Here is a 142,703-nt window from a genome sequence, read left to right as displayed (position 1 = left end):
CACCTGCTGGCCGTGTCTCTGCTGCTCCTGGAGGCTCAGAGCCCATAATCTGGTCCCAACAACAAAACGACCAAGACAACACCTAACTACTGGGCTCTTGCTGCCTAAAAACCTTACTCATATGTGGGTGTGGTGGCACATGCCTTTAATCCCAGCACTTGGGAAGCAGAGACAGGAGGATCTCTGTGAGTTTGAAGCCAGTCCTGAGTTCTAGGACAGCCAGAGATACAAAAAGAAACTCTGTCTCAGAAAAACAAAAGACAAAGCAAAACAAATGAACGACAGGAAAAACAACAACAACAAAATAAAATAAAGGTCCACCTGTAACTGGACCGAACAGCACAAAAACAGGTGCATACTGCCCCCTGGCGCCAGAATAGGAACTTCCCAAATCTACATCAACCTCCCCAACTGCTGCTAGAAAGATCAAAATCTGTTCCTCTGCTTGGGTAGCAGAGAGAGACTTGAGCAGAGCTCACTGAGATCCCAGAGATCTACAGTCCCTCACAGATAAAGCCACTACTTCTACCTTCTAAGATGCTCAAAAGGAGACTAAGGCCCAGGTGACCTTCTGAGGGTGCTCTCAATTCTTGCTTAGGATCCCAGAATGGAGGGGGTGGAACATTTAGAAAGGGAAGCCTGCTTGGAGCAGGTCTGTGTTGGGTGGCCCGGGCTGGGAAAGGGTCTTCCATACAGGAGCTACCGCCCTGTTCATGAGAAGAGAGTGGTAAGGGCCTTTCTCTAAGGCACGCCAGAGACCGGTTGTGTGGGATGTGGCCTGGTCTGCTTAGTCCTGTAGAATCTGTCTTGGACTTAGGGTTGTCACCACTCACAGCTCTGGGGATCAGGAGTAAAAGAGAGGCTCAGGGAACAGTCTGGCTGCTCCTTAGAGCATGGGCTGGCCTCGACTTCTGGCCATAGCCAGATGAGCACTGCACTGGGTCAGAGGCCAGGAAGGGCCCTGGAGATCCTCCCTCCAGGAGGAAATGGTGATCCAGGCCCATCCTCCATGGCCTCTTCAACAGACACGCTTCTACTGAAGGCTCCAGGGAGGAGGAATGCAGAGGCAGACTTGTCTATTACTGTGATAAAACACCATAACCAAGGAAACTTCTGGAAGAAAGGGTGTATTTAGCTTATGATTCCAAAGGGATAATAGTACATGGTTGTGAAATAGAGGTGTCATGTGGCTGAAGCAGCAGCTGAGAGCTCACATCTCAAACCACCAACAGGAAGCAGAAAGAATAAAATGTATTAAATTTTCCTATTGAATATATACATGCTGGGCCTTAAGCACATCTCAACAAAAACAAGCCAAGCAATCTTATTAATGTCTTCAAAGAATAGATTCTCAGACTAACCTCCATGCCTACAGCAGAATAGCTTTGGGACAGGGCTCTATTTTGTCTTGTTATCTATTGGGTTGTACGTGTTTTGGTTTGATTATATAATAAGGCCTTATTTTCACTCTCTCAGAATCTAGTGGATAAACACATAAGAAATCTGAACTAAGTTGGGCATGGAAGCACCTGTCTATAATCCCAGCACTCAAGAGATTGAGGCAGAAATATCAGGAGTTCTTAGTCAATCTAGATAAAACAGTGCAACCCTGTCTCAAAAAAGCCGTGGGTGGGGGTGGGTGGTGAACCTAGGAATTGGATGGAATATATTGCATCGACGTGAGTGGCTCCTCTCCAACATTCACACACACACACTCTTTGCAGTTTAAACACAAAACATATTTTCCAAGATTAACAACACATTGGAGGAAAGGAAGTTTCAATTCCATTCAATTAAACTGCCATTCTGAGAGCCGTGTTCACTGACCACGGGGTGATTAAATTAGAAGAGTAAAAAAGAAAACTGCACATACATTCACATGCCTGTGTGTTTATCCAAGATTTCCACGATGAGGTCTGCTAAGATTATGCTGGGGGGCACAGATCGGTGGCCAAACCTAGATACAGTGTTGTGCTCAGACAGAAGCAGGGGCTGTGGCTGTGAGATCAAAAGTCTCAATCTATCGCTGCTCTCAGTTCTCTGCAAGCGAGGGTCTGAGGGGGCTTGTCCTTTGAGGTAGAAGTGTCCACAAGGCCTCCTGGAGGAAAATAAACAACTCAGCTTAACTCTGGGAAGCAAAGGGTTCTTACAGCTGAGCCCCAGGTGCCACAATCAGGGTCAGCACTTCCAACAGGAAGCAGAAAGAATAAAATGTATTAAATTTTCCTATTGAATATATACGTGCTGGGCCTTATGCACATCTGCCTGGTGCATAGAAACATGGGGGACCTAGAATGTAATTCTCATGGAGTAAGAACTCTGTCTTCTGGGAAAGAGGAGTGCTGAAATTCTGGGAAAGCAGGTAGAGACTGCTACAAAGTAACGACTGAAGCCGAAGCCAAACACTGTGTTTCCTCTCTCACAATCCTGGGGAATCACTCCAGAGAACACCCCTCAGCTAAGCAGTGCAGAGCAGAACTCCACAAGCCCGGTACAGAGACTGAGTCAGCAGTGCAGGCCTGGGCTGAGAGGGGTGAGAACGCCAGCAGAAGAATCTAGTAGGACGAGGTAGAGACTGTCCTGAGATTAGTGAGCGTGAGGGCTGTGCGTCCCAGAACACAGCTTCTGAATGTTTTTGAACTGAATATTCTAGATGAAAGAGTTGCACGTTGTACAAATTATGTCTTGATAAACTTTTTAAAACACAATTGTAATGCTGTGTAATACATTTGTGTGTGTGGTACGTGTGAGCATGTGTGTGTGTGTGTGTGTGTGTGTGTGTGCAGGTGTGTGTGAGCCTGTGTGTGGAGGTCTGTATAAGAATGTGTGTGTGTGAGAGAATGTGTGTGTGTGTGAGCATGGGTATGTGTGTAAGAGAGAGCATGTGTGTATGAGGATGTGTGTTGTGTAAGCACATGTATATGTGAGCATGTGTGTATGTGAGCATGTGTGTGAGAGCGTGTACGTGTGTGTGTGTGTGTGTGTGTGTGTGTGTGTGTGTGTTAGCAACTGTATGGAGGTCAGATGACAACTTTCAGGACTCAGTTCTCTTTGTCATGTGGGTTCTAGGTATTGAGCTCTGGTGATCAGGGTTATGAAGTGATCTTGTCAACCCAAAAACCATAAATAAAACATACACAGGATACTTTCTCATCACCTCAGAAAAAGCTAGCAGATACTCCTGTGGGGGAAGGGGGAGTGAAGGGAAAGGGATGAGGCCTTGTCAATTCTCCTGCAGCTGCTGTGCGGATGGGAGCCTGTCCTTTGTGGAGCTTCTAACAAGAACCTGGGCAAAAAAAAACAGAGCATAAGGGGCAAGACTTTTTCCATGGTCCCCGTGGTGGATTGAATATTTATATATTTGAATGCTTAGTCATCTGAAGTGTTACTACTTGAGAAAGGTTAGGAGGCGTGGCTTTGTTGGAGTGGGCGTGGCCTTGGAGGAAGTGTGTAGGGAGGGAAGGGGGATGGGCTTTGAGGCTTCAATCCAGGCCCTGTGTTTTCTTCCTACTGCCGGTGGATCCGGATGTAGAACTCTCAGCTATTTCTCCAGAACCATTTCTGCTTGTGTGCCTCTCTGCTTCCCGTCATGATGGTAACAGGCTAAACTTCTGAAACTCCAATTAATTGTCTTTTATAAGAGTTGCTGTGCCGGGTGTGGTGGTGCACACCTTTAATCCCAGCACTTGGGAGGCAGAGGCAGGCAGATTTCTGAGTTCAAGGCCAGCCTGGTCTACAGAGTGAGTTCTAGGACAGCCAGGGCTACACATAGAAACCCTGTCTAGTAAAGAGAAAAGAAAAAAAAAAAAAGAGTTGCTGTGGTTGGCGTGGAGCCCCATGCCCTCCCTGCCTTGGTGGATGAGAGCAACAAGAGCGCTACCTTCTCAGCTTGGACCTACTCAGCCCTGGGATGCCTACAGCACCCAGCTCCAGTAAAGGAACAATGGAAAGGAGTGATGGTAAAGCTAGGGAGGGTTTCTTGAAACCACCAGTCCGGAAAGCCTGAGAATTTGCTTATGCAATCTCTTTATTATCCATCAGGTGGCAGTGTGGCACTGCAAAACCCTGCCTCTCCTTGTAGCTGGCCTATTGTAAGTTGGTTGGTGGTTTGGTTTGTTGGTTTTGACAGGATCTCATATGTATTTCTGGCTGTCCTGACACCTACTATGAAGACCAGGCTGGCCTTGAACTTAGAAATCCACCTGCCCCTGTCTCACAAGTGCTGGGATTAAAGGCAAGTGCCACCAAGCCCAGCCCTCTTACCTATTATAAACAGGTGGCTGGCTACCATGCCTATCCCCAACCTAACCATTCAGAACTGTAATGGGTGCAACTGAATGTTCTCAATTAACTGGACGTCTCCATTTCCTTTTCGCCTCTGTGATAAACACTCTGGAAAAACAGCAACTTACAGAAGGAAGGGCTTTAGTTCATGGTTCAAGGTACAGTCCATTATGTGAGAACATTGAGGTGGTGGGATCTTGAAGCAAGTGACCACATCATATGCAGAATAGGAGAGCAACTGATGCCTTTTTATTTGGTTGGTTTGTTGGTTTGGTTTTTAGAGACAAGGTTTCTCTGTGTAGCCCTGGCTGTCCTGGAACTCACTCTGTAGACCAGGCTGGCCTCGAACTCAGGAATCTGCCTGCCTCTGCCTCCCAGAGTGCTGGGATCACAGACGTGTGCCACCACTGCTCAGCTCCATTACTCCTCTTGTAGACCTTGTCCCTTCCGGTTGCCTGAAGTGATCCACAGCCTCAGGATCGCAGTGGGGTCTCCGCCAACTCCCACCCATACAGTCATCAGCCCAGGGACAGGTACTTAGAAAAGGACTCACAGAGACACCTCATTCTTTGGGCCAGGATGTCCTTCTAGGTGATGCCTGCTCCACAATATAGCTGGTGACATGGTGAACTAGTTCTGGGCAGTCAAGAAGCTGTTGTCTGGCTTCTTTCTTCTCCAGGCCCAGAGAAAATCTGATGCTCCTTAAGCACATATGTGTTTGTATTTGGGTTCTCACATACTGGTAATGACACAGAGACCCCAGAACCTTCCAGAAAACACATGACTCTTACCTACTCACTTCACAAATGTGCCTCTGGCATCTATGCACTCTTAGAGAGTGCCCAACAACTGAGTGATTTTTTTTTCCTGGTGAAACTCAGAGAACAGAGAGGCTAATGGACTCTTCCGGAGTCATATGGCATGGCCTTATGAAGGATTCTGCCTTATGGTGGAAGTGAGGGTGACCTGATAGTGAAAAGACTCCACCTCTTGCTGAAACCACGGAGCCCTAGCAAGTTCACAACTTGAGGGGCTTCTCAAAAAGCACTAAGCCCCTCTGCAGCCTTCACATGTGGGGCTTTAGTTGACAAATATGAAGGGCCAGCCTGCAGGCAGCAGCTCCTCATGTTCGTTAGGTAGAGAGGGGGCCTTCAGCACTAGGTGGTACCAGAACAACCTGCTCTGTCTTTCCTAACTGCAGAGAGTTCGAGCCTCCAATAAGGCAGAGACTTTGGCTCTGCGGCTCCCACACCAAGAAAGATGAGCCAGACCCTAGCGCAGCCCCTGCTCCTTAGTGTGTAACAGCATAGGAATCCGACACTCAGGACCAGTTGAGGCACGGGAAGCACCAGGATCTAAGCTACCTATTGTTTGGGGAGGGGTCTGGGCTAGGACTGAAGCCTGGGCAGGTGACGTCAACCCCAGTTCCTCACTTACAAGAAGGACCATGGCCGCTTCTACAGTGACCTCTGCTGGGCCCTCACTTCCCAGACAAAACTGAGAAAATCCATTATACTCTCCCCCCCCCCTCCGCCCCCCATGACAAGACTGGGAATCCTTCACCTCAGAAGTCGGAGGGAAACTTCTGTCCTAGGCAAAAGGTTTCGTCCCAAACGCGGGAGCCACACTGGAATACACGTGTCAGGAGAACTTCGTGTTGAGGCGACAGACAGAAGGGACCAAGGACCTGATGCCTACAGGAAGATGATATAATTCAACTCGCAAGGCCGGGCCTCTGATCCGGAGACCTGGAGGAGAACCCGGTTGGGAGCTCCCGCTCAGCGCTCAGCTCCTGTAGGTGGAGACCCAGAACAAGGCAAGAGTGAAGCCAGTACCAGGGGCGGGAGCTTTGGGAAGGTGACCCCGTAGGAAACATGAGATGGCAGTTGAGGCGCCAAGAAACAGGCAAAGCTCCCTCAGGTCCCGCGGCTCCCATCTTCAGGCCTGTGGGTCCGCATAGAGGGTGGAGTGGGGCTAGGAAGATGCGGGCAGCAGGTCCCCTCTGATTGGACGGCGTGAAGTCCCAGCGGGAGCCGCAGCAGCTTAAAAAACGAAGCCAATACGAGTGGGAGGTAGAGCGGCCCCGGCCGGCCACATGCCTTGGTGAGGAGGCGCAAGACGGGTGGCCGGCCGGAGAGGCCACGCGCAGGCCCAGGGACTGACAGACAGCTGGACGGGTGGACGCGCCGCAGGTAGTGCTGTAGTGGGCTCCAGGGGTCATGGCCGAGCTCAAGTCGCTGTCGGGGGACTCGTACCTGGCGCTGAGCCACGGCTACACGGTAACCGGCCACGCCTACGCTGCGGCGCGCGGACCGGAGACCACACGCGGCTTCGGTGCATCCGGTCCGTGTGGCGACCTCCCTTCGGCTCCCGCTTCCCGCGTCCCCGCCGCGACGGTCGAGAGCAGCGGCGAGCAGAGCGGCGACGAGGACGAAGCCTTCGAGAGGCGGCGGCGGCGGCGAGGGTCCGGGGTTGCGGTGGACACACGGCGGCGGCCCCGGGAGCAGCGCTCGCTGAGACTCAGCATCAACGCGCGCGAGCGGCGACGCATGCACGACCTGAACGACGCGCTGGACGGGCTGCGCGCAGTCATCCCCTACGCGCACAGCCCGTCGGTGCGCAAGCTCTCCAAGATCGCCACGCTTCTGCTGGCCAAGAACTATATCCTCATGCAAGCGCAGGCCCTGGAGGAGATGCGGCGCTTGGTGGCCTACCTCAACCAAGGCCAAGGCCTCGCGGCGCCGGTGGCCGCCGCGCCTCTGACGCCCTTTGGCCAGGCAGCGGTTTATCCGTTCTCGGCGGGCGCCGCGCTCGGACCCTGCCCAGACAAGTGTGCCACCTTCTCAGGATCGCCCTCGGCGCTTTGCAAACACTGCGGCGAGAAGCCCTGAGGGCGCCGAGCTCCTCTGCAGCCGCCTTTCTATTTAGACTGTCCCCTGTCCTCGCTGGCGGGACTCCGCTTATAGAACTGTTGAGTGCAGAATGTGAAGTCCGTCCTGGCAGAGCCAGAGACTTGGCTCTGGACTCTAGACCCCGCCGCATCCACGGAGCTATCTCAGCTGAAAGAAGGCCACGGGAGGGAACAGGTAGTGGCTGGTCCCACATCTATCAGATGACTCTGCCCAAGGCTCAGGAGTGCAGGCACAGAGCATCGCGCTTGACCATATCCTAGCTTTAGGGATCGTCCTCTGCCCCAGTCCCTTCTAAGTCAACCTGCCAAGCCTTGCTCCAACTAGACCTGTTCCTCCGGACGGGTGTGGCCCCTCACCTCGGGTCTCTTTCAGCTCCAAGATTCCATACCTGCCCATAAGTGGACTTGGAGGCAGACGCAGGAAGAACCCAGGAGGTGAGATTTACAACATTTTCCGAGTCTGAGCTTATCCTATTAACAATCTTGCCTGCCCAGAGGCTCAGGAAATCCAAGCCCGCCTCAAAAGTCTGTGGAAACATCCTTAAATAAAGCCTGGACCGGCCAGCGCCTGCCTCCTGTGGTCTGAGCTGGGCGTCACTTTGTTCTGCTTGCCCCAAGGGGGCGGGTGGAGCCCTCCCAACCTGCTCAGGGCTACTTGACCCTGGAGGGTCAGCCGAGGAGTCCAGTCTAGCTCCAGGATCAACCGAGGCCCTCTGCGCCAGTTCCGGAACTTCTGGAGGAAGCCGGGTTACCGGTGAGTACCCGGCTCTGGACTGAATGGGAACTGGTCGCTCACAAAATCGGACCACAGTCCAGAATTCTGCCACTGTAACTAGTCCGAGCCTTAGCCTGCGTGTCCCAGATGTTGCCTGGTTATTGCTCGGTAGCCCTCAGCAGCTTCTGACTCCATTCACCCAATTTTCTTGGCTTTCGTTGACGTTGAGCAAAGCAAATCAGAAGAGGGCCGCTGCTCGGCAAAGCGCCTGTCTATAGCGCTTAACTTTAATTAATGCATTGGAAAAGGTCCTTTTGTATTTGCAAAATGACGTGTGTGATTAAGTCTTATTCATAAAGACATATGCTTAATACTGGCTTCTGCTAATTTCTATTTTTTATTTCTCAAATCTTTCCTCTCCCTTAAACTAATCTACTTTGCACATTTCAAAACAGACTGTTTTTCAAGTTCACTTAAGATGAACAGGGAAAATAACAAACTCAAGTGTTGTTAGCTCTGGGGTCATCATCCACTGTTATTTTTAAAAGTCCTTTATCTATATTTAGACCAGGGATAGTGTGCAGAATAAAGTAATTAAAGCTTATTTTATAAAAAATTAATATAATTAAATTTTAATATCAAATTAAGTGTACATCTATGATTTATAATTTTTATCTTCAAACAGTGGTTCTGGTTTGGGATCCTTCTTCTAGGGCCCCAAGAAATGTCTGAGATTTTAAAATGGATCCATACGCCGTTAAGAGATACATGAGTTCATATGAAAAATGTGTGGGAGGGTTGGGTGGGAACATGCCGGTGATTCCAACCTGCAGGAGACAGAGACAGAAGGGTGGGAATTCTGAGACCAGCCTGAGCAGCACAGTGAGACCCTCTCAGGAAAAGGAAAAAGATTAACTTTGGAATAGAAACGGGGAAGAAGAAAACCTTTGACTAGAATGAAAGCAGTTTTTAAAGAGTTGGGTGTGGTTCATGCCCCAGCCTCAACACAGGTCGTGGAAGTGGGAGAACGGTTTCAATTCTCGGTCAACCTGAACTAGATTAAGACTAAACAAAACAATAACATCCACCCCACCACCAAAAAAATAACTTTTTTACTATTTTACTAATAAAAATGTCTCCGACTAGGAATCTTAAATAAAGTTCAAATTAAATCAGAACATTTCGAAACTGCAAGCCATTCTCCAACACATCAGCAAAAAAACGTTAACTTGGAAGAGTGAGCAAGGTGGGGGTTTCCAAAGTGAAACTCCAGAGCGTTTTCGATTGCGCCCATTAATAAAGCATCCTGGGCTTGCACAGCAAGCTTCCCATTCCGAGGCCTTGCTCCACAGCCTTGTGCTGGACAGCAGAATTTAGCCAGCAAGGAGTCTGTTGTAAATGCTGCTCTTATCAAGCAGCTCATGGGGACTCTCGATGGCTATTTTATTTTATTTTTTACCCTGGAAATAAAGGGTTAAGCTCCTGTGGGTGAGAATCACTGTGAGTCTTTGGGGGGAAGTGCTTCATTTATACCTGGGATTTGAACTAACATATCTCCTCCTCCTCTTCTTCCTCTTCCTCCTCTTCCTCCTCTCCTCTTCCTCCTCCTCCTCTTCCTCCTACTTCTTGCTCAGAGCCCATTGCCTAGTTGTTTTTTTTTTGGGGGGGGGGGAGGAGAGTGATTTGGTTTTAGCTCTGTTTTGTTTTTTTAGGAAAGTAGATGGAGCTGTGTGGAGCATGCCCCACACAGGGAACACAAGTGAGTGTGTGACACATTTTTCTAGTGGGCTGCATAAAGACAGTGAACAGAAATGGCGACATCATTTTTATTGGCAGTTTATGTCTCCACATGCCACCATGGCAGCCTTCAAGTTGCTGTCTTGCTCACAGAGCCCACTTCTGTTCCGGCTTGCCGCATTTCCAGGGCTCATGGCTGCAGTGACCTTGGCACAGTTCCACACTGTGAATATTGAGAGCATCGAGATACCTTTCCTTCTTCTCTTTGTCTAATAACTACCAGGAAATCACACTGATTTGGGGAGTGGATTCTAGAACCATGCAAATAGACAATGCTTTATGCCTTTTCTCTTTCAACAAATACTCCCTCTAAGACGCTAGGGCTGGGCCAGTGAATAGAAGAACCCTATCAGCTGTCTGTCAAGAAAAGGGAAAGAATGTTTACTGAGTCTCTGGCCCCATGTCCTCCTGCTTCACACTGACTGACCACACCCAAACCAGGGGAACTCACCATCAAACAAGGCCAGAAGCTGGGGACAACCCTTGGTCCCTCCCACCTGGGGAGAGTTTGGTTGAATACTGTTGCCTTTCTCTGCTGACCACGTGGATGAAGTCCTCAGCCTTGCTGACTGTTAGCTAAGCAGCTCTAAGATGCTGATTTGGTCTAGGCTGAGAAGGTCCTGATGAAGTCCGACTTGTAGGAGCTTGGCTGGTATAAGCTCAATGGCTCTGTAGGAGTCCAGCCCATCTCCACTCACTAGCTGTCATGTCTGGATGCCTGTCACTGGCCTGCTACTTGCCTGGGGTTCCAGTTTGCTACACAGGTCAGGAGACTTAAGGTGACTTGATTTAAGGGTCAGGGAACTCACCTTCATATTATCTCCTTTCTTAAAAACACACAGACCAATCTCTCCTTAGGTTCCATGCTCTGTGGTTCCTATAACTGAAATGCTGTAGGCACAGAGCTACACATTGCCAAACTATTTGCTGAGGGTTCTCCTATCCACACCCTGGGTTTGTGACATGCAGTTCCTACAAAACTCAAGATTCTGCATTCCCAAAGGCATTTGTTTCTCCTGAATTAAGAAATACACTGGCCTGAAACACACACACACACACACACACACACACACACACCAGAGCCAGGCTATAGAGGCATCCAACAACTCCAAATGCTACTGAAAGCCCAACTCCAGCCCCAGGAAAGTAGAGGTGCCCACGGTGCCCCCTTCCAGCCGCTCCAACCTTCTGCAGCTTCTCCTGGCTCCTATGCTCCTTCCACACAAGGTGACCTCTAGATGTTTCACTTTGGTAATTTCATCTCAAAGGTGAATTTATACCATCACTCATGCAGATTAATCCAATCAGTGGGGAGCCAAGTAGAAGTTTCTAGCAGCCCAAACAAAAATATTTAACAGGAGAGACTTTTAAATATATTTTTATTGATTATTTGGGAATTTTACAAGAACAGACTTTAAAAAAAAATACTTGCTTTATCTTTAATTATGTATATCTGTGTGTGGGTGTGTGCACACAAGTGCAAATGCCCTCAGAGACCAGAAGTATTGGATCCTCTAGGAGGTAAAGTTACCAACTGCCTGCTGTAGGGTCTGGGAATCGAACTTAGGTCCTCTGGAAGAGCAGCAAGTATCCTTAATCTTTAAGCCATCTCTCCAGCCTCAGGGGGTACTTTTAGAAAACGTTTTTAGTTTTCCTTACTTTGTATGGGAGTGTGTGAGTATGTAGGCACAGCACACATGCAGAGGGCAGCAGATGACTTTCAGTGAGTCAGTTTTTTCCTTGTACCTTATGGGCCCAGGGTCAAACTCAAGTCATCACCTTGGTAGCAGGTGCCTTTGCTGCTAAGCTATCATGCCAGCACAAGAGGCACTTCTTCACAAAGGACAAGCACTATTTTTCTAAACAAGTACAAGAAATTAAAAACAAAACTGTCATCTCAGCCCCAAAGCCACTTGGGCCACACCGTCTGTTCTGCCGAAGGAAAGAATCCGGAGCGAAATTGCTGAGCGGACGCTCCTAAACCCTGGGTTAATCCGGCAGAGAATGATGACAGCAATTTTATAATGTAAATTTGTTTGTGATCTGTTTTTAGTCTTTATTCCCTTCTGAAAGGATAGAGATAGAGGGATTTGCAGTGTATTAAACCATTTCTCAAACAATTGCCTCTTTGTAACCAGCCGCTGTGTTCCAACACCCCAACAAAAAGTCTGTTCTGGAAAATTGGAAAGTTATGACATGAATGCAAACTCTTCCCCAGAGAACAAATGTTGCCATGAGCACAGAGAGGTTCCAAAGGATTAGCTGCCCGACCCTCAAAGCCATCACTGTCCCTACAGTCAAAGTGAGTCAGGTTGGTGCTTTGCCAGCCTGGCGTGCCCCGGGGGTATTTACTTATGTCATGTAGAAAAGCTGTTTTTGAGTGGCTCCCAGGGGAAAAAAAAAGGTGATAGTTGTGGGGTACACATGTGGAAGTGGGGGTCTCTGAGTAGGCCAGCATTGCCCTATGTCACTATTTTGTTCTCCAAGATTACACCTTTGTATACCTCCTGGGCTCAAACAGGCAGAGTCTGCTTGGGGAAGCACTGTCACCACAATGCATTGTTGAGCTGAGTGTGGCCCTGTGTGTGGCCTCTGTACCCTAAGACTCTCAGGTCACTGGCATGTCCATCCCACCATGGGCTACCGTCTGTAGTTAGGGTTTCTATTTCTGTGAAGAGACACCGTGACCACAGCAATTCTTTTGAAAGGAAAACCCTTCATTGGAGCTGGCTTACAGTTTCAGAGGTTTTTAGTTAATTTTCTTCATGGCAGGAAGCATGGAGGCATGCAAGCAGACATAGTGCTGGAGAAGGAGCTGAGAACTCTACATCTGCATCTACAGGCAGCAGGAAGAAAATTGTCACACTGGCCTGAGCATATAAGACCTCAAAGCCCACCCCGAGGGACATACTACCTCTACCAAACCCAGACCCACTCCTCCTAATAGTGCCACTAACAAAGTCAAGCATTCAAACTCTTGAGTCTATAGGAGCTGTTCCTATTCAAACCACCACGGCTGCTAATGTAGGGGCTCAGAATAATAGCCAGCACCTCAGAGAGCAACAGCCTCATGCATCTTTGTGGCAAGTTTCTACCTCTGAGCCCCACTTTGTCCAAAGCAATGGATGCACAATTGTTATCCTCCCAAGGTCTCTGATTTAGCCTGACATGAGGCTAGTTGCTCTAGTTCCACAAACATTTTTACTGTCCTGAAGAGGCCTTGTTCAACCAAGATGTTTGACCAAATGCTAAGATACACACGAGATTTAGGGTGTTCTTGGTGGCCACAGGGCACCTGACAGGATATATTGTTGATGCTGTCATCTGCTGCCAACAAAGGCTTGTGTCATCCACAGCTGTGCCCAACTTTATCAGCACTTCCTGTTTCCTGAATCGTCATAGCATTGATGTTCTAAAACCTCTGGAAGCAAATGGTCTCTGTGCTTCATGCACAGGAAAAATTCGAGTTTATAAAACTCCAGCGGACCCTTAGGCAGCAAGTGGTTCTCAGTCTGCCTTGGCCTGTACTGTGACGTCATGGTCTGATGAGGGTCAGAGTCAGAGGAGCAGTGCATGACCTGCCTGTCTGATTGGCATGGGTGGGACCTTGTAGATGTTCTTTGTGTAGAGCAGGGGACGATGTCTATGAGAGGCACACTCAAAGTGTGAACAGTATCAGTGTCAGAAATGTGTACATGCACTGTCCATGAGCCAGTTAGTGCCAAGGGACTGCAGCAATGGGCTGCTGCAGCAGGATTGTTATAAAAAGTACACACCTCAGGTGGCCTCTGGACAGCTGTCCCCACCAGCGTGTCCTCACACGCTGCATTGGAGGATGCTAGAACATCGGCACTTCCAAATGAGACTACGTTAATCAGAGCTTTCCCGTCTGTTCTTCCACCTTGGTGACTGGGGAGCAGAGGGAGGAAAAACATTACCCAGAATGGTCAAAATCTGTTCCCAGAGGATGTGTATCCAGAGCAGAGTCCTGTCCATGTCCATTCCCAGGAACTGCGAGGGCTCACCACTCAAGCTTCCTCTCTGAACCGCACCAGCTGCAGCCAGTTTGGGAAAAAAACATGGGTCCTGCCTGCCAACATCCATGCCTCCATGTGGGTAGCTTTTCCCCTGACCATAAAGGAAGGAGCTTTACATGTGCATTTTGGGGTTTCATACCCTGTTTACTGCCCACAGATGATGTGTTAATGGATCTGGCTTTGGACAGGAAACCCTCAACAACTAACCAGCTATTCTCAGGCCTGTCTGGGACCCTATGAGCATCCAGTGAGCTGAGACTGGAGCACCTGGATTCTGAACATTATTGAATGTATATATGTAAAGCAAATACATGTTCCCATGCTACATGTGCATATGCACTTACATGTTTCATGTGTTTGGGTTGTGACAGCACGTGTATTGTGTTACTAATATTCCTGTGTGTTACAACATGCCTATGTGTACGTGTGTGTGTGTGTGTGTGTGTGTGTATACTTATGGAGTTATACACAACTTTCTCCCCCTTCAAGGCTCCTGAGTTCTAGGTGCCAGTCTTGAAGTAGAACATTCCCAGTTCTTCAGGATTGCACACCACCTTCAGATCTCATCTGGCTCTGGTTGTCCAGCTGTGGAAAGAGCAGAAGGGGACCTTTCTATCAGGGCCATGTGTGGCCAGGTGGCTTTTGGTTTGAAAGGATGTGGTACCTGCTCATTAGCATTGGTGGGCATGCTTACAGCACTAAGGGACGCAGCACATATCTTATTGGAAAATGGCTATGCTGACAAATGACAGGGACAGACAGACTCCAAGGATATTGACCTTCTTGTGAAACCTCATTGTAGCTTGTAGCCCTCTGAACACACCTATAAAATGAACAGGCCCACAAAGAGGATGTTAGCTTTCAACTGCCCCTACCCTGCACTTCTATCCACTGCACAGGTGAACAAGAGTCCACCCCTCCCACACAGTACTGTAAGCTCTGTTCTCAGACACTGCCCCCAGAAACCAGCCTTGAGATAGGCATTCAGAGCTCCCCTTAATCCCTTCTGGGCTCTCACCATCCTTTGCAGAGTGACAGTGAGAAGGCCTTTGTGCTGAGGGTGAGTGGGACAGTCTCATTCTCCAGGTCCTTGCAGGCACCCACTCAAGCCCATTCATTGCCCAGGCAACTGAAAGTCCTGTGACTTCTGGTAAGACTTCAGTGACATACCCAGGACCTGGGCTCTCCCTGAAAGAATACTTGTGTCCAGGAAACAAAAGGTTGTTGTTATAAAAGGCCTAAAGGTGGAAGAAGGCATGGTTGCTCTTCTGAGGAGTAGGTCAGCCTCTGTGATATGACTCTTTCCTTTATCTTTCTCCAAATTGATTTATTTTATGCCTATGGGTGTTTTGACCAATGAGATCAGAAGAGGGGGTCATATCCTCTGGAGCTGGGGGAACATTCATTCGTGAGCTGTCATGTGGATGCTGAGACTCAGATCTGGGTCCTCTGGAAGAGCAGCATGTGTTCTTTCTTTTTCTTTTTATCGTGGTAAAATATGCATAACAAATACCACTTAAACTTTTTGTGCGGTACTGGGGATAAACCTGGGTCCCGTGCATGCTAAATGAGCATTCAGTCATTGAGCTACACCCCAGCCCAATTTTAATCACTTTTAGGTGTCTCATCCAACATTAAAGATGTTTACAATGTCAGTCAACTCCCATCTTTCTCCAAAACATTTACACAGCTCACAATGTTATTTTTAAGCCACAGTTATTGTCTTAGTTAAGGTTTCTACTGCTGTGAAGAGACACCAGGACCACAGCAACTCTTATAAAGGAAAACATTTAATTGGGGCTGGATTACAGTTCAGAGGTTTAATCCACTGTCATCATGGAGGGAAGCATGGCAGTGTGCAGGCAGACATGGTGCTGGAGAGGTAGGTAACTGAGATTTATACAGCTTGGTCTGCAGGCAGACAGAAGAAACAGTGTGCCACTGGGCCTGCCTTGAGCATATGAGACCTCAAAGCCTATTCCCAGTGACACATTGACTTCAACAAGGCCACATTCCTAACAGTACCACTCCCTATGGACCTATGGGAGCCATTTTTCAAACACCACAGTTACTGAAGTATTAACGCCTATAGAGTAAAATGCCCCCTTCCAAGATGTAGAATTCTGTGGATGCTGACAATACATAGCCAATACATGTGGCCTTTACCGTGACAAGCTATAGCATAGTGCCATTGCCTGCTCTAACAACCCTCCAGCACCCTGACCCTGTGACTCTGATCTTCCAGGTCAGAGGATGCCTCCAGAACATTCCCTCAGTGCAGCAATTGATAGCAAGTCTTTGCTCAGCACAAACCTGCCCAGGTTCTCAGCCCACCACAGAGTGAGAACAGATCTACATCTAGCATGGAGAAAACAGGGTGTTTAAACCTTGCCCTCAGACATGAATTGTCTGCCTGCAGATACCCTCACTGTCTCTCTTAAAGAGTCCCCACCCTGCCAGGCAGTGGTGGCACACACCTTTAGTCCCAGCACTTGGGAGGCAGAGGCAGATGGATTTCTGAGTTTGAAGCCAGCCTGGTCTGCAGAGTGAGTTCCAGGACAGCCAGAGCTATATAGGAAAACCCTGTCTCAAAAAAACCAAAAAAAAAAAAAAAAAAAAGTCCCAACCCCTGACTTTTATAGGTGTGACCTTGAAGGAGCCTCTAAGGTATGAGAGATATTTGGGGGATGAAGATCCCAGTTATGCCTTAATGTTGATTAAAAAGGCCCCACTAATCTATCCCAAGACATCTAAAGATGTTTCTTCTCACAGCTCACAGCCACCCAACAGTATATACGGAGAGGTCCCACAGGGAGGGCCCAATGCTGAGCACCCCTTCTGAGTAAGCTTATCTCCCACACTTCTAGAGACTTCTAAGGCTCAAGCACAGTGAGGCCTTCAGGTCTGCCCTTCAGATGGAGATAAGGAAGGAGAGCCAAGGTCAGCCTGAGCATCTTCAGTGAGGACATTTCTGTCCTTAGTGCTGACTAAGCAGAAATGGGAGGCCAGGTGTGGGCCAGGAGCTCATCACCCAGGGCTGCAGTTGAGAGCTTAGTCTTCATGGCTATGAAACCACAGACTGTAAACCCGCTGTGAAGGACCTTGATCTTATGAGAGAATAGCAAGGAAGAAACCTTTGGATTCATTGAAACATTCTGGTGAGTACTAGAGAAAGATGCCACTGAATTCTGGTGGTTTCTCAGAGACAGGAATAGGGAGGGAGGTATCTACTTCAAATGTCATGTTTCCATTTTGTACTTCTTTGATCTGGAGATGTCTTTAATAAGGAAAACGAGATATCAGGGTCCAGTCACTGTTCGGGTGATAGAATGCCTCGCTCACCCTGGAGGGTTATCCAGGGTGACAACCTGCACGGGTGCAGGCACACACAGGGACTCAAAATCCCCCAGTGGTAATGGTTATGCATCCAGCCAATGGATGCTAGGGATGAAACTGTGATTAAATTTCCTCCTGTAACAACCCTAAGTAAATCTTTGCAATTTTCATTTTGCTGAGAATTAATATAGATGGTGCCCTTGTTGCCGACTCCCACTTTAATCCAAAATCGCTCATTAAGAAGAGACCAGCAGACGTCGGTGGGCAAGACCTGTGACTGAGCCTGGGATGGGAATACGGGCCAGGCAGGCTCCAGATGGACAGAAGCAGCTGCCCTCGTTACGTGCTGGGCGCTGATCTGAAATGCTGACCTGCTTCTCTGCACATTACTCATATTAAATGAGAACTCACACGGCAGCTCCCCACCCCCGCCCCCGGGAGAAAATGCTCTGCTCTCTCCTCCTCTGAAAGATGATAGGCATCCCTGCTCCCTGTGCTGCTGGGAATGGGGCTGGGGTTTTGTAGTCCAGACACAGAATGAAATAGTTCTCATTCCAAAAAAACATTAAGGATTTTAGGATGGTGTTAGCAGGGCCTTGAACTACACTCAGGTGCCTTTACAGCCACCAGGCCCTGGACAATGCTCAGGTCACACAGCCACAAGCCACCTATGCCTGGGGGAGCCCCTTGCACCCCAAACTGGCATGCATCAAGCTTACTATCTTCTTCCTTATTGAGTGGCTAGGACCCAAAAGCCATAGTCATTTGTGGCATTTGTCCATACACACGCACACACACATACACACACACACACACACACACACACACACACATACTTGCACATGTATACACATGCACACATAAATGTTCATATACCCGCACATGTTCACACATGCAGGTCTAGACAGGTACATACTACACTTGCACATGCATATGCATGCTCACCCACACTCTCACATGCACACACTTGTAAACAAATGCCTTGCACACAGTTCTCTGGACACTAATGTCACTTGGGAAGCAGTGGCAACCGTGCCTGCTGCTGTTACCCTTTCTCTCCTAAGAGGGATGAAACCTATCTGGTCTTTGCGTGCAGAGCTAGCACAGACTGACAGCTGGTAGCTCTGCCCTCAGCACTGTCAGACCCCAGCATGAGGCCCAAGCAGCACAGGTGACTGGGTGCCAGGAAGTCCATTCAGTCAACCATGACCAGGAAATGACTTGGTCACTCACTGAAAGGACACTACGCAGTAAGCCATTAATATCAGCCATCCACCTTGTCTCTCTGATGCTGACAGGTCTTGGACCCGAGTGGACACATAAGCAGAAGTATTGTTTGCAGCATACATGGTCTCCATTTTGGATTGTTCTTGTTGTTTGAGGCAGGGTTCCACTTTGTAACCTTGGCTGGCTTGGAACTCACTATGTAGGCTAGCATTGTATTTGCAGAATCCAACTCTGCCTCCTGAGTGCTAGGATTTAAGGCCTGTGTCACAATGCTAGCTTGGCTTCTGCTTTGAAGGAAGGGACAGACATCCAGGCATAAAAATCTCTGGAAGGACATGTGAACCTCTAGGGCCTCTAGGAAAGGTGCTCAAGAACAGCTAATAGGACAAAGGGGAGGTCCTCTTCCACATGCTTCTAATCTCTGAATTTTCCTCTATCATAGTAGATATTGTTATGGACCAAGTGATGATCCCCAAAATGTGTATATATGGTTCCAGTATGATATGACATTAGTCACCATGAGCAAGAACTTTGATGATGACCCCTAAGTGACTCTGGTGGGGGTGTTTTGCATAAATTCCCAGCAAACTATAAGTGAAAAATAAAAATTTATCAGAGTGGTACATGCAGCTCTCCCAGGCAGTAATCAAGCTGGGGTTGTGATATACTGAATGTGGGACTGAGAGAAACCAGCACATTCCAGTGAATAAAGCTATTGCTTTGTCTAATGTTCATACTCCTCTTGTCCAACATGGGACCCACTGGCTCTACTGCCACCCAGGAAAAGGGACGTCCAGTGAGTCCCCAGCAGGCTGAGCTCCATCCCTACACAATCCTGAACCTGGTTCTCTCTCTTGGTCTCACTGCATCTTAGACTAGTCTTCATACATGGGACTACATTATCCAGAACCCTGCTTCTAGAATCTGTGATTATGGCCTGTCTGATGAAATGTTATAAAGCTGCAAATCTGGAGAAGAGGCAATATCCCCCACTATCCTGTTCCATGCATCCTTGTGAGAGCCACAGCAGGATTTCAGGGACAGAACCACTTAGGAACAATGACCTACAGATGGAACAGAGAGAGAGGCAGGCAGCAGCAGCAAAAGAGCAGCTGTGGAATGATCTCTGACCAGTGACTCAAGTTTCTGCCTGGGAGAGTAAGAGAAACAATTTTGTTCCCACCATCCAGTATGCGATACTTAGTTGCAGTACTTGATACTTGGTTGTGGAGCTCCAGGGCCTCCCCCAGCAGCCTCAGAAAGATCCTTCAGTTCTGTATGGTATTAGCCATCCAGCTATGCCTCAGGCTCACATTGGGTACCAGGTTTACATTTCCTCCTTCAGGCGCATTAAGTCTTTCCTCTGACTTTATTCTGCTAGAGGAATTTTAGGCTTACAGCTGGCCAGCTGTGTGTCCCTAATTTTATCCCTACATGTGAGGGCAAAAGGTTATACAGCTTACATTGCACCCTACAGAGAGAATACCTGATCCAGGAACTGACCGCAGAGACACTTACCGGCCTAGCAGCCTTTCTACTCTCTGCCCTGGAGCTACACTGTGGAGATATCTTAAGGCCACGTGGGCTCAGTGCTATTGCTGTGCATGGCACATGCTCTGGAAACACAGCATCTAGGAGACAAGAATCATATAGTCATATCTTGTTACTCTCACCTCACAGATAGGAGACAGGAAGAGGTGAGGGGATTCATCTCAAGTCTCTCAGTTGCTGCCTACAAGGACAAGAACATGAGCCAAGGTCTCCCTGACTCAACCTCACCCACAGAAGACAAATGTCCTGCCTAGTCCAGTCAGGATTGCGGTGGCACCTGGGAAGGTTTCTAGAAAGAAATTCTTTGCAAACTTCTCTGTGCCCTGGTTTCCTAGGCACTCATTTTGAGACGTCCTGGCCTCACAGCATGAAGGGTTAACAGAAGTTCCAGGCAGGTAGGGAAACACCCTAGGAAAGAGACTATAGTAGCCAGGTTTTCTTTCAAAAATAAAAAAGATTTATTTATTTATTTTATGTATATGAGTACACTGTTGCTGTTTTCAGACACAACAGAAAAAGGCATCAGACTCCATCACAGATAGTTGTGAGCCATCATGTGGTTGCTGGGAATTGAACTCAGGACCTCTAGAAGAGCAATGGTGCACCTCTCCAGCCCAGTAGCCAGGCTTTCTATACAGGCTGAATGCCAGTAGTCAGGAGGGTGGCCTCAACCCTCAATAGGCAGGGGAGACAGTGCTGGCTCCAATGGAAAGAAAAGAACAGAGGAGGGGAGAGGAGAGGAGGGGCAAGAGAGGAGAGGAGAGAGGAGAGTTGGAAGCATGAAGAGATTAAGAATATAGGAGAAGAGGTGAGAGGAAAGGGAGTAGCACCTTCCCACCTGCCTTTCTTCCACCTGCTCCCCTCTCCACCTGCTCCTCTTCCCACCTTTTCCCCTTCTGGTATCCCCTTCTCTCCTATTAACTCCCCCTCCTTACTACCTGCCCTGAAGATTCTCCATTAATCAAGATGCCCTTAGCAGATCTGCAGCACTAAATCCTTGTTTCCAACCAGCCCGATTGGCCAGTTTCCTGCTTATTTATAATTTTTCAGGCTCAGAAGTATCTTCGAAGTAGACAAAGTTCATCAAAAAGCTGGGTACAGGAGCTGGAGAGATGGCTCAGTGGTTTAGAGCACTGACTGCTCTTCCAGAGATCTTGAGTTCAAATCCCAGCAACCACATGGTGGTTCAGAACCATCTGTAACAGGGTCCAATGCCCTCTTCTGGTATGTCTGAAGATAGCTACAGTGGACTCACATAATACAATAAATAAATAATAATTAAAAAAAAAAAGCTGGGTACAGCTGGGCAGTGGTGGCGCACGTCTTTAATCCCAGCACTTGGGAGGCAGAGGCAGGTGGATTTCTGAGTTCAAGGCCAGCCTGGTCCACAGTGTGAGTTCCAAGACAGCCAGGGCTACACAGAGAAACCCTGTCTCAAAAAAGAAAGAAAGAAAGAAAGAAAGAAAGAAAGAAAGAAAGAAAGAAAGAAAGAAAGAAAGAAAGAAAGAAAGACCAAAAAGCTGGGTACAGGTTGGAAGGTGACCCCTCACATAGATTCTGTATAGTGACCAAAGGTGCACATACCATGCAGTGGGCTTTGGAGATATGGGCAGCACTACCTTCCTGGGAAAGAATGAAAGAGAGGGCTCTGACTGGACTGGGCCAAGTGGTGCCAAAACTGATGAGTTCTTCTTTTAATATTTTTATATTTAATTTTTATATTTATGTATATGAGTGATCTGTCTTCACACACACACACAGAAGAGGGCATCAGATCCCATTACAGATGGTTGTGAGCCACCATATGATTGCTGGGAATTGAACTCAGGACCTCTGGAAGAGTAGTCAGTACTCTTAACCACTGAGCCATCTCTCCAGCCCTGTGGCTTTGAGAACCTGTAATCTGGCCTGGTGGTGTGTGCCCTACACAGCTCAAGGAAACTAACTATTTCATCTGTATGCCTCATCTGACTGCCTTATCTGCACATTTTCACCAGTAGCATTACCTGTCAACTTGATACAGCCTAGAACCACCTCATGAAATGAGTCTATTTGAATAATTGTATTTATTAGGTTCATCTATGGGCATGTCTGGGAAGGATCGTCTTAATTATTAATTGATGCATAAGGCCTCAGCCCACTGTAGGAAGTACCATCCCTAGGCAGATATTTCTGGTCTACATAAGAAAGCTAGCAAATGGTCTGGAGAGATGGATCAGTATTTAAGAACCCTTGCCAGTCACCCAGAGGACCTAGGTTTTGTTTTCTAGTACCCAGAGTCCAGTTTCAGGGACTCTGATACACTCTTCAGGACCCCACAGGCACAGGAACACATGTGGCATGTATATGAGGCCAAACACTTATACATGTAAATCTAAAGAAAAGAAGAAAACTAGACACTATAACTATGAGGCGAATAAGTTCCTGCTTGAGTTCCCGCCTGACTTCCCTCAATCACAACAACCAAAAGGAAACTAAAGACCCTCAGCTAAGCATGTTTCCCAATCAGGGTCTGCCTTACACTAGCACTTTACTTGTGCTTACACACCTCACCTGAGTGGCTGTCCCCTTCCCTTAAGTCCAGGAATCTATCAGCCTTCATGCTCAGAAGTCAGGGAAAGATACATTCATCCACATCAAAAAGCCGAGAGGAGATCTCATGGCTCTGGGACACATGCAGTCTGAGCAGTCACATTGAGTCTGACCTGGTAGCAGGGCTCTGGAATTCACACTGGATCTTCGTTTGGTCACCAGACTCCTCTGGAGCTAAATTGTCCACTGAGCCTGTGCAGTGACCAAGAAGAAAGCAAAACTAGCCACCTTTCCCCAGGCAGGAACATCAGAGCCAGGGATTCAGAGGCAGAGTCCATTTCCTATCCAGCCTAGGCAGGACTAAAGGCAGGAGATTCTGTCCTCATCTTGAGGGTCTGTCAGAGTCAAATGAGATAGCAGGCTGCCCATAGAAAGCACACAGATGGTCACTAGCATCACAATGGCACGGTGCTAATGATTGCAAACAAAACTATGCTTACAGGCTAGACCCATCATAGGATGTCTTCCATGTCAATAATACTGTGTCGCCTGATCCATGTCAATGCTGGGGACCTCCATGTAGCCATGTATACAGTCATTTAAAAGTTAATCAATCCCCTGGACATGCAGCCATGTATACAGTCATTTAAAAGTTAATCAATCCCCTGGACACTAAACTATAGCTGAGGTCAGCAGCTCCACTGATCTCTACAGGGGCTCTCAGCTTTCTTTGTACCATGTCCTGGTGTGGGCTGTCCCTGGCTACTTCTGGGAACCTCAGCTACCCTAGTTCCTCCCAGGGCCTTCTCCCTTTCCCTTCCCTTATTGTCTGGGTAGATATCTGGCTTTGTTCAGGCCCTGGACCAATGTCCAACTCTTTCTAGGAGAAAATTGTGGCCTCCATTGGATCCTTCCTGTTCTTTGATGCCAGAGATAGTTTTCCAAGAGGCAAGTATCTCCAGCTAAGCAGAGCTGGGAGACAAAGCTGGGAAGAGGCTTGATTGTGCTTCCACAGACCAATCTATGTCCCCTCCATAAGCCCATCTCAGGGACACCAGCCACAGCCTACCTCATACATATTGATGATGCCCCCTCAGTGTGGAGGCGGCTCCTGGCCTCATAGTCCTACTCAACTGCTGCAGAGCGCCCTGCTCCAAGATCGATCAGGCTTTGTTGAGTGTCAGGCCACGCTGCGGCGACAGATGGATGCCCACTTCAAACCTCCATGCACAGAGACTGCACAAAGGAGCCAGGGATGTTTTTAATATCACACACTCGCCTCGGGCAAGTTTTCAATCTCCGTCTAGCAGGGGCTCAGGCTTTTTATCAGGCAAATGCCTTAAGCACTTTGTCAACTTGGACATCTGGCCACTTGGTTAAAAAAATGTTCCTTTGCTAAAATATTTAGTGGTGTAGCAGGGACCTAGCTGAAGACTCCTACTGCCATATAGACATTCACACCAAGCAAAAAAAAAAAAAAAAAAAAAAAAAAAAAAAAAAAAAGCCAAAAAAAAAAAAAAAGTATCCCTTAGCAACTGGGGTCCCCAGACTGGATGGGATCCACTATGATAACCAAGTCCTAAACTGGTAGGAACCTGTCCTTAATTGTCTATCAGGATCTGTTCCATCTTAGGGCAGAATGGATGGTCTTCTGTGGCTTCTTTCTAATTCAGCATATAGCCAAAGATCTTGGCAGAATCTGTGAGCTCAGGAGACATAGCTAGAAAGAGGTTTGGAGAATGCTGGGCACACACAGCTCCATTCCTCAGTGCACTTAGCTGGGCACAGGCTTCCACAGAACAGCTAGCTCAGATGCACACCAGCCAATGCCTCCACCCGGCAAGCCACTTCACACGGTGGACTGCTCAGCCGTGGAAAGCTGATAGCACCGACTTACTAGAGCAGAGAACAGGCTTGAGATGTCCTTGGAGGAGAAGCCACGCACAAAGTTAGTTGTTAGTTGTTCCATTTCTATGAAGTACAGAGAATGAGTGAGCTAGCAGGGATCAAGAATGGCCACCAGAGCCCACCAGGGACTGCCAGGGTGGTAAAGGGGGGATGGGAGTGATTGGTATTGAGTAGTGGAAGTTTGGGGCAAGGTGAAAAAAAATCTAGTAACAGGGGTGCCAGTTGCATGATTATAATTCATTCAGTGCAACTGAAATGAGGCTTAACCACATGCTTTATTACATAAAACATATACATACACACATGCCACACACACACACCACATACACACAAACCACAGAGACCACATACCACACCAACAAACACACACAGACCACACACACATATTACACACAGATCACACACATACACCACATACACACAGACCACACAGACCATACTACACACATATACAAACCACATACATATATATACAGACCCCATATACAAACACACACACACCACACACAGACCACACACACCACATACACACAGACTACCCAGACCACATGTCACACCAACATACACACCTAGACCACACATACACACACAGAGACCACACACACCACACACAGATCACACACATATACCACATACACACAGACCATACTCCATTCCACATACCACCACACATACACACACATACACACACATACCACACACACACCACACATACTACACACACACAGACCAGACAGACCACATACACACACACATACACACATACCACATACCACATACCACACACCACACACCACACACCACACCACACACACACACCACATGTCACACATGCAAATAAAAAACAAAAACAAACTGGGCAGTGGTGGCACATGCCTTTAATCCCAGCATTTGGGAGGCAGAGGCAGGTGGATTTCTGAGTTCCAAAGCCAGCCTGGGCTACAGAGTGAGTTCCAGGACAAGCCAGGGTTACACAGAGAAACCCTGTCTCGAAAAACCAAAAAACAAACAAACAAACAAACAAAAAACAACTAGTTGGACATGGTGGCAAATGTTTTTTTTAATTATGTATTAGCATTTTATGTGCATTGGTATTTTGCCTACATGTATGTTTGTGTGAGGGTGTCAGATCCCCTAGAGCTGGAGTCAAACAGTTGTGAACTGCCATATGGGTTCTGGGACTTGAATTCTGATCCTTTGGTTAAGAACAGCCAGTGCTCTTAACCACTGAGCCATCTCTCCAGCCATCTTACCATATGATAATGATATATAGATGATATAGATGGTGAGTTACAAAACAGCCAGAGCTATTTAGAGAGACCCTGTTTCAAAAATCCAAGCAACAGGGCTGCAGAGATAGCTTGGTGTTCAGAGTACTTGCTATTCTTGCAGAGGACCTAGGTCCATGACTCCAGTTGAAGGTGATCCAACATCCTCTTCATAGTGCATGTGCACACATGCAGGCAAACACACAGACATATAAAATGAAATCCTTTAAAAATTTAGGAAGAAGGGAAGAGAAGGAAGAGGTACTGCAATTATCTTATAATCTCAGAAAAATCAAAAGAATCTAATATTTTAAAGTAATTTCAAAGTAGAAATGATAGAATATTGACCATAGCAGCTGCAACTTACCAGAGGGCAAAGGTCATTGGACTTATCCATGTCCCACAGAGGGCATACCCTAGCCAAACCCTAATAGAATCAATAGGTTCCCTAGGCAAGGGAACAGGGTGTGAAAGGGACTGAGTCAGCACAGTGCCACATATAAGGGAAGAAGAGATGTTTCAGCAGCCACAGGAAGCTGGAGGAGGGTGGTGAAGGAGCCCTGGCCAGAGTGGAGGTCAGAGGATGGACAGCGAGGACACAGATTGAAGTCTTTGTTTTGCCTGGTAGGGCACTGTATAGAGGAAAAGGAGAAACTAGGGCAGTTGGCATCACTGGAAACCCAGCCTGTAAGCATGTCCTAGAACTCAGCCCTGCCAACAGATGCCTGCTGCAAACTCACACAGTGAAATTTATTTTCATCTGCTTACTGGGACCCTACTCACTTACACCTGCCTGCCTCAATCTACCCACTTCCTGAAGAGCAATTGCCTGTCAGAACCCAATTCTTAATGGGCTAGCTAAGGCTCAGAGGAATAGGAAGTGGGGCCCCCTGGCCAAGCTGCAGCTTCTAATATGCAAAACAAGGATTGAGGTCCAAGTTTGAGTCCAGACCTCCAGCAGGACTACAGCAAGCCACCTCCAAGGGCAGCGAGAGGGGCAGTAACTCTGCATCTCCAGAATGGTCCCAGAGAGGGAGGAGACAGATCAGCATGAGTCCATCCTGAGAAACCAGCTCAGGGTCACAAGGCCACGGGTGCAGCTTCAGGGCTGATCCCTTGGAGCTCTGAGCTGTCAGGTGGGAAGGCACCAGCTCTCACATGCTCTCCTGGGTCACCTTTAGAGGCTACCACTGGGTTTCACAGTGTATCATCACAAGGCCTGATCAACTCATCAGCTATTCATTGAGAATGTGCCTGGGTCACCAGTCTCTGCTCCCGTTTCAAACGTAGGCAGCCGCCATTCCTCACTGCATAGGAATTCCTGTCTCCCTAAGCTGGGCATGGGACAGGCTTAGCACCTCGGACAGCACCAGGAGCAGTGGGGAGCCTCGCTGGTCGCTGCTCTCAGCTGCCAGAGAGACAAAAGCCGCCTGCGCCTGCGCCGGTACCTGGACCCTGAAGCTGCAGCTCTTAGCCTCCTTGGACCCAACAGCTCCTGAGCTGGTTTCTCAGGACCGGCTCATGCTGATCTCAGTCTTCTCTCTCTGGGTCCGCTCTGGAGCTGCAGAGTTACTGCTCCTCTCACCGCCCTCGCCCTCAGAGGTGGCTTACTGTAGTCCTGCTGGGGCCCGGGACCCAAACCTGGACCTCAGTCCTTGTTTGCATCTTAGAAGTTGCAGACTCGGCCAGGGGCCCACCTCCTCTGAGCTTTACCCTCCCCATCAGGAACTGGGTTCTGAACAGACAGCATCCATCCTGCTGCCCGAGCTGGTCCTGCTCAGTGCGACTTCTTCAAAAGGAACATTTGTTCTTCTTTCAAGGAGACGTGGCTGCTCCCTCCCTGCTCCTCAAATGAGCTTTCATGTCCCAGCAAAGTCTCAGTGACATGAAACACTCCTGCCTAGAGCCTGCCAATTATGCCCTGTCCTGAGACACAGTGGTGCCCTCTCCTGTGGCTGCTGTGTTTTGAAACAGCAATGTACTGCCCATGATGTTCCTTCCATTTGAGTCCTGAGCCTGTCACCCCCACTTTGGAGGCTCTTTGTGTCACCTGCCTACATCTGGTCCCTGGGGACCCCAGTGGGTCTGGGCCCACAGCCTCTCCCCCATAGCACTGGGACCAGAGCCACTGGTCCGATTCTGCTGTTGCCTTCCCTTTAGATGTTCAGAAACATGAATATTCTTATTTTTTATTTAAAACTAATTTGGAGTCCTCACTCTCCAAGGGGCTTCTAATCACCAAAAAGTGCCTACGGCAAAATCTGATTGACAGGCCAACGTGGGCACTTCTGAGGAACAAATTGGCCATTGGCAGCGCCACCTACAAAGAGAGATGCTAAGTGCTTGTTATTTATGAGCTATTAGGAAAATGCTTTCCACAGCTGCTTCCCACATGGGCAAAACACCTGTCAGACATCAGCAAACCATGAAAAGGCACTCAACCCATAGTTACTTTGTTTAGAAAGTCATTAAAATTAAATGTCAGCTAAAACTTAGGAAAACATTTATTCTTCAAACCCCTTTGAATCCCGCCCGCAAGCAAACAGTCGCTGACCGACCCTGTCTTTGTGAGATGAAGACACAAGGATTTGTGAATAGCAAGACAAGGCTGTGAGAGGAATCCAGAGCCTCCTGGGGCAGGAACTAGTGGACCACACATGTGGTACAGACATGGAAGTATAGCCATTGCCTCCTGGAGCCACTGCCGTGGGCAGGACCACAGATACAATGATTATGAACATACTCAGAGTATTGTCCCTGCAGTGGAGAAAGAATCCAATGGTCAGCTCTAGAGAACATCTAATTCCCCAGGGCTGGGCAAAGGCTGTCCCCAGTGGTACTGTCCTCACTAACACGAGCAGGCCAGTTCTCAATTCACCAGGAGGCAACTGCAGCCCCTCCATCTCTGTAAGAGTGCAAGAAGCTGCCAATTAAGACCAATTCCAAAGATTCCTCATGACAGACAAGCCCAGGGTAAGGTCAGGGGGTAAGCAGAGGAACCAATTAAGGAGGCAGAGGGTCCCCTTTGCTGGAAGATTGTTGCAAGTGTCCATCTGTCTCCCAGGGACAAGTGGCTAGAGAGACTGGCCTAAGGAGCTCGCTGCCTGCAATCTACTCAGTATGGACAGAACTTAGATTTGAGGGACGAGAGAGCTTCATTATGAGCAAATCTCAATCAATGGACATGAAAGGTATGGGGGTGCTACATCCCTGACTGCTGCTGGTCAGAGGGACAGAACCCCACAGACCACCAAGATTTTGCTTGTTCTCGGTTACCTTGTCATGGCCTTGGTTGGAATGGTCAGTTGCTGCCCACTAAAGGTAGGCAGATGAAGAAACTGCAAGATAATAATTAGAGTCCAAACCAACCAGGGTATCAGGCTGGAGAGTGAAAGGAGTAGATGAGATGAATGATCAACTCTGTGATCCAAAGCACGTTATGTGTTTGTCATGTAGAAATGAATCCTGGTGATAGTCCCTTTAGCCAATCAAACATGATAAGCCCCATAGAAGACCAGGTGGAAGGAATCTGATGGTTTGCAGAAAAGATCCCAGCCCTCCCAGAATCCCATAGAGGTGGTCTCTTCTCCAGAGCCATCACCAAGCTCTGTCCTCACAGAGTACAAAGGCAATACATCCCACCTGACCCAGACAGCCGGGGACACCAGAGTTTTGGTGGTTTGTCCATAAGTTCCCGCATTGGCTTAGGCCAGAAGAACTGAGATTCTTCCTCCGTTCTTCCCTCAGGAAGAGGGAGTCAGGCCTGTGCTAGGTCAGCTGAGTGATAATGACAGCCTAGGCTCTACTCTCAAAGACTTGAAAGGCTGGCTTGCTCGTTTACAAAAACCCTTATGGAAGTCAGACACAGTCTGCTACCCGCTGGGAGTGCCCAAAGGAAAGGTCTTAATTCTCTTTATGGTAGAGGAACACAACACAGCTCTTAGATCGGGTGACCAGAAGACTGGAAAAATCCCACAATGTCCCTGTTCTGTACAGCCAGAGCTGGGGTGTAGACTGGTTTGTATGAACAGTGCTGCTAGCTCTGCGGTCTGATACAAGGTCCCCAGTGGCCCTATGCAGGGCTGGACTCAGTCTTGTTGTTCTAGATGAGCCCAGGGAAATTTTAAAACATGTTTCCATCCCTGCATCTGGCCCAAAGAAGGCAGGAGCATGGGAACCATGAGTTTGGAGGACAGTAATGAATGTTAAATGCCTTAAACAGTTTTATTGGACAGGTTATAATTTACGTCAAATATCTTGCATGCTTAGTGGTATCTCCACCAGTATGACCTTGACACTGCCTCTCTCCCCTGAAGGCTTTTTTCCTCAAGTAGTTATGAGATCTGGCTGCCTACTCTGCTAAGATGGAGTACAGCTTTGCAATAAGGTAAACTATGAACGCTGGTCAAATTCCTTCCAAGCCACAACTGTGAGCAGGCTAAGCCACAGAGCACAGGGGCTCTGGATGGTGGCCACTGGACCGAACTGGAGGTTCAAGTAATACTGCCTAGGATACATGCTGGCCACCAGGGTTCCCTGGAAATGCTCACCCCTGTAGAGCAGTTTCCTGTCCTTCTTCCTCAGCTTGTCACTGCCCCAGCTCAGACATCCTCTTCCCAGTGCCTCACCAAGTCCTGCATTCTCCTTATCCTTTGTAGCCTGTGATATTGGATCTGAATCCCAGCACCTGGTCTGGTATCAGGATGCTGGTCCTGGCCCTTCCTTTCATGTGGGCTACCCTTCCCAATCTATAGTGGTGGTGGCTACTTAAAAACAACCCCCCACTAAAAGGTTGAATATGTTGATGCATGCCTTCATTCCCAGCACCAGGAGGCAGAGGCAGGCAGGTCACTGAGTTCAAGGCCAGTCTGGTCTGCGTAGTGAGTTCTAGGACAACCAAGAGTGTGTAGAGAGACCCTCTCTCAAAAACAGAAACAAAACAAGGAAAAAAAACCCACCAAATTCCTTGGACTAGAGAGTTGTCTCAGTGGTTAAGGGCACTGACTATCTTCCAGAGACGGGTTCAATTCTCAATATCCACAATATGGCTCATAACCATGTAATTCTTGTCCCAGATGATCTGAAACCCTCCTCTGGCTTCTATGGGCATTGCATGCATGTGGTTCACAAACTCACTCATTTACATGAAAATAAGTAAAAATCTGGGCAGTGGTGGTGCATGCCTTTAATCCCGGCACTCAGGAGGCAAAGGCAGACAGATCTCTACAGAGGTCCAGAACAGCCAGGGTTACAGAGTGAAACCCTGTCTCAAAAAAGTGTTTTAAGCCAGACGGTGGTGGTACATGCCTGTAATCCCAGCACTCTGGGGATTTCTGAGTTCGAGGCCAGCCTGATCTACAGAGTGAGTTCCAGGATATCCAGGGCTATACAGAGAAACCCTGTCTCGAAAAAAACAAATCCAAAAAAAAAAAAAAAAACCAAAAAGCAAAACAAAACCAAACAAAAAAAAAACCAAACAAAAAGTGTTTTAGCCATTTTTAAACTTATGTTGAAAACATAATTCTTAATGTTTTATGTTTTTAACATAATTTTTAACATAACTGGCTTTGTAGCAGCTTAACACACATTCATTTTCCATTCTAAATTATATTTTAAAGTTGCATTTATTAAAAAAATAAATAAATAAATAAAAACAACAACCCAATACTTGTGTTCTCTCAGTCAGAAGCTCAGGCCTGAACAAGCTTTTCCAGGTGGTGCCTGCAAGGGGTCATAAGAATCTTCTCACAGCTGGATCCCAACGCTAAGAATCACAGGAACATGCAGGACAGGGAAGCTGCAGAACACTTGGTCTAGCTTCTGAGGCCACCAGAAGCAGGGGGAATGAAAAAGGTCCAGCCATATGTTCTTTTTATGGTTTTTTGGATTTTTTTTTTTTTTTTTTTTTGAGACAGGGTTTCTCTGTGTAGCCCTGGCTGTCCTGGAACTCACTCTGTAGATCAGGCTGGTCTCAAACTCAGAAATCCACCTGCTTCTGCCTCCCAGAGTGCTGGGATTATAGGCGTGCGCCACCACCGCCTGGCTCCAGCCATAATTTCAATACCCACAGTATCCTATACCCGATCTCTCATACACTCTCCCATGCACATTCTCCCATGCACACTCTCCCATGTACACTCTCCCATGCTCACTCTCCTATGCACACTCACCCATATACACTCTCCTATGTACACTCACCCATGCACACTCTCCCATGCTCACTCTCCCATGTGCACTCTCCTATGCAACTCTCCTATGCACTCTCCTATGCCCACTCCCCTATACACACTCTCCCATGCACATTCTCCTATGCACACTCTCCTATGAGCACTCTCCCATTCACACTCTCCTATGCTCACTCTCCCATGCACTCTCCTATGCGCACTCTCCTATGCTTACTCTCCCACGCACCCTCTCCTACGCATACTCTCTCATGCACACTCACCCATGCACCCTCTCCTATGCACACTCATGCACACTCTCCTATGCTCACTCTCCCATGCACACTCACCCATGCACCCTCTCCTATGCACACTCTCTCATGGACACTCTTCTATGTGCACTCTCCCATGCACACTCACCCATGCACCCTCTCCTATGCACACTCTCTCATGCACACTCTCCTTTGCTCACTCTCCCATGCACACTCACCCATGCACCCTCTCCTATGCACACTCTCTCATGCACACTCTCCTATGCTCACTCTCCCATGCACACTCACCCATGCACCCTCTCCTATGCACACTCTCTCATGCACACTCTCCTATGTGCACTCTTCCATGTACACTCACCCATGCACCCTCTCCTATGCACACTCTCCTATGCTCACTCTCCCATGCACACTCTCCCATGCTCATTCTCCTATGCTCACTCTCCCATTCACACTCTCCTATGCTCACTCTCCCATGCACACTCTCCTATGCAAGTCTCCCATGCACACTCTCCTATGCTCACTCTCCCATGCACACTCTCCTATGCAAGTCTCCCATGCACACTCTCCCATGCTCACTCACCCATGCACCCTCTCCTATGCACAGTCTCCCATGCACACTCTGCCATGCACACTCTCCTATGAGCACTCTCCCATCCACACTCTCCTATGCTCATTCTCCCATGCACGCTCACCCATGCATCCTCTCTCCCATGCACACTCTCCTATGCACTTTCCTATGCGGACTCTCCTATGCTCACTCTCCCATGCACCCTCTCCTATGCACACTCTCCTATGCTCACTCTCCCATGCACACTCACCCTTGCACACTCTCCCATGCACACTCACCCATGCACACTCACCCATACACACTCTCCCATGCACACACCCATACACACTCTCCCATGCACACTCACCCACGTGCACTCTCCCATGCACATTCTCCTATGCGCACCCTCCCTTGCACACTCTCCCATGCACACTCTCCCATGCACACTCTCCTATGAGCACTCTCCTATGTTCACTTTCCCATGCACACTCTCCCATGCACACTCACCCATGCATCCTCTCCCATGTACACACTCCCATGCACACTCTCCCATGCACACTCTCCTATGCACACTCTCCTATGAGCACTCTCCTATGAGCACTCTCCTATGAGCACTCTCCTATGAGCACTCTCCCATTCACACTCTTCTATGCACACTCTTCCATGCTCTCTCTCCTATAAGCACTCTCCCATGCACACTCATCCACGCACCCTCTCCTATGCGCACTCTCCCATGCACACTCACCCATGCACACTCTCCCACGAACACTCTCCCATGCACACTCTCCTATGCACACTCTCCCATGCATACTCTCCTATGCACACTCTCCTATGCGCACTCTCCCATGCACACTCTCCTATGCTCCCTCTCTTATGAGCACTCTCCCATGCACACTCACCCATGCACCCTCTCCTATGCTCACTCTCCTATGCACACTCTCCCATGCACACTCACCCATGCACCCTCTCCCATGCACCCTCTCCTATGCACACTCTCCCATGCACACTCTCCTATGTACACTCTCCCATGTACACTCTCCCATGCACACTTTCCCATGCACAATATTCTATGCTCATTCTCCCATGCACACTCTCCCATGCACACTCTCCCATGCATACTCTCCTATGCACACTCTTCTATGCATATTCTCCCATGTTCACTTTCCTATGCACATTCTCCCATGCACCCTCTCCCATACACACTCTCCTATACACACACACTCTCCTATGCATACTTTCCCATGCTCACTTTCCTATGCACATTTTCCTATGCTCACTCTTCCTTGCTCACTCTCTCATGCACACTCTCCCATGCACGTTCTGCTCCTTCAACCACTTTTGCCAGACAGAGAACAAAACCTGAACTCCTGCCCTCTTACAGGAGACAAGGGTCTCCAGGCACCTCCTGCAGCTGTCTGCTTCCATCTCAACACTCAAGAGAGGAGGGAGGGGGCCAGGTGAGGGAGCTTGTGAATGTTCTTCAGTCAATGACCCCTACCAACCGAGGCAGCTAGATGACCAGGAGCACTGCCCTGGATTCCAGAAAACAGAAACTGCAACCCTGGACCTCCTAGGGTGCCTTAGGGTGGAAAGTGCATGTGGGCTAAGGTGCTACAAGGAACTCACCCTTGCCTCTTAGCCCCGTGGACAGCCTGAGATCATATGTGTGTACACACAAATACATACTTATGTTGGTTTGCATGTGTGTGTCTGAAGATATGTGTAGTGGTGCATGAATATGCCCATGTATTCTGAATATGTACATGTGTGTGTGTTTATGGGAGTGTGAGTGTGCCACGTTACACTAATCTAAGTGAATACTGACTGGTGCATGTGCAATGTGTGAATGTGTCTGTGTAAAACAGAAACAGAATAGTGAAGAGACAAGGACAGAAACAGGAAGATGGGCATGGCAAGGAGGGGGTGGGACTGGAGAGGAGAAGAAGCTTTCTGCCCCTGTGTTTATCCAGCAGGAGCTGGGGTAGTAAAATGACCCTATGATGCAGACCTAGCCTTGGGTCAGGCAGGAGCTTTCTGCTGCTGTGTGTCAAAGGTTGGGCAGAAAGTCACACAGTCACTTTCTCCAGGGAGTAGACAGCTTGGTCAGTGAACCAGCACGGAGAGGTAACCTAGACACAGCAATAACCTCAATAGACGGACGGCCTTTTTCATCAAAGCAGCCCTCTGGGGGCAGCAGGGTTTCTGTCTCTGCCCCTGCTTCCTTCTGTAGCCCAGCACTGTCAGGGGCGAGGGTTCTGCTGCTGGGATTCAGAGCTTTACAGCTGTGCCTTAAAGCCCTTGGAACCACTGTGTAAAAATAATCTTTCTTTATGTTAGGAGCTGAAGCCCTTCTGCCTGTTGCTAAGCTGGATGAGGGGCCATACCCTTCTAGCACAGTCTAGAGTCATGAAGCCAGCACAGCAGTTTGACAAGGGTTCAGCAACGCTGAGCCTAATGCTGCAATCACTGTCCTCCTGTCTCTGACTTCTAGGTCTTGGTCTCTGTGTGCTGCATTCTTGGAGACTTTCTGCCTTGTGGTTCATTTCATGTCTTTTCCTAAGAAAATTATGTGTGGGTCTTTTTTTAGGAAAATTGTAAACATAACTATCTGGCCACAATTTAGATATCTTCATTATGCTCTGGAAATTGTTAAACACGGATAAGCAGTCTAAGCTGGGAATTTTTAAATGAGACCATTACTCCAGAAATCTTCTTGGGGCATCTACCCCTAAGAAAACTCGAGCTGTATAATTGGTGCAGGGTAAGCAGAGACAACTGACAAACTCTAACTGGGCAGAAAAACAGATTACAAATTCAAGGCATCTTCTTAAAACATGCTTAGAGCGCTCTGAAAATGTAGTTTAAAAATAGGGGGTCCAACATTATACATCTTTGAAGGAATAGGACTCAGTAAATAAGACAGATCGACTAAAATGAACGTTTTCCTACTTAATAACATAGATATAGTATAAGGAGTTAAATATTAGTGTTTGCTATTCATTAAAAAAAAGACAGTTAAAATATTTTCTATTTGTCTAGAGTGCTTTCAAACTGCTAAACACTGCCAGCCTAATAGCAGGCTGTCATATAATAAATGTATTTGCTTTGGAGGAGACATTCTTTAGATTCTTTAAACTGGAGTTATAGGGCTGATAAAAATAAAATGTGGAGGTAGAGGCAGGTGGATCTCTAAACGTTTGAGGCCAGCCTGGTCTACAGAATGAGTTCCAGGACAGCCAAGTCTACAGAGAGAAACCCTGTTTTAACAAAAACAAAATGAAATGAAATAAAATAAGGGCTGGTGAGATGGCTTAGCAGTTAAGAGCACTGACTGCTCTTCCAGAGGTCATGAGTTCAAATCCCAGCAACCACGTGATAGTTCATCTATAATAAGAAACAAATTAAAAAGAAACTATGGGCTAGAACAAGCAAGGCCCAGAGCAAGCGGGGGCCAGAGCAAGAGGGAGAAAGGGAAAGGGGTAAAAACAAAACAAAATAAAATAAAATAAAATAAAATAAAATAAAAGTCTGTTCTATTTATCATTTCTAATTGTGACTGAACTTGTACCTCTGGACATGTAATAAAAAAATCAGACACATAATCTGTACTTCTTGCATAATCATTCGCCCGTCTTTGTTCTGTGAAATGTGTATAAATAAAGAAGCACTTGGTTGCTGGTCAGTCAGAGCTGTGGAGTGTTCTGATTGGTAGTCAGTCAGAGCTTCCTTCTCCCTGACCACTGCGCCTGACTCATTCCTCCCTTGAAGATTCCCCATCTCCTCTGTGGGCTCTGCCTTGCTGGGACAGATCCAAGCATCTCAGAAAGGAAGTTGGCACCAGAGGCTTTGTGTCCCTAAAGTCATGGTCCCCAGGCCTCCCCTCCAGGACGTTGGGCTCTTGGAGAACCAGAAGGTGTGTGGTGCTGGATTCAGGGGACTCTCAGTCTCCCTCCTTTCTGTAGCCTTAGGCCAAGGTCCTCTCTTGTACTAGCCTATGACTCTGTGGTTTCCAGCCCCCAATTCCCAGCTTCGAATGAATCAAGAGCATCTTTTGTGTTCTAAAGGCCAAAAGGCCAGGCTTACCTTTAATTAAAATGCACATCCTTTAATTAAAGGCCCCATAACACATGAAGGGCATTGCTGAAATACGACGTGTGACATAGTCATTACCCCGCTGTTAATTACTAATTAATGAAGCTATTTCAATTAATAGCTTCCCCACCACCACTCCCCCTTGGACAGGCCCCATGCTGAGGTGAGTCCCTGAATCACCCTCGAAACCTGGCTTCTTGCCAGAGACTCCAACCTGAATATTCATGACTCAACTTCACTGCTTTTCAATTAAACATAATAAAGTAAATCCTATCAAAAGTGTATTTCTAGCTCACGAACTATCTCCTTTACTACCTTGGTTAGCAGCAGGAGCCAGTGGGTGGGGGAGGGGCTGGCAGACAAGTGAACAGACAACACTGGGGATTTAAGAGGCTCCGCAGCCCAGGGCACCATCCCCCAGGTCTGATGGCTTCACCTAGAAAACTGATGTCCAGGGGTTCCCAAGGGAACAAGTGGGCACCTCAAGGCATTGTTATCCTACAGCTGAAGGACAATAGCCCAGAAATAGGGAGACAGCCTAGAGATGTGGAGGGGACATTAACATACTAATTATGAATATTAAGCAGCCATTAAAGACCCTGATTTAAAGAAAGACGGGGAAGTCTCACCTAAGGTAACTAGGAGGGGACAACTCTGTCCCTGAGCTAGAGCTAGAGGTGGGGGGCCTCTAGGGAGGTCTGCACAGGGCTTCTAGAGCCTATAAACAGGCCAGCTACTTGAGCAGACACAGTTTCAGCTGGAAGGACATTCAGGTAGAGGTAGGAGGGGTCAAGCCAGTTTGTTCACAGAGACACTAGGCTCTCCAGGCTGCAGGAGATGTTTCAACACCTCTAAACTCCCCTATGAATAATCTAACAACTGTCATAAAGACCGTGGTCAGTCCCAGAATCTTCATGTAGAACAAACCACGCACAAAATGGGCTGGGCACTGCAGCATCCCTCTCTAGCCCCAACCTGTCTCTCTTGTTCTAGATTGAATTCCCAGGAGACTCATCCCTTAACGGCCCCAGTGCGGGAGAAAGAGCCTCTTTTTCCGTGAAGGATTGATTGTCCCCTGAGGTGGAGGTTGAAGGTCTCCAGGACAGTCTACTAAAAGCCCCATGTGCCCAGGAAGGACAGCGACCTCACCACCAACACTGAGCCCAACATCTCAAAGTAACTCTTGCTCTGAGAGGAAGTGAGAACGGGTTCCCGGAGCAGCGAAGTGCCGAGGATGTGGAGAGGAGGATGCCGGAGGGCAGGTGTTGGAGAACCACATTACAACGTCTTTTGGAGACTCTGGGCTTTGCAATCTCTTGACTCAGGCCTTCTGCATCTTTTCATCAAAGGCGGAGTCAGGAGCCATATGTCTAAATCTCCTGGGCAGCAGGACGTACCCACTGTGGATGGTCCAGACTAAGGGCAGGATATACTGACTGGTCAATAAGTTCTCACTTGTCATACATCAGACTTCTACCCAACACCCCCAACACGCCCATCCCAGCCCTGGGGAAGAATTGAAGACTTAAAGAAGATTCCTCTTGGCTTCACGTTTGTCTTTACCTCACTATGAATGGGGCTTGACTTCTCCCCATTCTCAGCCCCTTATCTACGATGCCGCAGAAGACTGGCCCCTCCTCCCCATTGTGTATCCTGAAAAGGACGCTAGGTGGCACCAGTCCCCACAGAATCCTAAAGTTAACGCGGCCCTGTCCGGCAGTGCTGACTTTCCTCCAGAGGTGAAATGCCAAAGACTGTATGCTAGGCTGTTGACTGAACATAAAAAAACAAACAAACAAACAACAAAAACAAACAAACAAAACCGCAACCAAGACTAGTTCACAGAGCCATAGCCACCCATGCACATTCATACCAACATGCAACTATATAGAATCTATTTCTAGGAAGCTATAAAGCAAAGAAGAGATGTCCTCCGGGTTCCAGGCCTACAGGAAAGAGGGCCCCATCAAACCCTAATGAGAGCCCTGGACTGGCCCAGAAGCTTTAAAAACATGTTTCTAGAAGTTGAAGCAGGAGGGTCTGAGAACCTGATGACTGTGGCTCTTCTACAAACAAGGCCAGACTAGCTGCCTGTAAGTGCAGGACTGGGTAGGTAGCTGCAGCTGGCTAGCCTGAGCTGGTAAGGGGATCAGGCAAGGAACAGGGAGAAAGAAGGGAGTCAGCTTCTCACCACTTACTCTGGTGTGTCTAGGGTCCACTCAGAGTGCAACCTACTTACCTTTACGTGAAGACTCTCTACAAATGCAGCCTTACCGTGATCCCTGTGGGGTAACACCTGCACCTGCCTTCCACGGGAAGGCCCTCTCTTACCCCTTCTAAATGCCTCTGAAAGGTCCCCTGGCCACCATGGCCAAGACTTACCCAGAACTCCTTAGGACAGCCAAAAGACTACCACATCTGCGTGACTGCTTCCAGATCTTGGAGCTATGGGAGGCAGGTTGTGGACTTTTGCTGAATGAACTCACAAAGGCGAAGAGTTTAGCAGCAAATGAATAAGCCAGTTGACTCCACTGCTACTTAATACCACTTACTATACGTTTAAAAATGCATGATAAGCCGGGCGCACGCCTATAATCCCAGCACTCTGGGAGGCAGAGGCAGGCGGATTTCTGAGTTCGAGGCCAGCCTGGTCTACAGAGTGAGCTCCAGGACAGCCAGGGCTATACAGAGAAACCCTGACTCGAAAAAACCAAATCCAAAAAAAAAAAAAATGCATGATAATACATTTTACACTGCTTGTAAACAGGAGGAGGAGGAGGAGACTAACTCGAGGCAGGCTCTACCGCTAAAGCCTAGAAAATGAGCTGTCTTAGTCTTTTCTTTTAATAAAATTTATTTTATGTTCATTGTTGTTCTGACTGCATGTATGTCTGTGTGAGGGTGACAGAGCCCCTGGAACTGAAGTTACAGACATATGAGCTGCCATGTGGGTAATAAGAGCAGCCAGTGCTCTTAACCATTGAGCCATCTCTCCAGCCCCTGTCTTAGTATTTTAATTATGCTGTGATAAAACATGATCAAAAGCAAATTCAGGAGGAAAGGGGTTATTTATAAGCTTACAATTTCCTGGTCACATCTCATTACTGAGGAAAATTAGGGCAGGAATTCAAGGTGGAAATCTGGAGACAGGAACTGAAGCAAAGTCCCTAGCTTGCTTCTCGTGACTTGCTCAGTTTGCTTCCTTATACAGCTCAAGACCACCCACCCAGGGGGCATCACACACAATGGGTGGGCCTCTCACATTAATCACTAATCAAATGGCCCCACAGGCTTGCCTACAGGCAATCAGGTGGAGGCATTTTCTCAACTGAGTTTCCCTCTTCCCAAATGACTCTAACATGTTAAATTGACAAAGCGCTAGTCAGTGCAGGGACCTTCTTGAATATAGCTCCTTAGCTTCAGGACCTCAACTATGGAAGCTCATGGAAGTACAGTCTATGGTTCCTAGGATGCTCCTTGTATTGAACAATCAGGCCCCATCCTACAAGGCTAGGTTAGAGAGATAGCTCATTGGTTAAGAACATTCCCTGCAGCTGGGCGGTAGTGGTGCACGCCTGTAATCTCAGAACTCTGTGAGGCAGAGGCAGGCAGATTTCTGAGTTCGAGGCCAGCCTGGTCTATGGAGTGAGTTCCAGGGCTATACAGAGAAACCCTGTCTCATAAAACCAAATCCAAAAGACAAAACAAAACAAAAAGATTCCCTGCTCTTCTGGAAGACCTAAGTTTTGTTCTCCCATACTGGGCAACTTAAGACTACCTATAATTCCAGCTCTGAGGGATCTAATGCCCTCTTCTGGCCCTCCTGGGTACCCCAATACATGTCTCACAAACACACACACACACACACTTTTAAAAAAAGATTTTATTTATTTTATATACGTGAGTACTCTGTAGCTGTCTTCAGACACACCAGAAGAGGCATCAGATTCCATTACAGTTGTGAGCCACCATGTGGTTACTGGGAATTGAACTCAGGACTTCTGGAAAAGCAGTCAGAGCACTCTTAACTCATGAACCATCTCTCCAGCCCCCCAACAAACAAGTCTTAAAAGAGTATTTTTATTCAAAATTGGAAGACCTCGGAAGAAAGTATGTCACTTTATGGCTCATCTGGTTCAGGGCATCTTGCTCTGGGGATTTTGTGCACACTTCTGACAGGAGTTGTGTAGACAGGTAAGCGAGCAGTGCTGGTGCAGCAGGACAGCAGTGAGGGTCTAGCCTGTCAGTGCTCTGAGGATCTCCTCAGATCCAGCCGAAACTCAATGCTTTTCTTGTGAGTAGATTGTAGAACATTCTTAACACATGTTCATTCTTTTTAAAAAGGTAACTATGTGTGTGTACATGGGCTAGTCCACACTAGTGCATGAGCATGGGCTAGCCCATGCTGGTGTGTGAAGAGGCTGGAGGTGGACACAGGTGTTTTCTTTTCTTTTCTTTTTTTGGATTTTTCGAGACAGGATTTCTCTGTGTAGCCCTGGCTGTCCTGGAACTTCACTTTGTAGACCAGGCTGGCCTCGAACTCAGAAATCCACCTGCCTCTGCCGGAACTTCACTTTGTAGACCAGGCTGGCCTCGAACTCAGAAATCCACCTGCCTCTGCCTCCCAAGTGCTGGGATTAAAGGCGTGTGCCACCACCGCCCGGCGACACAGATGTTTTCTTCTACATTTCTTTGAGTCAAGGTCTCTCACTACACCTGTAGTTCACCATTTACACTAGACTAGATGGTCAGTGAACCCCAAGATTTGTTGGGGTTAGGGTGCACATCACTTTATCACTGTGCCTGGCTTTGGTATGTGGGTTTCAGGCCTTTCAATAAGCACTTCACTCACCAAGCCTTCTGCCCTCCCATAGGGGCTGATACAAGGGAAAGCTCTCCTCTGGGAATGACACGGCTATTCTGAAAAGAGAACAGCCTTATGTCTGCCACGAGCCCCTCACAGACTGAGTACATTAGTATTCCCTCACAGAGCAGAAGTCATGAGGCAGATTAGCCATGCAAGGCCTCTCCCCTAATGATTGCTGGATGAAGAGGACTTTTCCCTTGTGGTAGAGCCACCTGTAAGTCACCCGTGTTCCTATAAATAACTCCAGTTAAACTCATTGGCAAATTGGGCAGTGGTGGCTCTAGCCTTTAACCCCCAGCACGTGAAGGGCAGAGGCAGGAGAATCTACATGAGTTCAAGGTCATCCTACATAATGAGTTCCCAGGACAGCCAGAGCTATACAGTGAGGCCCTGTCTCAAAAAACCAAAACCCAAACCAAACTTACTGGTTCATCAAATTAAACTTGGGTAGAACCATTTTTGTTTGTTTGTTTGTTTGTTTGTTTGTTTGTTTTTGAGATGGAGTCTCTCTACATAGGCCTGGCTTTCCTGAAACTGTGTATACCAGGCTGGCCTCAAACTCAAAGAGATTCACCTGCCTCTGCCTCCCAAGTTCTGGGATTAATGGTGTGTGCCACTGTGCCTGGCTATGTGGAACCATTTTCTGGTGTATCATTTGGTGATCTAAGTAAGGGTGAATAGAATTTTGTCTCCCTAGGAAAAGTTTACGTAACAAAAGGTATTGAATAGAGCAGCAATCTTATTTTAAATAGTTTAATAGTTTTCACTTAAATAAGGCTCTGGTGAGACTCACCATATTTATTAAGAAAATCTAATAAGTATCTTGGAGAATTCATTATCAGCTCATGAAACCACAAGCTCTACTAGGAATAGGGGGGCGGGGGAGGTAGAAAAACAAGGCCAGAAGTGGGGGAGGGGCCACCTTGTTCTGGGATCTGTGATGTCTGGACTGCCAGGAATCTGCCAACCCAGGACACATCAGTAGTGCTGAGAGATCCACAGGACGGGAACTGGGGTCTGCAGAGGCAGGCAAGGACCTCTAGCTTACACACTGGCCCAGCTGGAGTAGCAGCCTGGCATCTGGAGAGAAGCAGAAACCATGGCTTCTCTATGGCTTTGAATGGTGGTTCTAGGGGGCCTGTCTTACGGAGACATGGTCTAATGTCTACAGACATCTTAGGTTATCATTACTGGAGAGACAGAGGCAGAAAGATGTCTGGAGTAGGTGGGGGTCAGAACAGCTCCCAAACATCTACCAGCACACAATGCTGAATCCCTAACACAGAGAAATCTTGTCAGAGAAACAACCCTCATTGACTGGGGCTGGAGAGACCTCCCATCAGTAATGTGGCTTCCATGATATTGGCAGTCCCACTGAACCTGAGAGAGGGAAGGACTGGCAAGCAGATGTGGAGCTGACCCTCCTCCTGACACAGGCCTGTGTATACTCAGGCCTACCTATCTCTCCACCTCTCTCCAGCCCATTTGGATTCCCCAGGAGACTGTGGTCTTCTTGTCTGTTCATATGCCTGAGGTGGAATTCACAGAGTTTCACTGACAGAGTTGCTATCCTTAGTCTGCTGACATCAGGTCCTTGGTGGGACTGGATCGTCAGGGAGCTAGAGGTCCTCATGAGTGGGGACCAGGTCCACCCTCTGCGCCTTCCCAAACACCAGAAAGGTGCACAGTCCCAGGTTGCTGATGATGGCCACCAGGTGGAACACGCAGGTCCAGGAGCCAGTGGTCTCGATCAGATAGCCACCCAGACACACGCCTACCACACCTGGACAAGAGAGGCAGAGACTGACTGATGGTCCCGGGAAGCAGACCCCCCTCACATCAGTGAGCTCAGCAGCACTGCAAGGCAGAGAGTATAGATGCCTTGAAGACCTGGGGATAAAATATGAACTCTGAGCTATGGGCCACAGGAGATTCATACTCATTGGGGGTCTCAGAAAAGAGTCCTCAGGAGTGACTCTAAATTACAAGTTGATGGTGTCCCTACTCCATGTCTCACCCAAGGAAAACAAAGAAGAATGTAGAGAATTGTCAGCCCAGGTACTCAGTGGAGGGTCCAGATGGTACCCTAAACTACTGGACTAACTGTCATACGAAGTCAGTCAGGGGAGAATGGCTTGTGAGTCCCCCACCATCACCAAGTCAAGTGGTACCTCAGCTGGCATATCTGAGATCATCCTGGGCCATCTTGGGCCTTGTGCCCTCCCTTCACTTTGAGACCCCATTCAGCAGCACGGGATGAGTAAGGTGGGACAACCCCCATCTAGGCTCCGCCCTAAACTCATTTACTAGTTGACCCAAACCAAAGGACAAGAGAACTTCTAAGCAGGGGGCCTGGAACCTGTCCTTACCTGCCAAAGCCCCTGCAGTGTTGGCAACACCTGTGAACAGGAAAGTGGGGGAGAGACATCATGAGGAGACCCACTGTTGCTCCTACAGGTCCCCTGCCCCCCTCCCTCCCCGGGGTAACCCATTGTTAAAGGCAGGGGATAAAACAGGGATAAGCAAGTGTCTCACCAAACAGGAAGCCAGCACAGGATGGGGCCAGGTCCTGAATGTTGACTGAAATACCACTGTAAGAAACAGGAAGGAAGGCAGGTGAGTAGCCACAGGCCTTGCTACCCCTGCTTGGCCTGTAGGGGCTACTGGAGCATAAGAGATGGTTACAAGTCACCAAAAGACACCCAGGCCACTCCCTGCCTCTACCAGCCAGGTGCCGCTAAGCCTGCTGGCACCATATACTCCACCCAGCTCTCCCAACCTCTTGCCGATACAACACTAGAAGCTGCTCCTGAGAATGTACCTGAGGCCAGAAAAGCATGCAGTAGGATTTCCCTTTTGTTAACTTGAAAGAGCTTTGAAGTGGGTTCCTATCGCACCCCCAAGATGCTTACTTGAAACTATTATTGCTCAAAATGAGTGAAAGGGTGCAGAAAGAAGGAAATGGATGACAGAGGGACATCAAGCCTGGCATTTATGTTCATTCTTCCTCCTGGCCCTCCTCTCAGGGTTTTTTTTTTGGGGGGGGGGGTGGTACCAGGACCTCCGAAACCTGTGACATCACATAGGTCACAGCGCGACCTATATGCCTGTTGCCAAGCCAACAGCCACCATATTCCCAGAACCCATTGGGCTTTATCTGCAACCACTCACCATCCGTGTATATAAGAGAAGCACCTCCTCTTCTCTCTCTCTTCCCTTCTTCTCTTTCCACCATCACCTTTGCCCTTTCCCTTCTTAATAAACCTCACATGGAACTATTTGGCCTGGTGTGGTCTTTCTGGAGCTGTCACTGCTGCTGCTGCCGCTGCTGCCCACCTACCCCAACAGGGGGATCTCCTTGTTTTCCTGAATGACCCTTGCTTGGTACCCAGATCTATTCACTGTGACAGATTGTGGAGAGCTTCCCTAACCCCACCTTCGTAGGCCCCTGGACCAGAATGTATTAAGATCTGGCACCCCTGTGGGATGAGATCACGGACCCTTACCTGTGGTTGAAGGTCTGGAAGCCGATGGAAGCTGATGCAAAGATCATAGCCTTGAGGAAGCTTGTGGTGTGGCCCAGACACAGAGCAAAAATGCTTGACAGACCAAGGCCCATGACCTGCAGGACAGGGCTGCTGAGGGGCTATGGAGCCATGCTGGCTCCTCCTGGCTTGGAGCCATGTAAAAGTGTTCTGAACAAGATCAGATTGGTTCTACCTGAAACCCCCTCCCAGGCTGGGGCTTCCCTGCTCTACCTGTTCTGGCACAAAGAAGAGCAGAGAGCATCTTCAGAACTCTGAGAAAGTTCTCAGGTCAGTCAATACTGACCCCAGAGCATCTTCCAGTGATCACCTACAGCAGCCCTTTCTGAGTCCCATTGCTATGGATTGACCTCTGATCTGAGCTGATTCTGCCAACACCTAGGTCAGGTATACTGGTTCTGGGCCCATGAGACTTGGTTGTAGCTTTCCCCGCCCATATCTTTGATATCAGTCTGGTTCTAGAAATCAGGGGATTAAAGTACACAACCCTCTGGTCCCAGGAGATCAGAACAAAGTAGGGATGTCCATAGAGGAATGTGGTGGCTTGCATAAGAATGGTCGGGCTGGAGAGATGATGGCTCAGTGGTTAAGAGCACTGACTGCTCTTCTTCCAAAGGTCCTGAGTTCAATTCCCAGCAACCACATGGTGGCTCACAACTGTCTGTAATGAGATCTAGTGCCCTCTTCTGTCCCGTAGGGATACATGCAGTACAGAATACTGTATACATAACAAATAAATAAATCTTGAAAAAAAAAAAAAAAAGAATGGTCCCCATAGGGTTAGAATATTTGGTCTCCAGTTGGTGGAACTGTTTGGGAGGGATCATGAGGTATGGCCTTATTGGAGGAAGTATGTCAGTAGGAGTGGGCTTTGAGGTTTCAAAAGGCCACACCATTCCCATTGTTTCTTTCTCTGCTTTGTGGTTGTTTCTCAAGATGTAAGGTCTCAGCTACTACTCCTGTATGCCTACCTGCCAGCTGCCTGCTGTCATGTTCCCCGTTATGATGGTCTTGGACTCCAACCCTCTAAAACTAGAAGCTCTAAACAAATTCTTTCTTCTATAGTTGCTTTTCACACAGTACCTTATCACAGCAATAGAAAAAAAAAATGAGACTAGGGATTCAAATGATTTCTTACCTGCATGAACTTACGCACCGTGATGACTCTGTAACCTGAGCAGAGAGACAGACCCAGGATGAGTTTCCAACGGCTCATTCAGGTCCTCCACAGAGTCCCGCCCACAGAGTCCCGCCCACAAAGTCACAGAAGAGTAAATGGGGTGCCCAGGGCAGTGTTCCAGGGCTTACGACCGGAGATTCCCTATCATAAATTGTACCCTCTTAGATACAGTATGTGCGTCAGAGGGTTTTCTGTGGTGCACTCTGGGTAGAAATATGGTAAGGGCAGCCCCGTGGGCCATTACAAAAGTGCCAGCTATTTGGTAAGCATAGTCCAGTTTCTTTTAGTTTCTTCAAATAATCTGATGTTGCACAACAAATGCATGCTAATTTCTGTTGAGGAAAACCTGTATCCTGAGAATGTGCACACATATGCCTGCATCTTCTACACCTGAGTCTGTAAAGACATTGCTTCATGGGGCTGCAGTGTGGCCCCTGGAGTTCTGGAAGATTCAAGAGAAAATCTAGGTACCTGTGCCATCGACAAACACTTCCCTCTCCCCATAGGGGTCCAGGATTATGTTCACTCGGATCTTCTTGCTTCCCCCAACTCTACCCACTGAAGGGGAGAATGGGGAAGATGCACTGGGCTCCTCAGCCCCAGGCTGCATCCATCCATTCCTTGGGCTGACTCTAAAGGATGGTCTGTGTGGTCACAGGATGGAGGCCTTTCCCCAGTGACATAACTATACTGCCAGAGAGGAGTGAGATTCTTAAGACTGTGGTTCACCCAGGACAGTTTACCCCAATACTCACCCTGATTGATGAGGCGGTCAGAAATGAACCCACTGAATAGACTGGCAGGAATTGCCAGCAGCCAGGGGACTACATTGAAGACCCAGCCCTGCAGGAAGAGGTGCAGCCTCAAAGGTGGCCAGGGTGGCACCTAGCCTCTAGATGACACCCAGGCAGAAAGACCACTCCAAGATCATCACCGTGTCAGTTGATCTCTGTCCACCCACTGGTTGGGCCTAAGAGTAGAGGGTCCTCGAAGAACAGGCCCTAACCAACCCATTATTAGCAGCCCCCTGGGCAAGAACTGAGCCCACTAATGGCTAACTCCTGAAGCCACATTCTCCACATGCTCCCCTTACTGTGACAGGGATAGAGTCAAGCCAGTCTGCCTGGGAATGCACAGCCTAAGGACTCCAGTGTTCACAGGTCTCTCTTGGATGTGGCATCAGCAGATCAGCTAGCCAGCCCTAAAAAGAGGGGGTTCTTTCCGGCAGCAGGCTGAGGTAGCTACAGCTCTCATGGTGTATACAGCCTTGAATTAATGTCTGTTCCCAAATGAACTGTCATCTCCAGGCCTGAAGCCCATAGGGGGATGGAGTTGCCAAGCCAAGGATGGCCACCCATATAGAGGCCTTTACAGCCCAAGTGTAGCCCTTTTCCCCTGTAAGGGCCCAGGTAATATGACACCCACCTTGGAGTTGGGGAAGGTCTCCTTGAAGAAGGTGGGCAGCCACGAGAGTAGAATGAAGAAGGAACATGCCGAGGACAACTGGGAGCAAATTGCTGCCCTGTGGGGGACATCAGGGTCAGGGCTCTAACCAGCGGCCAGCCCCTCTGACACCGACTCCATGTAGGACCCACTCCTTCCCACCCAGGACACCAAGACCTTACGCTCTGAAACCTAGGGCATTTGCTGCAGTGTCAGGACTGGGTCCTGCCAAGTACAGCCGGCTCTATGCAACAGTGGCTGCCACGCCCTATGCCCCCGTCCTCACCCACGCTCTGCCTGGCCACGCCGAATCTAGCTCACCAGACAGAGGCTTTCCGGAAGAGTTGTCTCCAGGGCACTTTGGAGGGCCTGGTCACAGGTAGGCCTTGTGCCAGGGCACCCAAGGCCTGGACAAGGTCTAGGGGAACAAATGATTTCAAAGTGATAGATTCAGGACCAGGTGCACCATGTTGTCCCTACCACAGCAGATATTTAGGAGCATGCATCTTATTAATCCCTTGATTATTGAGTACCCATCGGTTGTCAATATCCATGAGAGTCAAGTTCTATGTCTAACCTATGCCTGTGCCTGGAGTCCCTTAGAGGCCCCTTCTTGCTACCTGAAGACTCAGCCTCACCCTACCACCTGCCTTCACCTGCTAGGCTGACTCCCTGTGTCAGCTTCAGCCCCAAAGGAGCAGAATGCAGAGCTAGGGCAGGCGGGAGGCTCAGCTCTTGGGTTCTCAGAGCTGGGTATAACTATCTTTACCAAGCAGCAATGACTACTTAGAATAATATCTTCAATATGGAGTCTACCTTGCCTGAGGTTCCAGCTCCATTTGCCTGTGCTGTTGTTAATATTGCCCCAGCTACATGTTTTGGGAGGTTAGCTGTGGGGAAGTCATCACCATCCCTGCGGGGTTGAGACTAAGTTATAATCGTTTCTTTGATCTGCTGTTGGCGCCCTATCTGGGGTGAGTAGATGTTTATTCGCTCTCTCCAGCAAAAGTTTATGCAACCAATGTTTGAAGCACAGCTGCAAGTGGGGAGCGGTGTGGAGACAGAGAGGACGGTCACAGGGCTGCAGTTACCTTTCTCATTCAGCAGGTACGTGTACACGTAGTACGCCCAGAGCAAGGTGAGGCCGCCTGAGAAGTAGAAGACACTCGGCCAGCCACACAGGTCCAGGAGCACGGAGCCTACACCCCCAGTCACCAGGGTCCTGGGAGACACAAAGAAGTGCTGTAATGACTTTGGTTGCTATCCTAAAATAAGTCAAGCTCCCAGGGAGAGAAGCTGTTCAGATGTGAATGCCTCCTCGAGGATTTTGCTCTTCAGGGAGACTGGGTGGGATTGGGGGGAGGGGACAGTTGAGGCAAGGGGAATCTGGGAGCAGCTGAGGAGACTCAGCACAAGAACTGCTGCTGAGTTTTTCATGTCTCCCTTCTAGAACTTCAAACTGGCCTGCAGTTTGTCATGTGAATGCTTGCGTGGTGGTGTGTGGGGAGGAGGGGGAGGAAATGATTTTATGAGTACCTTAGGAAACACTGAAATAAAAATATTCCTTCTTTCATTTTTCCCCCTCCATATAACATAGAAAGGACAGTATTCTAGTAAAGTTTCTGACGTGCAAATGCATAGGTGCTGGCATCAGGCCCTACAACCTTCCCCTTGACTCCAGGGAAATGTGGTCCCAGATGTGATGCAAAGCACCTCTGCCTCACCCTTCAACCTCCCCACCCACTGCTCTGTGCACTCATCCAAGTGAAAGAGAGAACACTGGGCTCTGGTGTGAGGCTGAGATGCCTTTCCTCTTCCTGCACATTCATCTGCACCCCAGGCATGGCACCCTGGGCTGGACCTACCCTTGGCTGGGGCACTTTCTCTCCCAGTCTTCCTGGCTGTGCATAGGACCCAATATGCCATGCCAGACACCAGAAGAGGGACTGAAGATGTATACCGAACCCTTCTGTAGAATCTGAGCCCTATTGTTTTTTTGACATCCACACTTCACAGTGCGAACTGTGTTTTCAGTGTTGGATCAGGTCACCCTAACCAGAAGAGTTGGCCCCTTCCGTGGGCACTCTTTGCAGCTCCCTTCCTCTTCCCCGTCTCCAATCTGAACTCAGCAACAGCAGACCTAGGCCTGAATGTATCAGGGAGTCCCTTTAACCTTCCAGGAGCCCAAAAGTGAGTGGCCCTTCCTCCAGCATAGGGATGTTTCACAGAGGGTGGGGCTACCCTAGGACAGATGTAAGGGAAAAGATAAAGCAGATGCTCACCCGCCGCCCGGTCCCCATGCCAGAACCCTATCTTTTAGCACCCAGAAAGGCAAAAACATGCTGATTGTTAGCCTTCCTTTACTGACAACTTGAGAAGATTTAGAATCACCATGGAAACACCCTCTGGGAGTGTCTATGAAAATTTTTCCAGAAAGGTTAAACTGAGAAGAGAGAGAACTATCCTGAGTGTTAGCAGCACCAATCCATGGGCTGGGGTCCTGGGCTGAATAAAACGGAGAAAGTGAGCTGGTGTGGTGGCATCTTTAATCCCAGCACTCAACAGAAAGGGGCAGGGGTCTCTGTGAGTTTCTTCTCCTTTTTTTTTTCTTCTTCTTCTTCTCCTTCCTCCTCTTCTCCTCTTCTTCTCCCTCCTCCTCTTCTTCCTCCTTCTTCCTCTTCTCTTCTTTTTCTTCCTCTCTTCCTCCTCCTCCTTCTCCCCATTCTCCTTCCCTCCTCCTCCTTCTTTCTCTTACTCCTTCTCCCCTTCCTCTCCTCCTCCTTCTTCTTTTTCCTCTTCTTCCTCCTCCTTGTCCCCTTCTTCTGAGACAGGGTTTCTCTGTATACCCCTGTTTCTTGGAACTCACTCATGTGGAACCAAGCCTTTAACTCACGAAGATCCACTTGCCTCGGCCTCACAAGTGCTCGGTTTCACGTTGTGCACTATGACCGCCTGGCAAATCCTTTCTTCTTAATCTGTTTCTTGTCATTGTTTTGTCACAGCAAGGACAGTAGATAAAACACTTTCACAAATGCAGCAGACTTGAAGAACAGCGACCAGCTTTGGGTCCTAGCACTAGCCTACAAGACCATCACTGCTGCACTTGGAGGATGAACCTTGAGAGCTCAGGTAAAAGCTTCCTGAATGCCAAGGAGGTGGAGCCTTACCCGACCTGGGAGCCAGCACCCACAGTGCTGTAGGTAAAGGCTCTCTCGCTCTCCTGCACCCTCTGGGACAGCAGACTGGTCAGGGCTGGAAAGTAGACACCTACAACAAGCAGAGACTGCTGTCACAGAGTACCCAGGGACAGCCAGTGAGGGCTGACACTTGGGTTTGGGCTATAAATCCAGAGAACATTCATGTCTCCTTTCTGCTACGTCACTGAGCCTTAAGGGATCAGCAGGGCTGGGCTTTTGGCAATATTTGGGTAAGGAACCAAACTAATGTTGGATGAGAGTTATACAAAGTGATGTAAAACATCCCCTGGGGAGCACTCTGCTTCAAAGCAAAATGCCTCTACTCCCAGACATAGTACCCTGCATCCAGACCCTTGTGCATGCACACATAAACACACATGGCCCACTTCAGCTCTCTGGAGGCACTCGACAACCCTCCCACTAGCACATTTATGTGTATACACACAGGTTCTCAGGTGTGCTCTGGCACCCTGAGACACTCACACGTATGTGAGCCATACACTTCTATATGTTTGCCATGTACATACATGACACGTGTGTACCCTTCTGGGAAAGTTCCTCTACCTACTCCTTTAGACACACTTTCCTCCTAGGAGTTCCTTTGGTTCCTAGGCAGCTTAGGAACATCTGGGCGCACATCTTTAATCCTAGCACTTGGGAGGCAGAGGCAGGCAGATTTCTGAGTCTGAAGCCAGCTTGGTCTACATGGTGAGTTCCAGGCCAGCCAGGGCTATACATAGTGAAACTCTGTCTCAAAACAAACAACCAGGCTTGAGTACCTTTTCCATTCCAGAGGGTTCTAAACCTCAGACTCTTGAGAGGTCCCTTCAGAGTGTGACAATAGGAACCTACAGCCTCCTTGTTGTTACCACTCTCCGTGGGGAGGCAGGAATCACCAGCCTAACTCCCTTGTGAAACTTTCTATCACCATGTCAATGAATGGGGCTCTTCAGAAGGCAGATCTTGCTCCTTGAGAGCATGGGACCAGGGTCTTCTCTAGAAGCCAAAGACCCACCATCCTATGAAGGAGGGAGAGCCATGAGCTTGGGGGACTTCATCATCTCCTCTTTGCCCACAAATAGCAAAAATATGGCAAGTCACCCTCCCCCCAAATCCCCGCCCTGAGTGAGTCGTCATTCAAATATCTTAGATATATAGAATGGATTTTTGGGCAAAGGGTAGCCTGCAGGCACGCAGGTGTGCATGTTGCTCTGTCCGCTCTTCCTGGTGGCAAGGTCAAAAGACAACACCAGAGGGAGAGAGGTCAAGATGTGGCTCTTACCTTGGAGCAGCCCTGTGAGGATTCGAGAGAATGTCATGAAGGCCAGGTGGCCACTGCCAAGGCGGGAAAGCAGTGGTGTGGCGAGAGTGATGAAGCCCCAGGCGGAGGCTGACAGCAAGATGACCTTCTCGCCTCCGATGCTGGAGGAGACACGGGGAGGGACAGGATGGGGTGACTGAGAGGGGTCTGAGGGTTATCACCGTGAACCAACGCACAGAGAGATGTGGTAGACACTGCAGTGACCTGGCCTATAGAAGGGCCCAGAACTTAGTACGGTATGCAGGACTGAGTCTGGCCTGTCTGCTGCCTCAGAGCTGCCACACCCGACCGACCTCCTCTCCCCAAAGGCTAAGCCTCTCATCAAATATTTGTTGAACTCCTCCCCTACCTGCCCCTCCTCTCCTGTGTGAAAGGGCGGGACTGACCGCACTGTGTCACATGATGGTAACGTTCCCCTTCAAGCCTGAGCAATGGGGAGAGGGGAGTTGGTTACCGATCCCCAAGGTGGCCGCCCACCACCTGAGTCAGGCAGTAGCCCCAGAAGAAGCTGCTGAGCACGATACCAGCCTCCTTCTTGTTCCAGCCAAAGTCCTGGCTCATGGCAACCGTACAGACGGGCATGGTGACACGGGCACAGTACAGCAGGCAGGTGCCCAGGAGCAGCATCCCCGTCCACGCCTGGCATTCAGGCCTGTGAGACACAGAGAGAGGGTCAGGACCCAGGGAGGCCTGAGGACAGCCTTAATCACTTCAATATCTTCCCAAGGGCAGGAGAAAGTAATCGTGAATATGATAAGGGAGTTAAAAAGGGAGTAACCAGCCAGGCAGTGATAGCACACTTCTTTTGTCCCAGTACTTGAGAGGCAGAGGCAGGTGGATTTCTGAGTTCAAGGCCAGCCTGCTCTACAGAGTGAGTTCCAGGATAGCCAGGGCTACACAGAGAAACCCTGTGTCGAAAAACAAACAAAAAAAGGTGGGGGGGAGGGTAATAAGTAACCAGGCTAGAAAGATGGAAAGATGGCTCAGCACTGACTGCTCTTCTGAAGGTCCTGAGTTCAAATCCCAGCAACCACATGGTGGCTCACAACCATCCGTAATGAGATCTGACATCCTCTTCTGGTGTGTCTGAAGACAGCTATAGTATACTTACATATAATAAGTAAATAAATAAAAAAAAGGAGTAACCTTCAAAAGCACTGAATCTGATGACTTGTAGAGCATAAACACAGGGACTAAGGACAGCACATGAGCCCTCAGGACATGGGGCAAGTTAAACACATGGAGGCCCATTCACAGGGCTCAGAGCCTGGGCCCATGCCTCTGGCTGCCAGGGTTATACCAGGATCCCAAACACAACATTGCATTTATTCTCAAGTTCCTTGTGGACCATGGAGATACAGGAAGGGAATGAGAAGCAGCAGGCAGCTCACAACCTGCAGGGCAACGTGCTAGGCAGGTGAACCCAACTCAGGGAGCAGAAGGCTCCAAAGCAAGTACAGTGAGTACTCAAAGGCCCTCAGGAAAGCTCCTGAGCCTTTTCAAGTGTGTGTGTGTGGGGTGTGTATGTGTGTGTGTGTGTCTGTCTGTCTGGTGGGGTGGGGCAGTCAGGAGAGGATATAGAACTTTGGGAGAATTTTCCATGGAGGGATTTGGGCTGGACAGCTAGATCTCACACAGGACTGCAACTTGAGTGGGATTTAGTGCACAGCTGACAGTGGGAGAGCCTTAGAGGGGAAGGAGCAGACCCTGGCATGGCTTCCAACTGAGAAAGGAAGAGTGAGGTTTGTGGCCCGGGGCCAGGTTCATGCTTCCTGAGAAGAGCTTTGAAGATAATAACTTCCTGGTGTACTCAAGGTTACACGGTAGACTGAGAGGTGGGCTTGAATGGATGGAAGGGTAGCAAACATATCCTCTCCCTCTCCCTCTTGACCCACTCTCCATCTTACTGTGCAGACTAAACTAGAATAATGGAGCCTAGGGTGACCTCAGACTCAAAGCAACCCCCACTGCCCAAGCCTTCTGAGTGCTAGGACTATAGATGTGAGCTACTCTAGCTGCTTCTGCTGTTCCTCCTCCTCTTCTTGAGACAGGATCTATTTTGTCCTCAAACTCACAGAAATCTTCCTGCCTCTGTCTCCTGACTGCTGGAATTAAAGGCATATAGTGCAAGCTTTGCATATGGTGGTAAAGATTTATTTTATGTAAATGAGTACACTGTAGCTGTGCAGATGGTTGTGAGCCTTCATGTGGTTGTTGGGAATTGAATTTAGGACCTCTGCTCACTCCGGTCAACCCCACTTGCTCCAGTCAGCCCTGCTCTCTCCGGTTAACCTTGCTATCTCAGTCCCTGCTTGCTTAGGCCCAAAGATTTATTTATTATATGTAAGTACACTGCAGCTGTCTTCAGACATACCAGAAGAGGGCATCTGATCCCATTACAGATGGTTGTTGAGCCACCACGTGGTTGCTGGGATTTTGAACTCAGGACCTTCGGAAGAGCATTTAGGGCTCTTAACCGCTGAGCCATCTCTCCAGCCCCTGTTGCAAGCTTCATAAACATCTTTTGAATTTAAGAACTCTGGAGAATTCTGCTGACAGCAGGGATGGACGGTGGCCTCCTCCTTTACATAGGCACAGACTGAGCAGGGAAGAGGCAAACTAGCAGAAAGCCAGCTTGGGGGACACAAGGCTGCAGCTGGGCTGGGTCTAGAACCCCACAGAGCTGGACAGAGTCACAGGCAAATGGGAGCAGAGTCAAAGGTGAGGGCCAGGAGGCAGAAAGAGCAACTAAGTCAAAACAAAGTGGCACAGAGGAGACTTTGAGCCACAAGCCAGAAGCTCAAATTGGCTTCCTGTTTCTAACTGGTCTTCTCCAGATGGTTAACAGGGCTGAGCAATCACAGGTGCACATAGGGAAGAGCGGCATGCTGGGTGGGTCACTCTTGAACAGTGTGGCTCTCTGCTGCTTTAGTCACATAAAGGAATAAAAGCTGCTTGTAAAAGATACCTTTGGATTGTGTGCCTTTTTTTTTTTTTTTCCAAGACAGGGTTTCTCTGTATAGCCCTGGCTGTCCTGGAACTCTGTAGACCAGGCTGGCCTCGAACTCAGAAATCCGCCTGCCTCTGCCTCCCAAGTGCTGGGATTAAAGGCATGCGCCACCATTGTCCAGAGGATTGTGTGGATTTTAGTGGGTGAGCTAGTAGTGTTGCTCCTGTGCGCCTGCTGTGATCCTGTGCCTACCAATCAGGTGAAGCAAGGCTCCTGAGGGCCAGCAGCAGTCTCCAGATGATGGTGCCAAACCCCTGCCAGTCAGGTCAGGGGAGGGGGGAAAGCTCTGAAGTCTGCTCTGGTAATGGCCAACACAGCTCCACTGTGTGGCGAGGAACCACGGAACCCCAGAGTCAGGAGAAAACTCTCGAGTGGGTCCAAGAAGGGCGGAGCCCTCTGACACCTATCTAGGGACCCCAGATACTTACCCAGTATGATGTCAACAAGTTCCCTGCTGGTAGAGGGGAGACTCAGAGCTCAAGCTCCTCTCAAGCTGGGATCCAGAGATACTACTCAGAGATGACAGTCATGGGTAGGCTAGCAGGCAGGAAAGGATCATATCTGGTAAGACTCCTCGTGGATAAAGTAGGTCTGAAGCTTATCAGTGGGGGAAACTGCCAGCAGTTGATTCAAGTTGGGTTTCTCCTCCACACATCTCCTTGGTCTGACAGAACTCTTCCCCTCAAGAGCCCAGCACACAATGAACCCCTGCCCACCCCTCCCCCATTCTGCTTTCATTTCTTGTCAGGGTATTGTCCTGAGCCTACATTGCCATTGGATTACTGGGAACACAGGGTGACCTGTCACACATTCAAGCTGTCCTCAGGGTACCCTGATTGCCCTGAAGTGCTACCCCACCTGCAGAGCCTACCTCTAGGTGAGGACAGTACAGCTCCTTTGTTTCACCTGACTGGGAGGCACAGGGATCACAGCAGGCAGGCACACAGGAGCAACACTAACTCACCCACTAAAACCCACACAATCCAAAGGTATCTGTAGTAAGCAGCTTTTGTTCTTTTATTGACTAAAGCAGCAGAGAGCCATGGTGTTCAAGAGGGACCCACCCAGCATGCCGCTCTTCTTAGGGTGCACCTGTGATTGCTCAGCCCTGTTAACCGTCTGGAGAAGAGCAGTTAGAAATGAAGCCAGCTAGACCCACACCCTCCAGATGAGAGTTGTCTCTAGCTTCCTGGTAGCCATGGGAAGTCAGGGAAAAACTAGGCAACCAGTGCCCTGACTGGAGGAGGAAGAGAGGGCTTGGCCAGGTGCTGAGTGAGGCCATGTCAACTCCTAGGTATAGTTGAGGAAATGGGTTTTATTATAGTTATATGAGAGGACAGCTAGAGGCATCTGGAAGAGCCCAGACTGAATATGGCCAGTAGAATAGAATGGGTCATGGGAGAAGGAGACTGCAAGGAGAAGAAAAGAGAGAGGAGACAAGAGAAGGGACCAGGAGAGAGAGAAGAACCAAGAGAATGAATGGCAGAAGTCGGGAGGTTTTAAGGAAAGAGAAGCTAGCTGGGGGAGGGGAAGCAAAGCTGGGGTGAGGGGCTGAAGAGGCTTGAAGTAGGGGAGGTGAGGAGAAGAGGAGTCAGGGTCCAGTAAGTTACAGGTACTCTTATGCTGTGTGGTGGCCAGTGTCCCCTCTGATATGCTAACAGGCACCTCAGCATCCTTCTGTTTCATCCCAGCGCCCTGGAGGCAAGAAATGGGCCTTGTCCCTCAGCTGGGTGGGTGATACCAGCCGGGCTGAAGAAGGCACATCCTCAGTACTTGCCGGTGACACAGAACATGACCGTCCTCCTGCTCAAGGGGCCCTACCGGCCTGCTTGCCTGACTGGTTAGAATCCTAGGTCCAAGAGCTCTTATCTTGATGAAAGGGTCTTTAGGATCAGGAGCTTGGGCCAGGACTGCCTGAATAGCTCTGCTTGCCCTCACAGAGCCAGAGCTCAGGCTGGATGTCTCAGCAATCATACTTCCTCACAAGTGTAGCTTTGGCTTCCTGTTAGACTGGGCAGAGTATCCGGGCTGAGCACACAGCTGATCACGTGGCCCTTGGTTCAGAGGGGAAATGTGCTGGCTGTGGTGGCCAGGGGTCCAGGGTATACTCCGTTACCGTATTTTCCTAACTCAGCCTCCACCAACCAACCCACACTCTGATATTTGCTGAGGAGAACACTGCCTCCCAAACACGAGGTGGTGATGGGTAGTGGTGGGCCCCTAGAATCTGGTGTTCCCTCAACTCAAGTGCCCTGCTCCTAGTAACACTTATTACTGATACTATTACCCCTGCATGAGTTGAGAATGGCCTTGACCCTGCAAGATTCACCAGAATTCTCAGCCACTACTTCTGACAAAGGCCACTGGAGGCTACACAAGGAGAAAAGAGTAAAGATGGGGCCAGGTAGAGCCATTAAATTGTAACCTACAGCAAAACTGGCAGAACAGTTCACAGTTCTAAGAAAGCCCTGGGTGGTGCCTCCAGGAGCCAGGTGAAGCACAGGCCCCTGGATAAACATGGGGTAGAGAGGGAGGTGTTAAACCAGAGAGGGAGAGAGAGCTAGTGAGGGCAGGCACACAGTGCTCCTCCTCTGGCAGAGTCTGAGCCTACTGTAATTGTCACTGGCTGGCAGGGGCTATGATCTGGTCCTGTGCCTCCCTCTGACCTGCTGTGCCTTCATCTGGTTTAGGTTCAGTTTCGGTACTATCTTAAGGTCCTCCTTACACTTCTCGCCAGTTAGATCCAGGGCTCTTGCCCCAGGTGACTGAGCGGTACCAAGGCTTGACTCTGCTCCACCCAAAGACCACAGGAACCAGAGTAGGGGGTGAGCTCTTTTAGGCCCCCATTTGAACCCTCTCACAGTGGTCCCATAGCCAGATGCCACCTTTGCTCCTGGTTTCTGTGGGGCTGCTTGCCTGGAGAGTGGTGGAAACAGTGGGAATGGAATATGAATGAAGATGGGTAACGGCTGTTTTCCTTCCTAGTTTAGAAGACGTGTGAACTCAGGACCTGCCTCTAAGACTTATAGCTGCTGCATAGATCCTTATGCTGTGAACATCTGTTCAGCCCAGTGCTGCCACTAAGCCTCACAGATACTACCCTGCCTCCCAGACCTCAGAATTACTGGCAGGGAAAAGGGCAAAGGAGCCATTTGCCTGATTTTGGCATTTGATTGGAAATGGGAAGGGGGGTCCCTTAACTGGGTCCTCCCTCTACTTGGGGGCTAGGGCTGCCCAGGGAGGGGCATGGGAATCCCAGGAGGAGTGAAGGTGGCAGGCTGCACAAAGGCTGGAAGGCAGCCGCTAGAGTCTGGTACTCCCTGAACTCAGATCCTATGAAGTATAGCACTTCAGCTCCCTTTCTAAACGTAAAAAGTCCTCCTTGCCCCGGCCTCACCCACACCCCAATTTACCTGGACCATCGTGTATCCTCTACTGTCGCAGAAGGGGTCTTACGGGTCTCCTCCGGGATTGGCTGCATCAGGCTAGAGCGCTGGGATGGCATGGGCACCGTTGTGTACCGTGCCCTCCCACCTCAGACCTAGGACAACCCACAGGGCAGCACCGCCCAAGTCCACGTGTCAGTCCCAGTGCTTCCGTCTAGCTCTCCCAGGACGTGTTGCCCCCGGAATTGAGTCCCCGCCCCACTGATGTCCCGGGAGGCAGGGCCAGGGCCCTCCCAGCAGCTAAAGGCTCACCACTGGGACTTCCTGCTGGGGAAGAGAAGTCCCTGGGGGATTGTGGCCCCAGACGTGCCTGAAATAACTTTCTCGTCAGGAAAGTGAGCAGGTGAACAGTGTGTATGAGGGTCTCTGTGGTTTTCTGCCCCGTCTCCCCCCCCACACACACACATATACACGCTAAGTGTATATGGGAGGGGCAGTGATAGAAGTGCTCACAGGGTTGTGTTCTAATAAAAATGTAAAGATTAAGGATCAATCGGTAACGAAATGCAGACAGTAAAACTGTAAGGGAATCAATTTTTAAAAATGGATCTCTTGGAGCAGTTCTTACTGGGCTGGTAAGAACTGTACCACTGGCACAAAGGGCAGGAAAGGTGGTCATTGACCTTGAAATCCTGGGCAAAGGTGTTCTGAGCACTGACCACAGACTGGGCTCTAGGATGGGTCTCAGCCACACTTCTCCGAAGGCTTCTGAGGCCCCTGCCTCATTCCTCCTCTAATCCCAGTTACTCTAAACAAATGCCTCCCCCACACAGCTGCAGGCCAACCGGGACACACCCACTAAAGGCTTCCCACTCTTAGAATCTCAACGGTTGGTTTCCACCCTCCAGAGAATGCCCTCTGAGCCTTCAACTGCCCAGCAGACAACAAGTCTTCATGGTCACACACATTTGTACTAAAAGAATATTAGGATCTGAAGCTAGGGTATAGCTCAGTTGTTCAGCGTGTGCTTGACTTGAGTGAGGCCCTGAACTCAGTCCCCAGTTGTAGAAAAACAATCCAGACCTAAAAGTCACCTCCATCAGATATCCTGTAGGACACAAAGATGATAGTGGAGAAAGGCTTGCTGCTTCCCTAGTGACCCAGGGATTGCCCCTAAGTATATGGTACTGATAGTTGCTATAATGTGAAGCTCTTCAGAAACTATGAAAGATCCAGAATCACAGCAGGAAACCTTTAGCGACCCTTCTTGAAGGTTCACTTTTCTGGGAGCAGGTGGACAAACCTAGAGAAGGAATGTTGCCTTAAGTAGGTTGGCTGGAGGAACCCACAAGACACTTGAGGTCAGCAGGAGCGTACCACACAAGGTGTTGGGTATACATCTCAGGCCAGAGCCTCACAGCAGGTGGATAGCTAGCTACACTGCCAGAATTGAAAAGCTGTGATCAGGGATTGGGGGCATTCCTCCCCAGGCTCCCAGTCATCAAAGCAGAAGATATGGGCACAGCCAGAATTGCCTGAAAGAGGATCACATATGGCTGGGAGGTGACCACCACCAGCTGTTGGCAGTAGCTGGGGTGGACATTATCTAGGCTTCTAGTTGATACCTGTGAGCTGCCCCACGTCCAACTGACAAAACCATCTGTGCACTTGAAGATGGAAAATTTGATGTGGAGACATTAGACAGGCAATGTCTGGCAGAGGACCTCTTCTTGCGCTGATTGACTCTCTTGCTGCTTAAACTGTCAACCTGACTCTTAGACCATTGGCCATTCTAATGAGAAGCGAGGCAGCATGGGTTCAAATGACTGGGATCTGGAATAAAAGCAACCCCTAGGACTGGAGAGATGGCTCAGCAGTTTAAGATCACAGGCTCTCTTCCAGAGGTCCTTAGTTCAATTCCCAGCAACTACATGGTGGCTTACAACCATCTGTAATGGGATCTGATGCCCCCTTCTGGTGTCTCTGAAGACAGCTACAGTGTACTTACATACATACAATAATTAAAAAATAAAATAAAAGCAACTCCTAGAACCTACCCTAGGCCTGAGTCTCCTCCAAGACTCCACCTAACTCACACCTCCTCTGTAGCACAACAGCTCTAAAGTAGAAGTGTCCAAATAAATCAAACAATAATTAGATTTTACTGCATTGTTACTAACAAGCAACTGTAAGAAATAAAACTTCAGGGGCCAGATGTAGAGTTGGATGTCTGTAGCAGTTATGACCTGACTGGGCTACAAAGTAAGACCCTGCCTGAAAAGAAGAAAAAAAAAAGATTTCGGTACTGAATATAATTTGCATTTATCTTCTAAGCCAAATGTGTATATTGTAGAGAGTTCAAGTAGCCATATCTGAGTTCACCAGAAGCCAGAGAGTGGACCTCATGATGACCAAAGATGCTTGTATATGGCCAGTTCTTTGTTTTTTTTTTTTTTAAATTTATTATATATATATGAATACTCTGTAACTATCTTCAGACACACCAGAAGAGGGCATCAGATCCCCATTACAGATGGTTGTGAGCCACCATGTGGTTGCTGGGAATTGAGCTCAGGACCTCTGGAAGAGCAGTCAGTGCTCTTAACCTCTTAGCCATCTTTCTAGCCCCAATGTATGCCAGTTCTGTTCACAAAATATCCCTGGGGCTCTGGAACAGTTCATTCTTTTTTTGGACGCTGGTGTCATCAGCTGAACCTTGCAAAACACCCCAAATGCTGAGAAACACTGCCACCCTCAGCTTTCCCTCACTTTCTATATCAGAGTTCTGGGTGACAGGATAGCCTGTTTTACTTCTGAGCCCAATTGGGAGGGGTTGTCAGGCATCTGACCTACAAGAGGGATAATTCCTGTGTGTGCATGCCCATGGGTGAGATGTGTCTATTTGAAGGGGGAAGTCAGAGCTGTTTAGAAAATGATTTCCAGGTAATGCTGGTTCCATCGCAGGAGATTGGCAGTCATGCATAGCATAGTAGATTCAAGAGATGGACCCCTCACATGAAGGATGCTACAATGTAGTAGCCACCTTCCAAAAGCCCCCAATCCAGTCTTCACCAAACTTTCCCAAAGGCCAGGCAAGAGTTCTTTTTTTTTTTTTTTTTTTGGTTTTTGGTTTTTCGAGACAGGGTTTCTCTGTATAGCCCTGGCTGTCCTGGAACTCATTCTGTAGACCAGGCTGGCCTCAAAGTCAGAAATCTGCCTGCCTTTGCCTCCCAGAGTGCTGGGATTACAGGCATGCACCACCACTGCCCGGCACAAGAGAATTTTCATCAGGACTTGTTAAGAAGGTACTCCCTTGAAAAGTCACACTCGTTCTTACAGAGGAGTTTGGTTTCTCCATAATTCGAGTTCCAGGGATCTGATCCTTCTTTTGACCTCTGTAGGCATCAGACACACACAGATTACATGGATATACATATAGGCAGGACACTCATACACACAAATTTAAAAAACAACAAGAAACTTAAAAAAAAAGTCACGGGCAGGAAGCATGCAGTTAGGCACCAGCAGCTCTGCAGTTTTCTTCTGTATTAGTGTCATACTGGACCGTAACCTGGCATGGATGAACTACAGACACAGCAGAATACTAGTCATACCTGCCATGACACCACATATCCCTGCCCCACCAGTCCACCAGATTCATGTGTAACCCCATCGATGGGTTTACTGTCCAGGCCTTTAGTATCACTATAACCATTCTTGGCTTCTGGAACAGACGGACTGTCTCAGGGCATATTACTCAGTGAGTGCATAGAGGAGTGTTAAGAGTCCGCAATGGGTAGTAACATCAGGGGCCATTCAAATTTTTTTGTTTGTTTGTTTTTTTTGAGACAGGGTTTTTCTGTAAAGCCCTGGCTGTCCTGGAACTCATTCTGTAGACCTGGCTGGTCTTGAACTCAGAAATCCGCCTGCCTCTGCCTCCCAAGTGCTGGGATTAAAGGCATGCACCACCACTGCCCGGCCAAGTTCTTTTTTCTTTCATGTAAATATAAACTCTCAAGTCAGGATGGCATTCCAAAATTAAGCAAACTCATTCATGATAGTCAGATGGTTCCTCAAGCCTCTCGGACTTAGCATACAAGAGCTCAGTCAAGCACAGCAGAGGTCTCTACCACCAGAATGTTTAACATTACCCTCTGGGAGGATGAGGGAAGAATGAGCAATGGTGACGAGTGCCATGCTATGGCACCGCCACGGGGCTTAGGGACGACAAGGCCCTTCCTAGGTGCAGTCACAAGCCACCGCACAGTGCAGGATGCTCCTGTAAGTGTGCTACTCGGTTCCCTTGGAGGCTTTGTCTCACTGTATTTCCCTCAGACTTGACTGAGACATGGCAATGGAGATGTCCAGCATGGGAGAGGCTGCGTACTGCGAGGGGGTGGGGGGCCGGCCCCACAGTCATTGCATCCTGGGGCCCAGGAAGGCTGCAGCTGTCAGCTGAGTGGACTGGCTCTACGCTGTGGCACTGCTGGCCCAGGAACAGAGCAAAGCCAACACACAGCTACACTTTCCCACTCTTCCAGCTCTAATACACTGACAAGCTGGTTGGCAAGTCTCTTCTCTTGTGGTACCTCTTCAGGAAAGGAGCGAGAAAGGAGCTTTCAGACAACCATTCTGGGAAAAACATAAAAATTTTTACTAACAAATTCACAGCAGGCACCCAGAAGCTACCCGACCTATAATTCTCAGATGATATGTGGCAGGGACACACATGCCCCCAAATGAAGAATTACAATTAAGTACACACAAGAGTACTCCAGTAAGCCAAGGATTTATACAGACTCCGCATACCCTGCTGGCAATGCAGCTTACTAAGTGTCTGAAAAAAGCAATGTTTGTGAAACAAAAAATATGCATGGTGTCAGAACAACATGTCAACAACACAAAGCAGCAGTGAGCGAAGGCTGGTGAACAGGCTGTACCCCTGCATGGTGTCCTCTGTACACAAGTCAGCATGTTGAAATGCAGGGGTGGGGACACACTGTTCTGTTAACCTGACATTTGGAATTTGGTCTTTTGTTTGATCTGAGACTGGAGAGCAATAACCTGGAAGGGAACCCCATGTCATTCTCTTGATCACATCAGCTCTGTATCATGGAACATGTAAAAATCCCCCTGAAAGGATTCTCCTGGTTTCTCCTTTCCAAAACTAATAGCACAAAAGAAATAAAAGACAACATACTGCCCACCTCAGGTCCACAGCCCCCACCACTTTGTCACTATACAAAGTCTTCAACTACATACACTAAGGGAACGTGTGTGTGTGTGTGTGTGTGTGTGTGTGTGTGAAATGCTAAACCCAAACTATATTTCAAACGACTAAACAATTTTCATCTTTAGTGTGCAATAATTACCACGCTTAAGAAAAATTCAAAACTGGGTTACTCCTTGCACAGCTCTACGATGTTGGAGCAGAGTACCAGAATGTTCTTGTCTCATTTATTTCAAGGCACTTTCCACCAAAAGGTGCACAATTCTTTAAAAAATAAAGCCACTTTGTCTGCTGCAACAGGAAAAGTCGACATTTAAGTCCTTGGAAGGGGGATTCATAAGCAAGCAGTTCTATATAACATTTTCCAGAGTCACTGGTATCTGTGGCACTGGCTAAGCTACCGACTGAAGTGTTAGTACACTGTGAACTCCTTGTCTTATAGCCACTGAACATTTTATGCATGCAACAAGTCTCCTGTGTATTTGTGGATAATCCCTACAGAGAGGACCTCCATTATTACTATGTATCTCATGCCCTCTAATTTTAAGAACATGTCACACTGATTAGCTATACAAGTAATCATATATATATGTGTGTGTGTGTGTATGCATGTGCATATATGTGTATATATATGTGTGTGTATATACGTACATATATATATATATATACATACACATATAGAGATACGAATATGCTATCTGGTGCCTTTTTGTATAAGAAAAGATCTTATATATAATGTAGCCTAGGCTGGACTAGAAAAAACCCTCAGTCTTGTGAATGCTGTAATTACAGGCAGGAACCACCACGCCTGGCTTTATATGGTACTTATAAAAAAAAAACTGTATTTTTGATCCTTCACCCCCACTTTCTGCTTCATTTAATCTATTAGCTACCTGAAAATTAAAACTTCCTTTCCCTCTGCCTTAAAAAACAAAACAAAACAAAAAAACCCCCAAAAACGTGTGTGTGTGTGTGTGTGTGTGTGTGTGTGTGTGTATGTGTGTACCCATGCCTGCCTGCCTATGTGTATGTGGAGGCCAAAGAGGACATCAGATTCCTTGGAACTGAAGTTACAGGAATTTGGGGGATGCCTGACTTTTGGGTGCTGGACTCTGGTCTTCATGATTATTCATCATGTCTTCTTAACCAAAGACCCATCTCTCCCGAAACTCCTCTACCTTATTCTTATCCTTAAACCAGATGGAAGGCTACATCTCACAATGATGTTGAAAGCTACCTGTCCAGGAGGTAAGGAGAGGTCTGTTCATCCTTACTCACAGACCAGAAGAGCAGTGGAGGGTCATAATGACAGCAACAACTTCATCCTTCAGTTTGTCACTAATGTGATCCTAAGGCGAATACTGCCCAAGCGCCTGCCCTCTGCAGAAGCAGAGAGCTGGAAGACACTTCATTCCATCCCAACAACAACAGAATCCTGTGGGTAAAAAACAGATAGAAACTGATGAACAATACTGAAGTAGGGAACGAGATAGAGACAGCTGGCCAGCTGTGTTACCTGAGCAGCTCAGGTGCCGGCAAGCAGAACAAACCTAAGCTGGTCTAGCTAGTCAGTATGAATTGTATTGCTCAAGAACAAGGGAAATAATCGCTATCGAAATAATCAGTAGTTACTAAGGACACTGTTTCTTAGTGGCCAGTTCCAGAACTCCTGGCTCTAGTGTCAAGACAGGCAGGGACTTCTACCAAAGGACAGTACCCACATCATCTTCACCATCCACATCCATGGATAACTGTCTGAGGGCTCTGCAGCACTCTCACCTCAGCCTTTAGCACTGATCTCATCAGGCCTGGAGCACTGAGGTCCAACCTCAAGATCAACCAAACACACCCATGTAGGGAACAATACAGGTATACACTCATCACTCAGAGCACTGGGCTACATATGCATACCTTACCCTACAGGTAATGTCTTTCCCGACTTCCACTGAGCAGGTAACAAATAGCTGACAAGAAGCAGGACACACAGCACTGTGGACACTGATGTAAGGTAAGAAATTTTGCCAAGCTCAAGTTCAATCTAGCTGGCACAAATATCCAGCCCTGTGACGCTTGAGACCACCCGGCCATCCTGTCAACACCAGGTTGCCTTCTATTTATTATGCAGGGCATTCCCTAGGCACATGAAAATTAGTCTTTCAGCTATTAGTTAAGGTGCTGCCCCTGTGCCAGGGAAAGGACACTCAAAACAAGGGCTGTGTGAGATGAGAACTTTATAGAAGCCATTATAGAAGTGGTTATTCTGGAAGTAAAAGGAAATCTTTATTTTCAAATAAAGTTGCCTACAAGAGATTATTCATTGATCCACTATGAATGAGTCTCTCATCACATACAGCACCAAAAATATATTTTAAAAATTTAAAATAAAAAAACCCAGTCTCACCCCTTACACACACAGATCCCACACCAAAGGCAAAAAAACAAACCAAACTCAATACCCACACAAAAGTTATCTTTGAATTAAGATTTACAAATTTATATATTCTTTCCTATGAAGGAACAAGAGGAAGAAAAAGAAAGAAAAGAAGGGGTAAGGAAAACCATGACGGTCTGGTGAGACTAGGAAGATAAAACCCTGCCTGCCTGCATGTAGCAGGTAGCAAAAGCACATCAGTACTGTTCACGTGCTGTCCCGTGTGAGGCCTTTAGCTGAGATGACACTCCCTAGCAGTGCAGCACGTGGTGGCAAACACGTCTTCTGGAACCAGCAATCCGGAAGCACGGGGATCGTCAACTGCAGTGGGTGCAGCTCTCAGGAAACAGGGTGTGGCAGAGATGGTGTCTTCCATCATGGGTTTGCCAGTGTTTAAAAGGGCCATTTTCTCCTTTTAAACAATGGGGGCCAAAGAAAAGTACAGGGGGAAAGGTTCTCTACTGCGGTGACAATCTGCCCATCACAGCCGGAATAGAGTCCTGTGCCCATTGCCAGCGCTGGGTCCGTGCACAAGCTCTACTTGGGCTCCTCAATCACACCTTTGCTGAGGTCTGTCATTTTGGGATATTTTACTTTCTTCTGGTCTAGCTCATTCTGAGCCCAAAGTAGCAGTTTCAGTAATTTTGCCAGCTTGGGTGTGGACTCTCGATTCTCATAATCCAGAACAGCCTGGTTAACTTCACTCCACACCTAGAAAAGAAACACATCTAATAGAATGACCACACACACACACTCTACCAGCAAGCCTGACAATATGCTTAAGACATTTTTTTTTCCCCAGTGCTAGGGTGAGACCCCAGGTCCTTAAGCACATTATGTAAGCACTCTATCACTAAGCTATAGTCCAGCCCGACTGGATACTGTTCTTACCCAAGAAGCTTGTTACTCACTTAAAAACAAATTAAACATGTAACAAAAACCCATTCCAAGGGCACTAAATAATTGTCACCTGAAGGAGTTTACACTTCAAACTGCTAAGTACCTTGACCCCTTTGAAACATTTTTGTGAGGCCTCTGACAAAGAGGAGCAGCATGCTGGGTGGTGGTGGCACACGCCTTTAATCCCAGCACATGGGAGGCAGAGGCAGGCGATTTCTGACTTTGAGGCCAGCCTGGTCTACAGAGTGAGCTCCAGGACAGCCAGGGCTACACAGAGAAACACTGTCGGGGGTGGGGGTGGGGGGTACGACAAACAAAAACAAAAACAAACAAACAAACAAACAAAAACCAAAAAGAGGAGCAGCACAATGTTTATATGAGTCCCTGCAGATAAGCCTTAAAGAGACACCTCAACAAGATTTTCAAGGGATCCAACACAGTGGAGAAGGAAGACATTGGTCTGAGGAAACAATAAACTATTACGCTTGTAGCATGCGGAAGGAAAAAGAAAATGTTTCAGAAGACTATACTGATTTTAAGTTGAAAACACTTCGGATACCTGTTCCTAAACTGACAGGAGAAAGGCTAAGAGAAGAAAAACTGGCAAAGGGTTTTGGACACTAACGGTCACGATGCCACTGCTGCTGCTGCTCTCACTTTCACGAGATAAGAGAGATCAGAGGAGCTGCCAGTGCTCCACTGGAGCACCCTGGCCAGGGCCATGTTCTTTACCCCAACACAAGAGCAGCACATTGTTGGGTTCTGTCTAAGCTCCACCCCACACCTACCTGGCAATAGCCAGGTATGCCCTGCCCCAGAGATCTGGCCCACTATAAGAGGGGCTACTTGCCCTTCCTCTCCCTCTTTTGCTCTCCGCTCTCCCACATTCTCACCTCTCTGCCCCTTGGGCTCTTCCCCCCCTCCACGTGGTCATGGCCAGTCTCCACTCCACTCTCTCTATTCTCTCTCTCTCCCTTTCCCTCCCCCCCTCTCTTTCTGCCTCTCTCTACCACTAAATACTACGCCTGTGTGTGTGTGTGGGTCCCTCAGGGGCAGAGGTGCCCAGGCAAGGACCTGCCTGGACACCTTCCCCCACGCCGCCTAGCCACACTCCCTTAACCCCCTATACTCTCCCCCTTTTAAGCCCTTTCACACATATTCCATCTTTCCACAAGTCCTCGAGCGTCCAAGAACTTGGCTCTGCCCTTACTGGCTCTTTACCTTTTGCCTCTGCATCATGTGCAGGAGGTCTCCAAAAGGTGACTCCTCAGGGCTATCGAAGGCCAGCAAGGCCAATGTACGCTCCATTTCTGTGAGGCATTCTCTGCTTTCCTCACCCTGCTCTGCCAGTTGCGTCTGGGCAAACTCCAATGCTGCTTCTGTCTCACGCTGACGGATAAGCTCAATCAAGTGTTGTTGCTAGTCAATAACAAAGACAGACAAGTTTAGCCAGTCTGTACACCCCAGGTAGGTGACACCCAGTATGGTCAACAGCAAAGACAACCCAGTTTGGTTGTCACACACCTAGATGAATAACCATAAACACTTGGCTCCAATCAAAAGTATATCTTATGGGTAGATTGAGTGTGTAATTCATAGTGTTAAAGTACTTGTTTAGCATCTAGGCAAGACCCTGGGGTTCCACCCCACCAACCCAAAAGAAAATAAGGCATCTCAAAAGAAAGATTTTCTTAGCATCTCCAAGTTAGTGCATTTCTATTTTAAAAGCAAAAGGAGGAATTAGTGAGACTGCCACAGTGAAAGTGTTTGTTGTGCAAGTATGCCCAGAGCCCAGTGTAAGGGCAGAAAGAATGGACTCCAGAGGAATGCCTCTTACTTCTTACTTCCATATGCCACATGTACACGAGTGTCTGTCTCTGTCTGTCTCTCTCTGTGTCTCTGTGTGTCTGTCTCTCTGTGTCTCTGTCTCTGTCTCTCTCTCTCTCAATCTCAGGCTGGAGAGATGGCTCAGCAGTTAAGAGCACTGACTGCTCTTCTGAAGGTCCTGAGTTCAATTCCCAGCAACAACATGGTGGCTCACAACCATCTGTAATAGGATCTGATGTCCTCTTCTGGTGTCTGAAGACAGTCACAGTGTACTCACATATATATACAATAAATAAATTGTAAAAATTAAAAAAAAAAAAGTAACTAGTTTCAATACTACATAAAGCAGAAGCTAGCTCAAAGCCTGTTTCCTCCCCAACACTAAGCAATGTTCAATTAACACACAATGGCTGATTTCTTTCTGAGCCACTGCAAACAAGCCTAATTTGCCTGCCAAGCAGTCACATCAAACTGCTGAAACTCACCTGCAGGTGGAAGTAAAGATACCGGTTTGTGTCTAGGAGCTCTGGGTGGAGGCTGTTGATCAATGCGATGGCCTCCTGGATCTGACCCTTCAGAATCATCTCCCGAATCTTGATTCGCTCATCAAGTGTTTCTAGATCCACACTTGGTTCGATCCCAGACTCCATCCGAAACTTCTCTGCTGCTTCCTTAAAGCCCTCTGAAAAGAAAACTATCTTCACTGCTAGGAAAGATAACCAGGAATTAAGGTTTTGTACTTCTAAAGAGCCCAACCATCATTAAATGATCGTACATATAAACCACAGTTTCTTAGGGACTTGGTTTTTACTATTTTTGTGATTAATAGTCAAGGCTGTCATTCCTGTGCAGCTATCCAAAAGGCTTCACCTATCAACCTGAAGGCCACAGACTGCTAGCCCATTGTGTGCTGTGACATCATCAAGGCAGGGAATTACAGGTCAGGATGCCAGGACAACAGAGACAATTGCAGGAAGGCAGACACCCTGCTGCATCTTCACAGGGCTGCTGTGCTCTGGTGCCGCTTCACCCACAGCAGCCTGGTGAAACCACAGGCCGAGATCCCTGTATCCACTTTCTAAGAAATTTAGCAGAACCTAACTGGAGAGGCACAGGAGGATAAAGCATAATGGGAGACTTCTCACTGTGCACCTTTTGAGAATGGGAGGATGACTGATTCCTTCACCCCAGTTAGTAGTGAACTTCCTCCCCCAGCAAGAGCATCAAGTGCTCTTTTCTTCTGCATATTCCCAGCCATTTTTCTTTGAGTTGGCCAACCTAGAAACAAGCCACAATATTTTTCCAAACTGGCCAGAAGATATCATTTATTTGGACTTTAAATATACTCTAAAACATTTTAAAAGTCTTGAGACAAACAGGCTGGCCTAGAATTCATAAGCCTCCTGACTCTGCCCTCCGAGTCAGAACACTTAATGATCATGAAGGCTTAACTGTAAAACAGTCAAAGCCAAAAATGGATGTTGCTTCAGGTCTCAAAGACCTGGAACGATTATTTTATTGATAGAAAAAAATACGTGTATTTTTTAAGGGTTAGGAAGTTGAGAAAAAGTCTCACATTACTGGCCTTGAATCACAATCCTGCTTCAGCTTCCCAAGTGCTGGGATTATGTGTGGCCTACATCACTTTGGGCTAGAAAAGGCCATCTGTAACATGTCAGCTTGGTTTACGAATATCAAAGTCAACAGTGTTTTTATGATTGTTCAGCACAACCTAATTTTATCATTACGCTTCAGGGGTAAAGGGCTACTAGCTTAAAAAGAGAGTGCTACAGTCATTTGGTGTCCCCCTCACAGCCAGCCTTTACCTGTGACTAGGTAGTTCATGATGAGTCGGTTCATGTCTGCTCGTTGAACGTGCAAGTTATTGAGCTTTTCCATCCATTCATCTTTGGTTATTTCATCCGGCTTTTCTGCATAACTCATTGTGATTTATTTCTATAGGAAAAAGATACAATAATTGGGGAAGAACTCTATGTCCAGTGGAGTCATTTCAAAAAATTGGCACAGCAAAGTAGTGAGTGTAAGAGTAGGAGGGTGTTTTCATCTTCAAACTGCCAAGTAAAAAAGGCCTGAGAAAAATCACATGTCTGGGTAGCGTCAAGAAGGTCAAAGGTGGGAAGTATGATTAGTGAAATAGAACCAGAAGTCTTAGAATGAAGAGACCAAGACATTACACTGTGAAGGAGGAGGTGAGGTTTGAAGCTAAAAATATAAAGGAATCACTACAGAGTTATATACTAAAAATTATGTGATGGTGTAAGAAAGAGCACAGTAATCAACAGCAATGGAACTGAAGACAAGTGTTAGTGAAGGGTGGAGCTGTCAGCTCCTTTGTGGGAAACAGATAAAGTGTCACAAGCCTCCTTCAGTTCAGCAATCATACTCCTGTATCCTAGACTGGTTCCAGCAGGTATCAGAGAAAGAATGTGCTGTTCACTGATGCGCTTGCTTAAGATGGCAAAATGTGGACACCACTCCCTAAAACATTTATTCAACAAGAGCCTGAATAAAGGAGCTTTGATATACAATGCCACATCCGAATCCTTGGGTACTGTTCAGAAGATAAGGCTGCAGTTTTTCACACAAATCATGTGGCATAAGTTCTGGTTTGCTTTATGAATGACAGCCTCTCTAGAGACCAGAATATGGTACAAGCATGCATCACTTTCTTGGTCAAACGTGCATCTCACACTCAGTGTAAAGGAAGCTAAAACATGTTATTAAGTCAACACATAGGTTCAAAAAGACTGTTCTGGTGCTGGATGTGTTGGCCATAATTTTTAATCTCAGCACTAGTGAGGCAGATGCAAGCTGATCTATAGATAAGAGTTCTAGGCCAGCCAGAGTTACATGGTGAGACTCTGCTTCAAAAATAAAAATAAAGAACTTTTTACATTCAAAATATTTAGACTTTAGAAGGGAATATGGTTGCATATCACTTTGATAAAACAACACTAGGACAAATTAAATAGAACAAATTAAATAGGGAAAAATAGAACAAATTAAAATAGAAGTCCAAATGTGATGAGAGTTTTGCAAAATCAGATACGAAACAAACGACATGGCTCATCTTTAGCACAAAATAAAGTGATCCTAAGCAAACATCCCTCCAAACAGGGATTTTTTTCACGGGGGAGTAAGGCAGGAGGAGGATGGGCTGGGGTGTGCAGTTAGGGTAGCTCTAGGAGCACAGGCTGGACCATTTTCACTTGGTCAATAACATATACTTCACAGACATTACTTTGTACACTGCAAAGGACAAGCCAACTTGTTTTAATATGTCATAAAATTGAAAGATGGCTCTGGTTTCTGGTCTGACAATGGAATGCATATTAGATGGAAAGAGTTAAGCAGTCCAACAAAGAGATATTCTAGCGCTGGTATAGTGGACAGCAGAAAAGACGGGATCAACCTTTGGCCTCCAAATCAATGGCAACTATTGCTGGACTGAATATGAAGGGACATCAGGAAAGAAGCACGGACAATCAGAATGGTGGTTTCAAGTGTCAGGCCTTAGAAATGGGAACACAAGGCAACGTGGGAGAGATGCAAGTAAAACAGGTTGGAGGAGCAGGACAAGTCTGGTGCAGAGGACTTTGGCAGTTTAGAGAGGCCTCCAGGTTACAGGTCCTGGGGACCCACGCTAGAAACTAATTTGGGAAACATGCATATACACATACTAGGGGGAAAAGTTATTTAAGACAGAGTTTTAAAAAAAGATACAAGATCTTAAGATTCCAAAGGCCACCTGCAGAGAGTTCGCGCAGTGAATGTTAGAGAGACTTAGAATTTGGGGCATGCCATGACTTCTAGTTCTGGCGAACTTGAAGATCCCAGCAGCCTAAAAGGTGGTATTAGTGGGGGGTGAGGGGGGAGGGAAGTGAAACTAAACGGGGCTAAGGCCATGCCACAGGACAACAGCAGAATTCACCGATTCAACTTTTATTCACAAGTAAGCTAAAGATCAGTCTGGAAAAATGTTTCCCAAGAAGGTCCTTGCCTCTCGATTTCCACTTGGCGCTGGGAAAGGTTATTAAGCAAAGCTGAGGACAGACACAGGGGGTAGTGTTTCTACAGGACTCAGTTGTCTCAAAACTCAGCGGTTACACAGTCGACGGGGGTGCATCCTAAGCCCCGAGGACGACTTTTAGCTGCGTCTTCACCTTTCGCTGTCCCCTTCACTTAGCCTGTAATCGCAGAGACATGCGAACATTTGCAGTAACTATTCCGGTCCCGGCAGCACCCCGACTAACAGCGCGGCCTCCAGACCTCCCGCTCCGGAACCGGGCCGTGGAGGGCAGGACTGATCGCTCTGATTCCCGCTCTTGCCTCGGGCTTCGGATACCCTCGGCAGGGCAGCCTAGCGGGCACAGGCCCCGGACCTCTGACCTCCGCGCCGCGGCCCACCCCGGAGCCCCGCGGAGACGCTCGGCACGGCCGTCAGGGCCCGCTGCGGCCATCTTACCGTGCGGATCCCGCCTCCCGAGCGACAGTGTCTGGGTGGCGGCTCCGCGGCCGCTCCCGGGACCGGGGAGGGGCGGCAGAGACGGCGGGAGATAGAGGAGGAGGCGGAGGCCGCGGCGGAGGCGGGGGCGGGGCACAAAGCGGAGGTAGATACACCGGCGTCTGCCCCTCAGACACCTCTCGCGAGATCTTAAGATCTCGAGATGCGAACTGGCAACCAATGGAATCCTCTCGCGAATCTGCCGGGCAGGCGGTAGCCGGAAACTAGGGTCTCGTTTCCGTTCTTGCGCAGAACTCTTCGGCTGTGCTTTAGCTCTACGGGTTGGCGCGAGAGTCAAAAGACTTGTATCGCTTCTGCGCAAGATGGCTGCTGTGGGGGCATTCGCGTACTGAGTGCTAACGCGGGGATGGAGACGTGTAGACTGAGTTCGGAATGAAGGTCCCAGCCCTTTTCTTTTTTTCCTTTTCTTTTTTTTTTGTGTATGTGTGTGTGAAGTGGGGGGCGAAGAATAGGTGTGTGTGAACACGGGTGTGCGCTAGCTAAGGAGGGCATTCCTAGGCCTGTAGTCCGCCAGGCTCTAGTCCCAAAGACAAGGCCTCCGGATGTGAGCGAGCTCCTAGGATTTATTCGGCAGCGTTGTAATTGAGGCCAGATCAGCGTCAGAACAGCCCTATCTAGAGCGATTCTTGTGGCCACGCTCCGGAGCGGACTGCAGAGGCTCTTGTTCCCTCGTGTCTGGGCACTCAGAAAGGTGACTCCCTAATGCTGGGGTTCTCAGGGAAAGGAGCATGCACGGAAGTTAATCCCTGTATCTAAGGCAATCATGGAAGTAGATCGGATCCTTGCTTCAGAAGTGCTCACAGTGGGGACTCCTCCCGGCCGCCGAAGGTACTCCCTACTTCTGGGCGCTCTCAGTGAGTGTCTTTTTTCTTAGCGGCGTACGGTGTGGACCCAGCTCTGAGCTCCAGCGGAGGGGATTCCTGCCGCGGGAGAAGGGACCCCTATTCCTACCATCCCCGAATCCTGTCTACTCATTGCCTTGAGATGAGTTCTTAGATATTCCGCTAAGGGATGAGGGTAGTTGGAGGCCCTCTAAAACTGCCTGGCTGAAGTGGTTAAATGGGTATTTGCATATTTATGTGTTTATTGTCTGCCGGGAGAGAATGCAAATTCAGTCATTGTAATGTAAAGAAATTCTGGAATGCTTCTGGAAGGAATGTTGGGCGTCCGCGGCCGAGATAGTTGAGCTTGCTTGCTTAAAAATGAACTGAGTCTAGGGAAAGTACCTTCTCACTGAGTCACTGAAAATAAGGCCAGTTTAGCAGATCTGTCAGACTACATTAGTGACTACAGTGGCTGTACGTGATAAGTCTCTTAACTCTAACCAAAGCTGTTCAGGTTGGTATTGACAAACTTTGTAGCTCTTACTTTAACCCTTGGTAAAGTTGGATATCAACTCAAAAGTGTGCAAGGGAAGAGACCAGTATCTTAAGGAGAGGGGGGTTAACTCAGAACTTCAGTGCCTCTGTGGTTGATGGATTAGCAGTCTGCTAGTGCCATAGTCTTTTCTACAAACTAGCTCCTGTTTAGGGTTCCTCAGCCACTAACTTTGAGCTCATCATCTTCACTGCTTGCACGAAGTGTTCTTTACCACGGAGTCTTTCCTAACATTGTCACATATGTCCTCTCACAGGACTATTTCTCCTACACCCTGACCTCCTTGTAAGGCATTCATTTGCCAGTTGATTGACCTTCCTGCTCTAGTCACCCTGACTCCTGTTTTTCTCTTTGGGCTGTACTATGTGAAATGCTTCCCTCAGCTGCTTGGGCTTCCCTGGGAAGTTTCACTAAATACCGTCGAGTATTTTCCTTTTGCTCAGGTGATAATTTTTATATTTTTTAAAATTTTCCAGATAACCTTTCTCTGTGTAGCTTGGATGTTAGTTCCAGGTCAGCTGGGACTATGTAAAGAGACCCTGTCTTTAAAATGTGTGTGACCCACCATGCCCAGCTCAAGTGATCATGTAAACTAGGGATGCTTAAACTTTCCACCTACAACCACTTTATACATAAGGATTTTTTTTTTTTTGTGCTACTCTGGATATATGGGTATATAAAAAAGATTAACTGATAACTTAATTTCATAATGGTCTTCTCCTACGAATACAATTTTTACCATTAAGGACAAAAGCAAATTTTTATTCTGATGAGATGCATGTGCTCTCTTATTTTTACATTAAGTGTTAGCCTTGGGGCTGGAGAAATGACGGCTCAGAGGACTGAGTTTAAGTTTCCAGCACCCAAGTCACAGACAGCTCACAGTCACCTGTAACTGCAGTTTCTGGAGATCTGATATTTCTGGCTTCTGTGTACTTATGTACACATAAATAAAAATAAATCTTTGGGGTTTTGTTGTTGTTTTGTTTTTTGTTTTGTTTTTAGACGGTCTCACTATGTAGGCCAGGCTAGCCTTTAAGTCACAGAGATCCTCCTGCCTTTGCCTCTTGAGTGCTGGATTAAAGGTATGTGTCACTGTGTCTGACAAATCTTTTTCTTTTAAAAAAAAAAAAAAGAGGGGGGCGGGCGGTGGTGGCGCACGCCTGTAATTACAGCACTCTGGGAGGCAGAGGCAGGTGGATTTCTGAGTTCGAGGCCAGCCTGGTCTACAGAGTGAGTTCCAGGACAGCCAAGGCTATACAGAGAAACCCTGCTTCGAAAAAAACCAAATCCAAAAAACAAAAACAAAAAAACAAAAAACAACAACAACAAAAAAAAGCTGGGCGTGGTGGCACACACCTGTAATCCCAGCACTTGGGAGGCAGAGGCAGGCGGATTTCTGAGTTCTCTGAGTTCGAGGCCAGCCTGGTCTACAGAGAGTTAGTTCCAAGACAGCCAGGGCTATACAGAGAAACCTTGTCTCTAAAAAAACCAAAAATCCTAAAAGCCAAAAAAAAAAAAAAAAAAAAAAAAAAAGTCTGAACGAATTATTTTCTAAGATTTGTTTTATTTTTGTGTATTTGAATGTGGTTCTGTAGGCCAGGAGAGGATGTCAGAAGCCCTGGAAACAGAATTTGTAAGTGGTTGTGAGCCCTCTCCTGTATGAATGCTAAGAACTAAACTCCATTACTGAAAGAGGAGTAAGAGGTGTGAGCCAATCCCGCCTGGAATTTTACTTTTTGAAAGACAAGGTCTCCTTTGTGTGTGCTGGTTGCACCTTTATGAGCAGGCAAGAGTGACAGTGAGTTTAGGTTCTCCTGCCCTACTTTGCGGTGTGATCACAGGCTTATGCACAATGAATGCCAAGTGCTTGTACTGGGGATTGAACACAGAGTGTGGTGCAAACTAGGCAAGAGTCCACCAGCTGAGAGCCCAGTCCTTATCTTCATCTGTTTATTTATTGGCACAGTTCAAGTCAGTAATTCCAACAGTAACTTTGAAATTACTATTCTAATACCATCCAAAGATTACTAATTTGACACTCATGCTGTAAGGTTGTTTTTAAGATTAAACAATTATGCTTGTTTGCTTGTTTTCTTCCTTCCTTCTTTCCTTCCTCCTTCCTCCCTCTCTTTCTTTCCTTCTTTCTTTCTCTCTCTTTCTCCTTCCCTCCCTCCCCCCTCTCTCTTTTTTTCTTTCTTTCTACAGAGTCTCACTTGTTTAGACCAGGCTAGCCTTGAACTCAGAAATCTACTTGCCTCTGCCTCCCAAGTGCTGGAATTAAAGCACTTTTTATTTTAATACACCATCGCACCGGTTTCTATTATATTTCTTTAAGTGCATAAACTTTGTACAGTAAAAAGACTTCAGTTCATAACAAGCAGTAGTCTTAAATATTATTGAGGAACATTTGTTGGTGTTTCTGGCATGTAAAATGAGCTTGTTTTATTTTCAAAACCAAGATTGCAGGTTCCAGAGAAATTGCTTAGCACTGGCTGCTCTTGACAAGGAGTTTGATTTCCAACCCCAACACATGGTGGCTCATAACCACTTGTAACTCCAGCTTCAAGGGATTTAATGCACTTTTCTGAACTCTGCAGGCATCCAGACACACATACACATAATTTAAAAAAAATAAAAAATATTTAAAAAGAACCAAGACAGCAGTTGAACAGCACACCATGGGTGAGCCCTGCTAGAAACACATCAGTTTCATTATGTATTTAATTTTGATTTCCTTTTTTTGTTTGTTTGTTTTTTTTGACACTGGGTTTCTCTGTGTAGCCCTGGCTGTCCTGGAACTCACTCTGTAGACTAGGCTGGCCTTGAACTCAGAAATCCACCTGCTTCTGCCTCCCAAGTGCTGGGATTAAAGGTGTGTACCACCACCACCCCGCTCCTAATTTTGTTTTCTTACATGCTTAGAAACTATAGCTGTTGCCAAAATTTTCATGGCCTCCCCCCATTTCAGTTATAGAACCCCATATAGGATTGTAGCACACAGTAGAAAAATAGTTCTGAAACTGGAGAGGTGGCTCAGTAGTTAAGGGCACTCCTGCTCTTAACACAGGACCCAGGCTCAGCACACTTGAAGTTATTGCCTGTAACTCCAATTTCTGGGGATTGGGCTCCTTCTGCTCTTCTGGCCTCCATGAGCATCTTACCTGTGCATATGGTACACATACATACATACATATATACAGATATAGGCAAAACACCCATACATACTAGTATGGTAATGCATGTCTTTAATCTCAGCATTCTGGGCAGAGGAGATGGGGTCAGCCTTATCTATACAGTGAGTTCCAAGACAGCCAGGGTTATGTAGAAAGAATGGTGTCTTAGTGTCTCAAAGAAAAAGTTCTACTATTTTCCTTGACTTTCCTTGACTGGCAATACCCCATATTGCCAGTGCCTTATATCATGAATCCCCTAAAAACAAGGTTTACTATGCTATGGAGATGGCTCAGTCAGTAAAATGTTCAAGCAAAGGCACCTGAGATTGAGCCCTGTGTACAAAAGACTAATACTGTGGTTTCTGTCATCCTGGTGAGCTCCAGATTCAGAGGGGTCATTCTCAAAAATAAGAGATTGAGGAGGATACCTGCCCAATATTGACCTCTTACCTGTCTGAGTATACATGTGCAACTTCACATGTATACACAAACGAATGAACACACAAAGAATAGTAACATTCCTATGTAGTGGGCATCTCAGTAGAAGTGTCCAGTATATTTTAAGTACTTTACATGACTCTGTTGACTAGAAAATGGTGCACCGTGCAGTGCCAAGGCCCTTCCTTTCCCCAGTGTGAATACTCGCAAAGGGGGAAGTCAGCTTCTTTGTGGTCTTTCTTTGAGTGAATACACACCCAGGAGTGCATAACCTGTGTTCTCGCGCTCTGCCTTATTTCTTCAGGACAAGGTCTCATTAAACTGTGAACTAAGCCAGTAACCAGCATTTTCGAACAATCTTGTCTGCCTGTCACTGCCACTCACAACACAGGTTATAGGCATGTGCTTGTGCCCGCCCCTGCTCAAGTGTCAAATGCTCTTACTCAACTAAGCTGTCTTCCCATCCCATGAACCGATTTTTGTGTTAGATTAGTTTGGGGTACACACAGGAAGGTTCTGGGAACCAGTGAAAGAATGGATCCAGATTAATCAGAGGCAGGTTTCCACGGTATGTGTGGAGCAGACAGGATAGTGGGGTAGAATGAAGACCTGTGTACAATGGCATCAAGGATGTAAGAGAGTAGAAAATAGGTGGGCATGTCCTGGGACAGCCATACTGGCTATAACCTGGGACAGTCGCCAAGTTGACAGAAATGTCAATCTGGTGGATTCATTAACTAGCTAAGCTTCCTGTATGCTACAGGTGAACTCGGGGAGAGAAGTCATAAAAGTTTGGCCGAGGTAGGAGAGGCTACTACTATATGGTCAAAGGTACCACTGTTCTGCAAGCCAGGGCAGGAATTTGAAGTTGTTTCAATATGTAAGAGAGCAGTTCTCAAGCCTGGCTGTGGTGGTACACGCCTTTAACCCTAGCACTTGGTGGGTGGGTCTCTTGAGTTTGAGGTCAACCTAGTCTATAGAGCAAGTTCCAGGACAGCCAGAGCTACATAGAGAAACCCTGGTTGTTTTTTATTTGGGGTGGGGGTGGGTGGGATGGATAGCAGTTCTCTAGAGAGAGAAGAACTAAAAGTATATGGGTGAAAGAACTGGTAGTTGAGATAACACTAAGAAGTATGCTTGCTACACAATGGTCTGATGACCAGTATACTAGACCCTAATGTGTACTCATACACATTAATAAAAATTGAGAGAACATTTTCCAGGGGCTGAAGTTGTAGTTCAATGGTAGAGTACTTACCTAGCACAGACACATCTATAATGGATTCAGTCCTCAGCATTTAATAAATAAATAAATAAATAAATAATCAAATACAGAATTTTATACAAGGGAAAAACATTCCGAGGATAAAATACAAAACCCTTCCATTAGGTAAATAGTCAGGTATCAGGATGCCAACTGTGTCTTACAGAATAACTTACCTCCTTGAACCAGAGAGATCAGCCTGCTGCTTTCCTGGTTCTGGAATTAAAGGCCTGGCCAGAACTACATTGTTTCCATGGGTCCTTTCTTTCACTCTCAAAAGAAAAATATGAAAACCCTTGGATTCTGGGGTCCTGACTTCTGTTGAAGAGCTGCAAAACAACTACACATTTACTCAAATATTTTTTTCTTTGTAAGGAGATGATTTTTGTATCACTTCCCCCTTTTCCTATAAATCCTGGCACCTTGGTTGTAGAGGAATTACACTGGTTAAGAACACCAGAAGGGGTCATCAGATCCAGATGGTTGTGGTTGCTGGGAATTGAACGCAGGACCTCCGGAAGAGCAGCCCGTGCACTTAACTGCTGAGCCATCTCTCCAGCCCTGACCTCTCACTTCTATAGGCAGGTTTGCACAGATTCTGTTCTTCTGTGGACATGTCAGTTTGTGACACATACACACTCTTTGTTGTTTCTCTTTATTTTTCTTCTTTGAGACTGTCTCATGTGTTTCCTGGCTGTCTTGATTGTTTCTTGAATTTTTTGTTTTGTTTTAAGACAGTGTTTCACTCTGTAGCCAAAGCTGTCCTGGAACTCACTATTTGTCTCAGCATCCTCAGTACTTATAATACAGATGTCACTACACCTGGTTACAAAGTCTATGAATTGTTTTTTTGGCTCTTTTCTGTGCTGCTAGTACCTTGTGCTTCCTGTACTGTGATGGTTGGTGTTGGTTCTCAGCTGTGTATGGATGTAGCCAGATAAAGATCTGCTGCAAATTGAAACCTGCTGTTTTTAAAGTAAAATCAAAGACTGGTGCATTACTCTTCCCTTTCGTGCAAAGCGGCTGGGGTTTTGTTATAGGATTCTTCAGTGCTGTGCAAGTAAATGCATTGAACTATAAGCTAAATGTTGGGTTTTAGTTTTTTATATTTTAAAATTATTACTTAATGTGGATGAGTGTTCTGCTTCTATGTATGTGTACATGTAGTGGGTGCCTGGTGCCTGAGGAGGCCAGAAGAGGGCACTGGATTCCCGGAACTGGAGTTGTTGTTCACTTGTGGATGCTGGGAACTTAACTCGGCGCCAGGGTAGGAATCAGGGTAGGCTCCTCCTTGACAAGAATCAGAATGGTTACCACCTTTAAAGGATTTCACCAAGGGAAGCAGAAACAACTCCCTACTGTACTGGAAGCCCCATGAGCTGGCATGTAACCTTGGGAAGTGTTAGAAAGGAAACTACTCAAGACCTGGGCTTTTGGAGTGGAGCATTAGAGGTCTCTACAATGTGCTCTCTAGACCGGAGCACATGTTTGTTCTTCCAGGAAGGCGAAGTTAGAGGCCAGAAACTGGCTTCCAAGCCATGTGTCTGTGTGCATACATAAATAAGCTGGTTGTAATGGGGCAAAGCTGAGCATCTACCCCGGTATTAACTGCTCTCAGGGCAATGTAGCTAGTGCTGTAAGGGAGTAGCGACTTCTCTCTGGTTTCCTTAAGTAATTTGAGGGACTGTGAAGCAATGTCATTGTAGTTAAATGCCTTCGTGAGGGCACGGGGAGGGGTGTGGGTGGTGGTGGTAGCGGTTCCTGCCCTCGTAGGCACGTATGCCCAGGCATGGGCTCCTGACTCCTGGTCGGTATTTAGGAAGAAATTAATGGACGGGGCAAGGGTGTTTCTAGCGTGGAGTAAAGCACAGTCTGAGGGAGTCCCTGTTGAGTGGATGCCCCTCCCGGTTCCGCACACACCCTGCCATAGGCTGTGAGCCGGTTCCGCACGGCTTTGGGGTTTTCCTGGCTCCTTCCCACCGGAATGGGGCGCTGGTTTACTCCGAAGCACCAGTCCCCGCAGGCGCTGAGGGTTTCTAAAGGTTTTGGAATGCTGGGCTGGGTGCTGTTCTAGGATAGCCCGAGGAATCTGTTGATGGCATTGACTCCCAGCTCAGTCCCTTAGTTCGGGACGCGGGAATCTGTCAAGCGTGCCCTGCGGACTAGGAACCCTGGTGGCGCATGCGTGCTAGAAGGGTGGCACAGCCGCTCTATCCTCGTCGCATCTCGGTGGCCGGTCGAATTCTTCCGCTTGCCGCGCGGGCTACCACTCTAGGACGGTAGTCTCGCTGGTCTGCTCTATATCCGTGGCAGCTCTGGAAATGGCTGCGGGATCCCGGCGGCCGGGGTAAGTGGCTCTGTGCAGTGACGGAGGGCGGAAGCCGTGTGAACCTGAATGGCACTTGGAATCGGGACAAGGCAGAGCGGCGCCATGCCGGCAGCCAAATTCCAGCGAGCGGCGCAATGGCGCCGAGAAAATGGCGTCGCGGCCCGTGGGGCCCTTTCGGGCCCTGGGCTGAGGGATCGCGGAGGAGCGCGCGAGGCCGGCCGGCCGGGCGGGCGGGTGGGCGGACGTCTGCGTCTGGTTTCTTTCGATCACTGGTTGTCATGTGTAGTCCAGGATGGTCCGGGTCTGGGAGGCTGTGGAGCCCTTGAGTGTGAGTCGGAGTTAGGGGCCCAGCCTCCCGCGGCCGCAGGCTCTCGACTCTTGTGGTAGAACACTCGTGGTAGGACGTGACTGGGCCTGGGCTCGAATTCGCGGGTGTACCACAGGTATCTCATGAGGGACTTTGGGGAAGATCCAACCTCGGCCCGGTGTTGGGCCTGGGCGTTACCTGGGCTCTCATTTGCCTCTTGCCAATGCTGGTGGCCAGGTGTGTGTTAATGTAGATTGATCTCAACAGTGATTCTTGAGTAAGAGGCCTGGGTTTGATATGGAATGTTGTATGTATATTTGATTTTCCGCAAAAGGATGCTCCTTGTTACACCTGATTAAGTGGAAGTTCTGTCAGGCAAACTCAGTTGTGTATGTATGAGAAACAGCACACAAAAAAGGTTGTGTAATTGATGACCCCCTGCCAACACTCATGACCAGCACTTTCCTTCTGGCACTCAGTGCCTGTGTAGCATCACAATAGCTTGCTGAGAACCGGTGCTAGGGGACCTGAGGAGAGCTCAGGTAGGTCTTGAAGGCCAGGTGGGATGTCTGTCTTCCTGTCTTCTGTTCGCAGTTTTCTATTGTCAGAAAAGCTCTCTGGACCTCTGGTAGGTATTGCCTTAATAGGTTAAAGAGTCCTAATTCAGTCCGTGCTGAACACTTCAAGTAATGATTTCTCTTTGGCATATGAATACTGTGCCATGCCTTACACTTTTGTCAGCACGGTATGTTTTACCGTGTCACACATCTGTCCTACGATACTTCTGTTGGTGACTTCTGTTTGGCTCCAGAAGAACAAAGATTAGACTGTTTCATGTAGCACTTAGATCCCTGCATAGTGATCCATGTTGTAGGATCTGTTGCTTATGCTCAAGTCCCAACTAAGAAATTGTTCCTAAGTGGAGTCTCCTTTAAGTCTTAGATGACTGGGTCCTTTATAGAAACCCAGTAGTCTCTGAGGTTGTGTGTTGATCAGATTACAAAGGTTGTATGATTTGCTGCCAGTGATGGTGTGCTCTTTGGAGAGAGGTCAAAGCCCAAAGTCTGAGTTGTGCAGTTTGTTCTGAGTGTGCAGGCTCACCTGTGAGGCAGACCATGTTGACAAGGTTTTAGTTTATTTTCTGAGCAGTCATTTTGAGAAGTTCATAAGGGAATGTGAGTAGGCAGTTGACACCTTTTTAAGAGTAATTCCGGAGGTGGAGAAATGGCTCAGCTGTTAACCGGTCCTGTTTCTTTTCTACAGAACCAGAGTTTGGTTCCCAAGCATCTATGTCACCTGGAGGGCTCACAGCCACGTCTGACTCCAGCCCCAGGAAATCCTATGCCTCTTCTGGCATCTGTGGGCACCTGCACACGGGTGTCAGACACATTTAAAAATGAATAATTCTACGCTTGTGTCTATACAGTTTATCCCTAGGTGTTACTTGACTGTTGGGGATAGAAAGTGCTGATTATTGGGACAGAAACCGGAATTGGGAGTCTATATCCAGAGAGCCTTCCCCTGAGAAGCTTGATAGCCACTGTCAGGATTTGTTAAATTGTAACTTAAAAGCATGTGTTTGGGTCTGAAGTAGCCTTCTTGTTGCCTGTTTATGTTAATGTTGAGGAAGTACTGGGTGTTGCTGCTCCAACTGGCTTGAAAATAGACTTCAGCTGAGCTGCTATAGACAGTACAGGAAGCTCTGCTAGAATTCAGTGTTGGACTTCATTATCCTACCCTCCCCCACCCACCAAAGGGGGCGGGGGAACCCATGTATTGTATCCTACTAATCTTAGAGAAGGGAAGGTTCCAGTTGAAATACAGCTCCTCTTGGGCTTTGGCCTGAACTTAGGTAGCAAGCTTTACAGCCTACTCAGAGTAATGACTGAACCTGAATGAGGAGGGAAGGGAGTGGGATCGGATTGGGTCTACTTAGGGCCCTTGTGAATCTTAGCTAGATAGACAGGGTGCTTTACACAGGCAGACAACAATTGTGGGAGCTTTGTGCTTAGTCCCCAAATCAGCCGTTCCCAAACCAAACTTGAGGGTCTTTATTCTTAAAAAGGTTCCTGATGACACTAAAGAGCCTTTGTTAATATTGATTGATTTTACAACTGAGACTTTTAAACCTTTTATTCATTATAAAACAATTTTAGTTAACTCATCTGCCCTTATGTTAACAAATATTTTCAAAGTCTAAGACAACTTAATGAAAAAAGTAACATTAATGTTTTTGTAAATCTGTTTATTTCACAATGACTGTTTTCTTCCATCTGTTTCTACTTCAAGTGTCACATCACTGTTGGTTAGCCTCTAAGTATGACGTTTCAGTGACAGTAAAGGGGCATCTGTTACCTTAGTGCTCTGCAGATAGCTCTGTCAATCCAGCTATCCATTTTTACCATTTACTGTTCATAACAATTAAAAGTGGTCGTTTTGTTTTTGGTGTTCTCAACAAGGTTTTGCTGTGTCTCTGGCTGTCCTGTTAAGTTACTGTGCTGACCAGGCTAGCCTGACTCTGCTTCCTGAATGCTGGAATTAATAACAAGCACCACCAGTCCTGGCCTTGAGTGTTCCAATTGCCAGGCATGGTGACACATGGGAGGCAGAGGTAGGTGGATCTATCTGAGTTCCAGGATGGCCAGGGCTACACAGAGAAACCCTGTCTTGACATACCAACAAAAAGGAGTGCTCTTTTTGTTGAAATTAGTTGAAAGAATGCTTGACTCTAAACACTTAGAAAAGCACCTTTATACTGTGAGGCGATTATCTTTGAACTATTTTTATTGGTTTGACCAGTTTCTTGCCTCTGAGGAAAGGTAGAGAACAAATGATTTGTGACATTGAAGGTGCTGTTTCATTCAGTCTGTACTCCTCAGATGTGAGTTAGGATCTGCCATTGCCATGATGCTTAGCACAGTGGCACAATCAGCTGGAAGTATCTGCAGGGGGAATGCAACAGCGGTGTGCTTAACTGGCCCATGGCATTTATTGTAGCATGTAATATGCTTTCATTGTGCACAGTGGGACTTAAGATAGTAAGGCTGACATAATCTGGAGCATAAATATATGGAAATTAAAATGAGCTCCACATCCCAGGAATTCCATATCCCTTTTAGTGTTTCCAGGACAACCCTGGAAACACTAAAAAAGGACCCTCCCAGCTATCTACATGTACACACATTGTTGGGTAGTCAGCCTAGGCACACTGTGGATATCCGGTTTCCTGATAAGTGTATGATGTGATGATCTGGTGCTGACCTTCCTTACCCATATAAAGCCCACTCACTGTCTCTGGGAATGTGAAAGGGACAGGAGGGGTACCCATTCTAGGTAGCTGCTTTAAGAGACTTGATGTTCTACCTCAAACAAGGCTAGCCATACATGGTTTCTAGTTCCTGGCCACCAGTAGACTTGAAATTTCCTCCCTGCATTGGTACCAAACTTAAAAGCCTGTACTCTTAAACTGGAAACTGGAAGGAAGGAATTTGGGCTACAGAGACACTTAGAGGCCTGGATGAAATACCAGTCCTGACAGTGGTTTTTCTCTCGACAGTACTGCTTTTTGTCCTCATGTGAGGTTTAAATCAACAAGATTTTTATTTCTTTATATATTTTTATGATTTTCTCATGTTTCTTTTCCTCAGATTTTTATTTCTTTATATATTTTTATGATTTTCTCATGTTTCTTTTCCTCAGTTTTCTTTGACCTAGCCAGAATGATTTAATATTGTGATTTGGTAAATAGCATTTGTTTTGCTGATCAGTAGACATTGAGAGAAATGAAAACTGGATTTCTTACTTTCCTTCATGGCCTGAAGCATCAGCATGTGTGATAGACAAGTTTTGCTGCTGCAGATCTTGGGACTCAGTGACAAGAGCCAGGCATTACAGCCTGCTGGGTAAGGATAATATATGAACAGCAAGCTATTCCCCCAGAGGTCAAGAGGAGAGGAAGTTTCTCATTTCTGAACAAGCTGAATTTTATATAAACTATTAATTTACTCTATGGGAATTAAAACTGATTTGTAAGAGTCTTTTCTTAATAAACAGTGTTAGCATCTTCTTGGTCCCTTTTACTTAACAGAAGGTGTTTAACAGAAAGTATAAGTAATGATAAGTTGACCTAACCTGTCAGAAGCAACAAATTCTGAGTAAGGGTCAAACAATCTTTATTATTGCACTGGATATAATTTCTAATAAGTTAGAATTGCTTCAAAATTAAATTTGGGGGGCACTGGAAGCTGTAACTCTGTTCCATTCAGTAGCGGTCGGGTCTCAGTTCCGAGGCTTACCCCAGCATTGCTTATGGCAAGTAAAGTTTGCCTGTCATCCCGGCTTCCCAGCACTCAGGTGGGATTGGAAGTCAAGGTCGTCCTTACATGAGAACCTGTCTAAAGTAAAATAGTTTTAAGTATCATTTCAGGGAAAACTAAAGTTTAAAAAAAAAAACATGCTGAGAGTCATCACTGGTTTTCTGGAACTGCTATGGCACGTGTGAAGGAGCTCCACTGGCCATCTGTCACAGTTCAGAATAGCTCATACCAAGAACTAACTAAGAAGTTAGTTTTGTGGCTGCTGCAGACATCTTTAGGTGGATAGCACTTAGAATGGTGATAGTTGAATCTTTAGATTACACTGGTTAAAAGGTAGGACGTGTGCCACTGCTGTTTTTTATAAGTGATATTTTAACATTTGGGGAAAGTAGGTTTTACCCAGTTTCTCCTCTGCATTGGCAATTAATGCTTTTAGCTGAGTCAGGAAATGGGAAAGATATTTGGAGGTCGTTCTAGAATGCCTGGTATGAAAGATGGTACACCATAGATGCTGCCACAGACTGTCCTGTGCCACCCAGTGCTATCCTAAGTAGAAATGCTGGAGACAAAATTCAAGTACACTCTGGGCTTCTGTGGGATACCTGGAAACCCCTCTTGGAGCTGATAGTCCAAAACTCAATGAAATAATAGACCAGTATGACAGATCTTCCTGGCAGCTGATTTTTGTATCCATATATAAGGGACCCTGTGCTCCCACTGTGGGCTGGGTTTGTAAAATACACATTTCCCTTTAGAATGCCTTTGGAACCAGTGAAGATGGCTCTGTGTCTCTTGTGTAAGGGTGTTTGCTGAGTTTGATACCTCAAACCTATGTGGTGAAAGCAGTTGAATGACGACTGCCCATTGTTCTCTGACCTAAACACCTACCCATAGCCAGAGACATGGACACACAGAAAAAATAAGTGTAGTTTGAAGAAATGTATAAAATCCTTGAACAAGATGTACATGCCACTTCTATTAGGCTTAGCCTTCAGATGCACACCTGTGTCACTTTCCTATGAGTTGGCACTTGCCCATCTTGTGGAATGGCTCCTTGAATGACCTGGCTCTTTGGCTGTCAGGCTCAGTGTGTGGCATGTACACTCTCCAATATAAATGATATGAGTCTCAAACTCGTGATCCTCCTGCCTCTGCCTCCTTCAGCAAATCCTGCTGGCGTGGGCCACCACAACCAGTGAGTCTCAGGAAAAAGCAGCTGAAGATTTCTTGCTAAACATAAAATTTTCACTTTCAATAGAAAATTAGAGCTTTGGAAACTTGTATCTATCATTGTGAGCTTGATAGCTTTCCAGTGATAAAACGTTTCTTTCTGAATCAATCCAAGCTGTTACAGATGCCTTTCTTGTCTAACTCTGCCTGAAGTTCTGTGAGCTTGGTACTTTCTAAGTGACTCATGTGCATGTGGTCAGAAAATACAAATGGATAAAAGATTGACATAGTACCAGACAGGCCAGTGGGTTAGTGCAGGGTAGTGAGAACTCGGTTGTGCTTTATCATCCATAGCACTGCTGACTGCCGAGACGGTTGCTGTTGATTTGATGCGGTTTCAAACAGCAGCCACAGTTATGTAAAAAGAATGGCATGCCTCTGTAAGACAGGGACTTTCTTCATACAGGTCACTAAAAACCATACAAGGCAGAAACATGTTTGGAAATCCTGCTGTCTTCTGTTAAGCCAGAGATCTGCAAAAAAGTAAAAAATAAAAAATACTACCATTTTAAATACTCGTGGTTTTCAAAATAACAATGTTAAATGTACTGGACTTAAATGACTTTTCAGAAATAGCAGTAGATACAGTCCTCATAAGCAAAAGATCTTAATGGGAGTCTTCAGGGTATATTTTGCCTGGACCAAAAGCTTTGAAAGCTACCACCTAAGGATGCTGGCTAACCATATGCTCTGTCTCTGATGTCACTCTTAAGCATGTAGTTGGCTTTGTCTTTGAGAAATAGTAGCTCTATTTTTGGAGACAAGAACCTCACTAGCATAGCCTAGGTTGGCCTTGGTTGGATTTGCTATACTCAGGTCTCTGCTTCCTGAGTATTTACATTATAAGTATGTACCATCACACTTGGCTTTAAGCTGTGTGTGTATGGTGTGTGAATGTGAATGCCTATGTGCTTTCTGTATCTGCTTTCTACATTACTTCCTTGAGACAGGATCTCTGAACTGAAAGCTTGGCATTGTAGGTAAACTGTTTATGGCCATCCACTGTACAGGGCCTACCTTTTGGAGGGCTTTCCAATAGTACACACAGCCAAGTTTTATATGTGGTGCCAGGGATTTGAACTTCAGTCCTTATGCTTACAAACAAATGCTTCTACTCACTGAGCCATCCTTCAAGACCCTACATAAGATTTTAATGCTGAGATTTCATTGTATAATCTGGACTTCTGGTTAATAGGAATTAATGGATTTTAATTCAGAGAAGGGGGAAACTACCTTTTATACTGTCTACTGCAGTGGCTCACACCTTTAATTCTAACATTCAGGAGGAGCTAAAGGCAGTAAGCTTGCCACAAGCTCCAAGGAAGCTTGGACCAAAATCAGACTTTGTCCAGAGACTGACAGAGATCATGCAGAAAGTTAATTGTAACTTCAGTACACTCTGAAATGGCTACTTTTTTCTTCTTTGGGGAGAAATTGTTAATACGACATGATTATAATTTCATGACCACTTTTTGTATGAACTGTGCTGTATAATGACATACTAATTTGGGTTAGAAATGTAACATTTATTTTTAACTTATTCTTTAGTGGTGCTGGACTTAGTACCCAGCACCTAGTGCATGCTAGGCAGATGTTTGCTACTGTGCTACAGCCTAGCCCTTATTTAAGATGGTCTCCATGGATAACCCAGGATGGCCTTGAACTGGCCTTTCTTCCGCTATCCTTCCTACCCCCTCACTACTGAAATTCTCATGCGCGTGCCATGGTACCAGACCCCAACACTATATTTTACTTATACCTTATGAATATATTTTACTTTGTACTTTGTTTCGATAGACACTCTTGTTAGTCTTTGCATTGGCAGTTATGAAAAATTTTGCAAATATAGAAAATCTGTTAGGGATGTCTTCTCATTCTACTTAGAAGAAATAACTGAATTTTTACTTAATAATCTTTAAACTATTCTAAATCCTTAGAAACATCTTTATTTTTCAGGTTAACATGTATTTTTTGAAGTTGGCTTTTTGGTGGCTAGCTTTCAGTGTTGGAGATTCAATCCATGCTAGGTAGACACTACTAGTGAGCTACATTCCCATCTATAAATTGAATCTTTTTAAAAAAAATGCTTTTTCTAGGTTATTTTATTTTATGTGTGTGAGTGTTTTACCTGCGGGTATATTGCTGTAGCACATATGTGCCTGTTGCCTGCAGAGGTCAGATGAGGGTTTTGTATTTCCTGAGGATATCCTGGAACTGGAATTAAAGATGGCATGTGGATGCTGGGGACCAAGCCCAGGCCCTCTGCAAGAACAACATGTACTCTTAATTGCTGAGCCATCCTTCCAGTTTCTATAAGGTGCATTTTTATTTTATTTTATTTTATTTTTTATTTTATTTTATTTTGAGACAGGATTTCTCTGTGTAGCCCTGGCTGTCCTGGAACTCTCTGTAGACCAGGCTGGTCTCGAGCTCAGATATCTGCCTGCCTCTGCTTCCCAAGTGCTGGGATTAAAAGCATGTGCCACCACTGAATTTTTTAAAAATGATTTTAATTCCTGAGGTTATTTACTTATTTAAATAGGTAGGTGTAGGTGTTTGTGTCCTATTTACTCTTGCAAGTAGTTTCTAACTTACTGGTTTGCTGTCTATTTAGTTTCTAAAGTGCTGTATAGATAGTTCCTGTGGCCTAGCCCAGCCAATAGTTTTTGAACTCTTGAAGTTGGCTTTTGGTGGCTAGCTTTCCAAGTGATAGAAACTAGAATAACCCCCTTGTGGAAGGTCTTAAAAGGTCTTTGTCACTTTAAGGATACATGGAATGTTCAGCCTTTGTCTTGGGTTACTAGGGAGACCACAGTTAGCTGGAAGGCAGTTGGAGCCAGGCAGAGAGAGGAAGTAAGAGGTGGGTTCTGCTCAGAATTGCTGGCTCTGGCCCTTGCGGTTTAAAAGCCCTGGATTAAAACAAAGACATCTGTAGAGGGTGTTAGATTGTGATTATCCTAAAGAGGAAAGGAGAGGGTTGTTGGATTTGTTTGGTTTGTGTTTCTTGTGGGGGCACAGATGATGTTTGCTTTTTTGAAATAGAACCTCAGAACAGTGTCATTAGTTAGGACCTTACCAGGAAGGTTGGGTGAAATTTATATATATTAGATTGAGACAGAGTCTCCTTGTGTAACCCAGACTGGCCTCATACATTCAGCCTCTGAGCACTGGGATTACATATAATGTGCCACCCTGCCTGCCTCTCAAATATACATAAATAACCACATTATATTGCTGTTTAGTGAATATAAGTTTAGTTCTCTAAATTTCTTAGATTTTAAATTAACTTAAGATACTTCTACACTACTAAGATTTTTTTTTTTAAGAATTACATACATAATTTTGTTACTCAACCTTTCTACTTTTTGTAGTTCTCCATTCATTGTTGGGTTTCTTTGTGCTGGGTCTGCTTCATGATAGGTTCTTATTGACTACAGAAGTAACTGATGTGCTGAGTCTTCTCCTCTGCCTCCCCTTTTCCTCTGGCCTGGCACCTTCTTTAGAGTGTACCTGTACCACTGCCTCTCTACTCTCAGACATCTTCCTAGGTCACTCTGAGAATAGATTGAATAAAATTTGTTTTTTCTTGTTGGCATATGATTTAGTCATAGTTGCTTAAGATCTGTAATATGTTTTTCCTTTCCCTATAGGAGCTTGGTCAAGAGGCAGTTCCCACTGTCCCTTTGGTTGTTTGAAGCTCTGGGATCTTCTCATTGATGAACTGTGACTGACAACAGTGTGAGGCTTGGCCGTCTGCTGGACCTGGGCTCAGGTTCATTATTCTATGTAGGATTTTCAACCAAAGGTTTCTAAACTTTCAGTTTTGGGACAGGTAAGTGGCATAAAGGAGTGAGTACAATGTAACATTTGTATTTTTAACAATCTAAAGCATCAGAACTTTAGCATAGCTTTTTTTAAATGAATAGCCATTGTTAAAATTTTAACTCGATGTTTTTCTTTTTCACTTTGGCTAGTATATCAGTGTATAAACCTTGAAGTGTGTAGTAGTTTATGTATGAGAGAACAATTTTGTAGAGGAAATGTGGCGTTGCCTCTTGAGTTCTGGGTGTAGAATACTTGCTAGGAAAGCTGGGTAGGGTAGCCCCCAGACTGCACTCTGAGTAGAGATGCAGTGTTGCCTGAAATTAGGCTGCAGTTATCTTGCTGCAGCCTGTGTCTAGAGTGTGTGGCTCAGTTGTAAAATGGGAGGTTAATTTAAAAACATTGTAGTGCAAAACTTGTTTTGCCTAAACAGCAAATTTTCTAACTAAAATGAAGAAGCTGTTTATAGTAGTTACAGTTTGGAATTTCCTCAGCTGTTTGTATTTATTTTCTTTTTAAAATTTGTAACTTGTGTGTGGACATTTTATGTGCATGCATGGCTGCACCATATGTATGCGATGCCTAGAGAACACAGACTGAGGCAGGAATGATAAATAAAGCAAGCCCAGCTCCTAGAGAGCAGTCAGTGCTCTTAATTAATGAACATCTCTCCAGCCCCAGCTGGGTGTGTTTAGAGGAACACATCAGGTGGGAATGGTAGGGACATCTTTAATCCCAGCAGTGGGAGGCAGAGGCAGGCAGATCTGAGCAGGCCATCCTGATCTACATAGCAAGTTCTAGGCCAGTCAGTGACATGGTAGGGCCCTGTTTCTAAAACAATAAAGAAAATGGAGCACACCTCAGCCTCATGAAGCCAGCTCTATGCCATTGTGTCTGTCCTTTGTCCAGGCAGTCTGAGGAGTTAGTTGCACTGTGATTCAAGAACCACTGTTGGTACCTGACTTGGCTGGATTCTGGCCTCTAGCATTTTAGAGGAGATGACCAAAGAAGTGATTCTTGACTCAGCAGCTTCAGATGACCTGCAGACCAAGGTTACAGGGTGATAGGTAGAGATAAGTGGTAGGCGGGCTCAGGCTCTGTAGCTGAGTGACAGTCATTTACTGAACTGTTCGGAAGGAAATCAGTATTTAGGGTACTGAGAATTTTAAATTTTCTGTGTTTTGTATTTTTAGGGTTTTTGTTTTTATGCCAATCCTTTCCCTAAGATGGAAGATGCAGTAAAATCATCCATCACTAACATTTAAATGCAATTAAAGACTGGACAGCTAAGAAAAGAATTCTCAAGGTATACTTTCTTTCCAATTTTTTCATTTTGAACAAGAATGAAGATTTCATCTTTTAAAAAGAAAGTGAAAGATTTGGGTGTGTGATGGTACTTGTAAATCTCAGTGCTTGGAATGCTATGGCATAAGAATCACTACAGTTCTAAAGCTGACCTTGGCCACATAGTAGTAGCAAGACCCTAGGGAGACTGTGGGCACACTTGGACAGTAATATGCCTGGAAGCTGTTGTTTAGATCAATACAGTGGAGTTGGCTGTCTTTGGGGGTCTGGCAGTTGTTATTTTTACTTGGTGTCCACAGTCAGACTCCATGCTGAGTTGGCTCAGTGTGAAAGACAGTCTCTCCCAGTCCAGCCAGGCTTTGGATGAGACTAAAAAAGGCAGCACCAGAGCCCCGGACACAACACATTTGGCCAGACTTCCTGTGGGGCAGGCCCAGAGACACATCGTGTGCCCTTGCTCCCTGGTGGCCATGGACAGCTTGACTCTACCTACTGCCTTAAGAATGGTGTGGCCTACCACCACTCACATGTCTGTTGGCTTCACATGCTTTTATGCTGCGGGACTGCCTTCACTTCATAGTTCTTACCCATTTTACATACATTTATTCTCGACTGGATGGTTTTTCTATAGACCATCCACTGAGTATAACTTAGTCTCTTCACAGTTAACTCACATCATCTTACAGACCCCACATAGAACACAGTGATCAGAAGCATCTAGTTCATGTGCAGCTCTGCTTCTGTCAGAAACCTCGTCTTAACACCTTTTGTAAGGGCACTCACTCAGTGCCCTTGGTATACATTCCAAGACTACATGGTAAGGTGGTGTGGTAGGTTGTTAGTCACAATGTGATTGCCTTTTGTCATTAGGTATGGATGATAAAGGGCACCTGAGCAATGAGGAACCACCCAAGGCTATCAAACCCACCAGTAAAGAGTTCAGGAAAACCTGGGGTTTTCGAAGGACCACGATTGCCAAACGTGAGGGTGCAGGAGACACAGAGGTGGACCCCATTGAGCAGCAACCACAACAGCATAGCCTCTCCCTGCGCCGCAGTGGGCGGCAGCCAAAGCGCACAGAGAGGGTAGAAGAGTTTCTTACCACCGTTCGCCGCCGAGGGAGAAAGAATGTGCCAGTGTCCCTGGAGGATTCCAGTGAGCCTACGTCCTCCACAGTCACTGATGTAGAGACAGCTTCCGAGGGGAGCGTTGAAAGCAGTTCTGAGATCAGAAGTGGCCCTCCACCTGACTCCTTAGGGAAAGAACATCCTGTCTCTTCTGAAAAGACAAAAGGAGGTGATGAGGAAGAAGACACCTCTGACAGTGACAGTGATGGCCTTACATTGAAGGAACTTCAGAACCGCCTTCGAAGAAAGCGAGAGCAAGAACCGGTGGAGAGGTCCCTGAGAGGCATTCAGAATCGTCTGAGGAAGAAGCGACGAGAGGAGGATCCTGCCGAAACAGGGAGTAGCCAAATAGGCAGTGCTGAGGAGGACATACCTCTCTGTAAGCAGGAGCCTGAGGCTAGTCAGGGACCAGTGTCCCAGTCAGAGAAAGATGACAGAGAAAATCAGTCGGAAGGGAAGACTCAGGGAAGTAAAGAGGAAAACCCCAGGGAAGCGGGCAAACCAAAGCCTGAGTGTGAGGTTTACGACCCCAATGCCCTGTACTGCATCTGCCGCCAGCCTCACAACAACAGGTAGGTGGAGGGAGGGAGCTGGTAGAGAATCAAGGGATGGAGGCAGTGAGAGGACCGCCATTTTCTTTGATGCCAAACAAGCAGTTGGCTTATTAAGAAAAGATGAATAAGTCTGAAAAAAGAAACAAAAGGAGTATGTGCACATGGACTGTCTAGAGCTGCCCTCTACCATGGCAGCCACATGTGGTCAGTTCTATATACTCAGTGTGTCCAGGGGATGAAAAGCTCACCGTCTCAGCTTCAAGCCATGTGCAAACGGTGGACACTGTAGGTAGGCAAGAATCATCTGTTGTCCTACAGATCCCATGGGAGTGTTAGAGGACATGACTACACCCAGTGTGGTCCTTTGAGTTGGATGCCAGGTGGTGATGGAGCGTCTCTGTGGGATTGTTAGATGAAGTTGCTGCTGCTGTTGCTGGGCGGAGATACTCTGCAGCCTCTGGTTCACTCTTAGGGCTGGGGATGTGGCTGGTGGGTAGAATGCTTGCTTAGCATGCATGAAGGAAGCCTGGGTATGATCCCCAGTACCTCATAAAATGGTAAGGTGGTATGCCTATAATCTCAGCTCTCAGTAGAGACAGGAGAATCAGAAATTCAAGATCATCTTTGGCTACATAGGGAGTTTAAGACATGAGAAATCCTGTCTCTAAAGGAAGTAAATAGAAAAAAAAAATGAGGGGCTGGAGAGAGAGCTCAACAGTTAAGAGCATGGACTGTTGTTCTTCCAGAGGTCCTGAGTTCAACTCCCAGAGACCATGTGGTGGCTCACAACCATCAGTAACAGGATCCAGTGCCCTCTTCTGGTGTGTCTGAAGATAGCTACAGTGTACTCATGTGTACATAAAGATGAAGCAGATTTGGAGTGCTGCCAACAACGGCACTTGGGGGTTTTTAGTTCTGATCTCATTTTTCACTTTATTTGCATGCTATTCACAATAGAATGGTAAAAGTTTGACTTGGTGATCTGTTGGACAGTGATCAAATAATCTTCCCATTTTAGGTTTATGATCTGCTGTGATCGGTGTGAGGAGTGGTTCCATGGTGACTGTGTGGGTATCTCTGAGGCCCGAGGGCGGCTCCTGGAAAGGAATGGGGAAGACTACATCTGCCCAAATTGCACCATTTTGCAAGTGCAGGATGAGACGAGCGGCAGTGCCGCCGACGAGCAGGATGCTGGGTGCAGACCTGTGGGTGCTGATGGCACAGACTGTACAAGCATAGGGACAGTAGAACAGAAGTCTGGAGAAGACCAGGGCATAAAGGGTAGGATTGAGAAGGCGGCAAACCCCAGCGGCAAGAAAAAACTCAAGATATTCCAGCCTGTGAGTATCTGTCTGCCATGGCAAGCACACATGTCGGGGTTACTGCTGCTGAAGACAGCAAGACTAGGAAGGTGCCTTCTCTTTAGGACAGTTGGGCTTTCCTGGAGCAGTTACTGCAAGAGCATCCCGCTGCTGTTATATCTCACGTGTATCAGCTTAATGGCAGTTTGCACAGATGTCTATGTCATTCCGATGGTATCAATTGTGAATACTCTGTCATAGCCTCCTTAGTGCCAGCAGCACTGTGATCTAATGGTTCCTTAAGGGTAAATCCATGCTGGGCGGTGGTGGTGGTGGTGGCGACGGCACAAGCCTTTAATCCCAGCACTTGGGAGGCAGAGGCAGGTGGATTTCTGAGTTCGAGGACAGCCAGGGGTACAACAGAGAAACCCTGTCTTGAAAAAAAACAAGAAAAAGGGGTGGGGGGATCCATTTCTCCACAGTGCTATTGACTGAGTTTGAGGAAAAAAATTATTTTTTCACATGTTCTTGGTGTTACATGTTTTGAGTGCTGGCAGAGTTACTGAGAGAAAGGTGCACTGTGTTCTGCTCTTAGCATACTGGCCTGAGATGTTCTGTGCCTGGTACTCATGTTTTCTTCATCCCATGGGACCATAACTCATATTTCCCATTAGCTGAGACTAGCGGTTTTTACAGCTCAAGAGAGCTTTCTTCTGCTGTCAACAGGTGGGTTGCATTTCTCAGGAGGGTACCACTAAGTGCATTTTCACTTCAGACCCCCAACCTCCATAGCGCACCCTCCATCAGATGAAAGTCTGGGGAAACTACAGTCTAGACTGTCACTGCCTTAATTCTCACTGTATTGCAAAGTGAAAAAGTGGCAATGACACTACACAGTGGCTGCTAGCACCGTTTACTGGAGGAAGTTGTCAGTTTGATGCTTTTATTACTGCCAGTATGTTAGGCATGGCCTAAATTTTATTCTGTGTAAACTTAGATTTGATCGAAGAAAACGCAACTATCTTAAATATTTATCCTGAAAACTGACATTTTGCTTGAGTCAGTGTAAGGGACATGTTAATGTGTACTTAACTTTTCTATCAACATTAGAAGTTGTAAGCAGAAACTCCATATGTACTATTGCTACTATCTTGTTTCTGCTGCTATGTTAGGCACTTAGTTTAAAATCCCCACTTCAATCTCTATGGGTCAGAGCCTAGTATAGAACCTGGACCCTTAGGGGCACAGGATCTTCAAGGCTTTCAACCTGACTAGGACTGTGGTCTTATTAGAAGTAGATAGAGCTGACCATTTCTGGAAGCTCTCAAACTGTCAGATATATGCTCTGTTCAGTCGTTCTGATATACTTAAAACTAAATGGTCACTAGTTATCTGGAATGTGTGTATCCTGTGTCTTTTGGCAATCTTTCTCTAAACCACTCAAAAAACCCAGGCTGCCTTTCTTCAAAACCAACAGTGGATCTCTTCTCCCTTAGGGAATGGTACATATACTCTTTTAAGATTTTCACTTGAGAGCTGGGTATGGTAGAGTCCACACCTAAAGGCAGTAAGAGTTCGATATTTATATATTTCCCCCTGAGGGGCTGGAGAGGTGCTCAGAGTTCTAGTTGTTAAGAGGAACTAGATTCAGTTCATAGTGCCCATATGGGTCTCACCACCATTTGTAGCTCAAGTGTCAGGAAGTCTGATAGCCTCAGTGCGAGGACAGACAGACAGACAGACAGACAGACAGACATGAAAGCAAAGCATGCATACGTATAAAGGAATTTCAATTCCTTGACAGTTATTAAAGGTCATCTGGACCTTCAAGATGAATAGATGATTGAGTAATAGCATGGGTCATCAAATCTGATTACCTGAGTTTAATCTTCAGATCACATATGGTAAAAGGAGAGAACTGACTCCTGAAAGTTGGACTCCTGAAAGTTGGACTCCTGAAAGTTGTCCAGGTACCTACCAGCTGTACATATGCATGCACAGGCATAAACACACACACACACACACACACACACACACACACGATATGTAACAGAAATCTCAATGAAAATTTGTAACTCTACATTTTGTCTTTTTTTTTCATAGTGGTTTATTTTTAACGTGTGTGTCCAGGGGGGTAGTATACAACAGTATAGGTGCCCTCACAGGACAGAAGTTAGAAGTGGTGGAGGGCTATCTGGCATGAGTTCTAACAACCAGACTGTTTTTTGTAAAAGCATCTCTGAGCCATGTTTCCAGCCCCTCTCTTACCTCATTTGGGACCTACACGTGTTTTAGAGGGCATATAGAACTGAAGCTCCTGTGTGTGTGCAGAGTTTGTGTGCCAGGGCAGTCAAGGAAAATAAGTTTGTATAGTTTACAAAGACAGATCTTACTATGTAGCCTGGGCTGGCCTGAATCTTGGGAATCTCCTGCCTTCCCTTCCCATGTGCTACAATTGTATTAAAGATTATGTCAACATGTATAGCTAACAAATAAAAAATACATTTTTATCCATATAAAACTGTTATTAGGGCCAGAATAGAGATGTACACCTTATACCTTTGTCCCAGCACTGAAGAGGCAGAAGCAGGCAAATCTCTTGAGTTCAAGGCTGGCCTGGTCTGAATAGCAAGTTTCTGGCCAGCCAGAGTTACATAGTGAGACCCTCTCTCAAAAACCACCCAAACAAAAATTACTTCTGGTGTCTTAATACTAGCGACCACCAATAGTGTTGTCAGTGAGCACTGACCACTAGTGTCTGCACACATGATGTCTGAAGTCACCTGTCTCATTCTACAGGTCATAGAGGCTCCTGGTGCTGCTAAGTGCATTGGCCCTGGGTGTTCCAGTGTAGCACAGCCTGACTCGGTGTATTGCAGTAATGACTGCATTCTCAAACACGCAGCAGCTACCATGAGATTTCTAAGTTCAGGTAAAGAACAAAAAACAAAACCCAAGGAAAAGGTCAAGACGAAACCAGAAAAGTTCAGTCTTCCAAAATGCAGTGTTCAGGTAAGCTGACAACAGTCTCCTTCAGATTACTTACTTGAAACAGGAAGTGTTTGAGAGGACTCTTCATAGACTGGTGTCTGTTTGCTTGAGCAATGCAGGGAACAGCAGTTGTCAGCAAAATATAGATCCCTTTTCCTTCCCTCTTCCCCTATTCACTGAGGGGTTAGTTAACATGGAGTATTATACAAGCAAGCAACCATGTGGCATTTTTGATTTTAGGGTGTATACCACACAGCTGTGTCCAAATTCCACTTAACCTTTAGATAAAGACATAGGTTCTGGGCAAGGCTCTGCCTTGAAACTCAGTGGTAGAGTGCCTAGCATGCTAACAGTCATAGGATTTCTACATAACCCTTTTTTTGGGGGGGGTGGGGGGAAGGTTTCTTTTGTTTTAAGGGTAATTCTGTAGGGCAGGCAGTTCTTGAACTTGGCATTTTATTCCCTTAGCCTCTCCCTCAGCTGGTATTACAGTCCTGTACCACCAAGCCTAAGTGACAGAGTTTTTATTTTTCAAAACTGTCATTTTGGATCTTCAAACTCCCATAAATGGTTGCTCTGTGTTGTGTGAACTGCTGTGTGGATCATTGTGGTCTGACTACAGTTTCCCACTGGGAATACAGATACCATTTTTACATACTACAGGCCCTTGTACCCACAGGCAGCCCCTTTTGATTTGTTTTCAGCTTGTTTCCCTGCCTTGCGGAAAGGTGCTCATGCTTTTATCCTGACTGGGTCATGCCTCAGCTGCATTATCGAGAGATCTGGGCCAGGAGCCTTCACATTACCCAGATGTTAAAAAGAATGCTAAGGACTATTTGATATGTGGCTGTAGCCATAGAAAGATCAAAGGATTCTGTTAGCTTGGCTTGAGGCTCTTCAGGTTCTAAAATAAAAGGCATATATGTCTTTAATTGGTTGTTAAAGCAACGGTGTCACTTCAAACCTTAATAATTGGGATTTCACTGATTATCCAGGCAGGGATTAAAATCTCTTCTGTGCACAAGAGACTAGCATCAGAGAAAAGGGAAAACCCAGTGAAGAAAGTGACGTTGGCTTCCAGGAGTGAGACTTCCGGGAAAGAGGCAACCTGTGAGAGCAGCACACCATCGTGGGCAAGTGACCACAACTACAACGCCGTGAAGCCAGAGAAGCCAGAGAAGCCAGAGAAGCCCACTGCACTCTCACCCACCCTATTGAGTAAATGTACGTATCACCCAAAGGCTGGCTTCCCAGGCCCCTCCCATCATATGGGTGACTGCCTGGGGCTGTCTAGGACCAGAGTCCTGGGTGTTCTGGTGCTTATGGTAGCCAGCAGCTTACTGCCAGCCAGAAACAGATACCAAGATGCCTCTGGACCCCAGGTGTTCCTGCCTAGCCTGTGGAGCTTCTCTGGGTGGTTCCTAAAGAGCTATGTAGGCCTCATGTTGAAGGCAATTTCTTATTTCAGTTTTAGGCCTTGGTAAGTATTTGAAATGCTCTCAACAAAGTGGGACAACAGCAGTGCTCTGTTCAGACTCCAGGCTCAGTGCACACATGAATTCTTCACAGGACAGTCCATGAGTTTTTCCACATTACCTATTTTCCTCACATAAAGTCACCACTGTTCTTCTATAGCAAAACTGATTTTTCATGAGTTAGGACACTCTTTACAGGACAGGTAGACAATTTGTGTCTATTTCATGTACTACACACCTACATAAACAGGTTTGAATTTTGAAGGTCCTTGTTGCTGCTCAGACCCTGTGGTAATTATGTTGACCATACACATACAGCAGTATCCTCATCAAAGGGAGAATTGTGGGTGGTAGCTTCCAGATTGGTAGATGCCCCAAATTTAGATTACTATTCTGCCCCAGATTTCAAATCAATGTCAATAGCTTGAGTGAACTTTTCAAACCCTAGATTAGATCACTGAGTTTGGAGCCATTCTTCTTTCATTGCTGTACAAGGTACACCTTTCTTTTTTGTACAGTGGTTTCAAGTGAATTTTCAGCTGTGTTCTCATGATAGTGTTTTGTTCCATCTCTACCCACCCTCAGCCCCAGATAAGGGCTGGCCTTAAATTTGCTGTGAAGCTGGGGGTCCTCCTGCCTCCACCTGTAAAGAGTGCTGGAATTTACAGGCACACACCTGATGTATGTTGTGGGGTATGAACTCAAGAGCTTTAGGCCAATAGTCTACCAGCTGAGCTGCAGTTCTAGCCGTGATACTGAACTGCTGATCTTCCTGTCTTCGTTTCCTGTGTGTTGGGATTACAGGCATGTGGTGCTGGGGACCAAACCCAGAACCTCATGCATTTGACTAGGTAAGCGCTACTGGCATCTGCAACTGACCCCTATTATTAGTGCATTTTATATCTTTTTTGAAAAAGCATCACAGGGTTAAGGGCCCTGAATTGTAATCATATGAACATGCTACATTCTTATAGCCTTTCAGCAAGTTAACTAAGGGAGGATCTTTTGCAAGTAGGTTCACAAAGTGAGAATGCACTTGTACATGGTATTGTAGGCCTAGACTAACATTAGAGAAGTTGAGACAGGAACATTGTGAGTTCTAGGCCAGCTGCAGTTGCAGAGTAAGAACCTTTGTCTAGGGCAAGTGGGAGGAAAGGGAATGTAAAAGACCTAAGAAATGCAGTAGTAATTTAGCATGCTCTGCTGCATTGTGGCAGGCCTTAATGCGCTTTAGGTAGTTGAGTAGTGAGTTTTATGTTTGCAGATGACAGGTCTCTGTTCTTTCAGTTATGGCAGCCCTACAACAGCAGCATTGTGAGCTAATGAGTAGACTTAGAGCCAAGTACCACCTCTCAGAATAAGGAAAAAGCTGCCAAGTATAGGGTTCAAGTGCTTTAAGTGTCCAAACAATAAAGGATAGAAACCTCAAAGTGTAGTCATAGTCCTGGGAGCTGAAGATTGATTACAACTCAGTTCATCTTCATCTGTGTGCCCAGAATGGAAAACCAGCTCTTGAAGTTCTGACTCACATTAGAAGCAGTTAAATCTCTAGTTTCAGTTTCAGATCCTGGTAAGTATATTCCCTGTGTGTCATCATAGAAGGTCCTGTGCACTGGATGATTGGTGAGGAGGATGGAACACAGTGGGTCTAAAATCTGAATACTGTCTTCTGTCTCCCTTTCACGAGGCACCGGGGTTTGTGTGTGTGGCGGGGGGTGTCCTCCCGGGGGTCAACAAAGTAACCAGTTCCTATGCTCCGGGGTTCTTTGACACCCCTTTTCCCACCTTGTCCTTCACAATTGTCCCATTCCAGGGCAGGAGAGTAGGACAAGTTAACAACTGATTAATCTTCCCAACATACCAGCATCTCAAAATTGACCAACATTCAAAATACAGCATACATCAGGGACATGTTTCTAGACTAGTTTCTTCTGATATCACTCCCTTTATCCCATAAATGATATCATCCTAACATTGAGAGTGTCGTCATCAGTGAGGATCAGTGTCTCCTCTCTGCCTCTTGCTATCCAAATGAGGCCGGCCCCCTTTGATCCCTCTTCCTCTGCACAGTGGGATGGCACCACACAGCCTGTGCAACTGTGGCGCAAAGACTGGCCCTGTCTCCCCACTGCCTGTGTGCAGAACACACATGGGGGAGGGGAGGGGAGGGAGGAAAGGAGGGAGGGAGGGAGGGAGGCTCAAAGTGAAGCCGATGCTGGGAACACTTCAATACTCTCCTGCGAGGATGCTCACCATGTACACTGAGAAGACTGCATGGCAGAGCTGAGCCGAGCTGCTGCCCTCTGAGTGGATACAGGCAGGCAGCATGCTGCCCTGCACAGGAAGCCACTCCTTCACATGCAGGTGATTCGATTTCAAAGAACAGTTGTTCCTCTGATTTTTTTCTTTGTAGAATATCTGTACAGTTTCCTTAATTTATAGAAACAATTGTTATTTTTAAAATTTCCAAAGATTCCGATGTTGCTGTTACAGTTTTTGTATCCTTCTGTGTTTTATTTCCACTGACACCTCCAATTGCCAGGGGAGGGAAGTGAGCTGAACACTTGCCTAAAATTTTCTTGGGTTATTAGAGTTTTGAAACAAAATTTAGTATTTATACTTATATCACAATAATTAGTATTTTAGACTCACTAAATGGCTCATCAAGTGACTTAAAACACTGGTGATTGAATGGATCTTGACATGACATTTTATCTGGCTGTAGGCAATTAATGCAAAACCCCAACCACCTACAAACCCAAACCTGGGGAGTGACTACTTCCTACCCATGTGGAAACATTTTCCATGTTGGTGCATGAATGCATCCTGCACAGGTGACCAGGTGGGATGGTAGAGCAGGGAGAACACAGAGTTTTCCAGGGTATCTTGAGGTGTGGGCTTCAGAAGTACATTTCATGGGATCATGAAGGAGCCCTGTGGAGGAAGAGCACTAGAAACCTAAAGCTAGGGGTGGGCCTGTGTTTTATCAGCTGCATGAGCCGTTTATTTGTCTTCAGAGTTGTTAGTGGCAATAAAGTGGGCATAGGGGAACGGCTTTGCACATCTAAACCAAGCCCCTGCCAATTGGGGGGGACAAAATTGGCACTGAGGTGGTTAAATTTGGCAGCTGTTGAATAATATACATAGAGCTAAGACTTACTAGGTTGTTGGTTAAATTCTTTTGGTATCATTTTGCTTTTTATAAGTCCTTGAAAAGCTCCCAGTTGAGAAAATTGGATCATAGCATTAACTTGAACCTTTCAAGTGAGCCCCTAAGAATACTCCAGTCTGTCCTATAGCTGTCCCTGTGTCCTTCACCTCTCTGAATGACCTTCCTGTAAACTTAAGGAGCTGTGGATCAAAGGGTTAACGCTCCAAGAAAATCCTTTTGATGACATTGCTGATCTCATGTGCAAAGGTCTCCTCTGAAGATGCCTGTCACAATCATTAGAATACCGTAAAGTGCTTCTGATTCACACCAACATGCACAAAATTAGTAACATGCTTAGTATCCCAAAGGTAGAGTGTAAACAGAAAATTCTTAGCTGCTTTAAAAGAAGGTTTGGGTAACATTGATTTGCCACAAACCTGGAAGAGCTCAGCAAGAACCTAAGGTAACTGGTTGCACTCTCTTCACCTGGCTATCCACTGCACCTCCAGCTTTGGCCCCATTAGGTCTGGAGGATCTAGGAAGGCACACGGATTGTTGTAATATGCTCCTGTCAAGTTAGTTTCAGTAAATGATTTTAGTACAAAGGAATAATGGTTCAAATGAATTTTGCTGAAGTCATCTGTACCTGGTATATTTGGGGAAATCTGACAAACAGCAGCTCAACTTCCACATTACTGGGTGGATTGAACACACCCACATGGCCCTCACTTCACTGCATTCCAGTGACTAACAATGTAAGAAATTACCAATCCAACATGACTTAAGGATTTCAAGATACTATGTGATTGGTTAAGATAATTTGCAAGACTTGGTCTCTGCATTAAGATGGAAGTCAAATATCGGACATATGTAAGAAAATGATTTTCATCCAGTTGGATGTGGACCTCTACAGGGTCACCATAGTCAGTGGGCATTTGAGGAGTATCTCTAATGTAGCCTGTGCTGCTTTTGTCCAGGTCTCATTTTATATATAAAACCAAATTGGTAATTGCACTTTTAAAGATAACTTTTTTGATGGTTTCAATATAGCCCTGGCCACCTTTACAGTCCTGCCTCAGCCTCCTGAACCCTGATGACAGGCATATGCATGAGGTGTGGATAAAGGGACATTATTTATTTGAAGATACTTAAGCATATCTAGGAAGCAACAGCAAAAACATTTCCACTGCCACCTCTTTGGAAAGAGGTTATGGTGAAGCAATGGGAAATCCCAAGTACGTGGCACAGCTGAACAAAATTGAGCACCTGGCCTTTTTTCAAGGTGCTGCTTGGTCACTTGTCTTCAAAAAAGCAGTTGCCCTTAGGCTTCTGGAGGTAAAATACCTGCATGGGGCCAGCCTGTCCTCTAAGAGCAGCCATCAGCATGACTGGGATGGGTGAGACTATAGATTTGGACCCCTACTCTGCACCTGGACCCTATTAGGTTTCAACCTCATTCAGTTGTAGGGTTCTGCCGTGGGGGCGCATGAACAGGGGCCCCCAAGCATTTCTCTTGCCTGCCTTTGTGAATCATTACTGCCACCTGGTGACCAGAGAGCTATAGCAACTTTAACAATGAACCCATGGTGTGAGAATAGAGTTGTGTTCCCATGAAGAGCACCCTACTTCCCTACTCCATCAAACTTGAAGTAGCTTAGTTTCCATTACAAAGAACTGGTCCTGACAACCCTTGCTTCCACTAGTGGTCCACAGGACTGGCGATGCCTTCCTCCTACTTAGTCAATACTTTCTTACCCCACGAGAGGGCAGAAAAAGCTAGTAGAGAAAGTGCAGTGTGAATTGCTATTTGTAAGATGGGTCTCTGTTACAGCAGTTTAACTTTAATATAAAGATGAGAAGTGAACTCTGCAATTGGAACAGTAGCCCAATAAAACGTTTGTCCAATGTGCCCAGGCACAGGTTTTGAAAACCCAGTATTGGAATAGGGAATGGATTAAAGATTTGCAAATTCATTCATTGTTCTAGTCAAACATGAAAGTGAATCCCTGTTGCTTGCATTGCTGCCCTAAGTCAGCACCATTGTTGTTCCTACCTGAGGGGCTATAGAAACATAACAATCCCTTGAGCAGTTGCAATGCATAACTGTTGCCCTATTTGACACCCTCCAAAGTAGAAGAGGGCTTGGTGTTTCAAGATGCCAGTAGGCAAATGGTTAGGGAAAGCCATTTATGGGACATACCAGTTTGCAATTATAAAACATGCCTTTTATGCACTGTTGGAAGTGTGCCTAAAGTGTCCTAACAATTGGCCTCAGTGGAAAGGAGCTACAAGAGCTGTAAGGCTGCAGAGTGATGGTTAGGGAGTTATTTTAATGTCATTCAGGTATGTCTGCTCTCAAACCTTCAGATGTGTATATTTGGAGTGTCAGGAATAACCAAAATACAGTCAAGCCAAGAGAGATTGGATCTGCGGTAGAATCTGGTCTTGAAGTCCCCATCTGTGGACAGAAACAAGAAAAAACCACTGATGTTTCAGACCATACTGCTATATGGAGGGGCTTTGTCAAGGTTTTGATAGTACCTCATTAGTTTTGTAGAGTGGAAGTCAGCTGGCAGTCCAGTACACATTTACTAGACCCCTGTTCAATATCACTGTATCATCTAGCACTTGGTCCATAACCACTGAGTGTTTTTTTGCTTCTCTGTACCATCTTCAAAGGAGTCTACTGATTTTTGCCCCCATACAACCCAGCAGTCAGACATGTAGGTAAATTGCTAAATACACCAGGAGTCAAGAGTAGTAGACTTCACTGCAGAGTCCTTGGACATGGCCCTTGATCTATGGGAACCTTAGCTATATTCCTTGGCTCAGAATGTTTTCTCCATACATTTGTTGTATACACTGTGTTGTAAAAATAGGTCCTTGGCAGTAAAAGAAAAAAGTCTATTCCATTATTCAGAGTGTTCCTAATTACTATTTTGCACAAACCTGTGGCATTTCCTGTTTTCTTTTTTTAAAAAAAATCAGTTTTAGATGTCATTGTCACTTTGCAAACTCCCTAACGTTCTTTGAGGTTTAGATTTGGCATGCTTCTGAGTAAGCATACAGCCCACCTGTAGTAGAGTCCTTTGGGGTGGAATTGAAGGGCTTCAAATGAAATGCATCTTATAGCTAGGTTTCTCAGTACCACTTTGTAATCAGCCATGTGGCAATGGTTCAGGCTACCCCTCAGACAGGTTGGTAGTCAGGTCTGGCAGGACCTGGTGGTGTCCCGAAGCACCAGAAGCTTGTTGAACTGGGCTTTCCTTGTGTATGGGATCTCTGCTCTTCTCTGAGCTCTCTGACCTTCCTGGTGTATTGGAAATGGTTACTGGAAGCAAAAGATGGGAAGTACTCATTTATAATCTTAGAGTTGTGATTCAGTCATACATGCTGAAACTGTAGTGTTGAATTTTTTGTAGCATATTGTGTTTAAGGAATGCCTATATAGGTGTTTGTTTCTGGTAGGACAGCAGTCCTGAGCTGCATGTTCCCAGACATTTCCTTAACCTTGTCTGACCACTTGGGCTGCTGGTCCAACATGTTAGACAAACTTCATTCAGTTCCATGACCCAAGCTGTAGGACTGATCTCCACTGATCTGACTCAGGACCCCGAGAGAGGGAGGAAAAGAGGGAAAGGGTATATCTTCCCTCCTTGAACTGTGAATCCTGTGACCTGAACTTGGACTTGTCCACAGGTATTCTATTTTTTGAGACATTTTGTATGCTTTTGATGCAGGATTTTAATTAAACTGATTTGATTGCCCACTGACATGTAGAGGTTTTGGTGCTAGACAGTCTTTTGGTTTTTTGAGACAGGGTTTCTCTGCAGCTCTGGATGTCCTGAAACTCACTCTATAGACCAGGCTGACTGACCTCAAACTCTGAGATCCACCTGCCTCTACCTCCCAAATGCTGGATTAAAGGTATCACCATCACCCTGCTTTGACAAGCATTTAAAATACTTGGTTGTCATTTTACCCTGCTGAATTAGGTATGTGTGGATTGGAGGTGGGGTTGTATAAGTGGGCATCAATCATTTTAGCACCTGGTGCTCATTGCTTCATGGCCTTCCATCAAGAAAAGGAGCCTGGTGATTTCCTTTCACATAAATTCAGCAGACTGAAGTCTTCCATTCTGGCATCTGACTTATGGTGTGAAAATAGGCTAGCTGATCTTCCCTAAAACTAACTTGTCAACCATGTCTACAGTGAGCTTCTGCTGGGAGTGGTGAAATAATGTGTACCCTTTGCTGACAGGACCTACCTTCAGGACCCCTGGGGATTGGCTATTCATGGAGGAGATAGTGTGTAGTTTTTCCCATTTTCAAAAAGGTTCTTTAAAGTTCTTACAAAAACACCTTGTTAATGAAAATGATCCTGTAAATCTGCCCTATTTTGATGGCCCTTTATTTTTATAATTTAGCTAGTGATTAATTGGAGCTTTTGATAATTGGCTCATTTGAAGTAAAAGGTTTTAGTGTATTGATACATGAAAGGCTTTTCTTAAAATGAGTAATTAACACCATAAAATACTCTGGAACAATCTCCCTAGGTTTTGAGATTTTTAAAAACCTGCAAATGTATGTGATTCCTTGGTTGTACTGGCTATCTCCAGATGGACATGGTGTAATATCAACGTGCTGTTTGGTGTGTCGCTCATCTCTCTCAGTATGTACGTTCTGCTTTCTAGCCACGAAGGATGACAGGAGAGTGGAGGACCGAACAATGACAGCAGTTACAGTCCCGAAGAAAGCAGTCCCTCCTCCAGGCTCCTTGATGGGCAGGCAGACTTCACCGAGAAATCTGATTCCAAAGAAGCTTCCTCCTTACCCTAATATGTCAGGAGCCAAACCAGCCATTAAGAAGCTGCCTTCAGGCTTCAAGGGTACCATCCCCAAGAGGCCATGGCCCTCGGCCACCCTGTCAGGCACTTCTGCCAGGCAGGCAGGACCAACACCTGTGACAGCTGCTTCCAAAAAGTTGCCTGGCTCTGCTGCTGTGGTGGGAGTTACCAGGAAGCCAATGTCTGCCAATGTTCCTGCTGCTTCACCAGCCCCAGGACGCCTTGGGCCTGTGAGCCCAGCTCCATCACAGCCCAATTCACAAATTCGGCAAAATATAAGGCGCTCCTTGAAAGAGATTTTGTGGAAAAGGTGGGCCATTATATTTGTCTTATCTCCCAGATGTAGCATTGATAATCGTATTCTGGCTTTCCCCACTAGGCAAGTGCCCCTGGTTTATGTAATCCCTCTTTTCATTCTATTCAGAGTCAATGACAGCGATGACTTAATAATGACAGAAAATGAAGTAGGAAAAATTGCCCTCCACATTGAGAAGGAGATGTTTAACTTGTTCCAGGTTACTGATAATCGCTATAAGAGCAAATATCGCAGCATCATGTTCAACCTTAAGGATCCTAAGAATCAGGTCTGTGTACCCCCGACTAGATGTTGGGAATTCTTGACCCAGGATAGACCCTCTCACCTTCATTTCTGTTAGCTTCACGGTGATATACCAAACAGCATTTGGAGAAGTATACATCCTTCCCTTATGTGGGTCATCATCTTCACTGAGAACTGGAGTTATCAGGGATTTTATAGCCCTTCCCCCATTTTATTAGATTAGCTTAAACTTCCCTGCAAAAATCAACTGCCCACTGACCTGACCTAAGCTTGAAATTTTTCATACCAATTTTCAGGGTTATCTGATATGTGGTGTAACATTTTTATTTTATCTTATTTTTTATTTTTTGAGACAAGGTCTTACTGTAACCATGGCTGGCCAGGGATCAAGCTGGCCTCAAATTCTTAGGAGATCTGCTTGTTTCTGCCTAGCAAGTTGTGGACTTAAAAGTTCAAGTAACTTTCTCTCTTACCGTTCTTCCCCAGCCACTTGTCGTGGGCCAGCCCTTGTGGTTCTCTACCATGTCAGCCTAGTACCTCCTGCTTTCTGCTGCTGGAGCTTGTTCATAGTGTTCTCTTGACTCTGAACACACACACACACACACACACACACACACACACACACACCCCATCCTCCGTGTTTTAGAACCAGAATCAAATGCCTTGACTGCATTGCCTAGGAGTGATGTATTTCTGCCTTTATTTCCAACTTTTTGGGGGGAGGGTAGAGAAAGGGTCTTACTATGTAGCTTTGGCTAGCCTCAAACTCAGATCCCCATTGTTACGATTGAAGGTTTTTTTGTTTGTTTGTTGGTTTGGTTTGGTTTTTTGTTTTGGTTTTTTGTTTTGGTTTTGTTTTTTGGATTTGGTTTTTTCGAGACAGGGTTTCTCTGTGTAGTCCTGGCTGTCCTGGAACTCACTCTGTAGACCAGACTGGCCTCGAACTCAGAAATCCGCCTGCCTCTGCCTCCCAGAGTGCTGGGATTACAGGCGTGCGCTATCACCGCCCGCCTCAGTTTGTTCTTTTAACTACCTTTTTTTGAGGCAGAATCTTGAGCTTCTGTTTCCCAGGTACTAGAATTATGTGTGCACTTCCACCAGCTTCTAACTTTTTAACCCGTATCCCAAGTTGTGTACATGATTTGTGATCCTGACAAGGCAGAGACTGCAGATGTCCTTGAGGTTGACTCTCAGTTGTATTATCTCTGCCTTTTCAGAGAGCCTGCTCACAGTGGGTTGGGGGTGCATTTCTGCACTGTGTGTGGATCAGGGCATGGAGTATTCAGGGCCCATCTGATTTCCATTGTGCTACTTTGTTTTTCATATTGACCCAAAGTAAAATACATCACTAAAGGTATATGAATGAGAAGTTGAAAGGTGCTTTTTCTTTCTTTTCTTAAAATAGGGGCTCTTCCATCGTGTTCTTCGAGAGGAAATCTCCTTGGCAAAACTTGTCAGAATGAAGCCTGAAGAACTTGTATCTAAAGAGCTTTCTATGTGGACAGAGAAGCACACAAAATCTGTAAGTCCTGAGGAGGATAGCTGCCTGAGGGCTTAGAGGTTTCCATTTTCTACAAGTCAGTACGTGGATTGTAGAATGGATGAATATTCCTTCTACCTAGAACCCAAGGCTGAAGCCTTCATTTTTGTCCTCCTTTTAGGTGATAGAGTCCAGGACTAAGTTGCTTAATGAAAGCAAGAAGATCACTACTAAACCAGAAACCATTCCTGACATGGAAGATTCTCCACCAGTATCAGATTCAGAAGTGAGCATTTGGGGTGTCTGGTGTTTGCACAGAGACCAACATCTTTTAACTGCTTTCAAGGCATTAAGTCACTGAGAAAGTCCACATGTGTGCAGGGTGGTAATGCTTTCCTTCTAAGTGCCTGTATTCATTAGGATGATATGAATTCCTTTGGTGTTTAAGACAATCTCTCTTTGCTACTTAGTCTGGCCTAAACCTTTTTCACTCTGGGAGACTATTGTACCACACCTGTCTTAGTGGGATCTATCTATCTATCTATCTTTCTTTCTTTTTTCTCTTTCTTTCTTTCTTCCTTCCTTCCTTCCTTCCTTCCTTCCTTCCTTTCTTTTTTCTTTCAAGACAGGGTTTTTCTGGGTAGCCCTATCTTGGAACTTGCTTTGTAAACCTGGGTGGTCTTTAACTCAGAGATCTGCCTGCCTCCACCTCTGGAATGCTGGGACTAAAGGCCTGTGCCACTCCATGCCTGGCACTCCATTGGTTCTTCATTGTGGTATTAACTTGGAGATGGGTTGAATTTGGAAAAGAAATTATCTACTTGAACCAAGCATGTTGGCACTTTGTAGACCAGTGGTTCTTAGCCTGTGGGTTGAGACCTCAGTGGGATCAGACAAGCCTTTCACAGGAGTCTCACCAGATATCCAGCATATCAGATACTTAAATTTTTTTTTTTTTGGTTTTTTTGGTTTTTTTTGAGACAGGGTTTCTCTGTATAGCCCTGACTGTCCTGGAACTCACTCTGTAGACCAGAGTGCTGGGATTACAGGCGTGCACCACCACCGCCTGTCTAGATACTTTAATTATTAATTAAAAGTTTCAAAATTAGTTATAAAATATCAACCAAAGTAATTTTATGGTTGGGGCCTCCACAACATGGGGAACTGTATTATAGGGTCTTGGCATTAGGAAAGTTGAGAACCACTGCTCTAGATAGAAGGAGGACCAGGAGTCTCAGGGTCATCCTCTGCTACATTGCGGGATAGTCTCAAGAAAACAACAAAGGCAAGACCTACTTCATCTCACTTGTAGGAACAACAAGAATCAGTACGAGCCGCCCCTGAGAAGAGCACAGCACCTCTCCTGGATGTCTTCAGCAGCATGCTGAAGGACACAACAAGTCAGCACCGGGCCCATCTGTTTGATTTAAACTGTAAAATCTGTACAGGTGAGCATAATTTAGGGGCTGAAACTGTGAAAAGAAGACAAAACTTGATTTTGTTTAAAATTGCTCTTCTAACTAGCTGTATTCTAGGCAAGTTTAGATAGTGGTTTCTTTACAAGGTGTAGCCTTGTATCCATGATGGTGCTTTTGATTGACAGTCCCTTCACCACATTTGAGCTGAGCTCTTGAATGTGTTCTCCTCCCCTCATATTCTTCAGGTCAGGTTTCCTCATCAGAGGATGAACCAGCTCCTAAGAAGCAAAAGCTTTCAGCTTCTAAGAAAGAAGACTTAAAGCCCAGGCATGAGAACTCTCCACCTGATGCAGTCCCTAGCACTGCTGATGAAGGGATTGCAGAGACGCTGCCTGAAAATGCCTCTGAGCCAGACCTGGAGAGTATATCTAGTCTTAATCAGGAGAGAAAGTGTTTCCCTGAGTCTCTAGGTGACAGCCACCCTGAGCCTTCTTCTCTGGGTGGCCTTTCTCCCTCTTCTGCCTCTGGCGGGAATGGGGTGGTCACCACAGTCACAGTGTCTGGTCGAGACCCCAGAACTGCCCTGAGTGGGTCATGCACAGTCACAACCTCCATGGCAGCCCAACTGGACAACTCCCAGACTTCAGAAACCAAACTGGACATGCTAAAACCTGTGTTGACGTCTGCAGTGGTGCCCAAGTCCATACTGGCTAAGCCATCCTCCTCTCCTGACCCGAGATACCTGTCAGTACCACCATCACCAAGGTATGTTTTTAGGATGGGGTTTTCGCAAACCTCAAACTCTACCTTTAGACTGACCGGAGAAGCTGGCAATTAGACTTATCAGAAACCCAACTTAGCTAAAAATGCTCAATTTCTTAGCTGCCTAGTTGACACCTAAATATTAGATACAAAAATTTTAAATTTTAAAAGTTTTTAAATTTTTAAATATTAACTTAAATACAAAATTTTTAAATTAATGGCTATTTCAATTTGTTGCTTGTTCAACTTATTTTCTTGACCAAATGTCTAAGTCATTATGACTTAAATAGTTGCTTGGTAAATAATTGGAAGCCGCCAACCTTAGGATTCTCTTTTGCTCCTAAGTATGAAGTCATCATACTTTGAAATAATCAGTTGTACAAAAGGAAATTAATGTGTTTTTTATTGTTTGGTTTTACAGCATTTCAGAATCACGATCCCCGCCAGAAGGAGACACAACCCTTTTTTTGTCTCGACTGAACACGATTTGGAAAGGATTTATTAATATGCAGAGTGTAGCAAAATTTGTCACTAAGGCATATCCTGTCTCTGGGTGTTTGGATTATCTCAGTGAGGTTAGAACCAAGAGCACTCATTCACTCTCTTTCTCTTTCTCCTCCCCCCCTCCCTCTCTCTCTCTCTCTCTCTCTCTCTCTCTCCCTCCCCCTCCCCCTCACCCCTCCCTCTTTCTCTCTCTCCCACTTTCTCTCTCCCTCTCCCCCTCTCCCTCCCCTTCCTCCCTCTTCCCCTCCTCTCTCCTTCCTTTCCTCCCTCCCCTGCCCTCCCTCTCTTTTGTGTGTATGTGTGTATGTGTATGTGTGTGTGTATGTTTTCATGCTACCCTGTGGCAACAGGTAATGCAGTATGGCCAGAGACAGAAATGTGAACAAGAAGTCAAGCATCCCAGTTCTCTGCCTCATCTTCTAAACACAATATTCTTGGAAGGCATGTGGTTAGCCTCCCCCACCGGCATTTTCTTTAAAGTTGTGGTTTCGTTGTGTGGTCTCATGTTTTAGAATTATTATGTCAGTCTCTCAAGGCTTCAGCTCAGGTGTTCACTGCATATTCTTCCTGTGTAGGATTTGCCAGACACTATCCACATCGGTGGAAGGATTGCTCCAAAGACCGTGTGGGATTACGTTGGCAAACTCAAGTCATCGGTGTCCAAGGTACCTGTGTACAGTGTGCTCGCTGCAGCAGTAGGAGGTTGTGTTTACTCACACTTTTATAACTTATAAGTATGCCAAGGTGTGAAGTGTACTTGAGTATAGTGTCTATTTTATCATAATGGTATGAGTGCATTCAGATTTTAGTAAATACAGTGGCTTTGTGTTTCTCAATCATGACTAAGAGAAAAGAAAGCAACTTGGAGGCATTCTGGCTTAGGCACAGTCTTAGCTCACACACAGGCTTTGGGTTCCTAAAACTCCCTTCGGTCAGCTGCAGGTAATGTGTGTGATGAATTTTTTGGTAGTGGTCTATAATTTGTACCAGATTGAGGGGAGGTAAGCTATATATAATGACTTTCTGTTGTGGAGATACCCAGACGGCACTTGCTGATGGTGTTCTGTCAGTGGCGCAGTTCTGTCATCATAGAATACTGAAAGCTTGGTGTCAGACATGCCTGAACTGGCAACTGTACATAATCACTCACTGGAAGTCCTGGGAGTGGTAATGGTTTCAGCCCAGCAGTCTGACTGGAACCTGTGTTCTTTACCCTTGATTTGTGTTAAAGAGTAGACAATAGGACTATGACAGTCAGGTCAGAATTACTAGACAGTGCCTTAGGGTCTGCATCTGAAGGAGGACTGAGCATGCTTCCTTGTGCTCTGTGTCCCTTACAGGAGCTCTGTCTGATCCGTTTCCACCCTGCCACTGAGGAGGAGGAGGTTGCGTACATCTCTCTCTACTCCTATTTTAGCAGCCGTGGCCGCTTTGGGGTTGTAGCTAATAACAACAGGCATGTCAAGGACCTGTACCTGATCCCACTGAGTGCTAAGGACCCTGTGCCGTCCAAACTCTTGCCCTTTGAGGGCCCAGGTAAGCACCCAGTTTCTGGGAGGTGATTAGGTTCAGCCAGTCCCCACACAGTCCTTTTCACTGACACAGTCTTCCCAGGTTGTCACAGGGACGTTGGCCTCCTGGCCCAAATTCCCAGGAGAATATGGATTCTCACTAGATTAGGATGAACAGTGGAACCATGCATGGCAGAAGAATCTGCTCTCTGAAATGTAGGCACACAGCTCTAAAAGTATCTCAGTTCATATGAAAATTGAATTCCTGCTTAAAACCAAATTCTTTGCTGCCTCAAACCAGAGAGCTGTTGAAATGTCGGGACCAAGAACCAGACCTAAAGAGGAGAGACAGGGCGTGCCTTCTACTCCAGAAAGAAAGTAGCTCTTACTGTAGCCACTCTACTCAAAGTGAGCTAGCTGACCTCTTCCATTCCAAGGGACTTCTCCACAGGACTTGATTCCTAAGGGGTCCAGTAACAGTGCCATAGAAAAGTGTCCTAAAATGACTGCTTTTCAGTCACTGCACATACTGTAAGTTATTTCATCTTTTGCATACTACTTAGATTTGCTCTTTCCTTGGAAGTATTGTTTAACAGATTACATACAAAGAAACACAAGGTGTAGTTCAGATGACACAGAAGGGCCTGATATAGTGGTCTGTGGTTCTGCTGAGCACCATCGAAGTGTTCTCATGGCACTAGGTGCCTGAAATGGTCATTTCTGTCATGTCTCCAGAGGACTAGTCTTATTAGCCAGTGGGTTTGATACGGGCTAAATATTCTTGAACGTGCTGTCATGGAAGTAGCTCCTGAATACCCCGAGACCTGTACCCCATACCACTTGTGCTACACCTAAATTGGGTAGGATGTTGAAGCCCCAAGCCCATTGCCCCAATCACAGCCCTCTACCAACTACAGACTGCTCTTAGTTCATGGCATGGGTTTACCTGTGCCTGCAGTTACCCAATATGTGCACATTAAGTGTTGGTTTGTGTCATAATGCTGGGTAAATGTTAGTGGTATGATACACTAGATGATTTTTAGTGCCCAGTACATTTCAAAAGCAAAGTGTATTAGTGCGTTCTGTGAAGCTGTATTGGGGATTTAAAAAAAAAAAAAAAGCCACCATCTGGGTGGCAGAAGGTGGCCTGGAAATGCTTGATGACAGCCACGTGAAGAGCTCTGGCCAGCATATTCATGACCATGGGTAAAGAGGTATCCAGTTCTCCTGGAAGTGAAGATCCAGAAGCTGACCCTTGGCACCTGTGTGAAAAGCAGCCAGTTACTTAGATGTATCTCAGCTGGTGGGTAGGAGTTTATGTCTACATGTGGTGCCTATAGTATTGCCCCTGGGCACCTTCCTCTCTGGTGGAAAAACACACCTTTTATCTCAGAATTGTGAGTTAGATCCCTTGCCTCCTGTTTCCTTATAAACAAAAGCAGCACTTCCTCCTTCACAGTCCCTCTACCTCATCTTCATCTCAGCATTGCCAAATGAGGACAGACTGTTTGGAGTGTTGAGCCTGCAGAGTACATGGGTATTGGGGTGCATGAGACCCTTAACCAAATAGTACTTGCAGGAGGTTCCCAGGGCCAGGAAGAAGACCACCAGAGGAATGGCACAGCAGTTGTTGATGCACAGCCATCTGGGTGCAGGGTGGTGGGCTAGCAAGCTGAGACAGGGCAAGGTCACACTGTACTTCCAAGTGACCGGAAATGGGACTTAGCATACTATATTCTACTAAGTGATGGGCATTGATCACCACTACGCATGGTCAGTGGCTGGCCAGGTAGAGGACACACTTGCTGGGGCCATGACACTGAAGGGTGCACTCAAAAGGTAGGGCTCTAGAAAAGTAATGAAATATTTCATAATTAGACCATAGGACTGATAGACAGTTTTTAATTATACTGTTGCCACAATTACATGTGTGTGGTATTTGCATGCTGTTAGTGCAAACAACTTTGGCCTAGGCCAGGCTGGTAGCTGGACCTGTGATATATACTGATGGCTTGACTTGGCACTTTCTAGGTGTACAGAGTGTGTGTGTGTGTGTGTGTGTGTGTGTGAGAGAGAGAGAGAGAGAGAGAGAGGAGAGAAGAGAGAGTTATGTTTGTGTGTACTGTATGTGTACAAGGATGGGCTGGAGCCTTTTTTCTGGCTTGGTTTTGCCTGTCCTCATCGTGTCTAATCTTAACAGAAGCCCTGGACACCTTGGGCCATCTATAGATGGTAGCTCTGTCCCCTCAGCCAACCTGTGGCCCCACATGAATACCAGCTACCCAAAAAGCTGGAGGTCAAAGTATATACCTAGGAAATTACTGGGGCTTGGGTCTGAATACTCAAAGCCCTTCCCTGGTTGTAAAGGCTCTGCCTTTAGGCTGTGAGTGATGAAGATCTAGCCTTAAGCTGCTATCACAGCAGGTGCTAGGATATCCTGGTGTGACCAGGTAGAGTAGTCCCATGAAGCATATGTACCAAAGTTCATGATGGGAGTAGAGAGGGCCTTGCAGGAAAGTAACCCACTGTATGTGCCTCAGTTTCTATATATGGGACCGCTATATATGGGACTGCCGATGGTCTTCCATCTGTACTCAGGGCCAAGTAGTTTCTGACATTGGCCTCTTGAGCTGTTTTTCTCATTTAAAAGATGAGACCTCAAAAGTACTCTGGCCACACCCTGAGGATATCCCCTGCCAGCAGTTGGTTCTTTGTGTAGAGTTTGTGGTTCACAGACCCATCCAGTGCATCCTGAGCTGCTGGGTTTCTTAATGACACTAGTGCCCTTGTGGTTTTATAATGATTTTCCACAAAAATGCTGTCTGTTCTTACTCTGCTTGACACTGATGTTTATTATCTGGTATGGATATTTCAAAGGACAGCTAGGAAACTTAGGTCCCTCTGACCCCGCTGTCCATCCTCTCCACTGTAGTTTAGATGCTGTCTTAAAGCCCCAACAACTCAGGCAACTTGTGGCCTTAGTCAAATGAGCTAGAGTATTTACAGGGAGTACTTCCCCTTCTACCCAGCCCCGACAGCACTGAGTCCAAAACTTACACGCCCACTCGATATTCATTGGGGCATACTGCCTGGTTGGAGAAAAACCAAGACACTTGGTTCTTATGTGGGTGCCTGTTGCACCCCTCAGTCCACTCAGAATGTAGCCAGTTTCCTCCCCAAACCACCCTCAGGTACTCTGAGGGGAAGGGCATGCCTCTATCCATAGAAAGCATTCCTTGGGGAGTATCAACTCCAGTGTCTTTGTGTTTTACTTTAAACAATTCCATTAGCTGGAAAGTTGTATGCTTTGAAATACTAGCAGGTAAGCACTCCAGTTTTCTTGTGTATGTATCAAAGCTTTGCACAGAAACTGTAACCAAAGTCAAATATGGTGTTGAATGAAATGTACTACTTTGATCTAAATCAATAAAAATATGTCATGGAAACTGGTCATTGTTTGTTTGACTTGGAACCATGTGGTAGCTAGGGCCACATGCCCTAGGTCTACCTCTGCTCCTTGTAAACCAGCATAACTCTCTTCTGGTAGTACAGTGGCTCCCAATGTCCTGCCAGGTGGTGCACCTGGGGGGCATGCAGACTGGCTTGCTCCATGGTGTCCTTTGTTCTTGAGCACCTGGAAGAAGATGGACAGCGCCCTTGTTACCCCAAGTATGCACTGGGTGCAGTGGCTCTACCCTGGTCTTAGAGTAGAGCGTCAGAGTGCAGGAAGGATATGTGCGCGAGTGTGTGTGTGCTAAGTGGGTTGGGAAGTATACAGTTCCCTCATTTGCCAAGTGTATCCAAGTCATAACTAAAAACTCCACAGTTTTCTGATGCAGCAGGTGTGAACATTTCGGTTTTGACAGATTCAGACCATTAAAGGATTTTCACTTTGAACATGGTGAACATGCTGTTAGATTTGGGGATAAAGGTCAGTTTGGCAGGTCAGCGGGAGTCAGTTTTGGGATGATTCTGTTAATAAACAGAATGTGCTAACATGCATACAAGTCATAGTACCACCTCCCACTGTCTGTAGAAGCAGGGGGTTCTTCCACATTTTGCAGACTGTTGATAACATGACTGGATCCAGGCCTTGGGAGATTAACTGGCACAACTTTTCACTTGCACCCTTGTCGGGTTTCTCTTTCCTTTCTGATACCCCTGAGTCCAAAGGCCAGACATCTGCCCTTAAACACAGGAAATAGCACTAAGCCATGTATCCTGTAGGACAGCACATTTTACCTGCATCTGATATGTCAGTCTCCCATGCTTTTTTGCCTCATTGTGTGAATTAACAGCCTCATAAGAACCCCAAGGAGGGTGGTGAGCAAGTAGCTGCCACCCTGTGTTAGTGGCTGGCTCTTGTGAACCTCACATCTGCACTGCAGCCGGAGTGTCCATTGCTTCTCAGGCCATATACCTCACACTCCAGGGATCTGAACTCTTAACCTGATGGTTGACAAAATACTGCAAGCCTGGAAAGTGGACCCCAAGAAACCTGGACCTCCACTGCCCCTCTTCCAGGTGTGGGGTAGAAATGGAGAGTTGGACCATTTGACCTTCATTGGCGTTTCCTATGTGTCACACCTTGCTTACACAATGGAGCAGAGTCATTAACAATGGGACATGTCCTCCTCAGTGAAGATACTTCCAAGGCCCAAGATGAATAATTAAATTTGATTATTGACAAGATTATGCTGTTCCCAGCTTACAGTCGAATTTGGGTTTATTTGTTTTTTCTCAACTCAGTTTTGGTCCCGGCTGCCCTGGAAGTCACCATATAATTGGCCTTGAACTCATGAAGATCCTCCTGCTCTCACACCCCTGAGTAGATAATGCATATGAGCCAGCATTCCCTGTGAATACTGTTTCAGAATAGGGCTATACATTCTGGGCAGGTTAGCCAGAAATTTAAAGACCATGGACCAGCCTGTGGAGCCCTGCGGTATGCACATGATGCCCAGGTGACAGAAACATCTGCTGGTTGACAGAAACATCTGCTGGTGAGATGTCATGGAGGCAGCCTGCTGTGGCTCAAAACCAGCATAAAATAAACAGCTACCAGTTGGAGCATCCTGCTGTGCTGGGACATGGGTGTTCTTTTTCTTTCCTTTTTAAAACAATGAATACCTTAGACCTTTTGACTTTTTGGTTGCAGTCTATACTAGAACAGGAGTCTGATACAGTGGAGGGCTCATCACCTATACTTAGGTGGTCTGAAAGCCTTTTCTGGAATGAGGTAATATGACCCCTCTTGTGGAGGACTACTGATCAGCCCTTAGCACTGTCCCCCATCATAGCCTGCCACTGCCTCATCCCCAGCCAACAACCTAGAAAGAGGCTGGCTTACAGAGCCATTCAGTAAAACATTTGAGGCCCAGATGTTCCAGCAAATTTTCATAACTCAAACTTGCAAGCTCTGGCCATTTTCTACAGACTTGCCCAGAAAGGCTATAAATATGGGTTAGCAATTACCCTATACTATAGATCTTAACAAGCCATATAGTTCCTAGGAAGCAAATAGTAGCTGCTGTTTTTAAGTTTAAAATCCCCATAATATCTCCTTAGAAAACTTGATAGATAGCTTTCTACACATTCTAAGTGGAGAAATTTAGATATGTTAGGTGAGATTGGCCTGCTCTCCAGGGGTTTTTTTTTTGTTTCTGCCTTCCAGCTCTTTCTCGGATACACACCAGACAATTACAGCCCTTTCAGTTTTTGATATCCCTCCAGGAAGAGGCTAGCACTGGAAAGTGGGAGGAGGGCTTGGTATGGGGTCTCTTCCCCATTGTGTGCTAAGCTTTACTGGAATTTAGGAATTGTAGGGCTCTTAGAACTAACTACATAATATGTCTAAAAGCAATCATTTACAGTAACTTGAACACAAAATCTTTGATAATTTTAAGTGCTTGAAGATTATAATATGAATATTTTTATAAAAGTAAATTAAGTAGTATGAACAGATTGATAGCTTATTTCACTTTACATTTGTACCCTTGACACTATGCCATCCCCATCCCACCCCAGACCCAAGTTACAAAATTTGTAACCTGGACTTTTCCTTGCTTTGTTCTACGTACAGGAGTGGGAAGCAGTAATGGAAAGCTGACATTCCTGAGTTGGCTTGCCACACGGTTTTAGAGTAGTCCTTGCCTTTAAAAGCAATGTGCTCTGAATCTCCCTAGCACTTCCTCCCTGGAGTGTGGCCATTACCACCATTATCAAATGCCCTGTTTTTCATTCAAGCCCAGGACTCAGTGTTTACAAAGACTTAAGCAGTAGGTGGTTGGTGGTTGCTTTATAATCCTGCTATATATCCTGAGCTCACAGCTCTCCTGTTGCTGGGATAGCGTTTGTGTCCACCATACACAGCTCAGTAACAACTACTTGAAATAGGAATACCCAATGAATTTTGTTTTAAATTGTGTTTTGTTTTCTCGTTACAATAATTTTGACACCAGACACTAAATTTACTGTACTGCTTGTGTGTCATTGTAGATTCAGTTTAATTGGTCCCTAATTAAATATTTGCTAACTTAGTATATTTAACTTAATGTGTGTTAAACTTAGCTTAATATGTTAAAGCTAAAAGGGGTTGCTCTCTTCTGGCATGCAGAAGGAAATGAGAGAGTAAAGCTGAGACTTTAAACATTGTTGCCCCCTGCCAGTGGCAGCTTCTCTCTCTCGCCTTTTCTGTAGCTTTCTCATTTCAGTAACTGGAAAGATAGAATATAGATTCGGATATGAGGTGGAATTGCTCACTTGAGTTCTTATTTTCTGGTTTCTGATCAGATATTGATCTATCATGAGAGGCCCCTTTCAGGCTACTAGAGGTGGGACTGGGTGTGTGCTGGTACATTCAGGAACTCTTGGCCTTCTGCTGCAAACAGCTTCTCAAACTTGGCATTTTATTTTACTACAGAATCTTCTTTTTCTACCTATTGAAGTTCCCCCACAGAAAGCCATAGAAGAGGGTGGGAGTGAGGCTCAGTTTCTAAAGTCTGTATAAATGTTTTGTTTTCCAGGTCTTGAGTCACCACGTCCAAATATAATACTTGGGTTAGTAATATGTCAGAAAGTGAAACGACCTTCAAGTGCTGGTGAGTTAGACAAGACAGATGAGAAGCGGACTCGACTCCAACAGGACGAAATAGAAACTTCAGTCTATCCCAAAGTAACTGCAGCCTTGCCATCCGAGAAGAAGCTGCCCAAGTACAATGTGCACTCTGCAGACACAGCTGCCAGCAGCACCACTCCCCCTGGCTCTCCTCCACCCCCTCCTCCTCTTCCTGAACCCCCAGTATTGAAAATACTGTCATCCCTCAAGCCAGGGTCCACCAGCACTGTCACAGCACCCACCACATCAGCAGTGATCACTACCACAGCTTCCCCTGTGACTGCTGCCACTTCAAAAACAGCCTCACCTCTGGAACACATCCTGCAGACTCTCTTTGGGAAAAAGAAATCATTTGAGCCATCTGGTAAAGAATCTGTTGGGTCTACTCCATCTCCACATCAGGACTCCAAGGCCAAGGGGGAGGATGCCATGTCAGCAGTTCCTTTGTTGGATCCAATTGTTCAACAGTTTGGTCAGTTCTCAAAAGACAAGGCTCTGGAGGAGGAGGAAGAAGATGACAGGCCCTATGACCCTGAAGAAGAGTACAACCCTGAGCGAGCGTTTCATACCCTGCTTGCTGATCCAGGGAGGCCACATGATGTGCAAAGTGTTCCTGAGACAGCTGAAAGGGAAGAGGTGGCCTATGATCCAGAAGATGAGACTATCTTAGAAGAAGCCAAAGTGACCATTGATGACTTGCCCAATCGCATGTGTGTGAAAATCAGCTCCACAGAAAGGCCTGCAGACTTCACCACCGATGCTTCCAGTGCTTCTCTGGTAGAGCAGCAGAAAATGTTAGAAGAGCTAAATAAGCAGATTGAGGAGCAAAAGAGGCAGCTGGAGGAGCAAGAAGAAGCCCTTCGACAGCAGAGGGCTGCTGTGGGTGTGTCCATGGCACACTTCTCTGTGTCAGATGCATTGATGTCACCACCTCCCAAGTCTTCCTTGGGCAAGACAGAGCTGTTCTCTCAAGAACAGCAAGCCCTGGACCCAAGTCAGGGAGCCGTAAGCACCAACCACAACTTAGACTCAAGACAAAATAGGGACCCAAGGCAGGCCAGGCGGCTCGCTGCAGAAAACACGGAGAATGAATCCCTTCCTAGGGCCTCCACAGGAAGCACACCTGGCCCACAAAGCACCCTACCTGCCAGGGAGACCCCTGCTGGAACTACAGTAGTCCAGGGCCCTGGGCTGGCTGCAGAAGCCAAGGAATCAATGGCTGTTCCCTGGGCTCCAAGTGAAAACACTGTGTTGAGACCTGAACATGACATCCAGAAATGTGAGCACCCTGGTAACCCCGTCTCATTACCCCTGGACACCAGCCACCTTCCCACAGCTGGGGATGGCACAGCTAGGCCAGCACCACCCCGCAGAGTGCTGCTGCCCACGCCCCCTAGCACCACCTTTCCACCCAGCTTCCCTTTGCAACCTGAGGCCCAGAATTTTAGTTCTGGAGGCAGGGAGCCTTTCTCAGGGCCCACATTTATGTCTCAGGAAACATCTCTTGGCTCATCCCAATATGAGGACCCCAGGGGTGCTCAGTCTGCTGGGAGGAGTGACAGCCCAGTAGCTGATATGGAGGACAGCAGAGAGCCACAGCCTAGGCCTGGTGAGAGCACTACTTCATTCCCCCCACCTGGGCAGAGGGGAGGGGTCCCTCAGCCTCAGTTTCCTGGCCAGCGTGAACCTGCACCACGCACTTTTGGGATGTCAGGTCATCATGGCCCCAGTTTCCCAGGACCTAGGGGGCCAGTCCCTCCTTTTTCAGAAGAGAACATTGTTCCTAACAGTGATGGATCAAGAGGCCCTCCACCTGCCAGATTTGGGGCGCAGAAGCCACCAATCCCTTCCTTATTCTCTGGGCAACATGGGCCACCTCCCTATGGGGACAACAGGGGACTCTCACCTTCTTATCTCGGTGGGCCCAGAGGAGGAGCACCAACCCAATTTGAAGATCGCAAGGATCCTCATGGGGAGAAAAGGGAATTCCAGGACACTCCGTACAACGAGATGACAGGTGCCCCTGCTCAATGTGAAGGACCAGATCAGGCCCAATTCATGGGGAACAGGGCACCCTTTCAGTTTGGAGGCCAGAGACGGCCACTGCTAACTCAGATGAAAGGGCCCCGTGGAGGACCTCCACCCTCTCAGTTTGGAGGCCAAAGGGGACCACCACCTGGTCATTTCGTGGGCCCACGTGGGCCCCATCCTAGTCAGTTTGAAAATTCCCGGGGTGCTCACCCTGGCCAGTTTGAAGGAGCCAGGGGCCAAGCACCGGGTTTTATGCCAGGCCCCAGGGGCGTTCAGCCCCAGCAGTTCGAAGAGCAGAGAGTGAACTCACCACCAAGGTTTGCGGGCCAGAGGGCATCGGCACCCTTGCCATATGGAGGACCAAGGGGCCCCGCACCTTTTCCTGAAAAAAATGAGCAGCCGCCTTCTCGATTTCACTTTCAAGGCCCATCTTCACAGCCTGTGAAGCCTCCCCCTCGGCCCCTGTTGGAGCTACCAAGCCATCCTCCTCAGCATAGGAAGGACCGATGGGATGAGGCAGGCCCAGCCACTGCTCTGCCTCCCAGTGCTGTGCCTGGACAGGGCCATGAGGCCGATGGGCAGTGGGCTACATCTGAGTTCCGAGAAGGCAAAGGCCATGAGTATAGGAACCCAGCTTTCGAAGGGAGACAGAGGGAACGATTTGAAGCAGGACCTAAAGAAAAGCCTCTGGACGAGCCTGAAGCCCAAGGGTTGGAGAGCCGGCAGGGCCGGGTATTTGAGGATAGGAGGCGAGAGCGAGAGAGAGGCAGAAACTGGAGTCGAGAGAAAGACTGGGAGAGGAACCGGGACTGGGACCGGCATCGGGAGTGGGACAAAGGCAGGGATAGGAGCTCCAACAGGGACAGGGAGCGAGACAACGACAGGGCTAAGGAGTGGGACCGGAGCCGCGAGAGAAGCCGGAATCGCGACCGGGACCGTGAAAGGCGGCGAGACCGAGACAGGTCCAGGAGCAGAGACCGAGACAGGGACCGTGAGAGAGCCCGAGACAGGGACCGGGACCGAGGCCGGGACCGGAAGGACCGCAGCAAGAGCAGAGAAAGCCCTCGGGACCTGAAGCCTGAGGCCAGGACCTCTGAGGGGGGCCCTGCTGCAGCCCAGGCCTAGAGGCCATTGCACTCAGGGCTGGTGACAGGACCTGCTGGTGTGGACAAAGACCTGTGTCAGCTATTGTGTATATAGGCTCAGCCTGGCAAAGACCCCTTTAAAAGCCAAGTGCATAAAATGTGTTGAGCAAAGAGTTTTTGAAATAGCTATGAACTTATATGCAGGATATAATATTCTGGACTTCAGGAATTACTGTAATTTTGTGTATAATGGTTTGTTACGAGATTTCCCAACTTTACAATTCTGATTTTTAAAAATATTTCCATTTAAAATTAGAGAAATGGGAAAATGTCTACAAAAGCATATTGCTTTTTTTTCAGATTATAAATTTTTTTCCAATAACTTGACTGGTGTAAGTTTTAAGATTTCAGTGGACCTTAGAGCTACCTTTCCCTGTGTAGCGATCTCTGTTTCCGTCTATCCAGGCGCGCGCTCTCAGTGCTGTCCTGGTTGGAAAGTGCTGTTGTGGAGGTGAGCTGGGGGTTGTACGCAATTGTAGCTGTGGGAAAACTGCCTTCTGAGGCCTGGCTCCCAGCAATGCATCACCTTAGAAGTTTTTTCAGAACATAATTAGAAATAATCTGTCCTAGTGGAAATTGTTACATTTTAAATAACAATTTATTTTTAAATGTTCAAATATATCAGCCTAAAGAAAGGTTCGGTTCAGAGCAGTTTAAGAGGGAAGAGACAGGAGTCAAGCATTGCCCATTGCTGCCCTCAGAGTGGCTCTCTGCAAATTCACAGACTCCAGACAGGTGATGGGTGTGGAAGCTTCTCGGTGGGATGGGGCAATGTTTGTACCAAATCTGGAAACAGGATGGTGGTGAAGCAGCCTGCTTCATGAAAGGATATCTGCTGTGTCGCCGCCGATTGCCTCTGAAGACGCTGTGAGAAGGCCAGCTAACTTATCTGACTGTGCAAATATGTTTGATAGTTCCTTTTATATTTTCATAAACTTACTTTTTCAGATAGAGAATTAGCTTCGTTTGTTCTTCGGAGTCTTATTTCACTGTACATCACTACAAATTTTTTCACTTTATAGCACAGATGTTTAAGTTGAAAAGACAAGGGAAAATAGCAATTTGGTATATTTGCTATTGTAAACCAAATAGTAGGTTAAATTACATGAAAGTGTAAGTTTCAACATCTAATAATATGTGAAGGGTTTTTTTTTTAATGTAAAAATTTTCTAACTTAATGCACAAGCATAAAAATCAAGTGTGTTTCTTTAGGTTTACTTTGTAGAAATTTCTGTACATTGTATTTTGTATTGCAGAGTGTTATATCACTGTCCATTGAAACACAGGACTTCATAGGTTTTGTTACTTGAAGTAGAATAAATATCTACAGAGTTCTTGTCTCTCTCTTCACTCAAACTTGAACCCCTAGTTATCACAGGTACAGGCAAAGGCATCCCACTTCCAACTGGCAACCCCACTTCTATGTTAGATGCTGCCTGCTGTGCGGTATCACAGCCCACAGAGTAGTGTGCTGGCTGGTGTTCTATACAGAGCCCTGACTGCAGTTCATGGGATTACAGGAAGCCTAGAGGTATCACTAGAAGCAACCTGCATCAGAGCAGAAGGTAGTGGGTCAGAAATGCACAAGTGCCGTGGGTAGGATCCAGCCTTTCACTGCTGTCTTTTTAAAAGGAGCTGAGCTGTAGAGCCAACATTCTAGTGGAGTTGGCCCAGCCCAATTGTGTGTGGTCCTGCCCTTGACTGCCACCTACTGGTAAGACTTGGACCTAAATCCAGCTGTTATATCCCCACATAGGTAGATACCCAGTGCAGCAAGAACTTGGCAGGATGATCCTGACCAGCATTCAGCTGAAGTGTTTGCTGGGGTGTGGAGACTGAAGGCAACTAACTCACCACAGAAGCCCCTGACATCCATACCCCCTTTCTGTTTAAAGACAGTTTTACTATATAGCCTCAAATTCACAGCTATCCTGCAACAGCCTCCTGAGTTCTGGGATCATAGACTGGCACCATTACCTCTAGTTCCCATCTTAACTTGAACATGTGTTGCAGGGTTTGGTGGACAAAGCTTTCAGCTCTGGAACACCTGAGAAGGCAGAGTAGGAGGAAATGAAAAAAGTTAGGGCCCCCAGGATATGGTGGTGTCCTCCACTTCATACTAGACTCCTGACAACACTAGCTAGGACCTACATTACCAAGTCCAGTAACAAGCGTCTGTGTCCCAGTGAAAGCAGTAATGACTGGGTATGTTTGCAGTCATACCAAGGGCAACAGCCAGGGGGGAGGCAACTGGCAGGTACTGGATCTCAAACCTCCTTCCCACAGCAGCACACAAGTATGAGTGTGGAGAGGGGCGTCCAGCCAATTTTACACCCAGCAGACTGGGTAATGCTTACATAATTGCTTTCCTCATTGCTGTGACAGAATATCTGACCGAAACAAGGAGCAAAGGAAAGACTTACTCTAATTAGTAGTTCCAGGGGAATTCAGTGCGTTGTGGAGACTGGAAGGAACAGCAGTCATTAACAGTGGGAGCTTTTGGCATGTCCTTTTCACATCTTAGTGAATCAAGCAGCATTTCTGGGGCTGGAAAGATTGCTTAGCGGTTAACACTGGCTGCTCTTCCAGAGGTCCTGAGTCCAATTCCCATCAATCACATGGTGGCTCACTATCATCTATAAATTGATCTGATGCCCTCTTCTGGCAGGGCACGCAAGTGTATATGATAGAGCACTCATACAAAATGAATCTTTAAAAAAAATGGATATATTAAAAAAAAAAAAAAGCAGTAGAGTTTGGCTGAACCCCTCAAAGCCACCCTTCCTTAACTTGATGGCCTATGTCACCTAGCTAGGTCCCATCTTAAAGGTTTTATTAGCTCCCAAGAGTAGAACCTGTATATTCAAAATTTTGAGCCTGTGGGAAGACATTTCAGACCCAGCCAGAACACTTTATCTTTCTTTAGTAAGATTGAGATTGTGTATAGTATTGTAGGTTTGTTGGGTTATTTCTGACTTGCCAATAACCTGGGTAATTCCTCAAAGGGCAGCATGTTTACAGCAGGGCTTGGTGGCACATGCTTTGTAGGCAAGCAGATCTCTTGAGTTTAAGGCCAGGGTTGCATAGTGAGACCTTGTCTCAAAAACAGTACTGTTTGCAAGATTTGTATCTACTTTTTAAAAACAGGTTTGGTTTTTTTTTTTTTTTTAATTTAGCTTATTTTGGAGTCACCTGTGCTCTGTAAGAAGGCCTGACCAACTCATTTTATCACCAAACTCACTTTGGTAGAACTGATTCTTGTTTTTGTCACCAGAGCCTTATCTGAGGCTAACAGACATGTTCACATCTTCCCAGGAAAAGTTAACACAGTAAAAGCTCACCAGGTGTGTGGCGGTGGTGTGGTACATCTACAACCCTAGCACTTGTGAGCCTGAGGTAGAATGACAGTTCAGATCTTGTAGGTTTGTCCCACCTACAGTCCCAGGTGCTGGTGTAGAGAGAAAATGGGAAGCACAGGAAGTGTGCAAGAAAGCCCAGGGCTGCTGTGACATCCTGGGCAGCCTCTGTAATGGTCTGCCTGCTCCTTTTTTGCCTTGCCTTGCTACTACTGGTCCTGGGGACACAATTGCTCACCAAAAGTGAAGCTCCAGGGAACAAAGACTTGAGCAAAGGGTGCTGTGTGACTCCATAGAAGCCTGGTGCAGTGAAGGGTCTGCTGATGTACTTCACCACTTACTGCTCATGCTTCCTACTGCTGTGCCCTTTGTCCTCGCAGCTGTCGGAAGGCTGCCCTATAGGCCTGGTGCCATTGTTGTATAAAACTGGCCAAAGACATGAGGCCTCACAGGCATGCTTGCTGCCCCTCTGCTCTCAGGAGACTTGTGGCCATTTGTGAAACCTGTCAACCTGGCTGGTTGGGTTCTTTGTCTCTGAACAAATCACAGTCTATGAAGACGGGGAAACTGAGCAGTGTGTTATTCCATGGTGCACACCAGTGTTGTCAATGACCATAGTGCAACTGGGCCACAAAGACATAGCAGGTGGCAGCAGCACACCTGTCCCCTTAGTAAATCTAGCACTTCTCAAATGACTTAATAGAGTCACCACCCACCCAGCAACAGTCAAAGCCAGCTTTGTTTGAGGGGATATAATCACACCCAGTAAAGAAAATGGGCTCCGGGGAGCTGGGACTGAGCTATTGAAGAGGTTTGTAGTTTTCCAGTGCTGTATAAGCTGGAGGGTTGGGGACACCGGTGAGAGGACCTTGATGGCAACGCTATCACATGGCTCACCACTCAGGAACCCAGACTTAAAAGAGGGCCCGTCTCATAGTGGACAGAAACAACAGAATGGAGTTACAACTCTGTACACATGTATGGGCAAGCACGTGTACACATACCCTCACACAGCCACATGCACATAAGCAGAGAAGCTAAGCAAGTGCAGGGTACAAACCTCTGTAGGAACACAAAATTAGGAGCAATGCATCATGAGTACCTTACAAGCACAGCCCATTCTCCAATGCAGAGAGAAGCCTGATTGTCCTGTTAGGAAGCATGTCTCTCCACTGCTCTTCACAGCAGTGTAAGAAGTTCCAGAATTTCAGGGACCTCGTGATGGCTTCAATGCTAAAAAATACTTCAGGGCCGGGTGGTGGTGGCGCACGCCTGTAATCCCAGCACTCTGGGAGGCAGAGGCAGGTGGATTTCTGAGTTCGAGGCCAGCCTGGTCTCCAGAGTGAGTTCCAGGACAGCCAAGGCTACACAGAGAAACCCTGTCTCGAAAAACACCAAAAAAAAAAAAAAAAAAAAAAAAAAAAATCAGGACTGGCTGTATATTCCTTTTAAATGTTTTATTGTATTTATTTATCCACTTGCTTACACACTGATGAACATCTGTGTATATGTGCCACAGTATGTCTATGAAGGGTCAGAGACTGGTTCTTCTCCCCAATGTGTGGGTACTGGGAATCAAACAGGTTGTTGTGTTTGGTACCTGATGAGCTATCACACTGTCCTTTTGAAGGTGTTTTAAAGTAGTTTTTTTTTTGTTGTTGTTTTTTTTTTAATTTATTGATTAAAGTAGTTTTAATTTGCATTTCCCTGATGGATAAGGATGTTGAACATTTCTTCATGTGCTTCTCAGCCATATGAGTTTCATCTACTGAGAATTTTCTGTTTAGATCTGTACACCATTTTAAAGATCTGATTATTTGTTTTCTTGCTTAATGTCTAGTTTGTTGAGTTCTTTATATTCTTTATATCAGCCCTGTATGTGCCCTTTGTCTCTCCCCATCCCCAACATGGTTTCTCTGTGTAGCCCCAGCTGTCCTGAAACTTGCTCAGTAGACCAGGCTGGCCTTGAACTCACAGAGATACCACCTGCCTCTGTCTCATAAGTGCTGAAATTAAAGGTATGTGCCACCACACCCAGCCTTCTTTCCTATTCTGCACACTGTTATTTTGTCACATTGATGGTGTCCTTTGCCTTACAAAAAGAAGCTTTTTGGTTTCATGAGGTCCCATTTGTTAATTGTTGATCTTGATGCCTGTGTGTTGAGGTATGGTTTGTTGTTATGTATTATAATATTAAATTTTGTACCTGAAGGGAAGGTTTAGGCCTATAAGTAAATTATTATGTTTATAAGCTTTTGTTATATAAACCTTGTTTTTTTATTTAAAACTACTAGTTAAATAAAATTGGCTATAGCCAATTATTTGAGGGATTAGAGGTAGGTGGGTTTGGGGTGACTTGGTTGGGGAGAGAAACAAGAAGAGAAGGTTGAAGGACTGGGGGAGGAGGAAGTGGAGATGGTCCGTGAGCATGTGGCTGGAAGAAATGGCAGTATCTGGGATATACCATTGGGGAAGGAGCCAGGCCAGCAGTTATTAGAGTAGATTAGGGTTGCGCCCCCCCCCCCAGTAATTGTCAAAACCAAATAAAATAACCATAGTTTGAGTTTTATTTGCAAGCTAGTCAGGGATAAGTACTACATTTTGGTGTCTGATGTGGGGCATAAAACCAAACTATCTGAGACAAGTTACCCTGCAGAGAGGCACAACCCTCCCCAAAATTGTGGCTTTCAAGTTACTACTCCATGAGACCAGCTAGATTATAGCACCTGGGAAGGCCTTGCATTTCTTGGCTGCTGATAGAATTACAAGCTGTGGTTCTTCCGAGAGCTGCATGCTGCTCTGGAAAGCCAGCACTCTGGGTTCACTGAGTCCCCAGCCCACTGCCTGGCGAGAGGTGGTGGCACAGACAAGCATGGCAGGGCATGTTGACCAGATACTGCTAGCAGATGCCGGGGGGGTGGGGGGGGGTGGGGGGTGAAGGACTAAAGCTGAGCAGAAACAGGGCAAGTTGGAGAGGTCTGGCCAGGGCTGGCAGAAGCAGAGCAAGGAGCCCTGAGCTCGCTGAACTGCTGGTGTTAAAGCAGCACAAGGTACAAACTGAAAGGTCCCAAGAGTCTAAACTGATAAGGTATTGAATTTAAAGAACAATATAAGTGAAAGGAAATTAAATATTAAAAATAATACAAATATTTGGAATTTAAATATAGAAAATAAAGTCCTTAGGGAGAAATTTCAAAATTAAAAAGAAAAATGTTTTTTTTATATTTGGGATGGAGGGAAAGTATGTCATCTTTTAGAGAAATCAGAATAAGACAGACTTGGAGAAAGAAGAGACTGAGAAATTAGATACCAGATTATAGAGATCATAAAAGAGGGGTTAAAAGAATCTTTGAATTAAAATAGAAAACCCTCAAAGGAATCCAATCTGTCCAATCTGGAACTTCCAATAACATCAAAAAATGTAATTCCAGACAGGAAGGTTTCACAGGAGTTTGAGAAACTAGACCGGCAGCCTATAGAGATGTAATATATTCAATTACGAATCCAGATTCTGTTTACTGATGCTAACTTAATGCAATACCACACAGTGGACTGTGTGTTTCATTTTATCGAGGTTGGAGACTGAGATATTTACAAGTATTGATAGATAATACAACTGATACACGTTCAGAAATCCTTGAGTTTTGAGGGGGATGATTCTGAAATTGCACATTTGTAGGGATGATGGCTAACTTGGAGATGCTTTTACACATTGAAACTGATGATGCTCAGGCTAGAGAGACGGCTCAGCGGTTAAGAGCAATGACTGCTGTTCCAGAGGTCCTGAGTTCAATTCCCAGCAACCACATGGTGGCTCACAACCATCTGTAATGGGGTCTGGTGCCCTTTTCTGGTATGTCTGAAGAGAACTACAGTATACTCACATACACTATATAAATAAATAAATCTTTAAAAAAAAAACTGATGATGCTCAGACATACATGTCCATTAAAATACAACAGCTTTATGGATATCAGGGCATGAAGCCTATTGTGGAGACAGCATACAGTCTTACAGGCCAAACATAAAGAGACCTAACAGGACTTTGAAAGAAATGTTTATAGAACAGAAGAGGGATATGATATCTCCCAAAGATGGTTTAAAATGTGCTTTTTTTTACTTTAAATTTTTAAAGTCAATTAGACAAATAGCACAACTGCTAAGGTACACTGGATTTTCAGAAAGGATCAGCCTATAGAAGTCCTAATTCCAAAATGGAAGAAAGGGGATATGTTATGTTGTGGAGGAGAGTCTATGTTTATTCTGACAGGAAAAGAAAAGCTATATCTTCCATCTAAATTGCTGAAAATAAGATTTGACCTTGGAGGACCCCTCTAAAGATCTTAGCTATAAACAAAAAGTGGGAGATTGACAAGTTTAACAAGACAGGTAACGTATGTGCTGATCCTGGTACTTGAGAACAGCTGAGACTGGCTGAGACATTAAAAACAAAACAAAATAAATCCTCTGCATAGCAAATAGATCTTGTTGACTACAAAATCCTCAAGACTTTTCATATCATTCTTTTAAATGGTATAGATAAAAATTTGATATTACAATCTAATATACAATCCAAACTAACTTTTATAGAAAGACAAGTATCTTTCACCTGCTCAAACAAAGAGCAGGAAAGCATCCTTAACTGATCTGTGCATGCTGCACATTCCATACAAATGTCTTTATAGAAGTAGGTATTGAATGTACACTTTGTATGTTGCAGAATGGAAGACCAAAAGGGCAGCCCTGGGCTGGAGAGACGGCTCAGTGGTTAAGAGCACTGACTGTTCTTCCAGAGGTCCTGAGTTCAATTCCCAGCAACCACATGGTAGCTCACAACCATCTGCAATGGGATCTGATGCCCTCTTCTGGTGTGTCTGGGAGCAGCTACAGTGTATTTGTACACATTAAATAAATCTTAAAACAGCAATAACAACAACAACAACAAAAGGGCAGCCTTTGACAGGATCCACCCTCGGGGATGCTGAGAGGCTGAGTGGGACTGGATGGATCCTGTTTAAACTGCACTGAAGCTGTTTCTGTAAAGACTTACTTTCTTCCATGCCATTTTCAAAACAGCTATCTCACTTGATCTAACCTTTCAGACTGTCCCAATCAGAATTTCATTTAAGCCTGCACTTTCTCAATATATAGAAACTAGTCAACAAATGCTACAGCTAGCTTTCTTAAGACTAACCAGTTTTTCTAATTTTCTTGGACTCCCCCCAAAAGGAATTTTTTGCCCCAAATCAACAGGAATTAATTATAAGAAGACTGTTGTCTGAGTCCCTTAAGTTGGGGTGGTTGGTTTTGGTCATTTTACGAATTATAGATACATTGTCACTTTAGTGATGACTGCAAATAATTATAGTTTTGGATAGGGAGGAAACAAAATAGGGATCTTAGACTCAGGGACTTCTTTCTTTCCTAGGTAAAGGACAGGGGGTTGTAAAGAAAAAGGGGTGATATAGAAATATTATAAAAATTAGACAAATAGGAGAAGATTATTGAATCTATCAAAACAAAAGCATTTTATAGCCATAATCTTACACTGATAAAAAATTTTGTATATTGATACAAAAATAAGGTCATATTTTGTTACCCTGGTATAGAATTTTATATATTGATACAGGTTTAAGGTTTTCATTAGTAGAAATTTTTGTATATTGAGACAAAATTTAAGATTAATTTTGTTACTCTTTTAGGTGGGCATTGTACCTATATAATTCATTTAAAAGTACAAGGTTTGATCCCAGCCCTTTAACAAAAAAATTATTTATATGAGTACACTGTTGCTGTCTTTAGACATACCAGAAGAAGAATATCATACAGATGGTTCTGAGTCACCATGTGGTGGCTGGAAATTGAACTCAGGACCTCTGGAAAAACAGTCAGTGCTCTTAACCGCTGAGCCATCTCTCCAGCTTTAATCCTAGTCCTTTCAATAACTGCTATTACAAACTGTTTAGGATAATTAGTAATGCAGGTTAGCATGCATGTCAGTTAAACTCATAGTCTTGTCAGGTGCGGTATTATCACGAAGACATCCATCCCAGGTTGCACAGATAATAGATATCTGGAAACGAGCAACATTTGCTTGTTCAGATATGCTATGAATAGATGGTCTTCAAAAACTCAGAGACTCACAAAATATGGCATTTAAAGATGTTTTCTATTAATTTAAGACTTTTTGACATTGAGACATGTCAGCTCCTGGCAGCAGCCCCCTTCAACTTGGAAGACCATGAGCATCATAACCCTTCATATGAAGTTGCTTTAATTGTGTCAAGCTTGCCACTGGGGGATGGGGTGTGTGTGTGGGGAAGTCCTAACTTTATCTGCAGGCACAATACTTTCCAAAAAGGACAAATGGACACAGGATAGTTGACTGATAAGCTCTGCCAATACAGGGTAAGAAAGTCCTTCATAATTCCTGCTTCACAAATGGTCTGTCAGATATTCTGGGTCAGAAGGCTAAAGACAGAAGCTCCAACGTTATAGAGAATATTCAGGACTGTCCAGGTGGGCAGTTGTTTCTGTCAATTTTATAGTTTTGGAAGCTGTGTCCTTGTGCTTCCTGCATACTCAGGTAATATTTATTCCTTCTCAGACCTCTGTTGGGGCTGAACATTAAATAGTCATAGTCTTACTATAAGCTTAAGTTGTTTAGGATTTAATAGGATATTCTAGGTATACGAAGGTGATTTTAGGATGGTAAACAAGTTAGGATAGAAACTGATTTAGATATAGAATCTAAACTCACCAGGATAAGATAGATAATAGGCTACTTCCTCCCAAGCCTCCAAATACAAACAGATTGGACTTTTTGAATGGAACTCTTACCTAATAACATTTGTAATAATTTCATAATTGTTCTAGGATATGTTGTTTATTATTGTAAGAGAAAGAGCCTTTTATTTAGACAAAAAGGGGAATTATTGAGGTTTGGTCTGTTGCTATGTATTGTAATACTAAATTCTGTACCTGAAGGGTACAGGCCAGCAGTTAGAAAAGTAGATTAGAGTTAACCCTCCTGTCCCCCTGTCTTAGTTAGGGTTTCTATTCCTGCACAAATATCATGACTAAGAAGCAAGTTGGGGAGGAAAAGGTTTATTCGGTTTACACTTTGCACGTTATTGTTGATCGCCAAAGGAAGTCAGAACTGGAACTCATGCAGGTCAGGAAGCAGGAGCTGATACAGAGGCTATGGAGGGATGTTACTTACTGGCTTGCTTTCCATTGCTCAGCTTGCTTTCTTATAGAACCCAAGACTTCCAGCCCAGGGATGGCACCACCCACAATGATGGCCCTCCCCACTTGATCAATAATTGAGAAAATGCCCCACAGCTGGATCTCATGGAGGCACTTCCCTAACTGAAGCTCCTTTCTCTGTGTTAACTCCAGCCTGTGTCAAGTTGACACACAAAACCAGTCAGTACAATTGACCCCTTGTCAACTTGGCACACAAACACATCATTAAGCCTCAATCCTTACTTTCTTATTCATCCCCAAGATCTAAATAACTTTAAAAAGTCCCACAGTCTTTACATATTAAAGGTTCAAGCCCTTTAAAATATCCAACATCTTTTAAAATTCAAAGTCTCTTAACTGTGGGCTCCACGAAAATACTTTCTTCCTTCATGAGGGAAAAATATCAGGGCACAGTCACAATCAAAATAAAATCAAACTCCAACTGTCCAATGTCTGGGATCCACTCATGATCTTCTATGCTCCTCCAAGGGCTTGGGTCACTTTTCCAGCTCTGCCCTTTGTAGCACACACCTTGTCTTCTAGGCTCCAGCTGCCTGTACTCTACTGCTGCTGCTGTTCTTGGTGGTCATGGTACTAGCATATCCAAAACACTGTTCTCTTCTGCTGTAACTAGGCTTCACCAATAGCCTCTCGTAGGCTTTCTTCATGGTGCCAAACCTCAACTCCTTTGCATGGCCCCTTCAGTCTTGAGTCATCAATTGCAACCGAGGCTGCACCTTCACCAATGGCCTTCCATGGCCTCTCACAGTGCCGAGCCTAAGCTGTTCTTCATGACCCCTTCATGCTTTCAAAACCAGTACCACCTGGGTGACTCTTACACACATTATGCAGTCCAGCCACGGTACAAGGTACAACCTTGGCTATCTATGGAACACAGCCTATGTGCTCTCAGAAAACACTTCCCAGAAGATTTCACCTCAATGATGCTGGTCTCTTCTTAATCACCACTAATTTCTTAGCTCTAGCTAACCAATATCAACAGTCCCGGTAATGCAGTTTTCCCTTTAGTAGTTCTGGTATCTTGTTAATCACAGCTAATTCTTCAGCCCCAGCTAACCCAGAACATTCACAATCAAAATAGCAACAGCCACTGGGCGGTGGTGGCGCACGCCTGTAATCCCAGCACTCTGGGAGGCAGAGGCAGGCAGATTTCTGAGTTCGAGGCCAGCCTGGTCTACAGAGTGAGTTCCAGGACAGCCAGGGCTATACAGAGAAACCCTGTCTCCAAAAGGTCAAATCAAAATAGCAACAGCCCTGATAGGAGTCTTTAATCTTCCCTGTGAAATTTCACAACCCAGGCTTCCATCTTCTGCACTGTTCACATTATCTTCCAAGCTCCTATACAACATCCCACAGAACTCTTAACACTGCATGGATCTTCCAGCCCAGAGTTCCAAAGTGCTTTCAGTCCTCCCCAAAACATGGTCAGGTTGCCATAGGAATATCCCACTCCTGGTACCAATTTGTCTTAGTCAGGGTTTCTATTCCTGCACAAACATCATGACCAAGAAACAAGTTGGGAAGGAAAGGGTTTATTCAGCTTACACTTTCCACATTGCTGTTGACCACCAAAGGAAGTCAGGACTGGAACTCATGCAGGTCAGGAAGCAGGAGCTGATGCAGAGGCCATGGAGAGATGTTTCTTAGTGGCTTGCTTCCCCTCACTTGCTCAGCCTGCTCTCTTATAGAACCCAAGAGCACCAGCCCAGAGATGGCCCCACCCACAAGGGGCCCTCCCCACTTGATCACTAATTGAGAAAATGTCCCACAGCTGGATCTCATGGAGGCACTTACCCAACTGAAGCTCCTTTCTCTGTGATAACACCAGCCTGTGTCAAGTTGACCCACAAAACCAGCCAGTACACTCCCCCCAGCAATTATCAAAGCCAAATAAAACATAGTCTGAGTCTCATTTATTTGTAAGCTAGTTAGGGATAAGCTTAAATTGGTTATACTACACCGGTGCTATGGGTGTTCTGTTGAGGATGTTGTCTCCCATGCCAATGCTTTCAAAGTTATTTCTCTCTCTCTCTCTCTCTCTCTCTCTCTCTCTCTCTCTCTCTCTCTCTCTCTCTCTCTCTCTGTGTGTGTGTGTGTGTGGTTTTTTTTCCGAGACAGGGTTTCTCTGTGTAGCCCTGGCTGTCCTGGAACTCACTCTGTAGACCAGGCTGGCCTTGAACTCAGGAATCCACCTGCTTCTGTCTCCCAGAGTGCTGGGATTACAAGAGCGCGCCACCACTGCCTGACTCTCACTTTCTCTTATATCAGATTAGACAATCTATTCTACCTGCAAGATGTGTTGGGAAAATGGAGGCACAGAACTTGTGGGAGTAGCCAACCAATTGACTGGTCTTGACTTGAGACCCATACCAAAAGAAGAGTCCATGCACAACACTACCTGGATGGCCAGGAACCACAGGATGGATAGGCCAGAGACCTATTACAGAAAAAAAATCAATAAAATGATTTCTAGTGATATTCTTATATTCTCATTAGATCGGTGCCTAGCCCAGTAGCCATCACAGAGGCTTCTGCCAGCAGCTGATGGGAGCAGATGCAGAGACCCACATTAAAACATCAAAAGAAGACAGAACCCAAATTTGGTCCCTTTCCTTAGAGCTGGGGTGGGGGACAAGTACGACAATCCTGTAGAAGATTTAGTATGAGAAGTGTAGGAGCCAGAAGATTGAGAACACCAGGAGAACACAGCCCACAAAATCAACCAAGCAAGGCTCATAGGGGCTCCCAGGCCTGAGGTGGCCAATCGTGGAGCATGCATGGGTCTGCACGAGTCCTCTGCATAAAAAGTTAGCCTCGAACTTTTGTGGGAGTGGGTAAGTCTCTGACCCTTTTGTCTGCTCTTGGGACTCTTTTCTTCCTACTGGGTGACCTCAGTCAGCCTTGATATGAGGGTCTGTGCCTAGTTTTATTGTATCTTGTTCAGTGGCTATCCCTGTGAGGCCTGCAAGGGAAAAAGAGGAGTGTATCTGGGTGAGAGGAAAGGTGGGTGTAGGGACTGGGATGAGTGGATGGAAGGGAAACTGAAGTTGGGTTATATTGGAAACAAAAAGTTAAAGAAAACCAAGGTGTTTTAATATAGACTTGAGCAGGCTTGTTAGGAGAAAAGGAAAGGCTCAGAAACACAAAAGTATAGTATGTGTGGCTGCATCAAAAGAAGAGTTGCAGGTCTTTTTTTTTTTTTTTTAATAGTCATTTATATGATTTTGGGTAGATTTGCCTGTACTATTTTTTAAGGGTTGCTAGGAAATCTAAGTGAGATCATTGAGTGGATTTTGAGAATACCGACAGGATTACATTTGAGATGGTAAATATCTACCCACATGGATGGAGGAGTGCAGGGGGATATCTTTACAGGAGACAAAGTAGTTTTGTTTGAGATTCTTTAACAAGCAATGAGGTGCTGCCCAAGATAGCAGTCAGGCCTCAAGCCTGGGATACTGCTCCTTTAACATACAATTCTAATCCAAAAGGAGAAAGCCGGCTGCTCTCAAGGCAAATGGGTCTCATCATGCTAAAATCTTGATACTCAGACATCAAACAAAGCTTTGTTGTTTTGTTGTTTAGATAGGGTTTCATTATGTGGCTCTGGCTGGCCTGGAACACCTTAGGTAGACTAGGCTAGCTTCAAACTCAAGAGATCCACTTGCCTCCAAAGAGCTGGGACTGAAGAAATGTGGCAAGATGCCCAGCAGTGAGAGGCATGACCAGTGAGGGAGGAGCTCCGGTCCCTTCTCACAACAGAGGATGTCCCTGTCCTGTCTCTGTGCTCTGCTCAGAGTCATCTCAGACAGTGAGAATAAAGCTGCTCTTGGTGCATCTCATTTTAGCAAAGAGCCAGATATGGTGGCACCTGCCTGTAGAGGCCAGAGGACATCATATCTCCCAGAGATGGAGTCACAGGAGGCTGGGAGCCTCCTGACATAGGCACTGGGATCCAAACTCAGGTCTTCTGGAAGAACAGTATATGTTCACAGCACCAGGTCTCCCAGTTCACTCATTTTTATTGGTATTATGCTTAAGAAACTTTTTTTTGAAATATAGAGTCTATGTAGATCAGGCTGGCCTCAAACTCACAGAGAATCACCTGCCTCTGTCTCCCAAATGCTAGTCCTAAGGTGTGTGTGGCTATGCCTGGCTTGCCTTCACTCTCTTATAAATGAAGCTTATAGCTTTCCTTTGAGTTAAGTTTCATGTAAGACTCAAGGTTCACGTTGAGATTTTGTTTCTCTGCCCACTGTTGATAGGGCCACTGAGTTGGTTTTGCCCCTTTGTGTAGTCAACTGGCCCTGTGTGTGGAAGACTGGTCTTAGCTCTCTGCGGCTTCATTAATCTTCATGACTATTTCATCACTGATACTACACATTCTTCCCATTTTAGTCTTATCAAACTTATAAAATATATTCATTTAGCATGCATGTATGTCAATATGGGTGTGCCATGGGCATGTGTGGAGGTCTGAGGACCACTGTGGGAATCATTTTCTCCTTCCACCAAGCATAACCTAGAGACTCAATTCAAACCATTGGGTTTGATGGCAGGAGGCTTTACCTGCCGACAGTCCTCTTACCAAACTCAAACTGTTCAAGTTTATCTTCCTGTAAAATTTAGAATAAGTTTATATCTATAACAAAATATTGTACCAGGCAGCAGTGGCGCACACCTTTAACCCCAGCACTTGGGAGGCAGAGGCAGGAGGATTTCTGAGTTCAAGGCCAGCCTGGTGTACAGAATGAATTCCAGGACAGCCAGGGCTACACAGAGAAACCCTGTCTTGAAAACCAAAACCAAAACCAAAACCAAACAAACAAAAAACAACAACAAATTTTTTTTTTTTGCTGGATTTCAATAAAATCACTTTGGGGAGACCACATGGTTACTGTTAGGTTTTTCAACAGTAAATATCTAGATCTTCCAGCATCCATATTCCCAATGCATGTTTTTAGATTTATACCTAAATGTACTTTTGAATAGCTATAAATGTTATTTCATTTCATCTCAGTGTCTACAAGTTGCTGGTATATAGAAATATACTGATATTTCCATGTTGTTGGATTCTGCTACCTGGTTGAGTGTCCTACTTTTGTTCTTTAACAGATTCCATGGGATTATTGACATAGTTCAGGGTGCTGTTCTGCTCCCCCCCATCTTAATGTGTAATATAACTATTTCCTCTAAGCTTGGCATGATCATTCCTATCCAAGTGCAGAACAACTGTGACCATACACACAAGACACTCTCAAAATTGGGCATTCCTTCATGGAGAGAGAGGTAGTCACGGGGCTCACAAGCCACTTTCCCTCCCTAAGGTTTTGTATGAATTGACTAGGGTGGGGCTTTTGGTATAGCTACCTGAGTCACTCATGTGTCTGAAGTAACCCCAAATAAAATCACTGCTTCGCTGAGTTAGATGTGAAGTAAATCTTTTCATTGATCTGTTGTTTATGTCTGCTTTAATTGGAATAAACAAACACTTCTTTTTGTTTTGCTTTTGAGACAAAATTAATTCTGTAGCCCATCATCCCTGCAATACTCTACAACCTAGGCTGTCTTCAAGGTCATGGCAACCTTCCTGCAACCCTAATTGTTGCAGTTATAGTTATAATCCATATTTGTCACTGGGTCTTATGTACAATCTTACTGGTCTGGAACTTGTTATGTAGATCAAGGGGTCTCACACTCACAGAGATCTGTCTGTCTTTGTACAAAGTGCTGGATTGAAGGCACATGCAATCACACACAGTCTAGAGAAATGTAATATAGGTACCCCAAGGCCTGGCTCTGTGCCTATCTTGCTAGCCACTGCTTTTCCATACATTTAATGTTCTTTAGATTTATGTGTGTGTGTGTTGCCTGCACGTTAAGTACATGCCACGCTGGTGTCTGTGGAGAACTAAAGAGAACATTGGATCCCTTGGAACTGGAGTTACAGATGGCACGAACCATCACATAGGTGCTGGGAAACAAACCCAGGTCCTCTGCAAGAGCAACAAGTGCTCTCTTAACTGCTGAGCTCTCTCTCCAGCCTTTCTTTCCCATATTTAAATTATTTCTACATTATGTGATCTTCTTGGTTTGCCCCCTTTGTTTCTTTACACTGCAATCCCATGTTGTCTTCTTCATTTCTTGTCAGTGGTAGCTCTAAGGCTTTTGGTGAGCATTTTCAATCTATCCAGGTCTTCCCTGGGCTATATAGATCCAGATTAATAGCTTCCTTGTGTAGCATCTCCTTTAGTACAGGTCCACTAGTAATAGATAGCCATTTGATTTTTCTTCCAGTGCTGGAGATCAAACCTGGGACCTCACACATCTATCTCTGAATTCTATCCCAGACCTATGTACATTTTGTGTATTAGGAAAAAGATCATTATTGTGTCATGTGTGGTAGCATATACCTCTGATCCAGAGGCTAAGACAAGGGGATCATCCCAAGTTTGAGGCCTGTCTGGCCACAGTGTCAGTCTTGTTTTAAAAATAGCTTTGCTAGGCATAGAATGATGAGGTGATGCCATCCCTTTGGGTATACAATTATGACTCTATCTTTGCAGGCAAGCCTTTGGTGCATCTTCTTGATTGACAATTGCTGTGGGTGGGCCCAACTCACTGTGGGTGGTGCCACTCCTGGGCTGGAGGTCCTGCTATAAAAAAGCAGGCTGAGCAAGCCATGAGGAACAGTAAGCAACACTTTTCCATGGCCTCCACATCAGTACCTGCCTCGCTTAAGTTATTGCCCTGAGCTCCTTTAGTGATGGATTATTACCTGGAAGTGTCAAGAGAAAACCCTTTCCTCCCTAAACTGATTTTCATAATGTTTTACCACAGTAAAAGAAACCCTAACTCAGACACTGGATATAGAATTATATGGTGGTGCTATCTTTGCTGGGTATAAAAGAGTAGCTGCTCTCTGCTGGTAGAAAGATAGCTCAGCATATGGGAGGTCTAATCCCCAGACTGAAATAGAATGAAAACTTGGAGTGCATGTTGTATGGTACTCCAAATAAAG

The 142,703-nt window shown here is 46.2% G+C and overlaps 4 protein-coding genes across 15 annotated transcripts; 2 read left to right on the top strand and 2 right to left on the bottom strand.

Moving 5' to 3' along the window:
- The first annotated feature begins 6,503 nt into the window (after positions 1–6,503).
- Positions 6,504–7,175, top strand: Bhlhe23 (basic helix-loop-helix family member e23). Its single transcript, XM_052181604.1, has one exon. It carries the CDS (start codon positions 6,504–6,506, stop codon positions 7,173–7,175), a length of 672 nt encoding a protein of 223 aa, XP_052037564.1.
- Positions 7,176–42,244: 35,069 nt separating this feature from the next.
- Positions 42,245–58,814, bottom strand: Slc17a9 (solute carrier family 17 member 9). Of its 8 annotated transcripts, none has more exons than XM_052184540.1 (14): positions 58,615–58,712; positions 52,716–52,843; positions 52,541–52,615; positions 52,153–52,292; positions 50,841–50,940; positions 48,765–48,895; positions 47,995–48,091; positions 47,656–47,752; positions 46,986–47,073; positions 46,189–46,223; positions 45,012–45,127; positions 44,041–44,096; positions 43,875–43,904; positions 42,245–43,288 (listed from the first exon to the last, which is right to left on the bottom strand). In XM_052184540.1, the coding sequence occupies exons 2-14, from the start codon at positions 52,835–52,837 to the stop codon at positions 43,125–43,127; spliced, it is 1,251 nt and encodes a 416-aa protein (XP_052040500.1). In that variant the 5' UTR covers positions 52,838–52,843; positions 58,615–58,712; the 3' UTR covers positions 42,245–43,124. The 8 variants fall into 8 exon arrangements, with proteins under 8 accessions (XP_052040500.1, XP_052040501.1, XP_052040499.1 ...); XM_052184541.1 differs by lacking the exon at positions 58,615–58,712 and adding an exon at positions 55,630–55,859; XM_052184539.1 differs by lacking the exon at positions 52,541–52,615 and having other exon boundaries at positions 52,646–52,843; positions 58,615–58,812.
- A 7,258-nt stretch (positions 58,815–66,072) lies between these two features.
- Positions 66,073–73,626, bottom strand: Gid8 (GID complex subunit 8 homolog). 4 transcript variants are annotated; one of them, XM_052184535.1, is made up of 5 exons: positions 73,462–73,626; positions 70,802–70,931; positions 69,461–69,681; positions 68,370–68,567; positions 66,073–66,959 (listed from the first exon to the last, which is right to left on the bottom strand). In XM_052184535.1, the coding sequence occupies exons 2-5, from the start codon at positions 70,917–70,919 to the stop codon at positions 66,786–66,788; spliced, it is 711 nt and encodes a 236-aa protein (XP_052040495.1). In that variant the 5' UTR covers positions 70,920–70,931; positions 73,462–73,626; the 3' UTR covers positions 66,073–66,785. The 4 variants fall into 4 exon arrangements, with proteins under 4 accessions (XP_052040495.1, XP_052040497.1, XP_052040498.1 ...); XM_052184537.1 differs by having other exon boundaries at positions 69,461–69,678; XM_052184538.1 differs by having other exon boundaries at positions 69,461–69,657; positions 73,462–73,620.
- A 136-nt stretch (positions 73,627–73,762) lies between these two features.
- Dido1 (death inducer-obliterator 1) lies at positions 73,763–125,832 on the top strand. 2 transcript variants are annotated; one of them, XM_052184534.1, is made up of 17 exons: positions 73,763–73,899; positions 91,609–91,790; positions 92,974–93,086; positions 93,956–94,784; positions 95,785–96,106; positions 98,867–99,079; positions 100,054–100,282; positions 108,378–108,840; positions 108,955–109,114; positions 110,495–110,611; positions 110,751–110,855; positions 111,882–112,017; positions 112,233–112,752; positions 113,171–113,324; positions 113,829–113,918; positions 114,594–114,789; positions 121,790–125,832. In XM_052184534.1, exons 4-17 carry the CDS (start codon positions 93,958–93,960, stop codon positions 125,035–125,037), a joined length of 6,780 nt encoding a protein of 2,259 aa, XP_052040494.1. In that variant the 5' UTR covers positions 73,763–73,899; positions 91,609–91,790; positions 92,974–93,086; positions 93,956–93,957; the 3' UTR covers positions 125,038–125,832. The 2 variants fall into 2 exon arrangements, with proteins under 2 accessions (XP_052040494.1, XP_052040492.1); XM_052184532.1 differs by lacking the exon at positions 73,763–73,899 and adding an exon at positions 82,014–82,123.
- The last annotated feature ends 16,871 nt before the right edge of the window (positions 125,833–142,703 follow it).

The sequence above is a fragment of the Apodemus sylvaticus genome, chromosome 5, assembly GCF_947179515.1.
Source record: "Apodemus sylvaticus chromosome 5, mApoSyl1.1, whole genome shotgun sequence".
Classification (NCBI taxonomy): Eukaryota; Metazoa; Chordata; class Mammalia; order Rodentia; family Muridae; genus Apodemus; species Apodemus sylvaticus.
The sequence above is the reverse complement of the archived record's forward strand: the minus strand, read 5'-3'. Positions and strand labels throughout refer to the sequence as shown.

What these genes read in the sequence shown, in the direction of transcription:
- Bhlhe23 (XM_052181604.1), top strand. Translation starts at nt 6,504, where the DNA reads ATGGCCGAGCTCAAGTCGCTGTCGGGGGACTCGTACCTGGCGCTGAGC.
- Dido1 (XM_052184534.1), top strand. Translation starts at nt 93,958, where the DNA reads ATGGATGATAAAGGGCACCTGAGCAATGAGGAACCACCCAAGGCTATC. An exon ending in CGCCAGCCTCACAACAACAG is followed by an intron (nt 94,785 to 95,784) that starts GTAGGTGGAGGG and finishes TTCCCATTTTAG; the next exon opens with GTTTATGATCTGCTGTGATC. An exon ending in TTAAGGATCCTAAGAATCAG is followed by an intron (nt 109,115 to 110,494) that starts GTCTGTGTACCC and finishes TTCTTAAAATAG; the next exon opens with GGGCTCTTCCATCGTGTTCT.
- Slc17a9 (XM_052184539.1), bottom strand. Translation starts at nt 58,706, where the DNA reads ATGCCATCCCAGCGCTCTAGCCTGATGCAGCCAATCCCGGAGGAGACC. An exon ending in GTACCTGCTGAATGAGAAAG is followed by an intron (nt 48,092 to 48,764) that starts GTAACTGCAGCC and finishes TTGTTCCCCTAG; the next exon opens with ACCTTGTCCAGGCCTTGGGT. An exon ending in CTGTGCTGGCTTCCTGTTTG is followed by an intron (nt 43,905 to 44,040) that starts GTGAGACACTTG and finishes TCCTGTTCACAG; the next exon opens with GTGTTGCCAACACTGCAGGG.
- Gid8 (XM_052184535.1), bottom strand. Translation starts at nt 70,919, where the DNA reads ATGAGTTATGCAGAAAAGCCGGATGAAATAACCAAAGATGAATGGATG. An exon ending in ATCTTTACTTCCACCTGCAG is followed by an intron (nt 68,568 to 69,460) that starts GTGAGTTTCAGC and finishes GTTATTGACTAG; the next exon opens with CAACAACACTTGATTGAGCT. An exon ending in ACATGATGCAGAGGCAAAAG is followed by an intron (nt 66,960 to 68,369) that starts GTAAAGAGCCAG and finishes TTTCTTTTCTAG; the next exon opens with GTGTGGAGTGAAGTTAACCA.